This window comes from Oncorhynchus mykiss, chromosome 22, assembly GCF_057628025.1.
Source record: "Oncorhynchus mykiss isolate SJ-2025 chromosome 22, ASM5762802v1, whole genome shotgun sequence".
NCBI classification, from domain to species: Eukaryota; Metazoa; Chordata; class Actinopteri; order Salmoniformes; family Salmonidae; genus Oncorhynchus; species Oncorhynchus mykiss.
The window spans coordinates 31,917,247-32,061,425 of record NC_143043.1 but is presented as its reverse complement, the minus strand read 5'-3'; the positions used below and the strand labels follow the sequence as shown (position 1 = coordinate 32,061,425).

General features: G+C 43.5%; 4 protein-coding genes across 5 annotated transcripts in view; 2 read left to right on the top strand and 2 right to left on the bottom strand.

Annotated features, from left to right (window-relative positions):
• The window catches only part of LOC110502078 (rho GTPase-activating protein 20), a 107,054-nt gene extending 101,685 nt beyond the window's left edge, over window positions 1–5,369 (top strand). For both annotated transcript variants that reach the window (XM_036958999.2, XM_036958998.2), the window contains exons 12-13: window positions 1,506–1,620; window positions 3,366–5,369. In XM_036958999.2, coding sequence (XP_036814894.1) covers window positions 1,506–1,620; window positions 3,366–5,014 — 1,764 coding nt within the window. In that variant the 3' untranslated portion in view covers window positions 5,015–5,369. The remainder of the gene's footprint in view (window positions 1–1,505; window positions 1,621–3,365) is intronic.
• An 8,114-nt stretch (window positions 5,370–13,483) lies between these two features.
• LOC110501656 (adrenodoxin-like) lies at window positions 13,484–46,330 on the bottom strand. Its single transcript, XM_090215849.1, has 5 exons — window positions 46,094–46,330; window positions 41,261–41,324; window positions 21,049–21,173; window positions 16,039–16,168; window positions 13,484–15,044 (listed from the first exon to the last, which is right to left on the bottom strand). Exons 1-5 carry the CDS (start codon window positions 46,194–46,196, stop codon window positions 14,930–14,932), a joined length of 537 nt encoding a protein of 178 aa, XP_090071975.1. The 5' UTR covers window positions 46,197–46,330; the 3' UTR covers window positions 13,484–14,929.
• An 11,737-nt stretch (window positions 46,331–58,067) lies between these two features.
• On the top strand, window positions 58,068–96,010 carry LOC110501655 (radixin). Its single transcript, XM_021579359.3, has 14 exons — window positions 58,068–58,342; window positions 64,471–64,570; window positions 80,970–81,053; window positions 86,684–86,902; window positions 87,027–87,178; window positions 87,349–87,432; window positions 87,528–87,674; window positions 88,040–88,136; window positions 88,708–88,871; window positions 89,867–89,997; window positions 91,063–91,223; window positions 92,846–92,938; window positions 93,483–93,692; window positions 94,685–96,010. Exons 2-14 carry the CDS (start codon window positions 64,559–64,561, stop codon window positions 94,847–94,849), a joined length of 1,719 nt encoding a protein of 572 aa, XP_021435034.2. The 5' UTR covers window positions 58,068–58,342; window positions 64,471–64,558; the 3' UTR covers window positions 94,850–96,010.
• Window positions 96,011–98,846: 2,836 nt separating this feature from the next.
• LOC110501654 (putative ribonuclease ZC3H12C) lies at window positions 98,847–124,738 on the bottom strand. Its single transcript, XM_021579358.3, has 6 exons — window positions 124,411–124,738; window positions 115,817–116,619; window positions 115,521–115,660; window positions 103,943–104,177; window positions 103,720–103,826; window positions 98,847–103,628 (listed from the first exon to the last, which is right to left on the bottom strand). Exons 2-6 carry the CDS (start codon window positions 116,500–116,502, stop codon window positions 102,145–102,147), a joined length of 2,652 nt encoding a protein of 883 aa, XP_021435033.2. The 5' UTR covers window positions 116,503–116,619; window positions 124,411–124,738; the 3' UTR covers window positions 98,847–102,144.
• Between the last annotated feature and the right edge of the window lie 19,441 nt (window positions 124,739–144,179).

Sequence of the window (144,179 nt, the reverse complement as noted above, 5' to 3'; positions counted from 1 at the left end):
TCTCTCCTTGTCAAATGTGTGTTTGTTTCTGGTGAGGCTAGGGCCTGTTGAGGTTCACTGGGAAAAAATCCAAAGCATTTCCTACAGATTCCTGAGGGCGAGTGTGTTTTCACAAACCCGCTATGCTAAAACACTCCTTTCTGTCTTCACACACGCGTGCAAACACACACACACGCACGCACGCACGCACGCACGCACGCACGCACGCACGCACGCACGCACACACACACACACACACACACACACACACACACACACACACACACACACACACACACACACACACACACACACACACACACACACACACACACACACACACACACACTTTTTTCTGTTTGTTTGTATGTGTGGCCCCAGCGCCTCTGAAGGGGAAAAATGTGATATTTCAACATTCCCCTGATTGGTCGCGGTCTCACAAGGAGCCAAGTCAAACTGGGCTGGCGTGGGTCTGGTCTCTAACGGCACTGGGCAGTCTGGAACACTGCTCTCCTTCCGCTTGACACGCAAACCCTTATTTTCCTCCACTTCCGCTCCCTTTTCCACCACAGTTCTAATTTAGATGTTTGTGGCTCCTACAGACATGTTAGTCTTGAGTGGCTTGAGTAAATATTATGTGCTGTGTTTGTCAGAAAAGGTGGCTAAGATACACATACTAATTTTGCTTTTGAACAATTGAGAAAAGCCTACCCCAGAAAATGAATGAGTGAGTTTCTAGATGTTTCCTCAGTGGATTAAATAGGCAGCCCCTCTGATGGACAGAACCAGGCCAAATACAGGGAGAGACGCAAGGAAGGAGGGAGCGAGAGAAGCCTTTTTCCCTAGCTGGAGTTCCGTTGTGTTGGACTAGCTTGTGAAATTCGTAGCCAAGCTCTAGCAGTCCATTCACTCCCATAGCCCTCTGAACACAGGCGTGTAACACAGACTGACAGACATATGGTGAAAACCATGACACACACATCTGGCTCAACAACACACAGATAGGCCCCATGTTTGTCTCCTTCATATTTCCATAACCTCATTCTGTCTGTAGACTCTCCATAAGGGAAGCTAACAAAAACAACAGATTTATAATCACAGTTTTTTAAACAGTCAGCTTTGCCCTAGGGAAACATTCAAATCCCAGACTGGAACTGACTGTTTGGGAGCATGACTGACATTTTGTGTTTCAGATTTGGAGGTTTATACTGTGTAACTTGGGTTTTAATTAATGTTTGCTATGTTTGTAAACATCTGGGAATAGACAAGATTCTTTCTCAGATTATGTTTTCTGAAGTCTCCTTAAATTGTGATTCTCATCTTAGAAAATGGAGTTCAGACGATTTACATTATGTCAATTTTGATCAGCTATATGTGGCCTGTAAGAAAGTTGGCAAGACCTTACATCTCTTATACCAGGGAAACTACCTATGAAATAACCTTTAACTTGCAGTCGGAGCCTTAATCTAGGACCAGTCATTGACTTATGTGACTGAGGTGTAACCAGGTCTATGATCTGTTCCTAGGTCTGTGAGCTTGTTCGGTTCCTGATTGAGAACTGCAGGAAGGTCTTGGGAGATGACGTCCCCTCTCTGTTTAGTGGATTCCCTCAGAAGAGCAATAGCAGCGACCATGGATCAGGTAAACAAAGTCAATGTATTCACTGAAGAAATAACAACATCTAATTGCAAATTATATTGTACAGTGCTCTAAACAAATGCTGTTGGTTTTGGTTGGAGAAAACTTGATAAGATAAAGTTGGATAGGGACAGAGGGAGATGGAGGAAGAGAGGTCCCAAACCAAGCAGAACTGAAATGACACAGAGGTGCTTTAATTTTCCACGGGTCTTCACAAGGGTTTAGAAAGTTCATGAGTGTGTGTGTTTATGGCAAGACAGTGGTTCTGTGTATTGTAGACATTATCATCATTATAGAGTAGATTAACCCTGACTAGCTTGTGTGTGTGTGTGCGTGTGCGTGTGTGTGTGTGCGCGTGCATTGAGTGTTCTCACAGACCTCTCCATAAGTCATTGTCCCTGTGAGGTCTGCTGATTGGGGTCACTATGTTGACCTCATTCATTAAAGTGATTAGTACACTCTCAGACACTCATTAACACACCAGTCAATTTCCTCTTCTCCCCTAAACCAGGGGTAGGCAACTAGATTCAGCCGCAGGCCAATTTTTGTTGGAGCGGCTGGTCGGTGGCGGAGCATAATTATAATAATTTGTACACTGCAAATTGACCACAGCTAAGCCCAAAAAGAGATCACACAATCATTTATCTAAATTGACCACAGCTAAGCCCAAAAAGAGATCACACAATCATTTATCTAAATTGACCACAGCTAAGCCCAAAAAGAGATCACACAATCATTTATCTAAATTGACCACAACTAAGCCCAAAAAGAGATCACACGATCATTTATCTAAATTGACCACAACTAAGCCCAAAAATAGATTTTATTTATTTATTTTATTTCACCTTTATTTAACCAGGTAGGCAAGTTGAGAACAAGTTCTCATTTACAATTGCGACCTGGCCAAGATAAAGCAAAGCAGTTCGACACATACAACGACTCAGAGTTACACATGGAGTAAAACAAACATACAGTCAATAATACAGTATAAACAAGTCTATATACGATGTGAGCAAATGAGGTGAGATAAGGGAGGTAAAGGCAAAAAAAAGGCCATGGTGGCAAAGTAAATACAATATAGCAAGTAAAACACTGGAATGGTAGATTTGCAATGGAAGAATGTGGAAAGTAGAAATAAAAATAATGGGGTGCAAAGGAGCAAAATAAATAAATAAATGAAATACAGTAGGGAAAGAGGTAGTTGTTTGGGCTAAATTATAGGTGGGCTATGTACAGGTGCAGTAATCTGTGAGCTGCTATTTGTGGGAATACTTGGAAACATATTTCCTAAATTAAACCCATTTTCAGCAAAATTCCTGGAGATTTTAAAGTATTTTTATTACCAAAAACTCACCCCAGGTTGAAATTGGTGAAAGCCCTCAATGACACCCATGCTACAACAGCCTTTTGGCCACTAGAGGCCTCAATCATTCTTTATGACCTAAACCAACCTCTATGAATGGCAGCTGTATGCTTGGGACTATGACAGCACTTTGCGCTTGTTTTCAAACCCTCTATCTAATGAAATGGAGGTTTGTTCAAACTCTCTCCTTCTCCATTTCCCTCCACCCCAGCTTTATTGGCATGATAGTCAGTCAGTGCAACATTTCCAACACTTCCAAAGCGGAAGTGGGAACATATGAAATCCATAACAATCAAAATGGACTGCATGTCATAACAATCATTTTAGCATATTAACTCTCTAACTCCCCCCGCTTCTCTCTTTTCCTCTCTCCTTCCCTCCGTAGACGTGTCCTCTTTCCAGATGAATGACTCATCCTATGACAGTCTGGAGAATGAGTTAAACGAGGACCCAGAGTCGCCCTTCCAGGAGTCCCACCCTCTGAGAGACAAGGCCAAGCCTGACAGCTGCAGCAGAGACTCTGTCATCACCCTGAGTGACTGTGACCCCGACCCTGACCCTGAGGCTGACCTACATATTGCCCCACTTGCCAGACCCAGAAAGTTCACCCCCGCGCTACGGCAACCACGCCCACGGCAGTGCTATGTCCAATCACAGGGCCCTAGGAGGTTACGACGCAGCTCAGAGCCTGCCATCGGACACACCCCCGGAGCTCTGATCATCCAATCGGATAAGCACCATTTGGCGTCTCGTAAAGCGAGCTATGACGCGGCGATGGAGGGAGAGGAAGAGGAGGAGGAGGATGAAGTGTTTCAGGGGCTCAGGGCTCTGCAGCTGAAAGACAAAGTGATTGCAGGTGGAGAAAGAGGAGGGGTTGGAACTCTCGGGCAGAGGAAACTGAAACACACCCCACCTTCTCCTTTACGATTGGACGCCAGCTGCTCTAGCCTGTCCTCCCCAGCAACCTCCCCCACAGGCTCCTCCCTTAGCTCCTTAGACTCCGCCTTCTCCCAATATTCCACAGACTATGTCACCAGCGCCGGCTTCCTGTTGGCTGAGTCTTCTCCCCGCTCCCCCCTTTCACCCCGCTCCCCCAAGTGCTCACCCCCAAAGAGAGATACAGTGGACTGGAGTGAAAGCCAGCCCCCTCATTCCTCCCGGACACCCTCTACCCACCACGGACTGCATCCCAACACCTGGCTCAAGAGGAACCTCCGACTGTCACTACGGCAACCCGACAATGGACACCTGGAGGAGGAAGTGGGGAAGGGGAAAGGGGTTAGCCTCCCAAAAGCCTCAGAGGGTAAAGGTGTAGAGGTGACCACCAAGAGGAGGTCCAGCAGCCCTCCATCCTACCAGCAGGCTATCCTACAGCTGCAGAAGAGTAGGTCTCCCTTCTACAGAGGCACAGAGAAACCCCTTACTGTCAGAGAGCTACAGTTGCTGCACGACCAGGCTTGCAATGCCACCCACAGACCCCCCACAGGACGTGACGTCACCCAGCAGCCCACTGGAACAGGAAGTGAGGTCATCCAGCCTCCCCAGGATGTGTTCTATGGACAGAGTGGCTCAACACTAACCCTCCAGAGGCAGAAGTCTCACTCCCTCACCCTGGCCATGGAGGCTGGCCGCAAGGTCCTCACCCTGCCTCGCAGAGCCTCTGAGCCCTCCATGGTGACAGATGCAGCCTCCATCCTCACCCTGGAAAGGCCCTTGGTCAAGTCCCAGACCCACGGGGTCAAAGGTCAGCAGCTCCCTGAGAGCGGACTTAGAGTGTCTGACATTGAGCCACAGCGCAACGGAGAAGGCCCAAACTCAGAGCCACGCTTCTGCCTCTCTCCCTCCGCCACGCGGGCAGTAAGGGACTACTTTTCCTCACAGGAGCGGGCGGATTCAGGCGCGTGCCTGCAGAGGAGTCAGGAGGTCGCTCTGGCCCTTGTCCAGGGGAAGAGGGAGTGGCAAAGCAGGAAGTGTAGCGACCCTTGCGTGGACGACTTTGACCAAATGTTCTTTGCAGAGGAGTCTTATGTTTAAAATGACTTTTAAGAGACTCTGGGCTTTTTTTATATGGCTAATCAATGTTTGTAGCATAACGTTTTTATGTTGTCATATATGTACAGTTATTTTCCCTTGGTTATGGTAGATGCAGATGTTTGGTTGTGCTGGAGCTTTTCTTCCATATCTCTGGTAATCAACAACAGGTATAGGTCTATATTTATGTTCATATGCTTTGATATAGTGTTGTGCGAGCTGTAAGAAATCAAATGTGTATTTTTGTACATGATGTCAATACTGCTGCTGTCCTATAGAGTATATTTGCTACAGAATGCACCATTTGTATATTATGTACGCACATGTTACTGCCAAATAAAGGAAACACTTGATGAAATGAGAGATGCAAAGTATATTGAAAGCAGGTGCTTTCACACAGGTGTGGTTCCTGGGTTAATTAAGCAATTAACATCCCATAATGCTTAGGGTGATGTATAAAAATGCCCAGTTGCCCATTATTTTGGCTACCATGGCTAGAAGAAGAGATCTCAGTGACTTGGAAAGAGGGGTCTCAAAGGAGCTTAGTGTGTCTCAGTCACCAGATCTCAACCCAGTTGAACACTTATGGGAGATTCTGGAGCGGTGGCCATCAACAAAACACCAAATGATGGAATATCTCATGGAAAAATGGTGTCACATCCCTCTAATATAGTTCCAGACACTTGTAGAATCTATGCCAAGGTGCAATGAAACTGTTCTGGCAGCTTGTGGTGCCCCAACGCCCTATTAAGACACTTTATGTTGGTATTTTGGCAGTTACCTGTATATCTGATGTCTAATGCTTATGAAAATGAATGATCAGGATTTGTGACAAAACAAGCAAGTATTTCGTAGAGAATCAATGTACCACCACTGTGAAATATATTTTCCTTGGCCAAAAATATTGTATTTTCAGCTGTTTGAAGCTGGTGTACAAAATCGAAAGATGCAAAAACAAAATTTAAGAACGGGAAGCATAGAAATAGCGCACATAGAACAGATCTACTGCTTCTTAGATATATAACACACATTTCTATGTGAATTTGGTCGGGCCACCCAAAAAGTTACAGATTGCAGCTTTAAAGGTTGCATGCATACACTGAGTATACCAAATATTAAGAACACCTTCCTAATATTGAGCTGCACCCCCATCTCCCTCAGAACAGCCTCAATTTGTCAGGGCATGGACTATACAGGCTACTGAACGCATTCCACATGGATGCTGGCCCATGTTGACTCCAACGCTTCCCACAGCTGTGTCAAGTTGGCTGGATTTCTTTTGGGTGGTGGACCATTCTTGATACACATGGGAAACTGTTGAGTGTGGAAAACCCAGCAGCATTGCAGTTCTTGACAAGTTACATATTGCAGCTTTAACTATATAACTATCTATTTAGCAGTCTTATGGCTTGGGGGTAGAAGCTGTTCAAGGTCCTGTTGGTTCCAAACTTGGTGCATCAGAATCGCATGCTGTCTGGTAGCACAAAGAACCGTCTGACTTGGGTGGCTGGAGTTTTTGTAAATTAAAAAAAAGGCAAGCATTCTGAATTTCTGGTTCTCTATTATTTTGTGCCTTCTTTTGTGACGTTCTGCAGAACGACCCTGCAGAACTGATAAAGTAGAACACTGTATCATACTAAAAGCACAGTACTGTATTAGTGTTCAAATGTAAACTCTTTACACCTGTTTAGCATTAATCATCAAACTCACAGTGCGATGTAAACATCACATTTCCCATGAATAACTCATCTGTAATGGTCTCTGGTGTCAGAGTGATGTAGGTCTGGGTCTAAGAGGATAGACTGACAGGTCTGGTAGAGACAGAGTCCACACACACATGCACACACTCACACCGAGGTGCTGCTTCTCAGAGGACAGACAGGTCTGTTAGAGTTAGAGTTAGTTAGAGTCTGTTAGAGTTAGAGTTAGTCAGACAGACAGGGAGACAGAGTCCAAACACAGCTAATTATGTAATGGAAGCAGAGCCATGAACCCCATGGGTTTGGCCCACCTTCCTGGACCTGTCTCAAAGGGTGTGTGTGAGAGAGACTGCACATGTGCACGTGTTGTGTAGGGCTGGATGCTGATTATTAACATAAATATTCAGATTTTTTATATTATTGTTATGGTGATTGAGAGACTTATAAACACTACAAGCTGTGATATCATAAAACGTGCCGCCAATCTTCACTAGTCTGTGGTAGAATTTTGATAAAGGTTTTTCTCTCCAATTATAGAAGGACAAAATAAAAAGGCTTTTGTAACATGATCAGCAGTTGCTGTGAATAGGAAATATGTCAAATCTAACAGCTACTTTGACTCTCAGGATTATACCAATTTCTGTGTTTGCAGGTCCTGCTCTCTCACACACACACACTTTGTCACCAGTGGTGTCCCCTCTTTGATGACCCTACTTTAGCATGACTCCACCAGTATGAAGTGTTAAGTCGCTAATCTAAAAGGTACTATATGCTGGCCCACATGACCAAGGTTGACACAGGTTGACCCAAGTTAACACCAGAGAGAAAGAGGCGAAGCGAGAGGGGTCCACGAAAATAAGACCATAAAGTGAGGAATATTTGTATGGAGGTCAATGAGATCGTCCAATTTGGTCAGCAAAAATGTTTTATTGATAATTTGATGCTTATTTGATCGAATAGGTTTCGTAATGATTATTAGGTTGTTAAGAATGGACTAATGTAAAAGTGGATGCAGGTGGCATTTTGGCAACTTTGAAAAAAAACTGACTTCATATCAGAGTTGTGCCTGTTATTCACATGCATATCTGCCTACTCATTGGCTAGAATGCTCCCACCTGATCACGGGACCATCTTGTCAATATAATAGATCATCTTTGACACAAGCTCTGTGCATTTCTCAGGTCAGGAGTCAGGTAAAGCCTACTAGATGGATTTTGAAGTCAACTGATTCGGCCTGCTTCTAGTACCTCTGCAGAGGTGCTAAACTAGGTGGGGGAAGTAGTACAAGCAGGAATGGTTGGTTTAGTAATCAGGTGTTTTTGTGAGGGAGCTTGATGGAGTTATTAGTAGTTATAACTAGGGGGGTTAAGAAAATCTCATGGCCCTCGTTATCTAGAACATACCGCATTAGAATTCACTGCTAGTACAAGAGCATTTTCTTTAGAAACACAAACTATAAAGTTTGACCCTTGAAGCTATGTTGTTGATGCGTTGGGAGTCTGTTAAGTTAAACCGGCCTCAGAAGTCACATTTTGGAGAGGGGAGGCTCTAACAATCTGCAATAAACGTGAGTGATCTACTGTCCCTGACACTGTGAGCCCTTGGAGAGGACAGAATGTGCCAGAGTCATGACAGGGCTTCTGACAAGGTCCCTGTGCAGCTTTATGTTACCACCTGGGCCTAAACCCTGGTCTCTTGCACGTCATAAGACTGTGTTGGCCAGCTGGGCTAAAGCCTACATTAGCTTGGGGACTGGAGAGCTAACGAAAGTTGTCAGGTCTCTGGCAATGTTTCTCATCACGCAAGAGTGGCTACCCCATCCATACAGACACACTTATTAACAATATCCTCTGATTGGCACCATTGTTGAATTCCAAGGTAATATAATGAGCCGTTGAACTCTCCACCCTGTAACGATTCACTGAGGCACTGAGCATCTGTGCGGTTGTATTTTGACAGCAACTCTCGCCTATCTACACTCTTTCCACTCTGGGTTTGTGGATTCTTATGGGGGACGTTGCTCGTAGCTCAGGTGCAGCCAACACGCCCGGTTCCTCTCTGTTTTCCTTGGAGACAGTGAATTTGCTTTTTGTTTTGATTGGGTCCAGTTAAGAGGATGGTGGTGGGGGTTCAGAGCTGCTCAGTGAGGTGTCTTGGCTGGCTCACGGCCCTCTCTGATGAAGTCACAGTTGATACTATCTGGCTCTCTTACAAATCCCAGTCAAAACAGCCATTAACAGTATTTTCCCCTCATTTTGCACTCTTGACCCACGCGGAATAACATGTTACCTCCCTGCACAGAAATCCAGATAAATCTCCCAGCTGTTGTTTGTCTGACACACATATTGGTGTGTTACACTGTTACAATGAGAAGCAGGCATGAGTCACCCACTACTTAATGTGCTGTGGGACCCAGCATGTGATGTTAATTTAGGGAAGAGATAATGACAATATGTGTCATATTATATCATTCTAAATATGTTAAAACTAGTGATATTTATTATTGCAGTCATTGAGTATAAACTGGACTAGTTATCACTTTTACAATCATACTTTTGTCAAAAAAAAGGAGATAGAACTACTATTTCTGATAGTTTTCAGACCAAGTTAAATGCCATAGAGGCGATTCTTACAGGCTGGTCACTTTAGGTATTAAAACAAAAATGTAAGGCAATACCATATTATTAAGAGATAAACTTGTCATTTTCTGAAGGGGTTTTGAGATCTTTGTGTCCAAATACCGCAAAATGACAGGCCTTGGAAAAATGTATCGGGACACCAAATCCCCAGGAGTTGAACCTGAGGTGGACACAAGACTTTGCGAGTCAGAGATGGTTATGGGCAGATGAGAGCGGAAGACAGGACTAGCCACATAGTCTCAGAAGAGCAGCCAAGCAGTGATGGAAATCTGGGTTGATCCAACGTTTCTGGAACGCTCAGTGACAAGGATGTCTCTGTACTCAGTGACACGGATGTCTCTGTACTCAGTGGGGTACATTCTTGGCAACTGGCCTCTGCTGTGTTCTGAACAGGTCCCCGGAAACCCTGTCTGATCTTGCTGTGTTCTGAACAGGTCCCCGGAAACCCTGTCTGATCTTGCTGTGTTCTGAACAGGTCTCCGGAAACCCTGTCTGATCATGCTGTGTTCTGAACAGGTCCCCGGAAACCCTGTCTGATCTTGCTGTGTTCTGAACAGGTCCCCGGAAACCCATCTGATCTCGCTGTGTTCTGAACATGTCCTGGAAACTTCAAAGACTTGTGTGCTCACATACCCCTGGACCCTGTCCGTCTGTGCGCACACACACACACACCTTTATAACACCGCATTCATGGTTAGCCGTTCCAAGAGCACAAGACAACCCTAACTTTTGACACAGTCTCCTCCCTCTTCCTGTGTTTACCTGTGTGTGATTTACAACTTAGAATGGACGGTTCTTCCAATTACCTACTAAACCTTTTATGACCTGCACTTTCACGCATGCACACACTTATGTAACTTCAAGACCATAACAAAGACCTAACCAGTTTCCAGAGAACCCTGTGACCACTAGATGCAGACAATGGGTCTTGCGAGGGAGAGATGGAACAGTGTGTGTGTCAGATATGTGATGGAGGTGAGTGTGTCCAGACTCCACAAGAGTGGGTGGCTATTATTATGCTGACCTTTGAACCCTAACTCAGGGGGAACTCTTCAGTTACACAAGGTTCTGTGTTTACTTTACATTTGTGTCAAGGCATCCACTTACAGGTGTAGGATCTTCATTTGATCACTTTTAGTGTATTCAAGGTTTAAAAAGCTTCTAAAGTTTGCAATTTACACTTTACAATTTTTAGACTTGATCTGCCCTAACAAATAATGTATCAACCTCTACAAAAATGTAAATTAATTAACACTTCCTGTTGCTGCAGGATTATTTTCCTGCTGGGAGAAACTGGTCAAATTAAGATCCTAAATCTGTAGCTACAGTACAATATAATGATAACAGTGCTGCACAGCCTCCAATAATCCTTTACTTCTGACAGAGAGGAATCTGCACTCCAACCTTTGGTACAGTTCAGGATGGAAAGGGATCTACAGAATAACAGTGTTGTTGTGCCTAAACAAAGTAATTTGTTACAATGTACAGACCAGTCCACATTGTAAAGGATTATTCTGTTCTAGGAATGGCAAAGAGATGTCTTTATTAAAGTACCTCAAAGACTATGACTCATGTCCTTCCCTCCTTAGCACCTGTAATGATGTGCGCTGAGAGTCGAGAAGCAAGTTCAGGGAGTGAGTGTTGTAATAAAATAAACAGAACATAATACAAACCAAGAAAAACACAGACATGAAACAGAAACAATGACGCCTGGGGGATGAACCAAAGGGAGTGACATATATAGGGCAGGTAATCAAGGAAGTGATGGAGTCCAGGTGAGTCTGACGACGCGCAGGTACGCGTAACGATGGTGACAGGTGTGCGCCATAAGGAGCAGCCTGGTGACCTAGAGGCCGGAGAGGGAGCATAAGTGACAGTACCAAATCAATTTTCAATACACACACACACACACACACTTGAAGTCTGAAGTTTACATACACTTAGGTTGGAGTCATTAAAACTCGTTTTTCAACCACTCCACAAATTTCTTGTTAAAAAAACTATAGTTTTGGCAAGTCAGTTAGGACATCTACTTTGTGCATGACACAATTAATTGTTTACAGACAGAATATTTCACTGTATCACAATTCCAGTGGGTCAGAAGTTTACATACACTAAGTTGACTGTGCCTTTAAAGCTTGGAAAATTCCAGAAAATTATGTCACAGCTTTAGAAGCTTCTGATAGGCTAATTGACATAATTTGAGTCAATTGGAGGTGTACCTGTGGATGTATTTCAAGGCCTACCTTCAAACTCAGTGCCTCTTTGCTTGGCATCATGGGAAAATCAAAAGAAATCAGCCAAGACCTCAGAAAAAATATTGTAGACCTCCACAAGTCTGGTTCATCCTTGAGAGCAATTTCCAAACGCCTGAAGGTACCAAGTCCATCTGTACAAACAATAGTACGCATGTATAAACACCATGGGACCACGCAGCCGTCATACCACTCAGGAAGGAGACGCGTTCAGTCTCCTAGAGATGAACATACATTGGTGCGAAAAGTGCAAATCAATCCCAGAACAACAGCAAAAGGACCTCGTGAAGATGCTGGAGGAAACGGGTACAAAAGTATCTATATCCACAGTAAAACGAGTCCTATATCGACATAACCTGAAAGGCCGCTCAGCAAGGAAGAAGCCAATGCTCCAAACTGCCATAAAAAAGCCAGACTACGGTTTGCAACTGCACATGGGGACAAAGATTGTACATTTTGGAGAAATGTCCTCTGGTCTGATGAAACAAAAATAGAACTGTTTGGCCATAATGACCATTGTTCTGTTTGGAGGAAAAAGGGGGATGCTTGCAAGCCAAAAAACACCATCCCAACCGTGAAGCACGGGGTGGCAGCATCATGTTGTGGGGGTGCTTTGCTGCAGGAGGGACTGGTGCACTTCACAAAATAGATGGCATCATGAGAGAGGGAAATTATGTGGATATATTGAAGCAACATCTCAAGACATCAGTCAGGAAGTTAAAGCTTGGTCGCAAATGGGTCTACCAAATGGACAATGACACCAAGCATACTTCCAAAGTTGTGGCAAAATGGCTTAAGGACAACAAAGTCAAGGTATTGGAGTGGCCATCACAAAGCCCTGACCTCAATACTATAGAATATTTGTGGGCAGAACTGAAAAGGCGTGTGTGATCAAGGAGGCCTACAAACCTGACTCAATTACTGTCAGGAGGAATGGGCCAAAATTCACCCAACTTATTGTGGGAAGCTTGTGGAAGGCTACCTGAAACATTTGACCCACGTTAAACAATTTAAAAGGCAATGCTACCAAATACTAACCAGTGCTCAAGCACATTGGCTAACCGGGCTATCTGCATTGTGTCCCACCACTCGCCAACCCCTCTTTACTCAACTGCTACTCTCTGTTCATCATATATGCAGTCACTTTAACCATATCTACATGTACATACTACCTCAATCAGCCTGACTAACCGGTGTCTGTATGTAACCTCGCTACTGTATATAGCCTGTCTTTTTATTTCTTTACTTACCCATTGTTCACCTAATACCTTTTTGCACTATTGGTTAGAGGCTGTAAATAAGCATTTCACTGTAAGGCAATACCTTAATATTAATACCTGTTGTATTCGGCGCACATGACAAACTTTGATTTGAATGTAAAAGTCTGACCGACTGTGATGAAAGAAATAAAGCTGAAATAAATAATTCTCTCCTATTCTGACATTTCACATTCTTAAAATAAAGTGGTGATCCTAACTGACCTAAGACAGGGAATTTTTACTAGGATTAAATGTCACGAATTGTGAAATACTGAGTTGAAATGCATTTGGCTAAGGTGTATGTAAACTTCCGACTTCAACTGTAAATCAATCTTCCCTATTCCATTCTGACTCATGTATGAATATGTTTAACCTATATTTCCTTCCACTTGTACCTACCCATGAACCCTCATCTCACCCCTCCCCTGACGTTGCTACCTCTTTACTAGCCTCTCTCTACGTTTCCATTTGTCTACCCTGTCCTCACACATCTCCTTCTACCCTAGTCACCTAACCCCTTTGTCCATACCTTTGCCGTCTTCCCCTTTCTCACACCTTTACTCCGGTCTCTCCCCTCCCTCCCTCTCTCTCAGTGACGGTTGATTGATGTGTTTGTCAGCAGCTCTCTCTCAGAACAAATATGACATCATCACTGAGAGACACCTCAGATGAGTGACTGTGTCGAAGCCACTTCTTTTCCACTGCTCCCACTAATAACCCCTCTGAGCCTGACAACACATTCCACACGATCCATCTTTGAGTTATGTCTCAATTAGAACTAGGGGAAAGCAGAGGCAACATAACACACATTTCTCAGGGGGTAAAGGAGGAGTCTGACAAAATGAGAAGAGTGCAACAGTGTAGAGATGCTGAACACAGAGGAAGAACGCTCAGAATGTTAGAGATTATAAATGTGAAATGTTTTGTAAAGTTAGTATTATAGCTTAGGCCTACCTGAACGTGGGTGACAAGGTGGAATGACAAGGTAAAATGACGGTAAGAAATAATATATAGAGTGGATGCATTGATCATAATAATTAGGAAAACTATTTTATTTCAGCATTTCAACAATACAAAATATTTTATCTATAAACAAAACTTGACATTCGCTTACTAGCTATTTACTGTAGGTTACTAGCTATTTACTGTAGGTTACTAGCTATTTACTGTAGGTTACTAGCGGAACACAGGAGTGATGTTTGCTGATAATGGACCTCTGTACGCCTATGTAGATATTCCATAAGAAAACTGTTTAACTTTTAACAAGGCACACCTGTTAATTGTAATGCATTCCAAGTGACTACCTCATGAAGCTGGTTGAGAGTGCCAAGAATGTGCAAAGCTGTCATCAAGGAAAAGGGTGGCTACTTTAAAGAATGTCAAATATAAAATATATTTTGATATATTTAACACTTTTTTGGTTACTACATGATTCCATATGTGTTATTTCATAGTTTTTATGTATTCATTATTATTCTACAATGTATAAAATAGTAAAAATAAAGAAACACCCTTGAATGAGTAGGTGTGTCCAAACTTTTGACTGGTACTGTATATCACTTGCACTTCTAGAGGCCTTAACAAAGGCTTCTAAACTGGCAGTGAATGCAGGGCAAAACAGACCAAAGAACATGGCAAATACTAAACCATTAAAGGTTTAACACTTGCTGCCACTCCAATCTGTCCCTTACTGTATGCACATTCAATTGTTGAGGCACTGCTACCACTGTATCAGTTAAATTGGTACCTCACTCTCACTAACCGGTGGAACAAATGCAGCCTCTTACAAGGCACACCTCATAATATGTTAATGAAAACAACAATACCATGAACCCACTACAGGGAAGGGTACAGTATTCTGTGGGGTGGAATTACAGAACCATTGGAAATATAGCACTTTTTAACAGGAATGTACTGTTAAACTAAGTTTCTTAGGAATTGTAAGGTATCAATTAATCAGTTACGCCTAAAACCACCCAGCTTGCATTTAGATTTAGGGCAATTAATCATTAATATAGTACTTTACTGTTAGTTTTGTATAATACTGTAAAAACAACAAGATGCTTTACAGTGTAGGTCCAGTATCATCAGACCGCCGCATGTCGTTCACCCGGTCTGGCACACGGACCGTTATGCCCTCCAGATCTCTGGATAGGCAGACCTGACAACCCAGACGAGACCTGCAGGACGGCAGACAGCAGGTACAGGGACAAGGTCATTAGACACACTTTATTAACAGGGAACCATGTTGTCAAATCTATTCCCTTCCCACTAGCACCTGGTTTGGCTCTTTTGTGGTTAAGGCCCAGGCTGGTCTCATGCACTTTGTGACAAAATCATTTATAAAATAAAAATCTACAAACATCTAATTTGATGCTACAGACAGTTAAAGCAAACACCAAGTCTTAAAAGTCTGTGGTGGAGGGGTTAATAATAAAAAAATATATCACACATACACTATGTTCACATTCACATGTGAATAGACCTTACGTAAGATGTTATGTTATCATTCCAAATGTGTGAGTTACTGTGTAAACTGTTTGTTTTAAACTGGGATGGGAGCCATGTGGGAGAAGCACATCCTCATTAGTAGAGAAACCCACAGTCAGTATCTGGTATTGATGTGTTCCAGAGAATCATGTTAGATATGTTAAAGGTCAGCCAGGGGAAAACTCTGGTCTTGACCAGGTTAAATGTTATAGACAAACAAGAGTCTCAAATACAAGGTTGCTGAGACAGAGCACATGTGAGGGAGAAAACACACATTTGATATGCATTATAATCATACTGATTTGATTTGTCACCTGAGGGGAATTAGTACCCTTTTCATACCTAACTAATTATATTCTAATGTGAAGTGAATTGGAAAGAAACAATTATCTTAAATTAATCAAACTGTGGTTATCTTTAATCTGCTCATCTCACCCGGCAACTGAACCTCTTGATCTCTATTGGCTGGAAGCCTGCATGAAATAATGTGATTTATCAGCAGGTTAAGCTGTGGGCCAGGCTCAACATGTACATGGGTGTTCTATGTGTGGGAGAGAGTACATACTATGTGATGTGTATGCATCAGCAAGCGTGTCACTCATTTGTCTGTGAGGCCTTTAATAGGCCAGAATCATCTTCCCGCCAATGTGTGTTTTGGAATGTGTGTGTATGTGTGTGACTCACGTATCAGTGAGGCCAAAGGCCAGGTCCAGCATATCATTCTCCTCATCAGTGATGGGCCCCAGCTGGTTGTACACCTTCTGATCCAGGATCACATGACAGGTGGAACAGGCCAGGGTCCCCTCACACGCACCTGGGGAACACACATTTAAAATCAAACTGTTAAGGGATGATGTATATCAGGATCTATCAGTAGAAAACAGCCCAGTCCTAGAGGGGAAGTACTTCACTGACTTTCCGTTCATATGATTGAAACCACAGGACGTACACATCGTATTACCTTTAACCTGCAGAGAGAGAGAGATATGTAAGGCCTAGCACATAAAGGGGTATCATTCCAGCTGAGGATGTCAGGAGATTAAAAAAAAATAGGATATGTAAGGATGAAGTTCTGAAGGCACTGGATTAATGTCTACTCTAATGCATGGAACAGTTTATACTGTGAGGAGAGAGGAAGAGGTGAGAGGTTGTGAGAAAGCTTTACATCAGCCCAACCCACGGACCTGCCCAGAAACACTACAAAAATCAGTTCAGCCTATCAAAAGCACATTCCATTCAGGGGACTGACTTCCTTCTGCAAGAGCATGTCGCTTGTAACGCGAGGGTAGTGGGTTCGAGTCCTGGGGCAACCCATACATAAAATGAGGGGGCGCAAACAACGCAAAAAAAGCCCATTGATCGTCTATTACCAGAATGCTAAAAAAATGTGCACAGGTAATAGCCAAATCACATAGATGCCATTAGCTAAATGCTAACGAGCTAAAACTAACCAACTAATTGCAAAGACAGGCAAATCCAGCTCAAGTTATACAAGCATAGCTAGTAGCTACCCAATGTAATTTTCAGTGAGTGTGGATACTTACAAGCCAAAGTGAACGAGACAAATTGTGCAAATGAACAAAGTTGTGATTCATGGTTTTCTGAAGGAAGAGCAGCATGTGTACAGAAAGCAGATGGGAGAAGAACGGAGGAGGGGAAAAAAACAGTAGTAGAAAGCACAGAGGAAAAAATGTCAGCTGTACAGAACTCATCCAGAACTCTGACTTCTGGCAGAAAAATATATATATTTATTTAACTAGGCAAGTCAGTTAATAACAAATTATTTTTTACAGTGACGGCCTACCACGACCAAACCCTGCCCTAACCCGGACGACGTTGGGCCAATTGTGTGCTGCCCTTTGGGACTCCCGGGACTCCCGATCACGTTGTGATACAGATCAAATCAGGGGCTGTAGCGACACCTTAGACCACTGCGCCACTCAGTAACTTTATCACCTCATGTGCGTTGCACAATAAAGACTCACCAATAGATAGATATAAAACACTATGGACTCACCAGCTCCTGCTTTCTCCCGTTATGCTATTTACACACAAACACGTCAAATCAAATTTATTTGTCACATACACATGGTTAGCAGATGTTAATGCGAGTGTAGCGAAATGCTTGTGCTTCTAGTTCCGACAATGCAGTAGTAACCAACGAGTAATCTAACCTAACAATTCCAAAACTAATACCTTATACACACATAAGTGTAAAGGGATAAAGAATATTTACATAACGATATATGAATGAGTGATGGTACAGAACGGCATAGGCAAGATGCAGTAGATGGTATCGAGTACAGTATATACATATGAGATGAGTAATGTAGGGTATGTAAACAAAGTGGCATAGTTTAAAGTGGCTAGTGACACATGTATTACATAACGATGCAGTAGATGACAGAGTACAGTATATACATATACATATGAGATGAGTAATGTAGGGTATGTAAACATTATTTTAAGTAGCATTGTATAAAGTGGCTAGTGATATATTTTACATCAATTTCCATCAATTCCCATTATTAAAGTGGCTGGAGTTGAGTCAGTGTCAGTGTGTTGGCAGCAGCCACTCAATGTTAGTGGTGGCTGTTTAACAGTCCGATGGCCTTGAGATAGAAGCTGTTTTTCAGTCTCTCGGTCCCTGTTTTTATGCACCTGCACTGACCTCGCCTTCTGGATGATAGCGGGGTGAACAGGCAGTGGCTCGGGTGGTTGTTGTCCTTGATGATCTTTATGGCCTTCCTGTGACATCGGGTGGTGTAGGTGTCCTGGAGGGCAGGTAGTTTGCCCCGGTGATGCGTTGTGCAGACCTCACTACCCTCTGGAGAGCCTTACGGTTGTGGGCGGAGCAGTTGCCGTACCAGGCGGTGATACAGCCCGACAAGATGCTCTCAATTGTGCATCTGTAGAAGTTTGTGAGTGCTTTTGGTGACAAGCCAAATTTCTTCAGCCTCCTGAGGTTGAAGAGGCGCTGCTGCGCCTTCTTTACGACGCGGTCTATGTTGGTGGACCAATTCAGCTTGTCCGTGATGTGTACGCCGAGGAACTTAAAACTTACTACCCTCTCCACTACTGTCCCATCGATGTGGATAGGGGGGTGCGGATACGTGACTGGCTCAACTGGGAACTACGGTAAGGTGAAATGAAGAACGCAATCTGCTTCATCCCCTAACGTATTGCACAAGTTGACTGCTGGTATTTACTTAAAATGTAGCTACAAAATTCAAATAAATAGTTTTGGCGGTATTGAAAAACCATCCCATGGCTTTTCCCCCCAATACCCCGGGTATACCACCCAAGACTAGAGACTAGAAATAGACCTCCAGTGGCCTTCGTTTACTGCTCTCTCCCCCTCTCTCTCTAGACAGGAGGATGAGGAGTCCTGACATCTGCAGGGGAGGACAGAACCCCAGACAGGTTTTCCCCCTCTTTCTACCATGGCACTCTTTCAGGGATCCAGATTGTATCATGTCAATGCCTAAATAGGACAGATGCGCAGGAGAAATGAGCTGGACAGAGAAACAGAGGGAAAGATAGAAAGCCTTGCAAACATCAAAGGTGATGTTGCTGACGCATATTGTGCTCACCGCCTCTTTCCCTCCCTCCCTCGGTTCTCTCACTCTGTCTGGATAGAATGCTTGATGCTGGGGCTCATCCATATAAAGCCATGGAAACATTTAGTAGAAGTGCCAGAGGTAACTGGGCAGCATGTTAAAGTGCCACTCTTGGTGAGAGAGTGACAGTCTAACTACACGCCCTAATATGGAAATAATGCCATGTCATCCTCTGGCTTCTTCATCAGCTTCTTGTAGGAAATATATATTGGATCTTATCAAATAAACACAGCATCAGAAATATGGACCCACATTGGCAATTGTCAGGATGCGAACAGTATCCATAAGCCACTGGCACAATCCACTGGCACAATTACCGTATGACAGTGTAACTGACGGTTGTGGATGAAGACCGTCATAACCGTTTATTTTTTGTTCAACAAACTGACTGAAGATGGGATGGCTGGGCATTTGTGTGGTTGAGTCCGTTTCGGTGGAAACATGGACTCTTAACAACGTGATGAAACTTTGTTGCTCCTTGCTGAAACAAGGAAGGTGTTGTAGCAAACAAGTATTCAGTTGCCTATGCAACAGCCCCCTCCCTGCAGCAGCACACATCGAAATAGAATGAATAGAACAGGCTTGGAACCCCTAACCCTGGCAATTTGACTGGTAAACTCATGGGTGCACTCGCAATGGCTGCCTGGTATTGTGATGCAATAATTTCCATGGTAATGTGTACTGAACAAAAATATAAAACGCAACATGTAACAATTTCCAAGATTTTACTGAGTTAGAGTTTATATAAGAAAATCAGTCAATTTAAATAAATTAAATTGGCCCTAATCTATGGATTTCACATGACTGGGATTGTAGATATGCATCTGTTGGTCACAGATACCTTTAAAAAAAAGGTAGGTGTTTTGCCTCATGCAGTGCGACATCTCCTTCACATAGAGTTGATCAGGCTGTTGATTGTGGTCTGTGGAATGTTGTCCCACTCCTCTTCAATGGCTGTCTGAAGTTGCTGGATATTGGCGGGAACTGGAACACGCTGTAGTACACTTCGATCCAAGCATCACAACATGCTCAATGGGTGAAATGTCTGAGTATGCTGGCCATGGAAGAACTGGGACATTTTCAGCTTCCAGGAAATGTGTACAGATCCATGCAACATGGGGCCATGCATTATCATGCTGAAACATGAGGTGATGAATGGCAAGACAGGATCTTGTCACGGTATCTCTCTGTGCATTCAAACTGCAATCGATAAAATGCAATTGTGTTTGTTCTCCGTATCTTATGCCTGCCGACACCATATCTTCACCGCCACCATGAGGCACTTTGTTCACAACATTGACATCAGCAAACCTCTCACCCACACAACGCCATACATGTGGTCTGCGGTTGAGAGGCCGGTTGGACGTACTGCCAAATTCTCTAAAACAACGTTGGAGGCGGCTTATGATAGAGAAATGAACATTCATTCTCTGGCAACAGCTCAGGTGGACATTTCTGCAGTAAGCATGCCAATTGCACACTCCCTCAAAACTTAAGACATCTGTGTCATTGTGCTGTGTGACAAAACGGTGGCCTTTATTGTCCCCAGCACAAGGTGCACCTGTGTAATGATAATTCTGTTTAATCAGCTTTTTGATATGCCACAGCTGTCAGGTGGATGGATTATCTTGGCAAAGGAGAAATACTAATAGGGAAAAACAAATTTGTGCACAAAATTTGAGAGAAATAAGCATTTTGTGTATATGGAACATTTCGGGGATCTTTTATATCAGCTCATGAAACATGGGACCAAAACCTTACATGTTGCATTCATATTTTTGTTCAGTGTATAATGTTCATTCAAATTATGCAGATTTGGCTCATGCAATGGAATATTTAGTCATGTCTGAATCAATGAATCACAGCACATAATGGGTACACTTCCTACTTTGCTCCTCGCAATGGCCGCCAGTCCACCCATTATGCTATCATTGACTTGAATTGGGACGCCAGTTCTCTTCATTCTATGACAGCATAATGTGTGTAAAAAAAAAACTGACCGCAGTCATTTGGCAGGCCAATTATGTCATCCAAGATTTCATGACCATCACAGCATTAGGTACACCACACTTACCAAAACCTTCAATATCTAGGTTTTGTTCGACCACCAGGTCTAGAAGACTGTCGCCCTTGGCACTCGAAGTGGTGATCTTCCGCCCATCGCGGTTGATGAAATAGACAGTCACCTTCTCCTCTGACCTAGAGTAGGATAGAGAAAGTGAATGGAGACAGAATGAGAGAGAGAACCAGGGTTCTTTTCAGGTGAGCCACGAATAACATAATACAAAAAAAAAACATTTTGGCTTGCCTTTGAACCCAACTAAAAATGAGTTTGCATGACATATGTTAGCGTTGCCAGGATATTTCGTTACCTTTGAAGTCTCAAAAGGTAACAAAGTATACAGGTAATGCACTGGACTCCGACAGTCACTCAAAGTATAGACTACCAACCGCTGTCAAAGATGCTGAAATGTTGACATTTATGTGGCTGCATGCCTATGATAGGCTTTCTGTGGTGCCAGGGCAATGGATAAATGTTTATTGGTAGGCCTATTTGGTCGTCATTTCCTCATGTTAAGTCTAACAGTTCACAAAGCTATACACTGCGTCGCAATGCTGCCATTTTTAGACTGTTGGCTGGCGGCAATAATGTAAATTACTTTTTCAGTAAATCAAGTTGGAAATTCAAACATTTCAGATTGTAAAAATAAATGTTCGATGCAACAGCATACTAATCAGCTACCAATAGATTTTTATAGGCTACCTGAACCTGCCTGACATGAGCCGTCCTCTCACTCTCTCCCAGTTCGGATAGAAAGTTGTTGTGAGTAAAACCAGTCTATTAATGGCAAATAACAGTCAGTCCACCCTCAAAACACTAGTTTACCGTATTTAGCTGCTATTTACAAACTTTATGAAAATTACACATCAAATAGCCTAACAATGAGGAAAAGAGTAGTCGGCTTGAGGATAAATTCAGCCACTATTTATTGTTGAACTTACAGCCTACACAAATGGCCTGCAATATTTAAGGTAAATTTAATTAAATTAAATCCAATTTGAGAGACTCCTCATTTTTTGTGTGTAAATGTTTTCAACATGGCCTGAATGTCCAGGTTGCTGGACCGACTGTTTTCTGTTTTCCGAGTATTGCCAACCCAGACAGTCTTTCCAGTGACATTGTGTATTACACTCAGTGGCCTGTTTATTGGGCATTAGGCTCACAGAAATGGTTCGCTCCTACAGACAGTCACGTGGCCATGGCTTGCTATATAAAGCAAGCAAACAGGCATCCAGTTACTGTTCGATTGAACATTAGGATGGGCAAAACGAGTGGGGGGAGGGAGGGGGGGGGGGGGGGGGGGCTGACGCAGTACTAGATGGGTGTACCTAATAAACTGTACACAATTTAAAAACTTAGTCTTGAATGATGCATGCATGCACTCCGTAGCCGATGTGAGGAAGAGCTTTAAACAGGTCAACATTCACAAGGCCGCAGACAGATTACCAGGACGTGTACTACGAGCATGCGCTGACCAACTGGCAAGTGCCTTCACTGACATTTTCAACCCGTCTCTTACGGAGTCTGTAATACCAACATGTTTCAAGCAGACCACCATAGTCCCTGTGCCCAAGAACACCAAGGTAACCTGCCAAAATGACTACCACCCTCAGCACTCAAGTCTGTAGCCATGAAGTGCTTTGAAAGGCTGGTCAAGGCTCACAACACCATTATCCCATAAACCCTAGACCCACTCCAATTTGCATAGCGCCCCAACAGATCCACAGATGACGCAATCTCGATTGCACTCCACACTGCCTTTCCCACCTGGACAAAAGGAACACCTACGTGAAAATGCTATTCATTGACTACAGCTCAGCCTTCTACACGATAGTGTCCTCAAAGCTCATCACTAAGCTAAGGACCATGGGACTAAACAGGTAACAACCCATCTGCCATGCTGATCCTCAACACAGGGGCCCCTCAGGGGCGAGTGCTCAGTCCCCTCCTGTACTCCCTGTTCACCTATGACTGCATGGCCAAGCACGACTCCAACACCATCATCAAGTTTGCAGACGACAACAGTGGTAGACCTGATCACAGACAATGATGAGATCTGACAGTGTGGTGCCAGGAAAACAACCTCTCCCTCAACACGATCAAAACAAAAGGAGATGATCGTGGATTACAGGAAAAAAAAAGTAGGTCCAAGCACGCACCCATTCTCATCGATGGGGCTGTAGTGGAGCAGGTTGAGAGCTTGTCCACGTCACCAATGAACTATCATGATCCAAACACACTAAGACCGTCATGAAGAGGGCACGTCAACGCCTATTCCCCCTCGGGAGATTGAAAAAATGTGGCATGGGTCCTCAAAAAGTTCTACAGCTGCACCATCGCAACTGCTTGGCCCTAAAAAGCCTTCCAGCCACCCTAGTCATATACTGTTCCCTCTGCTACCACACGGCAAGTGGTACCGGAGCACAGTCTAGGTCCAAAAGGCTACCCAGACTATTTGCATTGACCCCCCCCCCACCATTTTTATGCTGCTGCTACTCTGTTTATTATCACCTTATATTACCTCAATTACCTTGACTAATTTGCAGAGGCACAATTACCTTGTGCCCCTGCAAATTGACTCTGAACTGGTACCCCCTGTATATAGCCTCGTTACTTATTTTATTGTTGCTCTTTAATTATATATTTTTTAAGTATTTTATTTAATTAATTTTTTACATCAGTTTATTTTAGTAAATACATTCTTAACACTTATTTTTCTTAATCTACATTGTTGGTCAATGGCTTGTAATGTAAGCATTTCACTGTGAAGTCTACACCTGTTGTATTCAACATGTGACAAATACAATTTGATTTGATGCATGCCAATATACACTGAGTGTACAAACATTAAGAACACATTCCTAATATTGAGTTGCATCCACCCTTTTTTGCCCTCAGAACAGCCTCAATTCGTCAGGGCATGGACTCTACAAGGTGTCGAATGCATTCCACAGAGATGCTGGCCCATGTTAACCCCAATGCTTCTGACAGTTGTGTCAAGTTGGCTGGATGTCCTTTGGGTGGTGGACCATTCTTGATACACACAGAAAGCTAATCAGGATGAAAAACCCTGCAGTGTTTTTGACACAAACAGGTGCACCTGGCACCTACTCTATACCCCGTTCAAAAGGTACTTAAATATTTTGTCTTGCCCATTCCCCCTCTGAATGGTACAAATACACAATCCATGTCTCAATTGTCTCAAGGCTTAGAAATAATTTTGTTAACCGGACTCCTCCCCTTCATCTACACTGATTGAAGTGGATTTAACAAGTGACATCAATAAGGGATCATAGCTTTCACCTGGTCAGTCTGTCATGGAAAGAGCAGGTGTTCATAATATTTTGTACACATAGTGTATACCAGAGATAAGGGACTGTTGATATTGCAACCACAGAACTCAAACGCCGGTTCACCAGTATGAACGAAATCCCTTTTTTCAATAACTGTTATCCGCTAAAGATCTGTTTGAATCTGCCAATTTATTGGCTGTCCAGTATCCAGACTACCTGTCCCCAGAGCTTCCTATACAGTTCATCTCTTTTCGTAACGTGTTGAGGCCGTCCATTAAGAATGAGGCTCAATTAAAGACGTTGCGGAATTTGTATTTGAAGCACCCTTCTGCCAGGTTTCCCTGATGTTGCTACAACAAGCTGTTTTTACCATCCCTGTAACTGTCACTTCTGCGGAGAGATCGTTTTCTAAACTAAAACCTTGAACTCATAAAGACCTACCTAAGAAGCATTAGGGTATCGGTCTGATATGGGCTTTTGAACACCTGAGTAAACTCCACTCACTGCACGGGCGCCATCATAGCCTTGACCAAGGCATTTGTTCACCGATATCCCTTTAAACATCAGTAGGGCCTCCCGAGTGGTACAGTGGTCTAAAAAAGACACTGCATCGCAGCACTAGCTGTGCCACTAGAGATTCTGGGTTCGAATCCAGGTTCTGTCGCAGCCGGCTGCGACCAGCAGACCCATGGGGCGCGGCGCACATTATTAATCCAAGATGGCGTAGCAGTCGGAAGTGTGTGTTGTCTTGTCTCAAGTAAATATAGTTTTTTCGTATATATTAAATCTACTTTCCATCTACGTACTAAATATACTCTCCTGCAACCAGCCTCACCCAATGTGATAAGGATCTGCTATTTTAATACTTTAGAATCGGAACCCCCATCAGAAGCTAGCCAGCTAACTAGCTACTAGTCAGTTAGCCACTGCTAGCGGTCTTCACCGTTAACTCGGACAACAGCAAGCCTTAGCTCGGTCAATACCTGCCAGTCTGCACAGAGCGATATCAACCCAGAGCATATCGGACTGCTTTTTCTCTACCACATCTCCGGATTCCTACTGCAAGCTCTGAACTTTTACACCGGCTCATCGCAGCTAGCTAGATGCAATCCGTGTGGATACTCCTGGCTAACATCACTGTCCCGAAGCAAGCACCAGTTAGCCTTGAGCTAGCCTTGAGCTAGGCCCATCTCCCGGCTAGCCGAAGAGGTCCACCAGCCAATTCTTGGGCTACAATACCTCTTCTGCCAATTGGCCTGGCCTACTTACTGCCGACACGGAGCCATGCCGATTCATCATGACTGGTCTGCTGACGTAATCTTCCGAGGGGTTTTCAATCAGTCTCTTCCGTTGCGACGTCACCAGAGGCCCATCTGCTAGCCCCGGCCCGCTGGCTCGCCTAGCATAGTAGAAACTACTGAAATCGTCTCCCTGAATAATCTATTGCTACTCATTGGACCCTATGATCACCCGGCTACACATGCTTCTCCCTAATGTCTATATGCCTTGTCATGGCTGTTTTGGTTAGTGATTGTCTTATTTCACTGTAGAGCCCACAGCCCAGCCCAATATGCCCTAGTTAGCCCCTTTGTTCCACCCCCCACACATGCGGTGACCTCACCTGGCTTAACTGGTGCCTCTAGAGACAAAACCGCTTTCATCGTCACGCAATGCCTAGGTTTACATCCACTGTACTCACATCCTAACATACCCTTGTCTGCACATTATGCCTTGAATTTATTCTCCCACGCCCAGAAATCTGCTCCTTTTACTCTTTGTTCGACAAATTCTTATAGCCTTTAGCCGTACCCTTATCCTACTCCTCCTCTGTTCCTCTGGTGATGTAGAGGTTAACCCAGGCCCTGCAGCCCCCAGCACCAATCCCATTCCCCAGGCGCTCTCATGTTGACTTCAATACCCATAAAAGACTTGGTTTCATGCATGTTAACATCAGAAGCCTCCTCCCTAAGTTTGATTTATTCACTGCTTTAGCACACTCTGCCAACCCGGATGTCCTAGCCATGTCTGAATCCTGGCTTAGGAAGGCCACCAAAAATCCTGAAATTTCCATCCCCACATTTTCTGACAAGATAGAACTGCCAAGGGGGGCGGAGTTGCAATCTACTGCAGAGATAGCCTGCAAAGTTGTGTCTTACTATCCAGGTCTGTGCCCAAACAATTCGAGCTTCTACTTTTAAAAATCCACCTTTCCAGAAACAAGTCTCTCACCATTGTCGCTTGTTATAGACCCCCTTCAGCCCCCAGCTGTGCCCTAGACACCATATGTGAATTGATTTCCCCCCCATCCATCTTCAGAGTTCGTACTGTTAGGTGACCTAAACTGGGAAATGTTTAACACCCCGGCCGTCCTACAATCTAAACTAGATGCCCTCAATCTCACACAAATTATCAAGGAACCTCCCAGGTACAACCCTAAATCCGTAACCATGGGCGTAACCATTTTTCTACGGCTGGCCATGCTTTCCACCTGGCTACCCCTACCCCGGCCTTAGATACCATCCTGACTAACTTACCCACTAAATACGCCCCTGCTGTCTTCAACCAGGATCTCAGCAATCACTACCTCATTGCATGGGTCCGCGGTCAAACGACCACCCCTCATCACTGTCAAATGCTCCCTAAAACACTTCAGCGAGCAGGCCTTTCTAATAGACCTGGCCCGGGTATCCTGGAAGGATATTGACCTCATCCCGTCAGTAGAGGATGCCTGGTTGCACTTTAAAAGTGCTTTCCTCACCATCTTAAATAAGCATGCCCCATTCAAAACATGTAGAGCTAATAGCAGATATAGCCTTTATTCACCCCAGGCTTGACTGTCCTTGATCAGCACAAAAACATCCTGTGTCGTTCAGCATTAGCATCGAATAGCCCCCGCGATATGCAACTTTTCAGGGAAGTCAGGAACCAATATACTCAGTCAGTTAGTATATTTTCCAGTTTCCCAGCTGCCCACTGCACTGAGGACAGGAAAGCCTCACCACCGATAAATCTACGATAATCGATCATTTCAAAAAGCATTTTTCTATGGCTGGCCATGCTTTCCACCTGGCTACCCCTTCAAAATCTCAGCACTCCTTGCAGCAACATGCCCAAGCCCCACCACCGATTCTCCTTCAACCAAATCCAGACAGCTGATGTTCTGAAAGAGCTGCAAAATCTGGATCCCTACAAATCACCTGGGCTAGACAATCTGGACCTTCTCTTTCTAAAATCATCCGGCAAAATTGTTGAAACCCCTATTACTAGCCTATTTAACCTCTTTCGTATTATCTGAGATCCCTAAAGATTAGAAAGCTGCCGCGGTCATTCCCCTCTTCAAAGGGGGAGATACTCTAGACCCAAACTGTTATAGACCTATATCCATCCTGCCCTGCCTTTATAAAATCTTCAAAAGCCAAGTTAACAAACAGATCACCGACCATTTTGAATCCCACCGTACCTTCTCCACTGTGCAATCTGGTTTCCGAGCTGGTCATGGGTGCACCTCATCCACTCTCAAGGTCCTAAACAACATCATAACTGCCATCGATAAAAGACAGTACTGTGCAGCCGTCCTTCATAGACCTGGCCAAGGCTTTTGACTCTGTCAATCGCTGCATTCTTATCGGCAGACTCAATAGCCTTGGTTTCTCAAATGACTGCCTCTCCTGGTTCACCAACTACTTCTCAGATAGAGTTCAGTGTGTCAAATCGGATGGTCTGTTGTCCGGACCTATGGCAGTCTATGGGGGTGCCACAGGGTTCAATTCTCGGGCCGACTCTTTTCTCTGTATATATCAATGATGTCGCTCTTGCTGCTGGTGATTCTCTGATCCACCTCTATGCAGACGACACCATTCTGTATACATCTGACCCCTTCTAGTGGTCAACCGATTATGATTTTTCAACGCCGATACCGATTATTGGAGGATCAAAAAAGCCTATACCGATTAAAAATTGGCTGATTTTTTATTTCATTTGTAATAATGACAATTACAACAATACTGAATGAACACTTATTTTAATTTAATGTAATACATCAATAAAATCAATTTAGGCTCAAATAAAAAATGAAACATGTTCAAGTTGGTTTAAATAATGCAAAAACTAAGTGTTGGAGAAGAAAGTAAAAGTGCAATATGTGCCATGTAAGAAAGCTAACGTTTAAGTTCCTTGCTCAGAACATGAGAGCACATGAAAGCTGGTGGTTCCTTTTAACATGAATCTTCAATATTCCCAGGTAAGAAGTTTTAGGTTGTAGTTATTATAGGAATTATAGGACTATTTCTCTCTATACGATTTGTATTTGATATACCTTTGACTATTGGATGTTCTTATAGGCACTTTAGTATTGCCAGTGTAACAGTATAGCTTCCGTCCCTCTCCTTGCTCCTACCTGGGCTCGAACCAGGAACACATTGACAACAGCCAACCTCGAAGCAGCGTTACCCATGCAGTGCAAGGGGAACTACCACTCCATGTCTCAGAGTGAGTGACGTTTGAAACACCATTAGCGCGCACCCCGCTAACTAGCTAGCCATTTGACATCGGTTACACCAGCCTAATCTCGGGAGTTGATAGTCATAAAGTCATAAAGTCATAAACAGCGCAATGCTTGAAGCATTGCGAAGAGCTGCTGGCAAACGCAGGAAAGTGCTGTTTGAATGAATGCTTACGAGCCTGCTGGTGCCTACCATCGCTCAGTCACACTGCTCTATCAAATCATAGACTTAATTATAACATAACACAGAAATACGAGCCTTAGGTCATTAATATGGTCGAATCCGTAAACTATCATCTCAAAAACAAAAAGTTTATTCTTTCAGTGAAATACGGAACCGTTCCGTATTTTATCTAACGGCTGGCATTCATAAGTCTAAATATTCCTGTTACATTTGTCATGACGTTGGCCTCTTTGGGTATAGCAAGCCCCATCCCCCTCTCCCTGCCTCCCCCTTTCCTCCTTCAACTAGGTTGCTGTGGTCAGAGAGACATCGTAAATTCCTGAGGATCTCCTCATGGAGATCGTCTCTCCCGAGTCCGTATGGGAGTTGCAGCGATGAGACAATTGGATATCACGAAACTGTGGAGAAAAAAAGGGTAGATAATATAAAATAAAACATTCAATCAGTAGAAAAAAATACAAATTAAGGCCTTTTTCAGTCACTTTTTCAGTCAAATTTCTGAAGCCCAAGAAATAAACAAACACTTAGATTCCTAGTACATATGGAAATGTACTATTACTTTTTGGAGGGTTACTGTCAAAAAAAGAGACATTGATGACAGGCGCATGGGCCCTCCAGGGCTCGTGGGCAACCCCACCTTTCGGAGGCTGGGAAAGTGTTCGGTATACCAGTGAGGTAATGCTACCCATACACACATCATTCACTTATTTTTCAGTTACTTTCTTTACTACAAAAACAAAGTTGCACTGCTATGTAGGCTTTTAGTGGATGGTGGTCCAACCATGGTGCTGCTATAGTTCTGTCTGGTCACAGTATCCCTTCATCTTATACTGTAGGAACTTCTTTAACACTCTACTTCATCATCTGAGGAAAGCAACACTGTCTGTTGAGCATCCAACACTGTTGTAGTTTGGTAGCCAGAGCACAGCATCCAAACACCATCCACATAACAGACTTTTACAAGGTTGTTTCTGTGTGCTGTACTGTGTGGGCCAGAAGCTCTGGTTTATAGAGTTAGACAATAAGAACACACTTTCTCCGTTACTACTCTCACATGATGAATCACTGTCATAGGGTTTAACAGCGGTAAAACCAAGAGTTTAATAATTGTCATATCAGTCTATGGTCCTCTCCCCTAAAGCAAACAAACAGTCTACATTGTAACCAGGCGACTTGGTTATGTCATGTATTGTCATGTTGTGTCCTGTTCCTGTTCTTTCTCTTCACCCTGTCTCCCTCTGCTGGTCGTATTAGGTTACCTTTTCTTCCCCTCTTTCCCCCAGCTGTTCCTTGTCTTCTCTAACTACCTCGTTCACCCCTTTTCCCACCTGTTCCCTTTTTCCCTCTGATTAGGTCTCTATATCTCTCTCTGTTTCTGCTCCTGTCTTTGTCGGATTCTTGTTTGTGTTATTCATGCCTGAAGCAGACTATCGTCATGTTTGCTGCAACCTTGTCCTGTCCTGTCGGAATCTGCCGGTCCATCTGAGCCTACGTATGTTTTGTCATTAAAGAAGCCCTGTTTACGTTAGTTCGCTTTTGGGTCCTCATTCACGCACCTTAACAGAAGAATCCGACCAAGAATGGACCCAGCGACTTCGGATCCTCTCCACTCAGCCGTCGAGATCCAGGGAGCGATGCTAGGCAGACACGAGCAGGAATTGTCTGCTGCTCGACATGCCGTTGAGACCCTGGCCACCCAAGTCTCCAACCTCACAGAACAGGTTCACCATCTCCGCCTCGATCCACCGGCCACTTCCAGGGCTTTCGAATCTCCGGAGCCCAGAATCAATAACCCGCCGTGTTACTCTGGGGAGCCCACTGAATGCCGCTCGTTCCTCACCCAGTGTGATATTGTGTTTTCTCTCCAGCCCAACACTTACTCCAGGAGCACTGCTCGTGTCGCCTACGTCATATCTCTCCTTACTGGACGGGCTCGTGAGTGGGGCACGGCAATCTGGGAGGCAAGGGCTGAGTGTACTAACCAGTATCAGGACTTTAAGGAGGAGATGATACGGGTTTTTGATCGATCTGTTTTTGGGGAGGAGGCTTCCAGGGTCCTGTCTTCCCTATGTCAAGGTAATCGATCCATAACAGACTACTCTATTGAGTTTCGCACTCTTGCTGCCTCCAGTGGCTGGAACGAGCCGGCTTTGCTCGCTCGTTTTCTGGAGGGTCTCCGCGCAGAGGTAAAGGATGAGATTCTCTCCCGGGAGGTTCCTTCCAGCGTGGATTCCTTGATTGAACTCGCTATTCGCATTGAGCGACGGGTTGATCTTCGTCACCGAGCTCGTGGAAAGGAGCTCGCGTTCTCCGTTGCCCCCCTCTCCGCATCACTACCATCTTCCTCTGCCGGCTCGGGTGCTGAGCCTATGCAGCTGGGAGGTATCCGCATCTCGACTAAGGAGAGGGAACGGAGAATCACCAACCGCCTCTGTCTCTATTGCGGTTCTGCTGGTCATTTTGTCACTTCATGTCCAGTAAAAGCCAGAGCTCATCAGTAAGCGGAGGGCTACTGGTGAGCGCTACTACTCCTGTCTCTCCTTCAAGATCCTGCACTACCTTGTCGGTCCATCTACGCTGGACCGGTTCGTCAGCTTCCTGCAGTGCCTTAATAGACTCTGGGGCGGAGGGCTGTTTTATGGACGAGACCTGGGCTCGGGAACATGACATTCCTCTCAGACAGTTAAGGGAGTCCACGGCCTTGTTCGCCCTGGATGGTAGTCCTCTCCCCAGGATTCAGCGTGAGACGCTACCTTTAACCCTCACTGTTTCTGGTAATCATAGCGAAACCATTTCTTTTTTAATTTTTCGTTCACCTTTTACACCTGTTGTTTTGGGCCATCCCTGGCTAGTTTGTCATAATCCTTCCATTAATTGGTCTAGTAATTCTATCCTCTCCTGGAACGTCTCTTGTCATGTGAAATGTTTAATGTCTGCTATCCCTCCTGTTTCCTCTGTCTCTTCTTCACAGGAGGAGCCTGGTGATTTGACAGGGGTGCCGGAGGAATATCACGATCTGCGCACGGTGTTCAGTCGGTCCAGGGCCACCTCTCTTCCTCCACACCGGTCGTATGATTGTAGTATTGATCTCCTTCCGGGAACCACTCCCCCCCGGGGTAGACTATACTCTCTGTCGGCTCCCGAACGTAAGGCTCTCGAAGATTATTTGTCTGTAGCTCTTGCCGCCGGTACCATAGTCCCCTCCTCCTCTCCCGCCGGAGCGGGGTTTTTTTTTGTTAAGAAGAAGGACGGGTCCCTGCGCCCCTGCATAGATTATCGAGGGCTGAATGACATAACAGTGAAGAATCGTTATCCGCTTCCTCTTATGTCTTCAGCCTTCGAGATCCTGCAGGGAGCCAGGTTTTTCACTAAGTTGGACCTTCGTAACGCTTACCATCTCGTGCGCATCAGGGAGGGGGACGAGTGGAAGACGGCGTTTAACACTCCGTTAGGGCACTTTGAATACCGGGTTCTTCCTTTTGGCCTCGCTAACGCTCCAGCTGTCTTTCAGGCATTAGTCAATGATGTCCTGAGAGACATGCTGAACATCTTTGTTTTCGTTTACCTTGACGATATCCTGATTTTTTCACCGTCACTCCAGATTCATGTTCAGCACGTTCGCGTGTCCTCCAGCGCCTTTTAGAGAATTGTCTTTTTGTGAAGGCTGAGAAGTGCTCTTTTCATGCCTCCTCCGTCACATTTCTCGGTTCTGTTATTTCCGCTGAAGGCATTAAGATGGATCCCGCTAAGGTCCAAGCTGTCATTGATTGGCCCGTCTCTAGGTCACGCGTCGAGCTGCAGCGCTTTCTCGGCTTCGCGAACTTCTATCGTCGTTTCATCCGTAATTTCGGTCAGGTGGCAGCCCCTCTCACAGCCCTTACTTCTGTCAAGACGTGCTTTAAGTGGTCCGTTTCCGCCCAGGGAGCTTTTGATCTCCTCAAGAATCGTTTTACATCCGCACCTATCCTTGTTACACCTGACGTCACTAGACAGTTCGTTGTCGAGGTTGACGCGTCAGAGGTGGGCGTGGGAGCCATTCTTTCTCAGCGCTCCCTCTCTGACGACAAGGTCCACCCTTGCGCGTATTTTTCTCATCGCCTGTCGCCGTCGGAACGTAACTATGATGTGGGAAACCGCAAACTGCTCGCCATCCGCTTAGCCCTAGGCGAATGGCGACAGTGGTTGGAGGGGGCGACCGTTCCTTTTGTCGTTTGGACTGACCATAGGAACCTTGAGTACATCCGTTCTGCCAAACGACTTAATGCGCGTCAGGCGCGCTGGGCGCTGTTTTTCGCTCGTTTCGAGTTCGTGATTTCTTATCGTCCGGGCTCTAAGAACACCAAGCCTGATGCTTTATCTCGTCTCTTCAGTTCTTCAGTAGCCTCCACTGACCCCGAGGGGATTCTCCCTGAGGGGCGTGTTGTCGGGTTGACTGTCTGGGGAATTGAGAGGCAGGTAAAGCAAGCACGCACTCAAACTCCGTCGCCGCGCGCTTGTCCTAGGAACCTTCTTTTCGTTCCCGTTCCTACTCGTCTGGCCGTTCTTCAGTGGGCTCACTCTGCCAAGTTAGCCGGCCACCCTGGCGTTCGGGGTACGCTTGCTTCCATTCGCCAGCGTTTTTGGTGGCCCACCCGGGAGCATGACACGTGTCGCTTCGTGGCTGCTTGTTCGGTCTGCGCGCAGACTAAGTCCGGTAACTCCCCTCCTGCCGGCCGTCTCAGGCCGCTTCCCATTCCCTCTCGACCGTGGTCTCACATCGCCTTAGATTTTGTCACCGGACTGCCTTCGTCAGCGGGGAAGACTGTTATTCTTACGGTTGTCGACAGGTTCTCTAAAGCGGCTCATTTTATTCCCCTTGCTAAGCTTCCTTCTGCTAAAGAGACGGCACAAATCATCATCGAGAATGTTTTCAGAATTCATGGCCTTCCGTCAGACGTCGTTTCGGACAGAGGTCCGCAATTCACGTCTCAATTTTGGAGGGAGTTTTGCCGTTTGATTGGGGCTTCCGTCAGTCTCTCTTCCGGCTTTCACCCCCAGTCTAACGGTCAAGCAGAACGGGCCAATCAGACTATTGGTCGCATCTTACGCAGTCTTTCTTTTCGCAACCCTGCGTCTTGGTCAGAACAGCTCCCCTGGGCAGAATACGCCCACAACTCGCTTCCTTCGTCTGCGACCGGGCTATCTCCTTTTCAGAGTAGCCTCGGGTACCAGCCTCCGCTGTTCTCATCTCAGTTCGCCGAGTCCAGCGTCCCCTCCGCTCAGGCTTTTGTCCAACGTTGCGAGCGCACCTGGAAGAGGGTCAGGTCTGCACTTTGCCGTTATAGGGCGCAGACTGTGAGGGCTGCTAATAAGCGTAGAACTAAGAGTCCTAGATATTGTCGCGGTCAGAGAGTTTGGCTCTCCACTCAGAACCTTCCCCTTAAGACCGCTTCTCGCAAGTTGACCCCGCGGTTCATTGGTCCGTTCCGTATTGCTCAGATCATTAATCCTGTCGCAGTTCGACTTCTTCTTCCGCGTTATCTTCGTCGCGTCCACCCGGTCTTCCATGTCTCCTGTGTCAAGCCCGTTCTTCGCGCCCCCGCTCGTCTTCCCCCCCCCCCCCATCCTTGTCGAGGGCGCACCCATCTACAGGGTCCGTAGGATTTTGGACATGCGTCCTCGGGGCCGTGGTCATCAGTACCTAGTAGATTGGGAGGGGTACGGTCCTGAGGAGAGGAGTTGGGTTCCCTCTCGGGACGTGCTGGACCGTGCGCTGATCGATGATTTCCTCCGTTGCCGCCAGGTTTCCTCCTCGAGTGCGCCAGGAGGCGCTCGGTGAGTGGGGGGGTACTGTCATGTATTGTCATGTTGTGTCCTGTTCCTGTTCTTTCTCTTCACCCTGTCTCCCTCTGCTGGTCGTATTAGGTTACCTTTTCTTCCCCTCTTTCCCCCAGCTGTTCCTTGTCTTCTCTAACTACCTCGTTCACCCCTTTTCCCACCTGTTCCCTTTTTCCCTCTGATTAGGTCTCTATATCTCTCTCTGTTTCTGCTCCTGTCTTTGTCGGATTCTTGTTTGTGTTATTCATGCCTGAAGCAGACTATCGTCATGTTTGCTGCAACCTTGTCCTGTCCTGTCGGAATCTGCCGGTCCATCTGAGCCTACGTATGTTTTGTCATTAAAGAAGCCCTGTTTACGTTAGTTCGCTTTTGGGTCCTCATTCACGCACCTTAACAGGTTAAGTCTTAAGATCAAAGTGTCAATGCTGCTGTCACTAACAAGAAGGGCCAACTCTAGCCTTTTGGGGGCCCCAACATAAGAATTGTTTGGTTGGCTCCCCTCTTGACGGTGTAGAGAATTTTTTGTTTTAAAGTTCATTTCCTGCAATTCTACACATTTCTCCAGCCTGCCCTGTACAGAGATTGCACTCGGTTTCCAAACATTCACAGTGGTGTGTATTTATAGTTTCCAAGGAAAGCCAGGCTTCCCCCCCAAAAACTCAAAAAAATAAAATATATTTTGTCTCTCTGTGTTTCGTAAATGTCCTTCAATTCACAAGGTGCTGAATGTATCTCACCAGAAAACACATCCGAGCGAAACCCGGAGAAGGCGAGTGGGAAAGCTGCTGTTACCGTCGAATACTACTCGCCAATGTGCAATCAATGGACAATAAATTAGACGAGGTACGATCACGAATATCCTACCAATGGGACATCAAAAACTGTAATATCCTATGGTTCACGGAATCATGGCTGAATGACGACATGGATATTCAGCTAGCGGGACATACGTCGGCAAGATAGACATTGCACCGGCAAGATAGAACAGCACACTCCGGTAAGACGAGGGGGGGGGGGGCGGTCTGTGCATATTTGTAAACAACAGCTGGTGCACGAAATCTAAGGAAGTCTCTAGATTTTGCTTGCCTGAAGTAGAGTATATTGTAATAAATTGCAGGCCACACTACTTGCCTAGAGAGTATTCAGCTATACTTTTCGTGTCTGTTTATTTACCGTCACAGACAGATGCTGGCACTAAGACCGTACTCAGTCAGCTGTATAAGGAAATAACCAAACAGGAAACCACTCACCCAGAGGCAGCGCTCCTAGTGGCCGGAGACATTAATGCAGGGAAACTTAAATCAGTTCTACCAAATTTCTATCAACATGTTACATGTGCAACCAGAGGGAAACAAATTCTAGATCACCTGTACTCTACACAGAGACGCATACAAAGCTCTCCCTCCATTTGGTAAATCCGACCACAATTCTATCCTCCTGATTCCTGCTTACAAGCAAAAATTAAAGCAGGAAGCACCAGTGACTCGTTCTAGAAAAAAGTGGTCAGATGAAGCAGATGATAAACTACTGAACTGTTTTGCTATCACAGACTCGAACATGTTCCGGGATTCTTCCGATGGCATTGAGGAGTACACCACATCAGTCACTGGCTTTATCAATAAGTGCATCGAGGACGTCGTCCCCACAGTGACTGTACGTACATACCACAACCAGAAGCCATGGATTACAGGCAACATTCGCACTGAGCTAAAAGGGTAGAGCTGCTGTTTTCAAGGTGCGGAACTCTAACCCGGAAGCTTACAAGAAATCCTGCTATGCCCTGCGACGAACCATCAAACAGGCAAAGCGTCAATACAGGGCTAAGATTGAATCATACTACACCGGCTCCGACGCTCGTCTTATGTGGCAGTGCTTGCAAACTATTGCAAACTAAAGGGAAGCACAGCGGCGAGCTGCCCAGTGACACGAGCCTACCAGACGAGCTAAAACAATTCTATGCTCGCTTCGAGGCAAGCAACACAACATGCATGAAAGCATCAGCTGTTCCGGATGACTGTGTGATCATGCTCTTCGTAGCCAACGTGAGTAAGACCTTTAAACAGGTCAATATACACAAGGCTGTGGGGCCAGAAGGATTACCAGGACGTGTGCTCCGGACATGTGCTGACCAACTGGCAGGTGTCTTCACTGACATTTTCAACATGTCCCTGATTGAGTCTGTAATACCAACATGTTTCAAGCAGACCACCATAGTCCCTGTGCCCAAGAACACAAAGGAAACCTGCCTAAATGATTACAGACCCGTAGCACTCACGGTCGTAGCCATGAAGTTCTTTGTAAGGTTGGTAATGGCTCACATCAACACCACTATCCCAGAAACCCTAGACCCACTCTAGTTTGCATACCGCCCAAACAGATTATTGCATCTCCTTGTGTTGTTGTCCTCTGGTGGCTTTCCTAAATTAGTCATGGATGGAGATAGGGATTTGGACTTGTAGTTTTCCTTAATTCTCCATACTGGCCAATGATTATAACTGCGATTCTGATCCAACCATAAATCCATACATTGTGCCCTTGCCCTGAGAGGATGGAAGTAGCTTGATGTAGTATGCTAATGTTAACTAGCTGGCCTGGCATATCGTTGCCCATAAAAGGAAGTTAGGCTAGCAAGCAAGAATTTTAACCAGGTAGCATAGGACAACAAAAACTAAAAGTGTGTACTGTATGACAAAATCAATGACCATTTAGGCAACATGAAAGAGGAAGATGGCATTGGCGTTTCTATACAAGTAGGGTGAGTCGGAAAAATTACCTTGCTTGAGCATGCTGTAGGTCATTTAACTGTTTGTTACATGCAATATGTTTTGTGGACTTCAGACAGATTTTGCTCTCTGGTTTAACTCCTCGATCACATCGTTAGTGTCATTGCGTTTTGGTACACCAGAAGTACATTCACTTCCATTAGAATGCTGCGTTTGCCTTGCAACATTGCGTTGCAGAGGCAGTTGCAGTGCGTTGTGTGGTGCATACCTTGGATATATCGAAGACGGCTTGACAGAAATAGTAGAAGGTGAATGTTGAACATTTGTTGCATACATATCCAAATTATGTGGCGTACCATTTTTCACAATGATGCTGTCGGTGTGATCAAGGCATAAATTTCAACAGTACCGCCACAGCAGCATAACATTTGATTAACACTTGATTTTTTTATAGTTCAATTATACTAAATTCTTGCAACCAACATAATGTTATATATATATATATATATATATGGGGGGATACAACCATCCCAGCTCTGCAGATTTTGTGTGAATAATCATTAGATAATTGTTTTTGGTACTGTCCATATGTAGCTTGTTTTTGGTCGCAGGTCCAGGAATGGTTGAAGAATTGCAACATTTATCTGGAGCTAACTCTGCAGATAGCACTACTGGGTGATTTGAAAAGTCATAGTCAATTGATCAATAATATAGTAATTATTTTAGCAAAAATGTTTCTTTCATTTACAATCTGTAGAAACTATGAGAATAGAAAGATTCAGAACTTTAATGAAATATGGCAAATAGAAATGTAAAAATGGATGGTGTTAAGAGATAGATGGGAGGGGTTGAGTGGCGCTGAAGGGTGGGATTAATAACAAGATAACTAATGTAAAATATACCGTGTCCGTAGAACGTGTATAGGTTCAGAACTTTTGAAAAACAGCACAGTTAAAAATATGACAAAATAAAATTCAAACTGGATGGTGTTCAGAGATAGATGGGAGGGGTTGATGGTAGCTGAAGGATGAGATTAAAAACTAACAAAATATAACTATAACCCTTTGCCTTGACAGTTTTGCACACAATTGGCATTCTCTCAACCAGCTTCACCTGGAATGCTTTTCCAACAGTCTTGAAGGAGTTCCCACACATGCTGAGCACTTGTTGGCTGCTTTTTCTTCACTCTGCGGACCAACTCATCCCAAACCATCTCAATTGGGTTGAGGTTGGGTGATTGTGGAGGCCAGGTCATCTGATGCAGCACTCCATCCCTCTCCTTTGTGGTAAAATATCCCTTACACAGCCTGGAGGTGTGTTGGGTCATTGTCCTGTTGAAAAACGAATGATAGTCCCATTAAGTGCAAACAAGATAGGATGGCGTATCGCTGCAGAATGATGTCATAGCCATGCTAGTTAAGTGTGCCTTGAATTCTAAATAAATCACAGATAGTGTCACCAGCAAAGCACCCCCACACCATCACACCTCCTCCATGCTTCACAGTGGGAACCACACATGCAGAGATCATCCGTTCACCTACTCTGCGTCTCACAAAGACATGGTAGTTGGAACTAGAAATGTCAAATTTGGACTCATCAGACCAAAGGACAGATTTCCACCAGTCTAATGTTCATTGCTCATGTTTCTTGGCCCAAGCAAGTCTCTTCTTATTATTGGTGTCCTTCAGTAGTGGTTTCTTTTCAGCATTTCAACCATGAAGGCTTGATTCACACAGTCTCCTCTGAACAGTTGATGTTGAGATGTGTTTGTTACTTGAACTCTGTGAAGCATTTATTTGGGCTGCAATTTCTGAGGCTGGTAACTCAGGTAATGAACTTATCCTCTGAAGCAGAGGTAACTCTGGGTTTTCCTTTCCTGTGGCAGTCCTCATGAGAGACAGTTTCATCATAGTGCTTGCTGGTTTTAGCCTACATCATCGTCAATATTCGGTCTGGTTGGCTGATGGGCGCAGCAGAGAGAGGCAGAAAGAGTGAGGTCAATCAGTAAAAGAAATTGAGCTAGCTAACTAGCAGAATTACATCAATCATCAACAATTAGCTGATCGCCCCCCCTCTTTTCCCAATGTCAATGATGTCTTTAGGAGGCACTGTAACTAGCCTTCTTAAAATTTGAGATGAGTTGTTACAAAAAAATATAAATCTAATTTTTGCTAGAGGCATTTGGTATTTTATGAATTTGGAGATTTTTTTCAATTTTGAATACCTGCCCCCCGAATGGTCTGTGCATGGCCCTGCATAGGCAACAACTAGAAATGTGAGATACATAAAATGCAATACTAAACCAAGTGAGTTCAACCACAAGGGTAAGACGTCTCTCCCACAGTACACAGTGGTTTATGGTGATGTGGTGCTGTCCTCTAGTGTCTATAAGTGAGAAGACAATTTTGGTAAGGAATCTCGATCCCTTCTCCCTGAATTGTGCACTTGATCACTCTCTCTACTAGAGTTTAAAGCATGGCACTTTCCGTTCGTTCCTTAGGACTTTCTCTATCTGCTTCTATATAGAGAAAGTCCTAAGGAACCTAGAGAAAGTCCTAAGGAACGAATTGAAAGTGCCAGGCTAGGCCCTTTGCCCTATTAGCGAGATAAGGACTGTTGAACCCAATAGTAATTAAATCACTACCCCTCCAGATGTAGTTTGTGGCTGTGTTCAAGGCCATGTCATTACACAACTACCGAGATTGTTTTAATATCACAGCCATAGATCCTATGAAATTATTAAAATTATATGGACCTAGCCCTAAATAGTATATGCGCACACGCGCATAATACAATTATAGACATTACATTTTCCTACCTGAGTGGCTGTGCACACGGCTGTTTTTGCAACGTTTTTTATATTGCAAGGCTAGGCCTAAAAACTTGTGAGATTGTATAGCCCTGCAAGTGACAAGTGCACAAAGGGAGAGAAAAAAAACTGTTGCGCCGTGATTGGATAAAGCTTAACCCTGGGGACGTATTGTCTGACGACACAAAATGAATTATTCCGCAGCTGTATGTTCGCAAAATACTTCATTTCGAAAAAATAAACTTCTACTCTTCGAGCATACCGATAGTGTTTTCGCGCAAAATGGTACGCAGTATCATCTGGATATGTGTGCAACAAAAGTTCAACATTCACCTTCTGCTAGTATTTCTGTCACGCCTTCAACGCATACAGTTTGACGCATACGTTCGATAAATCCAACGTATACATCACACAGAACGCACTTCAACTACCTCGGCAAGGCAAATGCTTCGTTTGGCCGAAGCAAGGAGTTGTAATAACCAGGCAAGGGGACAAGCGTCACTTAGATTTTTTTTTTATCAGGCAGCCAATCATACAACAGTAGGACAGGCTACCCAAAGTGTGCAGTCGGCAGATGTTTCCTAAAGAAAGATTTTACTCTTTCTGTAGGAAAGAACTGATGACTGCACAAGTGTGCCACATATATACGCAGCAGGACTTCCACGCATCCTGCCTTTATAACGTTCGCTGAACGTTATGCTGAACAAATATTGCTGACCTTAATCGGATACTTTCTCATTCATAAAATATGATAAAAGTTATGTTGACGTTGAATAGCCTAATTGAAATGTATCAGGTGCATTCAGTCGACATGCAAACATTGTTTCATCTGTCTTTCTATGGCATGGCTAGTGTTGAATGCTAAATAATACAATTTTAGACGTCACATTTTCCTACCTGAGTGGCTGTGCACAGGTGCCCAGTAGCACCTTATTACCACCAAAGACCTGGGGCAGGTATGTGTTTGAATGCTAAATGACGAGACAGAGGCATTGATGCGAGTAACCAGTCTTGTTCAGTACATCACAACACATCCGGGTATCTGAAGCACCCCGGTAAAACACAAGAGTTGCAGTAATGAACATTTACCAACAGATGGCATCACTGTGCCATCTTACACCCATAACATCTTCCCTTTAATAAAATAGGACAGGAGGTGTCAATTCACTAACAAAACAAACCTAGTAACAATTTCCAACATGAACAGTTTAGTATTTTTATTTTTTTTTTTTTTTTTTTTCCAGAACAACAACACATTTTGATATTCTCTTCACTTTTATCTCTGTCAACAATCCCTGATGGGAAACCTACAGATTAAGTCTTTTTGGTGGCTGGGACAGACGCCCGCATCGTGAAAAGACAGGGGGCTTGTCTGCGAGGACTGCGGGTTCCCGCACAGGCGTGTCACCTGAATGTCTAAGGGGAGAATTGATGGGTGAGGGAGCGGCCGACCTGTGATCCCCTGGCTCTTCGCCCAGTGCCTCAGGCCCCATGTGACTTGCTGGGGTTCTGTCTTTTGTCATGCGACCCCTTTGACCATCAGGGTTCTGAGTAGGTGCTGTCTCAGCAATCCGAAGGTCAACCCTGTTACGACGGTACAGTGATCCATTCACTTCGACCAAGTAGGAGCGTGGTGCCACTTTCTGTACACAGGATCCGAGTCTCCAGAGGCCTGTCCGGTCCCCTGGTAGTGGCTTCATTCGCACCGTTTCACCCACCCTGAGCTCAGGTAAGTCTTTTGCTGATTTGTCGTAGATGAACTTGGAGACCTGTCTTCTGTGACGTAGCTTCACCAGCACGTCTGTCACCACACATGGCTCCAGGAGAGTGCTGGCTACTGGCAGAGCTGCTTTTAAGCGCCGTGCCATGAGGCGCTGTGCCGGGCTGCTGTCCATGCCTTCTGTCGGGGTATTGCGCCACTGCAGGATTGCTTTCCAAGCATCTTTGCCCTCTCGCAGAGCCTTTTTGCAGAGGTTCTTTGCGATTTTTACTGCGGACTCTGCCTTCCCATTAGCTTTTGGGTGTCGTGGTGATGAAGTGACGTGCTCGAATTCCCATCCTGCAGCAAATTTTCGGAACTCAACTCCGGAGAATTGGGGTCCATTGTCTGAAATTACCCTATCTGGCTGTCCATAGCGGGCAAACTGAGCCTTGCAGCGTTTGATCGTTGTCTCTGCTGAGAGGTCGGGGAGGAGGTCGATCTCCCAAAAGTCTGAGTAATGATCGACTACCAGCAGAAAGTCTTTGCCACTGTGCTGGAAGAGATCTAGACTTACTATCTGCCAGGGGCGCATCGGTAGCTCGTGGGACATCATCGTCTCTCTCTGTTGCTCAATGGCATATTCATTGCAGATTGTGCATTTACTGACATAGTCTTTAATTTCACTCTGCATTCCTGGCCAATACAGTGTGTCACGTGCTTGTCTGTAACAGGCCTCACCTCCTATGTGACTTGAGTGCACGCGTGCCAACATCTCAGGGCGCAGAGACCGGGGAATAACGACTCTCTGACTCTTGAATATCACTCCGTTTTGAACACTGAGCTCCTCTTTGATTGGCCAATATTCTCTGACGGCTAAAGCAGTTTCTTCCCTGCAGTCGGGCCAGCCCATCAGAATCACAGACCTCAATGCCTGGAGTTGCCCGTCCCTGTCTGTGTGCTGTCTGATTTGTATAAAGCGCTGGTCCGTAACATTAAGGTAGTCAGCCTGGTTGATGTGTTCAACATCCACTTGCTCTGTTTGCAAGCTGCACACTGCGTGTTGTTCATGCATGGAGCGTGTGTGAGTGCCTGATGCAGTAGCCCTGCTGAGCGTGTCACTCACATACATCTCTGGCCCTGGCTTATACACCACCTTGAGGTTGTAGTTTTGTAGGGCCAGTAGCATGCTCTGCAGTCGTTTTGGGGCATTCAGGAGAGGCTTGCTGAATATAGCAATAAGGGGCTTGTGATCGGTCTCTGCGGTAATATTGTCGCGCCCGTACAGGTAGTGGTGGAAGCGTTGGCATGCAAACACAATGCTGAGGCACTCCTTCTCTATCTGGGCATAGTTCTGCTCTGTTGGGGTGAGTGCCCTAGAGGCGAATGCCACAGGCTGGCCCTCCTGCATGAGGCAACAGCCAAGTCCATACTGGCTTGAGTCACTCTGAATTGTGACAGGTTTTGACACATTGTAGTATCGCAGTACAGGTGTCTGGGTGACCAGTTGTTTTATTTCCCTCACCGCTGCGTCATGTTTTGGGAGCCAATGCCAGATGGTGTCCTTGTCCATGAGCCTCCTCAGTGGCTCACACACTTCAGAGAGCCGCGGTAGGAATTTGGCCAGGTAGGTGACGAATCCGACGAAGCGCTGCACTCCCTTCACGTCAGATGGGTGGGGCATTTCCAAGACAGCCTTCACTTTTTCAGGATCCGCCTTCAATCCGGTGGAGGACAAGATGTGCCCATGAAAGCGGACCTCTGGCACTTTAAACTGAAGCTTTTTTATGCTTAGCCTTAGCTTGACCTGTCTGCATCTGACCATCAGGGCCAGCAGCTTGGCGTCATGGTCACATTCTGCCTCCTCATCACTGTCCCCACAGCCCACTACGAGAATGTCATCTGCTATGGGTTCCACGCCACTAAGTCCCATCAACAGCTCATGCTGTTTCCGCTGATACACCTCTGGAGCCACGGAGACACCAAACGGAAGCTTCAACCACCTCTTCCTGCCCCAGGGTGTCCAAAAGGTGGTCATGTAGCTGCTGGGCTCGTCGAGCTTGCACTGCAGAAAGGCATCTCTGGCATCCACGAGCGTGAAGACTCTGGCCTTTGGGAGCTTGTAAAGAACATCCTCCAACGTGGGCATAATGTAATGTGAACGTCGCAGAGCCCGGTTGAGGTGTTTAGGATCAATGCATATCCGTAGCTTGTCTGGTTTCTTGACGATAACCATATTACTTATCCAGTCCGTAGGCTCGGTGACGGATATGATGTGGCCATCTGCTTCGTATTTGTCAAGCTGAGCCTTCGTAGCTGCTTTCATGGCCACTGGTACATTGCGGGGTGCACACTGGACAGGCTGGATTTCTGCGTCCAACTCAAAGTGGACTTCCCCAGGAACTGACTCGACCGGTGCGTTGAAGACATCATGGTACTTGCTTAGGAGTGTCTCCTTGCTCAGGGGCCCAGCCTGGACTTTGTCAATAATGTTAAGATCAGCTGGGATGGTGAAGTTAATAAGTCCAAGGCGCTCGCATGTAGAACCTGACAGTAATGGCTGTTGACTAGCCTCAACTATTTCAAACTCAAGGGTGTATTTCTGGCCACGTAAAACACACTCTGTCACAAACAGGCCTAAAGAGGTCATGAACTGGCCTGAATACAGTTTCAGCTTGGTGCTACTCTGTGTGAGTTTGTCTCTGGGCGCAAGCCTCCTTTTGTCTTTAAGGCTCATAACGTTGCATGTGGCCCCTGAATCTAGCTGGCATTGCTGTGGTTTATTATTAAGTAGCAGAGTGACAAACCACTTTTGTCCTTTTGCCCTCACTGCCCCTATGCACTCGCTAGCATATACATCCTCTGTGCTGTCGTTCCCTTCATCTGTGTTTGTTTCCATGGAGTGCACTTTACCCTCCTTTCTCTTGCTTTTCATGCAGACCCTTGCGAAGTGATTAGCTGTACCACAGGATTTGCATAATTTTCCATAGGCTGGGCAGTGTTCTTTTCCTCGTCCATGAGAAATGCCACAATATCGGCATGTATTGGGGTTGTCTACTGCAGAGTTGGCTGTAGTATTAGCATTAGCTGTGGCAAAGGGGAATTTCTTTACTGGCTGCCTGAATGTAGCATTTACATTGTCCGTATGTTGCCTTTCTAGCTCCATGGACCTCATCCGTATATCAGTAAGCTCTGCTGCACGGCATGTCTCCACTGCCAAGGCCAGCGTCAGGTCACGTTCTCTCAGCAAACGTCTGCGGGTGCCCTCATCCGTTATGCCAAGCACAATCGTATCTCTGATCAGTTCATCTCTTAAAGCACCATAGTCACATGTAGCTGCCTTTTCCCTTAACCTAGTGACAAAGCTGTCAATGGACTCCCCGTCCTCCTGTTTGCAACGACCGAAAACATAACGCTCGTAGATGACGTTCTTTGCTGGCGTAAAGTAATGTTCAAGAGCATCAAGAATAGCTATAGCGTTACCTTGCTGTGCTGCTGTTAGGTTCAGGTTGTGTTTGTATACGTGTCGGCATTCAGTTCCCATTATAGTCCTCAAAGTGGCAGCCACTACCTCATCTTCCTTTTCCAGAAGTCCCGTTGCTAGCGCGTAGTCCTCCCATTCACCTCTAAACGTATCCCAGTTCGTGCTCCAATCCCCGCTGAGCTTCATAACGGCGGGAGGGGGAATGTTCGCTGCCATGTCTAACCGATGCTAACAACACTGAAGCTAACTAGCAAACTCACTCTAGCTTAAGGCCAATTCCGGGCGAAATTTTACACAAATAAGCATTTGTTTGTAAACCAGAGCAGGTGACTCTAATTTGCGGAAAGCATGGTTAGTTATCCGACTCTGACACCATGTTTGAATGCTAAATGACGAGACAGAGGCATTGATGCGAGTAACCAGTCTTGTTCAGTACATCACAACACATCCGGGTATCTGAAGCACCCCGGTAAAACACAAGAGTTGCAGTAATGAACATTTACCAACAGATGGCATCACTGTGCCATCTTACACCCATAACAGTATGGTGATATTAAAATCCTAGATGTTGCGTGAAACGGAACGGCACATTTCGTTCGATATCGTAACAAACGAGTAAAAAACTGTATTGATGCAGACGCAACCGACATGTTGCCCCAACGTCGATGTAAAATAGCCAAAATTATAGCAATTGATGCAAGTTCAGGAGTGTATCAATGTACCCAGGCGAGAGCGAAATGTAAGCGCCACAAAGCATTTACCCCACTTGCAACCCTTAAGTGGATAACTCCCTCGGAATTGCTCAATAGGGCATAAGGGGACCCAGGGTTTATGTGTGTGTGGAGCATGGATTGTGCCAAATAGGTTACGTGATTCATTAAAAACACTAGGCTCTTTAGTTCATGGTTATTTTCAACAACAAAAAAAGGTCAAAGTCTAAGTCTAAAATGTAATCCATAAGAAACAAACCTGTAGACAAATGAATATGTTTACAATGTAATTACCATTTTGCATGTTATTTCTTAACCTGTTTATTTCTATTGTTTAGGTCTAATCAATGTATTTGTAAATGTGTGTAATGTTGTGCATTACTACATAAACAGATGGTATCCAACAAACCTCACCTGCCTACTGCCCTCTGTCACACCTTGAGAATTCTACTTATGGAAACATATGGGGCTTTATGCCTGTCTTTGTGGAGAAGTTTCCTGTCCAGGGTTGGGTAGGTTACTTTCTAAATGTAACACCAATAATACATTTTTGGTCATTGAGGAGGCTCAAATTTAAGGTCATTAACCAAAAAAGAATTTACTAAAGTGATATGATCAATAATTTTGTTCACAATGTAATTTCCCTTCATTTAAATGGAGTAACACCAATTAATCTTTGTATTTAGACATACCAAATGATCAATGGAATCCCTTAAATTCTGACATACTTAAAAGGGTCTAAGGATTGGGTAGGTTACTTTCTAAATGTAATCTGGTACTGTTAGTAGATACCGGTCCAAAAGTTGAATCAATAACCCAACTTTAGAATTACCCAAACTCAGTAATGTAATCTGATTACTTTCAGACTCGCTCAGGTTTAACAAACTTAAAACGCATGCCTTTTTCAATGCTGAATTGAATGTCAAAAGCTGTTAACAGAAAGATGTCTATGTATTTTTTTCCCTGCAAACATCCTTTCTGAATGTAAAAGTAGTCCAAGATAATCATCTACTTTTTCAAAAGTATCTGTAATCTGATTACAATATTTTAGCTGGTAACATAAGGTGATTAGTTTGTTTCTTTTGTAATCAGATTACATATATCTGATTGCATGTAGGCCTAATCAGTTACTCCCCAATCCTGTTCCTGTCTCCACTTCAGTAATAGGATCATAGATCTTGGCTTTTTCCCCCACACTGGCCTCAGCCCCATGGTCTCATAATACTCATAACCAGCTACCACCCATATAATCGACTTACTGTAGGCATACATCAATGAATCCCATCACAAAGCACTTACTTGACTTTACTTAATCATAGACTTGCTAAACTCACTCATGCAACCTTGATTTCAGTTTAAATAACAATTAATCCTCAGGTCAATTTATACAGTAAAACTGCGCATTAGCCTTATACTTTGGATAGAATTTGCCCATAGGCACAGATCTAGAATCAGTTTACCCTCATCTAATCCCACATTTAACTATCAGGTGGAAATTGCTAAACTGACCAGAGGTCAGTGTCTAGGGGTAGCTTTCTACCTACTGAGGTAAATCAGAAGACTGAGTGAGTGGATGGGGGAGGAGAGGACGGATTAATCAAAGATCAGGGACAGATTAGAGAGGGATTGTAATCCCCTTTGCCACACCCCATGTCCCAATACTATAAAAAGACTAGACAATTACCAGGGACTGCAGCTGAGATGTCTAAAAATTACAGATACACCTCATGTCTTTGTCATTATACCTAGACTAGAGTATACAATATTATAGTCCGATGTCTTATACATGCAACAATGCATAGCTTTCATCATCATAGAAGTATAATGCAGAGATTTCATTATAGATGTAGGCTACTGCATATTGACACACTGAGCTACAATCCAATAGTGAGGCCACTGCACTAAGAACATTCAGTGGATTGTTGTGGTGTCCACAAGATTTGAATGGAATCAGATTCTCCCAGACATAATAACCTCACTGAGTCAATGAGAAGAGTCTGGCTCATGGCTGTAGGGGTAGATGTTAATCTAAACTCAGAACAGTTTTACAATTAGTGAAAAAAGGCTCATAATAAGGATTTCACTGTAAAGTATACACCTGTGTTATATACGGAGCATGTGACAAATACAATTTGATTTGATTAATAAGAAGAGCGCAAACAAAAAAGAACAAAAAAAGCTGAAAAGCAAGAGAGATCATGAGCCAGTGAGAGAGAGGTAGAGGGAGAGGCAGAGTGAGCAAGAACTCAATTTCTTCTCATCTCTTTGACAAATTACCAACCACAATAGACAGCTGCAGTAGCTCTCCCCTGCAGTGCCTACCTGCAGTGTAGGATGACATTGCCATGAATTCCCAATAGATGACGATAGTGCAGTTGGTATTGGGAGTTAGTGATGTCAAAGTAGCCTAGTGATGCCAAGCTACAAACTGAGATAATGAATGAGTCAGAAACAGACCGAGTCACATAATACGGCTGTGGTAATGGAGTGCAAAGTAACCACATCAGTAGTTAGGTAAGAGTCATCGATACGGAATGGGGACAGTTACGATGTGGTGGGAGTGTGAGGGACCGTCAGTAAACAGAGACCGACTAACAATGAGAATGTGTAGACTATATGTGAAAAAAGGTTCAGTTGCCAGGATAACAAATACAAATTCAATCTAGACACAGTTGCCCTAGAGTACACAAATAATTAAACCTACCTTGGCCTAAACCTCAACACCACAGGTAACTTCCACAAGGCTGTGAACGATCTAAGAAACAAGGCAAGAAGGGATTTCTTTGCCATCAAAAGGAACATACTGTAAAACTCGACATCCCAATTATGATTTGGCTAAAATATAACTTGTTGCTCTCTATGGTTGTCAAATCAAATCAAATTTATTTGTCACATACACATGGTTAGCAAATGTTGTGAGGTCTGAAGTCCATTCAACAACCAAGAATTCACAAAATTGGACAAACACCCAATAGAGACTCTGCATGCAGAATTCTGCAAAAATATCCTTCATGTACAACTCAAAATCCCAAACAATGCATGTACAGCAGAATTAGGACTATACCCGCTAATGATCAAAATCCAGAAGAGCTGTTAAATTCTACAACTACCCAAAAGGAAGCAATGCCCACACAAAGCCCTCAACTACAGAGAAATTAACATAAAGAGTTCCCTAAGCCAGCTGGTTCTGGGGCTCTGTTCATAAACAGACCCCACAGAGCCCCATGACAGCAACACAATTAGACCCAACCCAATTATGAAAAAACAAAAATATATTTTTTTGACACACAAAAAAAACAAGCAAACCGGAATGCTATCTGGCCCAAAATAGAGAATACACAGTAGCAGAATACCTGACTACTGTGACAGACCCAAAATTAAGAAAATCCCTGACCATGCACAGACAGTGAGCATAACCTTGCTATTGAGAGAGGCCACCATAGGCAGACCTGGCTCTGCCCACAAAATCAGGTGGAAACTGAGCTGCCCTTATCTCCTGCCAAAAGTATGACCATATTAGAGACACATACAGTGAATTCTGAAAGTATTCAGACCCCTTGACTTTTTCTACATTTTGTTATGTTACAGCCTTACTCTAAAATGTATGAAATTATTTTTTTCCGGCTCAATCTACACACAATGCCCCATAATGACAAAGCAAAAACATTTTTATTAAATGTTTTAAATATTTAATACAATTAAATATCAGATTTACATAGTCATGGCCAAAAGTTGAGAATGACACAAATATACATTTTCACAAAGTCTGCTGCCTCAGTTTGTATGATGGCAATTTACATATACTCCAGAATGTTATGAAGAGGGATCAGATTAATTGTAATCAATTGCAAATTCCCTCTTTGCCATGCAAATTAACTGAATCCCCCCAAAAAACATTTCCACTGCATTTCAGCCCTGCCACAAAAGGACCAGCTGACATGTCAGTGATTCTCTCGTTGACACAGGTGTGAGTGTTGATGAGGACAAGGTTGGAGATCACTCTGTCATGCTGATTGAGTTCGAATAACAGACTGGAAGCTTCAAAAGGAGGGTGGTGCTTGGAATCATTGTTCTTCCTCTGTCAACCATGGTTACCTGCAAGGAAACACGTGCCGTCATCATTGCTTTGCACAAAAGGGCTTCACAGGCAAGGATATTGCTGCCAGTAAGATTGCACCTAAATCAACCATTTATCGGATCATCAAGAACTTCAAGGAGAGAGGTTCAATTGTTGTTAAGAAGGCTTCAGGGCACTCAAGAAAGTCCAGCAAGCGTCAGGACCATCTTCTAAAGTTGATTCAGCTGCGGGATCGGGGCACCACCAGTACAGAACTTGCTCAGGAATGGCAGCAGGCAGGTGTGAGTGCATTTGCACGCACAGTGAGGCGAAGACTTTTGGAGGATGGCCTGGTGTCAAGAAAGGCAGCAAAGAAGCCACTTATCTCCAGGAAAAACAGGGACAGCCTGATATTCTGCAAAAGGTACAGGGATTGGACTGCTTAGGACTGGGGTAAAGTCATTTTCTCTGATGAATCCCCTTTCCGATTGTTTGGGGCATCCGGAAAAAAAGCTTGTCCGGAGAAGACAAGGTGAGCGCTACCATCAGTCCTGTGTCATGCAAACAGTAAAGCATCCTGAGACCATTCATGTGTGGGGTTGATTCTCAGCCAAGGGAGTGGGCTCACTCACTATTTTGCCTAAGAACACAGTTATGAATAAAGGATGGTGCCAACACATCCTCCGAGAGCAACTTCTCCCAACCATCCAGGAACAGTTTGGTGACGAACAATGCCTTTTTCAGCAGGATGGAGAACCTTGCTATAAGGCAAAAGTGATAACTAAGTGTCTCGGGTAACAAAACATCGATATTTTGGGTCCATGGCCAGGAAACTCCCCAGACCTTAATCCCATTGAGAACTTGTGGTCAATCCTCAAGAGGCAGTTGGACAAACAAAACCCCACAAATTCTGACAAACTCCAAGCATTGATCATGCAAGAATGGGCTGCCATCAGTCAGGATGTGGCCCAGAAGTTAATTGACAGCATGCCAGGGTGGACTGCAGAGGTCTTGAAAAAGAAGGGTCAACACTGCAAATATTGACTCTTTGCATCAACTTCATGTAATTGTCAATAAAAGCCTTTGACACTTATGAAATGCTTGTAATTATACTTCAGTGTTCCACAGTAACATCTGACAAAAATATCTAAAGACACTGAAGCAGCAAACTTTGTGAAAATTAATATTTATGTCATTCTCAAAACTTTTGGCCACGACTGTACAGTACCAATCAAAACTTTGGACACACCTACTCATTCAAAGGTTTTTCTTAATTTGTATTATTTTCGACATATTAGTGAATACATCACAACTATGAAATAACACATATGGAATCTTGTAGTTACCAAAAAAAGTGTTAAACAAATCAAAATATAGTTTATATTTGAGATTCTTCAAAGTAGTCATCCTTTGTCTTGATGACAACTTCTCTCATCCAGATTAATTCCAACAGTCTTGAAGGAGCTCACAAATATGCTGAGCACTTTTTGGCTGCTTTTCCACACTCTGCGGTCCAACTCATCCCAAATCATCTCAATTGGGTTGAGGCCAGGTCATCTGATGAAGCATTCCATCACTCTCCTTCATGGTCAAATAGCCCTTACACAGCCTATAGTTGTGTCCTGTTGAAAAATAAATGATAGTCCCCCTAAGCACAAACCAGATGGGATGGAGTATCCTGCAGCATGCTGTGGTAGGCATGCTGGTTAAATTAATCACAGACAGTGTCACCATCAAAGCACCCCCACACCATCACACCTCCTCCTCCATGCTTCACGGTGGGAACCACACATGTGGAGTTTATCCGTTTACCTACTCTGCATCTCACAAAGACAAGCGGTTGGAACAAAAAATCTCCAATTTGGACTCAGACCAAAGGACAGATTTCCACTGTTCTAATGTCCATTGCTCGTGTTTCTTGGCCCAAGCAAGTCCCTTTTTATTGGTGTCCTTTAGCAGTGGTTTCTTTGCAGCAATTCAACCATGAAGACCTGATTCACACAGTCTCCTCTGAACAGTTGATGATGAGATGTGTCTGTTGCTTGAACTCTGTGAAGCATTTATTTGGGCTGCAATTTCTGAGGCTGGTAACTCCAATGAACTTATCCTCTGCAGCAGAGGTAACTCTGGGTCTTTCTTTCCTCTGGCGTCCTCATGAGAGCCAGTCTCATCATAGCGCTTGATGGTTCTTGCGACTGCACTTGAAAAAACGTTCAAAGTTCTTGAAATGTTCTGTATTGACTGAACTTCATGTCTAAATAATGAACTGTCATTTCGCTAATATGAGCGGTTCTTGCCATAATATGGACTTGGTCTTTTACCAAATAGGGCTATCTTCTGTATACCACCTCTACCTTGTCACAACACAAATGATTGGCCCAAACGCATTAAGAAGGAAAGAAATTCCACAAATGAACTTTTAACAAGGCACACCTGTTCATTGAAATGCATTCTAGGTGACTGCATCATGAAGCTGGTTGAGAGATTGCCAAGTGTGTGCAAAGCTGTCATCAAGGCAAAGGGTGGCTTTTTGAAGAATCTCAAATATAAAATATCTACTACCGTTCAAAATTTGGGGTCACTTAGAAATGTCCTTGTTTTTGAAAGAAAAGCACTTTTTTTTGTCCATTAAAATAACATCACATTGATCAGAAATGCAGTGTATACATTGTTAATGTTGTAAATGACTATTGTAGCAGGAAACATCAGATGTTTTATGGAATGTCTACACAGACGTACAGAGGCCCATTATCATCAAACATCACTTCTGTGTTCCAATGGCACGCTGTGTTAGCTAATCCAAGTTATCATTTTAAAAGGATAATTGATCATTCGAAAAACATTTTGTAATTATGTTAGCACAGCTGAAAACTGTTGTGCTAATTAAAGAAGCAATACAACTGGCCTTCTTTAGACTAGTTGAGTATCTGGAGCATCAGCATTTGTGGGTTCAATTACAGGCTCAAAATGGCTAGAAACAAAGGACTTTCTCTGAAACTCGTCAGTCTATTTTTGTTCTGAGAAATGAAGGCTGTTCCATGCGAGAAATTACTAAGAAACTGAAGATGTGTACCACTCCCTTCACAGAACAGCGCAAACTGTCTCTAACCAGAATAGAAAGAGGAGTGGGAGGCCCCGGTGCACAACGGAGCAAGAGGACAAGTACATTAGAGTGTCTAGTTTGTGAGACAGACGCCTCACAAGTCCTCAACTTGCAGCTTCATTAAATAGTACCCATGATTCCATGTGTTTTTTCATAATTTTGATGTCTTCACTATTATTATACAATGTAGAAAATAGTAAAAATACAGAAAAACCCTTGAATGAGTAGGTGTGTCCAAACTTTTGACTGGTACTTTAAGTATTCAGACCCTTTACTCAGTACTTTGTTGAAACACCTTTTGCAGCGTTTACAGCCTTGAGTCCTCTTGTTTAGTTTTAGTTTAGTTTATTAATTCGACCATTTAAAATCATTGAGGATAACACACATTAAAGTCTGGGACTTATTTCCATTGCGGTCCTCTTGAGACAAGATGGCTCAACAAGATAGAACACAGTATGGCAGTGAAATAATAAAACAAAAACACAAAAGAAGAACATCTATCTCATCATTCCAGTTACATCATAGGGGTTATTCATATGTTCACAGAGGACACCAAACATATTTTTACTTTATTTTTTAAAGCTGTCCAAAGAGGACATTGTATTTATAGGCAGAGGCAACTCATTCCATTCTGAGGCTCCAGTATACAAGAAAGTACCTTTTCCCAGCATTACTCCTGAACCTGTATAAGCACACATCAGCAACACCTAATCTGGTGCTGTGATTGTGTGTGCATCCCTAACACGAGGAAGGTAAACACTTAAATATCTGGGAGCAGGACCATAAATACTCCTGTAAACCAAACCTAGTCTAATCTGGGACACCCTAGCCTCAACAGGCAGCCAGTTTAGTTCCTGAAAGCAGCTCCTGCCTATATGAGTACGTGGACTCACCTTCAATACTACCCTGATCAACTTATTCTGGGCTATCTGGAGCTTCCCCTTCATAAGTTTAGATAAGCCCCCAAACCAGGAAGTACTAGCATAGTCAAAATGGCATTGAATGAGGGCAGTAGCTAGCACTTTCATGGAGTCCATATCAAGCAGCTTGGACTTTCTAGCCCAAAACTTAGTCTTGGCATTAACCTTCCCTAGCACCTTATTGGCCATGCTCACACCTCCCAAGCTTCCATCAAGGATACATCCCAAGTAGCTAACAGAGGTTTTAGTAGTCAGCACCTCACCCCCTAACTCCACTCTGATTTCAGACAACCAACACAATTTAGGTCTGGATCCCAAAATAATTGCTTCAGTTTTCCCTGAGTGCAGAGAAAGCGTAATATCTCCAAGCCATTTGCTAATGTTAGTAAGCTCTGTGCTAAGTATGCTCTCCATCATAGTTTAACTTTTGTGAGACACCAGAAGTGTAGAGTCATCCGCATAAAGAAAAAGACGGCAAGAACAAGCATCTTTTATATTCTTAATATACAATAAAAACAGCAGAGGCCCAAGCACACTCCCCTGCGGAACGCCTCAACTCATTGGTTTTGCCTGAGATAGTGAACCATTAACCTCTACTACTTGCTCCCTTCCTGATAAATAGGACTTTACCCAGCCTAGAGGGATACTGCTTAACCCCAGTGCCTCCAGTTTGGAGATTAGGAGACAGTGGTTAACTATATCAAAGGCCTTCTGTAGGTCAAGCAGTACCATTCCACACAGATTTCCCTCATCAATTTCTTTTGTGATGAAGTCAGTCAAGTAAAGTAGACATGAATCAGTGGAGTATCTTTTTCTAAAACCCGACTGAAAATCCTACATTAGACCCTGTTTGTTAACATATTCATACATTTGCTCATGTACAATTCTCTCCAGGATCTTTGATGTTACACAGAGGAGAGATACAGGCCTACAAGTCCCAGGGTCAGACTTTGGCCCCTTCTTATACAGAGGTATAACTTTAGCTTGTTTCATGTTCCTGGGAAAGGTGCCTTGTTCAAGAGAGAGATTAACAATATGCTTAATACAAGGGCCAATTTGCTCAGCAGAATCTATTAGAAACCTTGCAGGAATATTATCCAGGCCTCTGGCTTTGGAGCACTTAAGCTCTGCCAGCATACTGACTATTTTGGCTGTTACTATCTTTGCAAAAGAAAAAGAGTTTGCCTGAACCCCTAACTCTACATAATAATTATTGACTTGGTTGCTTCCATACAAACCAGAACTGGTGGGCAGCTTGCTAACCAGCTTGCTGGCAACAGAAGTAAAAAAAGGGTTGAATTCATTGGAAACCTCTGCTTTTTCATATACCATCTCCACTTTGATGTTCAGTCCAACACTGTTTAGTTTGTTTTTGGTAGTGCTACTACAGCCTAGTTCCTTAAATGATTTCCAAAGCTTTTTAGGGTCATTTTTGTTTTCAATTATTTTCTCAGCAAAGTAACCCCTCTTAGCTTCATCCATCCTGCTCTGTGCTTAATTTCTGTAACGTTTATATAGGACTGAGGGAAAGATGAACGGAGAATGAGTATGACGCTACAAGCTTGGCACACCTGTTTTTGTCTATTTTCAGGTGTCTCCAGAAATGTTCGATCAGGTTCAAGTCCTGGCTCTTGCTGGGTTACTCAATGCCATTCAAAGACTTGTCCCAAAGCCATTTCTGCGTTGTCTTGACTGTGTGCTTAGGGTCATTGTCCTGTTGGAAGGTGAACCTTCAACCCAGTCTGAGGTCCTGAGCGGTCTGGAGCAGGTTTTCATCAAGGATCTCTCTATACTTTTCTCCGTTCATCTTTCCCTCAATCCTGACCAGTCTCCCAGTTCCTGATGCTGAAAAACATCCCCGCGGCATGATGCTGCCATCACCATGCTTCACCATAGGGATGGTATTGGCCAGGTGATGAGCAGTGCCTGGTTTCCTCCAGACGTGATGCTTGGCATTCAGGCCAAAGAGTTAAATCTTGGTTTCATCAGACCAGAAAATCTTGTTTCTTGTCCTTCTGGAAGGTTCGCCCATCGCCACAGAGTAACTCTGGAGCTCTGTCAGAGTGACCATCGGATTCTTGGTCACCTCCCTGACCAAGGACCTTCTCCCTCAATTGCTCGGTTTGGCCGGGCAGCCAGCTCTAGGAAGAGTCTTGGTGGTTCCAAACTTCTTCAATTTAAGAATGATGGAGGCCACTGTGTTCCTGGGGACCTTCGATGCTGCAGACATTATTTGGTACCCTTCCCCAGATCTGTGGCTCGACCCAATCCTGTCTCGGAGCTCTACGCATAATTGCTTCAACCTTATGACTTGGTTTTTGCTCTGACATGCACTGTCAACTGTGGGACCTTATATAGACAGTTTTGTGCCTTTCCAAATCATGTCCATTCAATTGAATTTACCACAGTTGGACTCCAATCAAGTTGTAGAAACATCTAAAGGATAATCAATGGAAACAGGATGCATCTGAGCTCAATTTCGTGTCTCATAGCAAAGGACATTGGAAAACACTTTATATCCTGGATTCACATGGAATTGTTGTTCAATTTAAATGTTTGAATATGAAATTATTTGTGATGGAATGAAATTATTCGTGATGGGATGAAACATTTCAAAAAAATCTGTTTTCACATTGTTATTGGGGTATTGTGTATAGATTGATGAAGGAAAAAAATATTTGATCTATTTTAGAATAAGGCTGTAACAGAACAAAAAAACAGTGGAAAAACTGATGGGGTCTGAATTCTTTCCGAATGCACTGTATTTCCCACAGATCACACAGACCCACATAGGATTTGAAAACAAATGAAACATTGATAAACTCCTACAGTATATCTGTTAGGCGAAATGCCGCAATGTGCAATCACAGCAGCAAGATTTGTGACCCATTGCCATGAAAACAGGACAACCAGTGGAGCACAAAATTGTAAATAAAACAAAGATTTATTAGTACTAGAACTATTTGCACATTGTTAAAAACACTGTACATAGCTGCCAATATAACCTTTGAAACTTCTTCATCCTTTTGAAACGTTTGAATGCAATGTTTACTGTACATTTCATTGAAAGTTTTTTTTGTTGATGTTTTTTTTTTGTCTTCACTTTGTTTATTGTTTATTTCACTTGCTTTGGCAATGTAAACATGTTTCCCATGCCAACAAAGCCCCTTTGAATTGAATTGAGACTGTGCGATTGGGAGAAGAGTGTGTGTAAACCAGGACAGGTTTGAAATGTGCACATTAAATGTAGGCTTATTGTGTTCTCAGAAGGGTATGAGGACAGGTGTCTTGGCCTAGATACATAGAGAAGTCTGGTTGCAGTCATATTTTCTCATTATTAGTATGTGCTTTATGTTGAAGCATGTTCATAATCTGTGAGTCACATTTCCTGACACCCTCCTTGGTAATACATTAATGTATTCATGAAAAACAACAATACTTCAGTGTCTAAATTGATAGGTCTTATGTTTCCAAAGTCTCATCCTCACAAGAATATCTTGGCAGTCACTCATATGTTATCCGCGGAAAACCCTAAATTAAAAGATACATTTCCGACATTTTGCCCCTTGAAAAATGTGATTCATAGAAACACTGCGTTGAAACTGATCTCAACACAACTTATATTAAAGCATTAGTTGTTCAGAAACATTTTAAATGTCTCTAGTCCATCTTTCTATGGGCTACCTTCAGGTTATTGTAGGTTAAGGCAGGACATTTTGAAGTTGACTCTTATTACATTTACGTTGTGCTTGTGTATGTTCCTCTCTCAACCCAGTTTTAAGTGAGCGTGTTCCATCAATGAACCACGCCTCGCTCCGCACCGTAAAAGTCCGACGGCCATATTGACTGACTGCATCTCCTTCTCCGCGGTGAAACTGGCTCAGTCGCGTCATACATAGCGGGGTGTCTAACGGGAAACATCTCGGTCTATTTTGGTCGCGTGGGATTTAAAGTAGACTACCAGGTGGACAGTTAACCGTTTTCAGAACGCAGTTCATCAATTGTGGTGAGTTTTTAACTGGTGCATTTATTCGCTGGTGGCTCCTAAACAGCTCAGAATAAAGGGAATTTGCTCTGTGTCGACCATAGCTGTCGTAATGTAGGCTTGTTACCAAGATAAAACCGCTCCAGTATAATGTGCTCTCTCTATAGGCCTATTGGTATTCATCTCGTCTTTTTGTAATTGTGAAAACATTTGGTATAATGTTCAATGTTTCATTCAAGGACATTACTTATCATACGGGCCATCGACCATAGAACAACTTAAGTGTTAAACATTTCAAAAGTTCTCTAAGTGACCAGTTAAATGTCACTACAGTTGTCTGTGACCGAACATCAAACTAATTGGTCATTTCCATTCACCTTAACGTTACATTTAATTCACTTTACGCTACAGATAAGGCTTTCAGTGTTAATTTAGGATGTTTTTAATATGAGATAAATGAATGAAAGTAGGCTACTACTTGGTTTGTTTTCATGACAACTGTGACATGCCCTCCTTTGATGCATAACAAACAACGGTTTGCAACTTTGTTGCAGGTGCCGATTACACGTGTGCAGTATTTGTAACCGTTTCTTGTTACATTGTAGCCTATTTTGCTCTCTCGCGACCAGTTCCCCAAGCTGGCCAGTGGAGTGTTTATCTGTGGTTTTAGAAATGTTTTGTGCTAGTAGCTTAATTCAAATTCCACTTGTCTCTGCTCAGCGACAAATACTTCAGACTACAAAGGACAATATGGGTTAATGTTTTTTGGGGGGCAAACATGACCTTGAATATCACCACTCGAAGTGCGCGACCTGACAGCATATAACAGTGCTTGTAAAACCATCTGGCAGAAACAGATGCTATGATGACGCTTTTAATTAGGCCTGTCACAGTGGGACACCATATTTTATTGGCCATTGTCCCTGTCACTCAAACCCTCCTGTTGCTCAGTTCATCCCTCCTGTGGGGCTGCGTTACAACCATAGAAATAGATAGAGGACTCATCTTTATCTGTGCCATTATAGAATGTGTCAGCATGGGCAGCACCATTGAGGCTACAACACATAGCAATTCCCACCCAGTTTACTACTTTGACTACTTTAAAATAGTGGAAGCATGTTGGAAGCTATCATGCGCATGCTAAAATGGCCTTTTGGCCACTAGAGGCCTCCATCATTCTCTATGGTTACAACTCATTTAAGAAAGGACTTACCAACATGATCCTTTTTACTGCAGGTTTCATGTTTCTTCCAGTACTATAGTGTGTTGAATAATCCTGTGCCTGCGGAAGTCTTGGACATGGACACTGTCCTCCAGTTGAATATTGGAAGACTATAGTACATTTACTATTTATACATTAAATATTTATACATAACCATCTTTTTCGCATGGTTATGCAACTGAACACAACACTGATCGTAAACTTGTATTTAATGTGTTCAAATTACGTCAGACAATTTTTCCTCCAAATGTGTGCCGCCTCACACACCATTGTACAGTAAACCTATAGAGGTAGCAAAGATAAGGCGCTGCTCTGTAACAGTCTGTACAGGATGTTCTGAACCAGCATGATTGACATCTCTGGCAGGGTCACAGACTGATGCTATCTGGTTACCTTGGCGATGCATTTGGTTTCCCAGCGGCCTCAGGGAAATCCCATCCCTGTCATTCCAACGTGATAACCCTGAAACAAAGGACTGTATTAATCAGGAAATGAACCAGGCAATACAGGATATTACAATAAAACACTTTGTTATGGTTAAATAGGAACGGGATGGTTCACCAGACTCTGCTCTCCCATGGCTGTATCAGTAGGGGGTTGAATTAGGCCTTACACGTTGTCACTCATGTGAGCCTTTCCTACAACTTTCCAGAAGTTGAAATGCCTCATAAGAAGAGCTTACTACAGTTGTTGTCACAGCTGTTGTAATGGTGCTACATATCATTTGTCTGTATACCCTCTGTAGTGTCGTTCACACCACAGCTGGAGATGTTACCATCAGCTCTGTAAACACACACACACACACACCACAAACGCACACTAACCCCACCGGCCACATGTGTTTAGCGACCTCTTTGCTCTTGCTTGTACAACTGCAGTGAAAGTGTGAAAGAAGAGGAGGGAAACATGATTTGTGAGGGGTACACAGACAGTGTCTGGGAGAGGCTTGTTACTGTAAAGCATGTCATTCATTTTATGAGCCCTATATGCCATGTTCTGTTAAGCTATTGCATCAGAGAGAGAGAGAGAGAGAGAGAGAGAGAGAGAGAGAGAAAGGCAGAGAGGGAATGGAGAGATAATACAGTGCCTTGCGAAAGTATTCGGCCCCCTTGAACTTTGCGACCTTTTGCCACATTTCAGGCTTCAAACATAAAGATATAAAACTGTTTTTTTGTGAAGAATCAACAACAAGTGGGACACAATCATGAAGTGGAACGACATTTATTGGATATTTCAAACTTTTTTAACAACTCAAACTGAAAAATTGGGCGTGCAAAATTATTCAGCCCCCTTAAGTTAATACTTTGTAGCGCCACCTTTTGCTGCGATTACAGCTGTAAGTCACTTGGGGTATGTCTCTATCAGTTTTGCACATCGAGAGACTGACATTTTTTCCCATTCCTCCTTGCAAAACAGCTCGAGCTCAGTGAGGTTGGATGGAGAGCATTTGTGAACAGCAGTTTTCAGTTCTTTCCACAGATTCTCGATTGGATTCAGGTCTGGACTTTGACTTGGCCATTCTAACACCTGGATATGTTTATTTTTGAACCATTCCATTGTAGATTTTGCTTTATGTTTTGGATCATTGTCTTGTTGGAAGACAAATCTCCCTCCCAGTCGCAGGTCTTTTGCAGACTCCATCAGGTTTTCTTCCAGAATGGTCCTGTATTTGGCTCCATCCATCTTCCCATCAATTTTAACCATCTTCCCTGTCCCTGCTGAAGAAAAGCAGGCCCAAACCATGATGCTGCCACCACCATGTTTGACAGTGGGGATGGTGTGTTGCTTTTACGCCAAACATAACGTTTTGCATTGTTGCCAAAAAGTTCAATTTTGGTTTCATCTGACCAGAGCACCTTCTTCCACATGTTTGGTGTGTCTCCCAGGTGGCTTGTGGCAAACTTTAAACAACACTTTTTATGGATATCTTTAAGAAATGGCTTTCTTCTTGCCACTCTTCCATAAAGGCCAGATTTGTGCAATATACGACTGATTGTTGTCCTATGGACAGAGTCTCCCACCTTAGCTGTAGATCTCTGCAGTTCATCCAGAGTGATCATGGGCCTCTTGGCTGCATCTCTGATCAGTCTTCTCCTTGTATGAGCTGAAAGTTTAGAGGGACGGCTAGGTCTTGGTAGATTTGCAGTGGTCTGATACTCCTTCCATTTCAATATTATCGCTTGCACAGTGCTCCTTGGGATGTTTAAAGCTTGGGAAATCTTTTTGTATCCAAATCCGGCTTTAAACTTCTTCACAACAGTATCTCGGACCTGCCTGGTGTGTTCCTTGTTCTTCATGATGCTCTCTGCGCTTTTAACGGACCTCTGAGACTATCACAGTGCAGGTGCATTTATACGGAGACTTGATTACACACAGGTGGATTGTATTTATCATCATTAGTCATTTAGGTCAACATTGGATCATTCAGAGATCCTCACTGAACTTCTGGAGAGAGTTTGCTGCACTAAAAGTAAAGGGGCTGAATAATTTTGCACGCCCAATTTTTCAGTTTTTGATTTGTTAAAGTTTGAAATATCCAATAAATGTTGTTCCACTTCATGATTGTGTCCCACTTGTTGTTGATTCCTCACAAAAAAATAGTTTTATATCTTTGTTTGAAGCCTGAAATGTGGCAAAAGGTCGCAAAGTTCAAGGGGGCCGAATACTTTCGCAAGGCACTGTATGTGTGTGTGTGTAGCGCAGAGCCTCATTGTTTCTGCATGAATGGTGACCTGGAAGCTGTATCCGTTTGAGTGACCCTCCGGCTTTGGGTGAATAGAGGGGTCAGGTAACACATTATATATTTTCTCTGCTAGGCAGGCTTGAGTGAGTTGGCTTAACAGGGAGTACCTGTGTTTTGCACCGGATGCTAGTTTATGACCTCAGAGTCACAGGTTATGGCTGCCCTGAGGTGGGTGGTGAAGTCATAGGTCAATAAAATATTTTTTTTCCCCATAACCTGTAGGCAGGTAGGACTTGGGTCTTAATGGATAGTTCAGATGTTCAGCTCTTTTCTATATCCTGTAGGGACACAATGTATGGTATGTACTTTTCTGTAAGTTTCTCACTCTCAGGTGGCACAAATTGCGACATGTGGAAAGGGAAGGGGAGGGGCAGGGTATATTCAAATTGAATACTGTAGTATTTACTATAGTTTAAAAAAGTAGTGTTTTTGCAGACATTACTGTAGTATTTACTGCAGTGTGTAGTTTAGTATACTACAGTTTACTATATAATTCTATAGTAAGTACTGTAATATTCTATAGTAAACTGTAGTATTTCTTTCCATGTGGGTCTCTATTATACACTGCTCAAAAAAATAACACAATGTAACTCCAAGTCAATCACACTTCTGTGAAATCAAACTGTCCACTTAGGAAGCAACACTGATTGACAATAAATTTCACATGCTGTTGTGCAAATGGAATAGACAACAGGTGGAAATTATAGGCAATTAGAAAGACACCTCCAATAAAGGAGTGCTTCTGCAGGTGGGGACCACAGACCACTTCTCAGTTCCTATGCTTCCTGGCTGATGTTTTGGTCACTTTTGAATGCTGGCGGTGCTTTCACTCTAGTGGTAGCATGAGACGGAGTCTACAACCCACACAAGTGGCTCAGGTAGTGCAGCTCATCCAGGATGGAACATCAATGCGAGCTGTGGCAAGAAGGTTTGCTGTGTCTGTCAGCGTAGTGTCCAGAGCATGGAGGCGCTACCAGGAGACAGGCCAGTACATCAGGAGACGTGGAGGAGGCCGTAGGAGGGCAACATCCCAGCAGCAGGACCGCTACCTCCGCCTTTGTGCAAGGAGGAGCAGGAGGAGCACTGCCAGAGCCCTGCAAAATGACCTCCAGCAGGCCACAAATGTGCATGTGTCTGCTCAAACGATCAGAAACAGACTCCATGAGGGTGGTATGAGGGCCCAACGTCCACAGGTGGGGGTTGTGCTTACAGCCCAACACCGTGCAGGACGTTTTTCATTGCCAGAGAACACCAAGATTGGCAAATTCGCCACTGGTGCCCTGTGCTCTTCACAGATGAAAGCAGGTTCACACTGAGCACGTGACAGACGTGGCAGGCTGGAGATGCCGTGGAGAACGTTCTGTTGCCTGCAACATCCTCCAGCATGACCGGTTTGGCGGTGGGTCAGTCATGGTGTGGGGTGGCATTTCTTTGGGGGGCCGCACAGCCCTCCATGTGCTCGCCAGAGGTAGCCTGACTGCCATTAGGTACCGAGATGAGATCCTCAGACCCCTTGTGAGACCATATGCTGGTGCGGTTGGCCCTGGGTTCCTCCTAATGCAAGACAATGCTAGACCTCATGTGGCTGGAGTGTGTCAGCAGTTCCTGCAAGAGGAAGGCATTGATGCTATGGACTGGCCGGCCCGTTCCCCAGACCTGTATCCAATTGAGCACATCTGGGACATCCATGTCTCGCTCCATCCACCAACTGTCCACTTAGGAAGCACCACAGACTGTCCAGGAGTTTGCGGATGCTTTAGTCCAGGTCTGGGAGGAGATCCCTCAGGAGACCATCCGCCACCTCATCAGGAGCATGTCCAGGCGTTGTAGGGAGGTCATACAGGCACCTGGAGGCCACACACACTACTGAGCCTCATTTTGACTTGTTTTAAGGACATTACATCAAAGTTGGATCAGCCTGTAGTGTGATTTTCCACTTCAATTTTGAGTGTGACTCCAAATCCAGACCTCCCATGGGTTGATAAATTTGATTTCCATTGATAATTTGTGTGATTTTTGTTGTCAGCACATTCAACTATGTAAAGAAAAAAGTATTTAATAAGAATATTCATTCATTCAGATCTAGGATGTGTTATTTTAGTGTTCCCTTTATTTTTTTGAGCTGTGTGTGTGTGTGTGTGTGTGTGTGTGTGTGTGTGTTAACGGTTCTGCTCACTCCTCCAGGCGGTGGAGCCCAGGGCGAGGCAACAAGGAGGAGGACGTTTTGTTTGCATTTTCTCTGCGGAAGGGCAAGGCCGGAGAGAGGAGAAAGATGCCCAAACCGGTAAGACTCACCTCAGGAGAAAGGATACAAATAAAGATGTATGAAGGAGAAGTGAATGTTCAGGTTATGTTTTGAGATTTCACAATGTATTTTCCACTTCAACACATGAGGCTTTGTCACAAAGTATCAGTCAAACCATGCAGGAATCACAGCCACTTGTTAAAACACATCTAACCTACCTGTAACAAATGCTCACATACACATGCACGCACCCCCCTCCCCCCAAACAAACACAAACAAAAATGCACACCAAGTACAAACACAGTCCTGATTACCCACTTCAGACCTGTTTGTAGAAAACACAAAGCCCTCTTTCTACTCTGTTGAGCAACACACACAGGCTTCTTGTGTCTCTAACAGGCTCAGAGCTGACAGACAGACAGACAGTCTCCCTGTGGTCTAGATTTTACATAAGCACTGTAAACCCTCTACTCTACAGACATGGCTACTCCATCATACACACACTGGACAGGAATTAGAATGGGGCCACCTCCACTTCTTGGAAAGGGGAAGAGGAGAGAACGGGATGGAAAGCACAGCGATAAAGAGAGGGGGAACAAAAGAGAGAAAGGGAGACACTCAGTGAGGGAGACAAAGAGATGGATAGAAAGCGAAAGACTGAGAGGGAATGAGAGAGAGGAAGAGATTGATAGAGAGACCTTTGTTCACATTTTGCTGATTGGGCAATACATTATCCAACTAATCCCCAGGATGCCCTTAGGGGAAAGATGTTAATCAGACATTTTTATATGTTAACATATTGTTGGACTAAATGCATTGTATTACTGTGGCCTGTCATTCAGACGTTTTGTTGTCTGCACTTACTGTAAGAGGTTCTGTCTAAGTGACCCCTCCAGATACACTCCACAAAAAGATATGGTGAGTAAAAAATGCCTCCATCAGGGTGCAGTGTGTTTTTGGGGAGCGAGGCAGACAGGTCTGTTGTGTTCTTAAAAGGGTGGATATAGGGACCTCTGACCTCTCTAGATTGCCTGGGGCACTCCATTAAATCAGTGGGTTTCTGTGTAGGACCCTTTCTTCTGGGCACGTTTTAATGGGGGATTATTCCTCTAACATCACTCAATAGGTATCCAAAGGTGTGCCTGTTTTTCTGTCTGCTGTAAAGGGGTTCCTTGTTAACTAAATTTGTAGGGACAACTATGGAGCAGGGAGTCTAGGGGCTGAATAATATTCTCATAGGCTCTGCTTGGTTAGCATTTTCTCTTTGTCTGTCTGTCTCTCTGTGTGTGTGTGTGTGTGTGTGAGTACTTGTTTGTTGTGTGTGTACTTGTCACCTTTTACTCCACACACAGATGCATACAAAGCTCACCCTCCATATGGCAAATCTAACCATAACTCTATTCTCCTGATTCCTGCTTACAAGCAAAAACTCAAACAGGAAGTACCAGTGACACGCTCAGTACGGAGGTGGTCCGATGAAGCAGATGCTAAGCTACAGGACGGTTTGCTATCACAGATTGAAAAATGTTCCGGTATTCAGTCACCGGCTTCATTAACTTCTCTGAGATACGTTGGCCAACATCCAGTGAAAATGCAGAGCGCCAAATTCAAATAAATTACTATAAAAATGTAATGAAATCACACATGCAATACACCAAATTAAAGCTACACTTGTTGTGAATCCAGCCAACATGTCAGATTTCAAAAAGGCTTTACGGCGAAAGCAAACAATGCTATTATCTGAGTACAGCATCCCAGCAAACAAACACAATCAAATTTCAACCCGCCAGGCGCGACTCAAAACGCAGAAATAAATATACAGTATATCAAGTAAGTACACCCCTCACATTTTTGTAAATATTTGTGACGACACTGAAGAAATGACACTTTGCTACAATGTAAAGTAGTGAGTGTACAGCTTGTATAACAGTGTAAATTTGCTGTCCCTTCAAAATAACTCAACACACAGCCATTAATGTCTAAACCGCTGGCAACAAAAGTGAGTACACCCCTAAGTGAAAATGTCCAAATTGGGCCCAAAGTGTCAATATTTTGTGTGGCCACCATCATTTTCCAGCACTGCTTAACCCTCTTGGGCATGGAGTTCACCAGAGATTCACAGATTGCCACTGGAGTCCTCTTCCACTCCTCCATGATGACATCACGGAGCTGGTGGATGTTAGAGACCTTGCACTCCTCCACCTTCCGTTTGAGGATGCCCCACAGATGCTCAATAGGGCTTAGGTCTGGAGGCATGCTTGGCCAGTCCATTACCTTTACCCTCAGCTTCTGGTCGTCTTGGAGGTGTGTTTTGGGTCATTATCATGTTGGAATACTTCCTGCGGCCTAGTCTCCAAAGGGAGGGAATCATGCTCTGCTTCAGTATGTCACAGTACATGTTGGCATGCATGGTTCCCTCAATGAACTGTAGCTCCCCAGTGCTGGCAACACTCATGCAGCCCCAGACCATGACACTCCCACCACCATGCTTGACTGTAGGCAAGACACACTTGTCTTTGTACTCCTCACCTGGTTGCCACCACACACGCTTGACACCATCTGAACCAAATAAGGTTATCTTGGTCTCATCAGACCACAGGATATGGTTCCAGTAATCCATGTCCTTAGTCTGCTTGTCTTCAGCAAACTGTTTGCGGGATTTCTTGTGCATCATCTTTAGAAGAGGCTTCCTTCTGGGACGACAGCCATGCAGACCAATTTGATGCAGTGTACAGCGTGTAGTCTGAGCACTGACAGGCTGACCCCCCCCCCCCCCCCCCCCCCCACACACACACACACACCCCTTCAACCTCTGCAGCAATGCTGGCAGCACTCATACGTCTATTTCCCAAAGACAACCTCTGGATATGACGCTGAGCACGTGCACTCAACTTCTTTGGTCGACCATGGCGAGGCCTGTTCTGAGTGGAACCTGTCCAGTTAAACTGCTCTATGGTCTTGGCCACCGTGCTGCAGCTCAGTTTCATGGTCTTGGCAATCTTCTTATAGCCCAGGCCATCTTTATGTAGAGCAACAATTCTTTTTTTCAGATCCTCAGAGAGTTCTTTGCCATGAGGTGGCATGTTGAACTTCCAGTGACCAGTCAGTATGAGTGAGTGTGAGAGCGATGACACCAAATTTAACACACCTGCTCCCCATTCACACCTGAGACCTTGTAACACTAACGAGTCACATGACACCGGGAAGGGAAATGGCTAATTGGGCCCAATTTGGACATTTTCACTTAGGGGTGTACTCACTTTTGTTGCCAGCGGTTTAGACATTAATGGCTGTGTGTTGAGTTATTTTGAGGGGACAGCAAATTTACACTTATACAAGCTGTACACTCATTACTTTACATTGTAGCAAAGTGTCCTTCAGTGTTTTCACATGAAAAGATATACTCAAATATTTACAAAAATGTGAGGGGTGTATTCACTTGTGATATACTGTATAATTCATGCCTTAACTTTGACGAGCTTCTTCTGTTGGCACTCCAATATGTCCCATAAACATCTCAAATGGTCCTTTTGTTTGATTAATTCCGTCGATATATATCCAAAATGTCAATTTCTTTGGCGTGTTTGATCCAGAAAAACACTGGTTCCAACTCACGCAACATGACTACAAAATATCTCATAAGTTACCTGTAATCTTTGTCCAAACATTTCAAACAACTTTCCTAATTCAACTTTAGGTATTTTATAACGTAAATAATCAATAAAATTTAAACAGCGTTCAATACCGGAGGAAAACAAAGTGTAGCGAGCTTTCAGGTCATGCAGCTCTAACAGTGCTACTGCTTCATTTCTCAAAGGAAAAACCGCAACCAATTTCTAAAGACTGTTGACATCCAGTGGACAGGAACCGCAAGCAAGTCCCTTAGAAATCTGGATTCCCAATGAAACCCAATTTAAAAAAATCTGAATGGTTTGTCCTCAGGGTTTCGCCTGCCAAATAAGTTCTATTATACTCAGACATCATTCAAACAGTTTTAGAAACTTCAGTGTTTTCTATCCAAATTTACTAATAATATGCATATCTTAGCATCTGGTCCTGAGTAGCAGGCAGTTGACTTTGGACAAGCTTTTCATCTGGACGTGAAAATACTGCCCCCTATCCCAATGAAGTTAATAAGTGCATCGTACCTACATATCCCAGACAGAAGCCAAGAATTACAGGCAACATCCGCACTGAGCTGAAGGCTAGAGCTGCCGCTTTCAAGGAGCGGGACTCAAATCCGGAAGCTTATAAGATATCTTGCTATGCCCTGAACCATCAAACAGGCAAAGTGTCAATACTGGACCAAGATCAAATCCTACTACACCGGCTCTGACGCTTGTTGGATGTGGCAGGGCTTGCAAACTAAATATTTTTAGTAATCTGGATGGGAAACCCATCCATGAGCAGTGCAGTGACACGTGCCTACCAGATGATCTAAATACCTTCTATGCTCGCTTTGAGGCTAGCAACACTGAGCCATGCATGAGAGCACTAGCTGTTTTAGACGACTGTGTGATCACATTGCTCCGTAACCGATGTGAGTAAGACCTTAAAACAGGTCAACATTCACAAGGCCGCAGGGCCAGACAAATTACTAGGATGCGTTCTCAGAGCATGCAATGACCAGCTGACAAGTGTCTTCACTGACATTTTCAATCTCTCACTGTCCCTGTCTATAATACCTACATGTTTCAAGCAGACCACCATAGTCCCTGTGCCCAAGAACGCCAAAGTAATTTAGAAGGGTTACCATCGGCCCGTTGCACTTACATCTGTAGCCATGAAATGATGCACATCAACACCATCATCCGCCCCAACAGATCCACAGATGACACAATCTCTATTGCACTCCACCCTGCCCTTTCCCACCTGGACAAAAGGAACACCTATGTGAGAATGCTGTTCATTGAGTACAATCCAGCGTTCAACACCATAGTGCCCTCCAAGTTTATCACTAAACTAAACACCTCTCTCTACAACCTGATTCTGGACTTCCTGACGGGTTGCCCCCAAGTGGTGAAGGTAGGCAACAACACATCAGCTACGCTGACCCTCAACATGGGGGCCCCTCAGGAGTGCCTGGTTAGTCCCATCCTGTACTTCCTGTTTACCCATGACTGTGTGGCCGTGTATGATTCCAACACCATCATTAAGTTTGCCGACGACACGATGATGGTAGGCCTCATCGACGACGATGAGACAACCTAGAGGGAGGATGTCAGCGATCTGGCAGTGTGGTGCCAGGACAACAACCTCTCCCTCAATGTCAGCAGCACAAAGGAGCTGACTACAGGAAACGGAGGGCTGAGCATGCCCACATCAACAGGATTGTAGTGGAGCAGGTCGAGACCTTCAAGTTCCTGTGTCCACATCACTATGGAATTATCATGGTCCACACACACAAACACATTTGTGAAGAGGGCACGATAACATCTCTTTGGCAAGATTTGGCATCGGTCCTCAGATCCTCAAAGTTAAACAGCTACACCATTGAGAGCATCTTGACTGGCTGAATCACCACTTGCTATGGCAACTTCTTGGCATCTGACCGCAAGGCGCTACAGAGAGTAGTGTGTACGGCCTAGCACATCACTGGGGCCGAGCTCCCTGCCATCCAGGACCTCTACACCAGGTGGAACCAACAGGACCCTGAAGAGCTTCTACCCCCAAGCCATAAAACTGCCAGATACAGTGGGGCAAAAAAGTATTTAGTCAGCCACCAATTGTGCATGTTCTCCCACTTAAAAATATTAGAGAGGCCTGTAATTTTCATCATAGGTACTGTACACTTCAACTATGACAGACAAAATGAGGGGAAAAAAATCCAGAAAATCACATTGTAGGATTTTTTAATGAATTTATTTGCAAATTATGGTGGAAAACTTTTGTTATTGACCAAATACTTATTTATCTCAATACTTTGTTATATACCCTTTGTTGGCAATGACAGAGGTCAAACATTTTCTGTAAGTCTTCACAAGGTTTACACTCACTGTTGCTGGTATTTTGGCCCATTCCTCCATGCAGATCTCCTCTAGAGCAGTGATGTTTTGGGGCTGTTGCTGGGCAACACGAACTTTCAACTCCCTCCAAAGATTTTCTATGGGGTTGAGATCTGGAGACTGGCTATGCCACTCCAGGACCTTGAAATGCTTCTTACGAAGCCAATTCTTCGTTGCCCGCGCGGTGTGTTGGGGATCATTGTCATGCTGAAAGACCCAGCCACTTGTCATCTTCAATGCCCTTGCTGATGGAAGGAGGTTTTCACTCAAAATCTCACGATACATGGCCCCATTCATTCTTTCCTTTACACGGATCAGTCGCCCTGGTCCCTTTGCAGAAAAACAGCCCCAAAGCATGATGTTTCCACCCCCATGCTTCACAGTAGGTATGGTGTTCTTTGGATGCAACTCAGCATTCTTTGTCCTCCAAACACGATGAGTTGAGTTTTTACCAAAAAGTTCTATTTTGGTTTCATCTGACCATATGACATTCTCCCAATCTTCTGGATCATCCAAATGCTCTCTAGCAAACTTCAGACGGGCCTGGACATGTACTGGCTTAAGCAGGGGGACACGTCTGGCACTGCAGGATTTGAGTCCTTGGCGGCGTAGTGTGTTACTGATGGTAGACTTTGTTACTTTGGTCCCAGCTCTCTGCAGGTCATTCACTAGGTCCCCCTATGTGGTTCTGGGATTTTTGCTCACCGTTCTCGTGATCATTTTGACCCCTCGGGTGAGATCTTGCGTGGCGCCCCAGATCGAGGGAGATTATTAGTGGTCTTGTATGTCTTCCATTTCCTAATAATTGCTCCCACAGTTGATTTCTTCAAACCAAGCTGCTTACCTATTGCAGATTCAGTCTTCCCAGCCTGGTGCAGGTCTACAATTTTGTTTCTGGTGTCCTTTGACAGCTCTTTGGTCTTGACCATAGTGGAGTTTGGAGTGTGACTGTGAGGTTGTGGACAGGTGTCTTTTTATACTGATAACAAGTTCAAACAGGTGCCATTAATACAGGTAACGAGTGGAGGACAGAGGAGCCTCTTAAAGAAGTTGTTACAGGTCTGTGAGAGCCAGAAATCTTGCTTGTTGGTAGGTGACCAAATACTTATTTTCCACCATAATTTGCAAATAAATTCATAAAAAATCCTACGATGTGATTTTCTGGATTTTTTTTCCTCATTTTTGTCTGTCACAGTTGAAGTGTACCTATGATGAAAATTACAGGCCTCTCTCATCTTTTTAAGTGGGAGAACTTGCACAATTGGTGGCTGACTAAATACTTTTTTGCCCCACTGTAGTTTTTCCGGGTAGTCATTGGTTAATTATCTACATTGACCTTTTTTGCATGAACTCTTTTGATTCATCACAAATGCTGCTGTTGCCCTTTTTATTAACTATCCTGTTGCCTAGCCACTTTATCCTTACCTATATGTACAGTTGAAGTCAGAAGTTTACATTCACTTAGGTTGGAGTCATTAAAACTTGTTTTTCAACCACTCCACAAATGTCTTGTTAACAAACTATAGTTTTGGCAAGTCGGTTAGGACATCTACTTTGTACATGACACAAGTAATTTTCCCAACAATTGTTTACAGACAGATTATTTCACTTATAATTCACTGTATCACAATTCCAGTGGGTCAGAAGTTTACATACACTAAGTTGACTTTGCCTTTAAACTGCTTGGAAAATTCCAGAAAAATATGTTATGGCTTTAGAAGCTTCTGATAGGCTAATTGACATCATTTGAGTTAATTGGGGGTGTACCTGTGGATGTATTTCAAGGCCTACCTTCAAACTCAGTGCCTCTCTGCTTGACATCATGGGAAAATCAAAATAAATCAGTCAAGACCTCAGAAAAAAAATTGTAGACCTCCAAGTCTGGTTCATCCTTGGGAGCAATTTCCAAATGCCTGAAAGTATTGCGTTCATCTGTAGAAACAATAGTATGCAAGTATAAACACAATGGGTCCATGCAGCCGTCATACCGCTCAGGAAGGAGACTTCTGTCTCCTAGACATGCACGTACTTTGGTGCGAAAAGTGCAAATCAATCCAAGAACAACAGCAAAGGAAACCAGCACAAAAGTATCTATATCCACAGTAAAAACGAGTCCTATGTCTACATAACCTGAAAGGCCGCTCAGCAAGGAAGAAGCCACTGCTCCAAAACCACAATTTTAAAAAAGCCAGACTATGGTTTGCAACTGTACATGGGGACAAAGATCGTACTCTTTGGAGAAATGTCCTCTGGTCTGATGAAACAAAAATAGAACTGTTTAGCCATATTGACCATTGTTATGTTTGGAGGAATAAGGCGGAGGCTTGCAAGCTGAAGAACACCATCCCAACTGTGAAGCACAGGGGTGGCAGCATCATGTTGTGGGGGTGCTTTGCTGCAGGAGGGACTGGTGCACTTCACAAAATATATGGCCCATGAGAGAGGACAATTATGTGGATATATTGAAGCAACATCTCAAGACATCAGTCAGGAAGTTGAAGCTTGGTTGCAAATTGGTCTTCCAAATGGACAATGACCCCAAGCATACTTCCAAAGGTGTGGCAAAATGGCTTAAGGACAAAGTCAAGGTATTGGAGTGGCCATCACAAAGCCCTGACCTCAATCCTATAGAACATTTGTGGGCAGAACTGAAAAAGCGTGTGAAAGCAAGGAGGCCTACAACCTGACTCCGTTACACCAGCTCTGTCAGTAGGAATGGGCCAAAATTCACCCAACTTATTGTGGGAAGCTTGTGGAAGGATACCCAAAACGTTTGACCCAAGTTAGGCAATGCTACCAAATACTGTGTTTGTAAACTTCGGACCCACTGGGAATGTGATGAAAGAAATTAAAGCTGAAATTAATCATTCTCTCTACTATTATTCTGACATTTCACATTCTTAAAATAAAGTGGTGATCCTCACTGACCTAAGACAGGGATTTTTACTAGGATTAAATATCAGGAATTGTAAAACTTTAAATGTATTTGGCTAAGGTGTATGTAAACTTCCGACTTCAACTGTACATATCTACCTCAATTACCTCGTACTCCTGCAAATCTATCCTGTTGCCTAGCCACTTTATCACTACCTTTATGTACATGTCTCCCTCAATTACTTAATTCCTCTGCACATCTATCCTGTTGCCCATCCACTTTATCACTAACTATATGTACATAATTACCTCAATTACTTTACTTTCCTCTGCACTTCGCCTCAGTACTAGTACCCAGTGTATAAAGCCAAGTTATCGTTACTCATTGTGTATTCATTCCTTGTTTTTTATTTTTCTATTTCCCCTTTTTCCCCCCTCTGCATTGTTGGGAAGTAAGCATTTCACTGTTAGTCTGCAACTGATATTTTTTTTGTACCTTTTTAAAATTTGACTAGATCTGTATACTGCAAATGCGTGGATTGTAAGCGTGTATCACCATTGTAGAGCTATGTGGGGTGCAGTGGGACTTGATGCATTATTGATTTATTGAGGCGTTTTACAGGTTGCCCCTCTGGTCCATCTCACTACTCTCTGCTCCACACCAGCACGCCTGTGCCCACCGGCCACGCCACACACAGTCAGGCTTTAAATATTTCATAACCCAATTTTCATTAATATAATCACACACAGTCAGGCTCTAAATATTTCATAACCCCGTTTTCATTAATATAAAGGGAATTATCCAAGTCACTAAATCTAATTATCAGGTATGAAGTTCACTCACCCATCCCCTCCCTCCACCTCTCCTTAGCCCACACACATAGTAAAATGTAAGCTCTACATAATCCTCCACTCCCCACTTCTACCTTCGCTCTCCCGTGCTCCTTATTTTCTCTACCTTTTGATGTGCTTATAGTCCTCCCCTCTATTGTCTTCCTCTCCTAGTCTCTCTGGCCAGCTCTCTCTCCTTACTTTTTCTCTCTCTCTCTCTCTTTCTCTTTCTCTTTCTCTTTCTCTTTCTCTCTCTCTCTTTCAGTTAGGAGGATGTGTCTTTGGCCCCAGGCTGTGGGGATTAGCTCTGTTGGACCTGGAGATAATGGGACTGCCTAGATGGAGAGGGGAAGGACGGGAGAGGCCTGAGGGTAGATAAGAAGTGGAGATGACAGGAAAGGCAATGAAAAGAAAGGACTGGATTGGTGAGAGGAAGGCAGAGAGGAGAAAGGAAGAGGGGACAGGAGTGGGGTGAAGGAGATGATGGGAAGGTGAAGGGTGTGCTGGAGGAGGATGGATGAGTGGTGAAAAGGAGTAAAGCCCAAGTCTGGTCCTCTGCCTTAAAGCCCCTGGTGACCGGCTTAGCAACAAACAGCTGTGCATTTAATTAGGCCTGTCTGGTACTGAACGAAAACACACACACAAACTTGCTTGGGTGGGGGATATGTAAAGGACTACCTCTGCCTTGAGGGTTACTGGAGCAATAGCTAGAAATAGCCAATCAAGCATAGAGATGGTATCTGTTCTTCTGCTAGATTTTTCTAACCCATTTCCAATTTACTTCCTGAATTGGCTGAACTGAAACGGAATTGACTCCGGCTCTAGCTAGCAGACGTGGCTATTGTATGTATAGCAGTCAGAGAATGAGGGTTTCTAGTATTCACTGTGCACTGCTCTGCTCTCCATGTGGTTTGTCAGTTGGGGATTAGCTCCTTTCACTTCTGAGACATCTTGCTCCGTCTGCTCTTCTCCTCTGTCAGTCTCTCTCCTCTCCTGCTCAGTTTCTCTCCCTCTCTCTTGGTCTCGAATGCGCACACACAATAACATATATTAAACTATTTCCTCACAGTAATAGCTATGTTTGGCTATAGGATGGGTATCACTGCTACGACACAAAGGAAAGGATATTTACACAGCTCCATACCTCCCTTACCCTCAGTCTGTCTCCCCTGTAGAGCATCAGAATTATCTCCAATACCAGCATCCACGCCACATCATAATTCTATGTATACAATACACACCTTTGGGGCACTGTCGTGTTCAATTGGACCACTGTGCTGAAGGGGAAAAAGTGGTCTACGTTCAAGATTTGAGGTCCTGTAGCTCCAATGTCAGAACTCCTCAGTGTCATTGTGGTCCATCGTGTTACTGATGCAGTGTTATTCATCTCCCAGCCTAAGAGGTTAATCCTACATAAATTGTTTTCTGTGTTTCCCTGTTTAGTGGTGTGGGGCAGGTTTTTAAACATTTACATTAAACCATCCCTCAAGGTGTCTGCCACGTTGTTGCCCACCAGTGAAACACGCACACACTATGCGTACAGTACATCTGAAGCCAGTTTTGGTCTCTTCTAGACAGGAGTCTGTACATGAACAAGGTTTACCTGTGATTGTGTTAAGAGGATTTTCTCTCTGACCAGCGTCACAGTCCAGCTTCAGACCATCAGATGATGGACCCACAGCTAGCACAACACTGACGTGTGTGTGTGTGTGTCTATCCTAGTGTACTGTTGAAGACAACAGTGGTATCGTCTGAGAAAGAGAGCCAGAGACGTGTGTTTTCTATTTAGTTCTCTGGTGATACTGAGCGCTCCTTCCTTTGTCTGTGACTGCAGGTGTGTGTGTATTACTTGATGTACTGACTGGGCCCCAGGAGCTCTATCTAGCTCTATATACAGTCGTGGACAAAAGTTTTGAGAATGACACATATGAATGTTCACAAAGTCTGCTGCCTCAGTTTGTATGATGGCAATTTGCATATACTCCAGAATGTTATGAAGAGTGATCAGATGAATTGCAATTAATTGCAAAGTCCCTCTTTGCCATGCAAATGAACTGATCCCCCCCCAAAAAAATTCCACTGCATTTCAGCCCTGCCACAAAAGGACCAGCTGACATTATGTCAGTGATTCTCTCGTTGACACAGGTGTGAGTGTTGACGAGGACAAAGCTGGAGATCACTCTGTCATGCTGATTGAGTTTGAATAACATATTGGAAGCTTCAAAAGGAGGGTGGTGCTTGGAATCATTGTTCTTCCTCTGTCAACCATGGTTACCTGCAAGGAAACATGTGCCGTCATCATTGCTTTGAACAAAAAGGGCTTCACAGGCAAGGATATTGCTGCCAGTAAGATTGCACCTAAATAAACCATTTATCTGATCATCAAGAACTTCAAGGAGAGCGGTTCAATAGTTGTGAAGAAGGCCTCAGGGCGCTCAAGAATGTCCAGCAAGCGTCAGGACCGTCTCCTAAAGTTGATTCAGCTGCGGGATCGGGGCACCACCAGTACAGAGCTTGCTCAGGAATGGCAGCAGGCAGGTGTGAGTGCATCTGCACACACAGTGAGGCGAAGACTTTTGGAGGATGGCCTGGTGTCAAGAAAGGCAGCAAAGAAGCCACTTCTCTCCAGGAAAAACATCAGGGACAGACTGATATTCTGAAAAAGGTACAGGGATTGGACTGCTGAGGACTGTGGTAAAGTCATTTTCTCTGATGAATCCCCTTTCCGATTGTTTGGGGCATCCGGAAAAAAGCTTGAATGGAGAAGACAAGGTGAGCGCTACCATCAGTCCTGTGTCATGCACCGCCTCTTCAACCCCAGGAGGCTGAAGAAATTCGGCCTGTCACCGGTTACTAGTCCAACGCTCTAACCACTAGGCTACCCTACCGCACCTATACCACCCGATGTCACAGGAAGGCCAAAAAGATCATCAAGGACAACAACCACCCGAGCAGCTGACTGTTCACCCCGCTATCATCCAGAAGGCAAGGTCAGTACAGGTGCATCAAAGCTGGGACCGAGAGACTGAAAAACAGCTTCTATCTCAAGGCCATCAGACTGTTAAACAGCCATCACTAACATTAAGTGGCTGCTGCCAACATACTGACTCATCTCTAGCCACTTTAATAATGAAAAAAATGTTTAAAGTGGCTAGTGATACATTTATTACAATGCCACTTTATATAATGTTTACATACCCTACATTACTCATCTCATATGTATATACTGTACTCTATACCATCTACTGCATCTTGCCTATGCCGTTCGGCCATCGCTCATTCATATATTTTTATGTACATATTCTTATTCATTCCTTTACACGTGTGTGTGTGTGTGTGTGTGTGTGTGTGTGTGTGTGTGTGTGTGTGTGTGTGTGTGTGTAAGGTAGTTGTTGTGAAATTCTTAGGTTAGATTACTTGTTAGATATTACTGCATGGTCAGAACTAGAAGCACAAGCATTTCGCAACACTCGCATTAACATCTGCTAACCATGTGTATGTGACAAATAAAATTTGATTTGATAGGTCCTCTCTCCTTGTGCACGCTCCTGACAGATCCTCTCTCCTCGTGCACTCAGTGGTGGAAAAAGTACCCAATTGTCATACTTGAGTAAAAGTAAAGATACCTTAATAGAAAACGACTCAAGTGAAAGTCACCCAGAAAAAATCATACTTGAGTAAATGTCTGAAAGTATTTAGTTTTAAATATATCAAAAGTAAATGTAATTGCTAAAATATACCTAAATATCAAAGTAAAAGTATAAATCAAATTTGATTTGTCACATGCGCCGAATACAACCGGTGTAGACCTTACCGTGAAAAGCTTACTTACAAGCCCTTAACCAACAATGTAATTTACCCCCTTTTCCTCCACAATTTCGTTGCGTTCTTGTCTCATCGCTGCAACTCCCCAACGGGCTCGGGAGAGGCGAAGGTCGAGTTAAACACCCGCCCGCTTAACCCGGAAGCCAGCTGCACCAATGTGTTGGAGGAAACATGGTCCAACTGACATCCGAATTCAGCATGCAGGTGCCCAGTCTGCCACAAGTAGTCGCTAGAGTGTGATGAGCCAAACCCTCCCCTACTCCAGACTATGCTGGACTCCCAGTCACGGCCACTCGGGAGGCCACCAACAAAGCAGTTTTAAGAAAATCGAGTTAAAGTATTTGCTAAATAAACTAAAGTAAAAAATGAATAAAAATTAACACAATAAAATAACAATAATGAGGCTATATACAGTGGGTACCGGTACCAAGTCAATGTGCAGGTTAGTCGAGATAATTTGTACATGTAGGTAGGAGTAAATTCCTTATATTAAGCAAACCAGGACCACACCATTTGCTTTTTTTACAGATAGCCAGAGGCACGCTCATTTACATACTAAGCATGTGTTCAGTGACTCCACCAGATTCGATGCAGTAGGGATGACCAGGGATGTTTTCCTGATAAGTGTGTGAAGTAGACACTTTTCCTGTTCTGCTAAGCATTCAAAATGTAACGAGTACTTTTGGGTGTCAGGGAAGATGTATGGAGTTAAAAGTACATATTTTCTTTAGGAAAGTAGTAAAGTAAAAGTTGTAAAAAATATAAATAGCAAAGTACAGATACACCCCAAAACTACATCAATAGTCCTTTGAAATATTTTACACCACTGCATACAGAGATATGCAGTCCAAGGCTGTATCTCAATAGTCTCTTTGGACCATCCTGATCTTCAGAGAGCAGCTGTCAGGATGGTAGATCAGACTTGTATCTCATTTTCATTTCTGTAATTCCCTGTATCCTCTCTCTTCTTATGGATTATTTTTACTTAAGTACTTTACACCACTGCTTGCATGCTCCTGATAGATTCTCTCCTCGTGCACGCTCCTGACAGATCCTCTCCTCGTGCATGCTCCAGATAGATTCTCTCCTCGTGCACGCTCCTGATAGATTCTCTCCTCGTGCATGCTCCTGACAGATCCTCTCCTCGTGCACGCTCCTGATAGACTGCTGCGCCACTCGGAAGCCCCAAAAAGATCCAAGGCACTGCATCTCAGTGCTAGAGGCGTCGCTACAGACCCTGGTTCGATTCCAGGCTGTATCACAACTGGCCGTGCTTGGGAGTCCCATAGGGCGACGCATAATTGACCCAGCGTTGTCTGGGTTAGGCTGTCATTTGTATATAAGAATTTGTTCTTAACTTAAAAATCCTCTCCTCATGCGTGCTCCTAATATAGCCTCTCTCCTTGTGCACACTCCTGATAGATCCTCTCTCCTCGTGCATGCTCCTGATAGATCCTCTTTCCAAGTGCACACTTATGAGGCCCATCCTCTGCTTGTGCACACTGCTCTAAATGTGTGCATACTCTTCAAGCATCTATTTCAGCGTGTATACTTCTCACTGCTAGTGTATTGTCCCCGGCTTCCTCTCTGTTGGTGTCACTGTACTGTATATCCCCAGGCAAGTGCTGTCAGCTGAGTCAGCTAACTATGCACTGGGATATAGACTCCCACTGTCACCCTTCTTATTGCTAGAGGCCAGCCTCTCCTCATCTTCTGTCAGCCTCTCCTCCTCATTGGGGTTTTATCAGGACACAGCTTCTTGCCTAGCTGCTCAGTATTTTACTGTTGGCTGGCTGATACTGTACGTCTGGCTGGGCCTGACTTGCTGCAGTCACACACACACTGGAGCAAGGGAAGTTCTTCCACACTGACTGGAAGGGAGATGGATGGCCACATATTTGGACTGAAGCTACAAATGACCCATATAGTTTTGATAGGTTAAATGTGTCTTGATGTTTGGGTACGAGACTTGTTGCAGTTGTTCTGAGGCCTCTGTGTTCCATAGGTGGGATTTAGATGGTGTGTGTTTTCATTAATGGGTAAAAGGTCGTATGACTTTTATCTGAGGTGATGAATTAACATACTTACGATGTCCTGGATTGCATTTGATTGTTTATTGCCCCTGGTGCAAATCTGTAATACTTAGTTTCTTCCCTTTTCCGTCTCCGTCTTTGGCCCACCTCTCAGCTCCTAGAACAGAACAACACTGCAATATTCACTCCTCAAGTTCTTCAGGCACAGAGGATTTACTTTTTAAAGCGGTGAATAATTCAAACCCATGGAGTTCTGTTTCTGTACAAGTAATGTTTACTCATTCATGCACTAAATGGCACAGACAAATGGCTGCTGCTGCTATTCTGGTGCCAAATCACTGCTATCGGTTCCCTCTTTGTGTGTGTGTGAGAGAGTGTTTTCGTCTTCATGTTTGTGGCACAGCCCTCTTGGCTACATCGTTGCTCAACTTAAAGTGGTAGTTGACCCAAATTAGGAAATGACAATGTGTATGTAGATGTCCAACAAGAGGATAGGGATATTTATAGAAGAATGATAAGCAGTGGACCACACACTCTCCCTCACATCTTCAGCAGAAGACTGCACACAGGTGCCCACTCAACACAAGGATATTAAATCCAACATCCATGTGAACACACATTAGGCTTTAGCTCCTGGCTCCCTCTCTCTAATTCCCATGCAGCGATGTGTCCCATGCAGTGTACTGGGTTCAGTCGTGGCTGCTGTATACATGAACAACATGTGTTCTCTTCTCTCCAGCTGTGAGATAAAGGGGACGGGGTGCAGCTGAGTAGACTGATAGAGGGGGGAGCAGCCTGCCACGTGGGCTTTGTGACTCATACTTGTATAAATGTATCTTTGGGGAAGTTAACATGTGTGTTTGTGTATAGATCAATGTGCGTGTCACCACCATGGATGCAGAGCTGGAGTTTGCCATCCAGCCCAACACCACCGGCAAACAGCTCTTTGACCAGGTAAGCATGGTTTTAATTCAGCTCTCATGCTCACTCCCTCACATACAGACTAGCTTCATGACCAGGTAAGCATAAGGTTAATTTACTTCTCACTTACACTACTCACTTACAGACTAGCTTTATGTCCAGGTAAGCATGGGGTTAACGTACAACAAACACACACTGCTGAGTGTCAACAAGGCTGGGAGCTGGACTGGTCTAGCCTGTGTGTGTGTGAAAAAAATAGTAGAGTACGAGGTAATTGGGGTAGATATGTACATTTGAAGTCTGAAGTTTAAATACACCTTAGCCAAATACATTTAAACTCAGTTTTTCACAATTCCTGACATTTAATCCTAGTAAAAATTCCGTTTTAGGTCGGTTAAGATCACCACTTTATTTTGTGAATGTCAGAATAATAGTAGAGTTATTTATTTCAGCTTTTATTTCCTTCATCACATACCCAGTGGGTCAAAAGTTTACATACACTCAATTAGTATTTGGTAGCATTGCCTTTAAATTGTTAACTTCCACAAGCTTCCCATAATAAGTTGGATGAATTTTGGGCCATTCCTCCTGACAGAGCTGGTGTAACTGAGTCAGGTTTGTAGGCCTCCTTGCTCACACAAGCTTTTTCAGTTCTGCTCATACATTTTCTATAGGATGGAGGTCAGGGCTTTGTGATGGCCACTCCAATACCTTGACTTTGTTGTCCTTAAGCCATTTTGTCACAACTTTGGAAGTATGCTTGGGGTCATTGTCCATTTGGAAGACCCATTTGCAACCAAGCTTCAACTTCCTGAATGATGTTGCGTCAATATATACACACAATTTTCCTTTCATCATGATGTCATCTATTTTGTGAAGTGCACCAGTCCCTCCTGCAGCAAGCACCCCCACAACATGATGCTGTCATACTTGCTGAGTGGCCTTTCAGGTTATGTCGATATAGGACTCATTTTACTGTGGATATAGATACTTTTGTACCTGTTTCCTCCAGCATATTCACAAGGTCCTTTTTCTGGGATTCATTTGCACTTTTCGCACCAAAGTACTTTCCTTCCTAAGCGGTATGACGGCTGCGTGGTCCCATGGTGTTTATACTTGTGTACTATTGTTTGTACTATTGTTGAACGTGGTACCTTCAGACGTTTGGAAATTGCTCCCAAGGATGAACCAGACTTGTGGAGGTCTACTTTTTTTAGGTCCTGGCTGATTTCTTTAGATGTTCCCATGATGTCAAGTAGAGAGGCAGTGAGTTTGAAGGTAGGCCTTGAAATACATCCACAGGTACGTCTCCAATTGACTCAAATGATGTCAAATTACTCAAATTATGCCTAACAGAAGCTTCTAAAGCCATGACATCATTTTCTGGAATTTTCCAAGCTGTTTAAAGATACAGTCAACTTAGTGTATGTAAACTTCTGACCCACTGGAATTGTGATACAGTGAAATCTGTCTGTAAACAATTGTTGGAAAAATGACTTGTGTCATGCACAAAGTAGATGTCCTAACTGACTTTACTTTGTTAACAAGAAATTTGTGGAGTGGAGTGGTCATTTGCAGCTCCACTCCAAAGATTGTCTGACAATTCTCCCCAATGCGACTAGTTCATTCTGTAGTGTTGGAAGGGAGCCCAGCTCTGACTCAACAGGAATCCTCTTCTGTTGACTGGGCTCTGCTGGTTCCCCTCACAGCTCATCAGAGTGTGTGCGCCACTCAGTCATTGGACTCCATTGACCTTAACTTACTCTCGCATGCACACACGGTCATGCTCACTACAACACGCCTGAACGTGCGCGTAGACACACACACTTGTTTAACAATTTATAACCATTCAAAATCCTTTTTCCCCCAAACCTAATTCTAACATCAATTCTACCTTAACCTAAGTCCCCTAGAAATAGCATTTGACCTAACAAAATGTTACCAGTTGGTCAAATTTTTGTTTGTTTACTATTCTTGTGGGGACTGCTGGTCCCCACAGGTATAGTTAAACACCTCCATCAACTGCTGTTCGCTGCTGATGGAGTACATCGAGCCTGCTTCAGTCAGTGTTGGACAGCTGGTTTCCATGGTGACTGACAAATACACAGAGAGACAGAGATCCGGTGAGTCAGGCTTTCTGTCTGTCAGAGCCTCAGTGTGTGTTATAAATACAAAGACAGGAGCAGTGTGTGCATGTGTGCTTAGATACGGACGCCACCTGACGTCAGACTAGGATCAACAGTTGGCCCAGTGTAGAGACTCTTTTTGAGAGAGAGTATGTCTGCAGAGCAGAGTGCAACGGAGTGGCTTGTTGTGTGTGTGTGTGTGTGTGTGTGTGTGTGTGTGTGTGTGTGTGTGTGTGTGTGTGTGTGTGTGTGTGTATTTGCATTTCTGAATTATAGTAAGATGAGCACAATAAAGAAGACTCCTTTGATAATTTCATGACGTCAATGGTAACATATTTAATCGAATATGACTTGTTTCTCCTATCGCACAAAAATAGGCATCATGGTGATATGCATCAATATTATTATTCACATAACTACTTTACATACTCATCCACTTCTGCAATTTTGGATCCATTTGTTGAGAGAGTGCTTTCGGAAGGTATTCCGACCCCTTGACATTTTCACATTTTGTTGCGTTCTTTATTCTAAAATGGATTAAATAAAAACAATTCTTCATCAATCTACACACGATACCCCATAATGACAAAGTGAAAACAGGTTTCAGAAATGTTTGCAAATGTATTAAAACTAAACTTTTACAGAAGTATTCAGACCCTTTGCTATGCGACTCGAAATTGAGCTCCGGTGCATCCTGCTTCCATTGGTCATCCTCTAGATGTTTCTACAACTTGATTGGAGTCCACCTGTGGTAAATTCAATTATTTGGACATGATTTGGAAAGGTACACACCTTTCTATATAAGGTCCAATAGCTGACAGTACATGTCAGAGCAAAAACAAAGCCATGAGGTTGAAGGAATTGTCCGTGTAACTCCGAGACAGGATTGTGTCGAGGCGCAGATCTGGGGACAAGTACCAAAACATTTCTTCAGCATTAAAGGTCCCCAGGATAACAGTGGTCTCCATCATTCTTAAATGTAAGAAGTGGAACCACCAAGACTCTTCCTAGAGCTGGATGCCAGGCCAAACTGAGCAATCGGAGGAGAAGGGCCTTGGTCAGGGAGGTGACCAAGAACCTGACAGAGCTCCAGTGTTCCTCTGTGGAGATGAGAGAACCTTCCAGAAAGACAACCATCCCTGTAGCATTCCACCAATCAGGCCGTTTATGTTAGTTGAATGCAAGTGTCACGTCACCTGGCACCATCCCTATGGCCAAGCATGGTGGTGGCAGCATCATGCTGTGGGGATGTTTTTCAGCGGCAGGGACTGGGAGACTAGTCAGGATCGAGGGAAAGATGAACGGAGCAAAGTACAGAGAGATCCTTGATAAAAACCTGCTCCAGAGCGCTCAAGACCTCAGACTGGGGGTGAAGGTTCACCTTCCAACAGGACAATGACCCTAAGCACACAGCCAAGACAACGCATTGGTGGCTTTGGGACAAGTCTCTGAATGTCCTTTAGTGGCCCAGCCAGAGCCTGGACTTGAATCCGATCAAACATCTTTGGAGAGACCTGAAAATAGCTGTGCAGCGATGCTCCCCATCCAACCTGATAGAGCTTGAGAGGATCTGCAGAGAAGAATGGGAGAAACTCCCCAAATACAAGTGTGCCAAGCTTGTTGTGTCATACCCAAGAATACTCAAGGCTGTAATCGCTGCCATAGTTTCTTTAGCAAAGTACTGAGTAAAGGGTCTGAAAACTGATGTAAATGTGATATTTCCGTTTTTTGTATTTTTTTAATGAATTTGCAAACATTTCTAAAAACCTGTTTTTGCCTTGTCATTATGGGGTATTGTGTGTAGATTTGAGAAAAAATGAAAAATGTAATACATTTTAGAGTAAGGCTGTAACGTAACATAACGTGGAAAAAGTCAAGTGGTCTGAATACTTTCCGAATACACTGTGGGTGGAACGAACTGAAGATGGGACAGCCGGGCATTCATGCGGTTGCGTCTGTTTATGCTGTTAAATGGACTCTACAACATTTTCTCAGATTGAGCAGCCCGCAACTCCACCCCCATAAAAATACATTGCGATCCTCCACACAATCACATTACACAACAAACACAGTACAATACACCAGCAAGCACCACATTACAACTGTACATCCAGTTGTGCAACTGAGTCCTGGAATTCCTGACGGGCCACCCCTAGGTGATGAAGGTTGGAAACAACACCTCCACTTCGCTGATCCTCAACACAGGGGCCCTACAGGGGTGCGTGCTCAGCCCCCTCCTGTCCTCCCTATTCACCCATGACTACGTGGCCACGCACACCTCCAACTCAATCATCAAGTTTGCAGACGACACTACAGTAGTAGGCCTGATTACCAACAATGACGAGACAGCCTACAGGGAGGAGGTGAGGGCCCTGGCGGAGTGGTGCCAGGAAAATAACCTCTCCCTCTTCGTCAACAAAACAAAGGAGATGATCGTGCACTTCAGGAAACAGCAGAGGGAGCACGCCCATCCACATCGACGGGACCACAGTGGAGTTTCACGTTCCTCTGCATACACATCACTGACAAACTGAAATGCTCCACCCACACAGACAGTGCGGTGAAGAAGGCGCAACAGCGCCTCTTCAACCTCAGGAGGCTGAAGAAATTTGGCTTGGCCCCTAAGACCCTCAAACTTTTGCAGATGCACAATTGAGAGCATCCTGTTGGGCTGTATCACCGCCTGGTACAGCAACTGCTCCGCCCGCAACCACAGGGCTCTCCAGAGGGTGGTGCAGTCTGCCCAACGCATCACTGGGGGCACACTGCCTGCCCTCCCAGGACACCTACACCACCCGATGTCACAGGATGGCCAAAAAGATCATCAAGGATATCAACCACCCGAGCCACGGCCCGTTCACTCCGCTACCATCCAGAAGGCGAGGTCAGTACAGGTGCATCAAAGCTGGGACTGAGAGATAGAAGCTGTTTTTCAAGGCCATCAGACTGTTAAATAGCCATCACTAGCTGCATACCACCCGTTTACTCAACCCTGCACCTTAGAGGCTGCTGCCCTAAAGACATGGAATCACTGGCCACTTTAATAATAGATCACTCGTCACTTTTTAATAATGTTTTACATGCTGCTTTACTCATCTCATATGTGTATAGACTGTATTCTATTCTACTGTATTTTAGTCAATACCACTCCGACATTGCTCATCCTAATATTTACATATTTCCTAATTCCATTCTTTCACTTTTAAGTTTTGTGTGTTGTGAATTGTTACATACTACTGCACTGTTGTAGCTAGGAAAACAAGCATCTCGCTACACCCGCAATAACATCTGCTAAATATGTGCATTGGACCAATAAGATTTGATTTTAATGATAACTCTGGGTTTGTTGCCCCTGGCTCCTTCTTGTTAGCCATATTGCCAACTTGGCCTGGCCAAACAAAGTTCAACATTGCTTGAATACCTCGGCCCCATCCCAAACATCCCCACAGAGAAGACCACCCTCAACCTCACACACACAACCCACCCCAACGCACCTATAGATAGCCTGCTAATCATTGATGCATTTTGTGTTTTCAGGTGGTGAAGACAGTGGGCCTCCGGGAGGTGTGGTTCTTTGGCCTGCAGTACACAGACAGTAAAGGTTACAGCACGTGGCTCAAACTCAATAAGAAGGTGACACAGCAGGATGTGAAGAAGGAGAACCCTCTGCAGTTCAAGTTCAGAGCCAAGTTCTTCCCTGAGGACGTGTCTGAAGAACTCATCCAGGAGATCACGCAGAGACTCTTCTTCCTGCAGGTAACACACACGCGCACTCGCACACACACACAGTTCTACAGTGTGTCCTTTGTACTCACAATGTACATTGCAGATCCAAACAAAGTATTCAAACAAGCGTGTGTGTGTTCCCTGCCCATTCCAGGTGAAGGAGGCCATCCTGAACGATGAGAACTACTGTCCTCCAGAGACAGCCGTGTTGCTGGCCTCCTACTCTGTCCAGGCCAAGTATGCAGACTACAGCAGAGACGTCCACAAGCCTGGTTACCTCACCTCCGACCGCCTGCTGCCACAGAGGTCTGTACTCCATGTCCATTCCTCTGTCCCCCTCAGAGGGAGTGTGTTCTTTCTTAAATGAGCTGTTCTTTAGTAAAGTGGCTCAACTCCCTGACAATAAATCTGTTTGGTCTTTTGATGCCAGGCCTCTACTGTGGCTCTGTTTGAATAACCCTGTGTGTGTTCTGCAGAGTGCTGGAGCAGCACAAGTTGACTAAGGAACAGTGGGAGGACAGAATACAGACCTGGCATGAGGAACACACAGGCATGCTCAGGTAGGTCTGTGTATGTGGCTTTGTATGAGAGTGTTTGTGTCACACTTTCTCCTCTACACAAGTTATAACTTTCTAATGTGTGTTTGTGTACATAGAGAGGACTCTGTGATGGAGTATCTGAAGATAGCCCAGGACCTGGAAATGTATGGAGTCAACTACTTTGAGATCAAGAACAAGAAGGGAACCGAGTTGTGGCTGGGTGTGGATGCACTGGGACTCAATATCTACGAACATGAGGACAAGTACGCAATACTGACTTATACAATGTGGAATAATTATTTGTCCACTTATTTATTTGATATACTCCATGACACTATCGCCCTCTGCTAGCCATGGATGGTACCTCTAGTTTCATTTTGTACTACTCTGACATCAAATCAAATGTTATTAGTCACATGCGCCAAATACAACAGGTGTAGGTAGACCTTACAGTGAAATACTTACTTGCGAGCCCCTAACCAACAATGCAGTTTAAAGAAATACGGATAAGACTAAGAAATAAAAGTAACAAGTAATGTACTGTAGATAGGTAGTTATCTTCCTATTGCATATTACTGTACTAGCATAGTGTTGAGACAGTCTGTGTTTTCCCTTCCCTCCACCCCAGGTTGACACCAAAGATTGGCTTCCCCTGGAGTGAGATCAGAAACATCTCCTTCAACGACAAGAAGTTTGTCATCAAACCCATCGACAAGAAAGCCCCAGTAAGTCCGTCTACCGGGAAGGCAGGGGACCCGTCTACCGGGAAGGCAGGGGACCCGTCTACCGGGAAGGCAGGGGACCCGTCTTCCCGGGAAGGCAGGGGACCCGTCTTCCCGGGAAGGCAGGGGACCCGTCTTCCCGGGAAGGCAGGGGACCCGTCTTCCCGGGAAGGCAGGGGACCCGTCTTCCCGGGAAGGCAGGGGACCCGTCTTCCCGGGAAGGCAGGGGACCCGTCTTCCCGGGAAGGCAGGGGACCCGTCTTCCCGGGAAGGCAGGGGACCCGTCTTCCCGAGAAGGCAGGGGACCCGTCTTCCCGGGAAGGCAGGGGACGGTGGGAGGAAATAATACAACACAATGTACAATAAACAATGAGAATATAATAATAATAATAATAATAATAATAATAATAATAATAATAATAATAATAATAATAATAATAATAATAATAATAATAATATTGGAGTAGAGTTGTCCACCCCTGTTCTCCACCTTGTACTGTCTGTAAATGACCTGTAAATTGAATTAACCCCTTACTCTCCTCTTCCATTTTCTCCCCTCCTCCTCTCACTGCAGGACTTTGTATTCTACGCACCACGGTTGCGGATTAACAAGCGTATCCTGGCGCTGTGCATGGGGAACCACGAGCTGTACATGAGGAGGAGGAAGCCTGATACCATCGAGGTGCAGCAGATGAAGGCCCAGGCCCGGGAGGAGAAACACCACAAACAGATGGAGAGGTACAGTACTGGGCGAACACATGCAGACATGTGGTTGTGATTCTGACCAGAAGGGGGGAGCATTGTATTAAAATATGTCTGGTCTGCATTAGAACCACATCAAAGGTAAATCTCTGTATTTCCTTGATTCCCAAAAGGAGGGGAGAAGAGAGGATACAGGGAATTACAGAAATGAAAATGAGATACAAGTCTGATCTACCATCCTGACAGCTGCTCTCTGAAGATCAGGATGGTCCAAAGAGACTATTGAGATACAGCCTTGGACTGCATATCTCTGTATGCAGTGGTGTAAAATATTTCAAAGAGACTATTGAGATACAGCCTTGGACTCCATATCTCTGTATGCAGTGGTGTAAAATATTTCAAAGAGACTATTCACGTAGTTTTGGGGTGTATCTGTACTTTGCTATTTATATTTTTACTTTTACTTTACTACTTTCCTAAAGAAAATATGTACTTTTAACTCCACTACAGTTTCCCTGAAACCAAAAGGTACTTGTTAAATTTTGAATGCTCAGACAGAACAGAATTATGGTCCAACTCACACCTATCAATATAACGCGTTGTCATCCCTACTGCCTCGGCTCTGGCAGAGTCACTAAACACATGTATATACTGTGTTTGTAATTCATGTATGAGTGTTGGAGTGTGCCCTTGACTGTCCATAAAAACATATATTTTTTAATTGTGCCGTCTGGTTTGCTTAATATAAGGAATTTTATGTATAGCTTTTACTTTTTCACTTTTACTCAAGTATGACAATTGAGTAGTTTTTCCAATGCTGTTATGTGCATTTTTGTGTGTCTTGTCTTTTTGTAAAGCATCTTAGAATGTTGTACCTATTTTGGGATGATAATATTTTATACATAAAAATATAGTTTGATATTGAATATTATTTATATATAGCCGTCAACCGGGATATATATTCTACAATTAGTTCAATTAATTTGAATATATTATTAGCCCAGGCATGTTCATCGTCTTTTGTTTTACAGAGCCCAGCTAGAAAACGAGAAGAAAAAACGAGCGCACGCAGAGAAAGAGAGGGAGAAGATGGAGAAAGAGAAGGATGAGCTGATCGAGAGACTCAGACAGATTGAGGAACAGACGCTAAAGGCCCAGAAAGGTGTATACACACACACACGCTAAGGATACATCCGAGGAAAAATGACTGACTTGCATTCTCTCGCTTATTTTTAAATGTCATAGGTTAACCTTGCAAGCAACACCTTGGTGTTACACTAAAGGAATCCGCGTGCTTCCAAGCCGAAACAATTCTCAAGACTTTGTGTATATATTATGAAGACATTTTGTGACATATTTGTTCGTTCTAGACCTTTTTTCCGGCTGTTCTGCCACACTGAAGAAAAAAAAGAATACTGCACCAAACAACTTAGTTAGATGTAAAATTGCACTACTAAGATCTCCTTGTCAAAAATGTCAAAATTAATGACAGATTTCTTGAATTATTTTCGATTTATTCTGACTATTTTTAGGAAGTGTATACTGGCTACGTCATCTCAAAATGGACGCCTTTTTATAGTTTTTCAAGGGAAGGTCTTTTAAGTGAGTATACGAGCACACTCATTCGGCTCAGCTAGCTGAGGCACCAGCCGAACTGAAGCATGCTGACGCCTTAACACCCACTATAGTACACACCTGGGGTTCAGACACTCAATTACCACAGAACAAGTTCACAGCTACAAAATTTGCATTCAAGCCTCTTATCAGGAGGAGTGAGGAATGGAATATCAGTTGGAGATGGGCATAGGATGACACTGCCAGCTGTTATATCATGTTACGGGAACATTCTCTATTGTTGGCCCTTGACTTGTTGCACCACAGCCTTTCTGTTAGGACAGGACATAGCATGCCTGGGGTGTATTTGCATAGAGTGAAGTCATGGACAAGTATTAGCCATTGAGGCTGTAGTGCTGACATTATGGTGCCTCTAGAAATCTGATTTTATAATATAGATGAGGCCTTTCTCAGGTAAACACTGTCATTCCATTGGAGATTATTTGAGTACTCCTCTTGTTTCATAAAATATATAGATTAATGTGTGAATGTATATCAGGAAAGATGGGTGTGATTCTTGCTCAGATCGGAGTATATTTGCCATAAATTGTTGTCAATTGTGTGTGTACCTTTGTCTGTCTCTGTCTGTGTCGTTCTGTGTACGCTCATACAGAGCTGGAGGATCAGACACGCAGGGCCCTGGAGTTGGACCAGGAGAGGAAGAGAGCGAAGGAAGAGGCAGAGAGGTTGGAGAAAGAGAAACAGGCAGCAGAGGAGGCCAAAGCAGAGCTGGTTAAACAGGCTGCTGACCAGATGAAGAACCAGGAACAACTGGTAACACATCACATCACCAGTCTGGGCCACGCTTTGGATCAGGGCCCCGTTTACTGAACATACTTTCAGTGCATACTTCTTTCCTTCCTTCCTTGAAAAAAATCACTGATCTTATATGAAATGATTAGTGAATGCAATATGATAAAACACCTTACTCTGCTTTCTATTTGTTGATTACGTCAAGGAAGGATGGGTCTTAGTGTAGTTAACCATGTAAATATACCTACTGTAGGCAGGTATACAGTAATTCTCTAAATCAACAATCTCCTCTGGATTGTGCAATTATCACACTAAAACAGTTGTAAATTCTCTATTCTACATTATAATGGGTGGTTCGAGCCCTGAATGCTGATTGGTTGACAGCCGTGTTATTTCAGATGAAATAACACAGGTATTTTTTATTTATTTAACCTTCATTTAACTAGGCAAGTATAACAGCATTTATTTTTACTGCCGTAATTACATTGGTAACCAATTTAGAATAGCAATAAGGCACCTCGGGTTTGTGCTATATGGCCAATATACCACTGCTAAGGGTTGTATGCAGGCACTCTGCGTTGCGTCGTGCATAAGAACAGCCATTAACCGTAGTATATTGGCCATATACCACAAACCCCTGAGGTGCATTATTGCTTAGACATATCATCACTGTAATAACCCTGTCCCTGCTCTATTATCACCATGTCAATACATACAGTTGTATGTAAATAAGTGAGACTGACTTTTGTAAACACCTCCTCTGGTCACACTAGATTTTATGGATGGTTTTACTAGCATTCCACAGGTGATTTGGTTATTTGGTTATTCCTCATGGTATTTTCTTGGTCTTTCACTTGACATGCCTAAGCCCAACGCATAGCTCAACTTTGTGCTTCAGCTCCAAATGACTGATTATGGTCTTATTTAGAGATATTCATTGTTTTAAAGGGATAGTTCACCCAAATGACAAAATAACATATTGCTTTCCTTACCCTGTGAGCAGTTTATGGCAAAGGTATGACAGCAACCCATGCTTTGGTTTTGTTTACCTGGCCACTGTTTCTGGCCATTGTGGCGCAACTCCAATGCAAGTCATGCACTTAATGTCCAAATCATCCTAAAATAAAAATAAAATTATTGTATAACTCAATGAAGTTGCAAATGGATGATTTGGCCATGCATTTGATTTGTGGCCAGGTAAACAATAGTGAAGCATGAATTGCTGACACACCTTGTCCAGAGACTGCTTGCAGGGTAAGGAAACCTAAATGCAATTTGGGTGAACTTTCTCTTTATGCATAGGGACATAACATTGATGTATTTGGTTTGATGCTGTGTTGGAAGGCCCTGAGGCAGTAACCTTTTTAGAGTGCTGACAGATATGTGCGATTGAAGTGTTAATGGGGGGAATTCTATCCTCTTACCAGCCTCTCTCCCTCTGGTATTCCAGGTAATATTTCATAGGTGGTATATCATGTTAACAGTACTCACCACAGAACCACGTGTCAATTTATATTGATATTGGTTGGTCATTAAGTTTAATGTGGAGGAGAATGGGCCATGGCCAACTCCTGCAGTCTGGTGGCCAGTGTGTTGGGGTGTGTGTGTGTGACAGAAGTGTGCCTTGTGCTTGTCGCTCGCAGGCCGCTGAGCTAGGAGAATTCACCGCCAAAATCGCTCTGCTTGAAGAGGCCAAAAGGAAAAAGGAAGAGGAAGCGACAGAATGGCAACACAAAGTAACAGTTACCTCCTCTACCTCTCTCTGACCCCCACATGCCCCCTGCGCTTACTGAACTAATGCATTATTATAATGGTGTCTGTGTCTAAATGTGTGGGGGTGTGTGACCTCAAACCAAATAGTATAACAGCTTTCCTAAAATAACTTCAAAAGGTTTTGTGTATGTGTGGGAGCGGAGGTTGAAATTGTGAGCGAGGACTTGTTTTCATTGTGTGTCTGTCCTTTTTATTTGCATGTTAACCCGTTACTGTGTGCATGAATGTTTTACTGCTTTTTACAAGTCTCTGGCCTGCTCAGGCCCTACGCGTGCATTACCTTTTAAAAACAGATGTCCCTGTGTTTTGGCAAATGTATCTTAAAATGTGTTGGTGTATGCGTTTGTGTGTGTGAAAGCAACAATGTTTGTTCTACCTGTTGTGGATCCAAATAGAATATTGAAATGTGTCAGTACTGTGTGATAGTTATGTACAATACAGTAGATAAGCACTTTGTTGAACTCCAAGTGACAGTATTTCGCACATTAACCTCCCCCTCCCCACTAGGCCATCTCAGCCCAGGAGGACCTGGAGAAGACTAAAGAGGAGCTGAAGTCTGTGATGTCATCACCCCCGGCGCCAGAGCACGATGAGCAGGATGAGACGAATGCTGAGGGTAGCACCGAGCTGCACAGTGATGGGGTCACCAGCCACCACAGCGAGGAGGAACGTGTCACAGAGGCCCAGAAGAACGAACGCGTCAAGGAACAGCTGCAGGTAGACTAATGAAGACATGGCCTCACTTACATTTAACATTTTAGTCATTTAGCAGACGCTCTCTCCAGAGCGACTTACTGTACAATTAGTGCATTCCTCTTAAGATAGCTAGGTGAGGCAACAATACATCACAATGGTCCTCTGTAGCTCAGTGGGTAGAGCATGGCTCTTGCAACGCCAAGATAGTGGGTTCAATTCCTGGAATTACCCCTATGTGAGAAAAGGTTGTACTCTATGGATGTTGAAGAGCATTAACCTGCAGGTGTGTGTCACCGCTTTGATGTTTGCAGAGAACGACAGGGTGTTGTCCAGGGTCACGCCAAGGTTCTTTGCACTCTGGGAAGGGGACACTGTGGAATTGTCAACCGTGATGGAGAGGTCATGGAGTGGGCAGGCCTTTCCCAGGAGATAGAGCAGCTCTGTTTTGTTGAGCTTGAGGTGGTGGTCAGACATCCAAGCTGAGATGTCTGCCAGGCAGGCAGAGATGCGCGTTGCCACCTGGGTGTCAGAAGGGAGGGAAGCAGAAGAGTAGTTGAGTGTCATCCGCATAGCAATGATCAGAGAGACCATGTGAGGATATGACTGTTGAGAGACCTGGTGTAAAGAGAAAAGAGGATGGTGATGATGTAAAGAGACTTGGTGTAAAGAGAAAAAAACACTTGGTGAAAAGAGGATGAGCACCTAGAACCGAGCCCACGGGGACACCAGTAGTGAGAGCACGTGGTGCAGACACAGATCCTCTCAATGCCACCTGGTAGTAGTGACTTGCCAGGTAGGATGCAATCCAGGAGTGTGCAGATGCCATTAGGATGGATAGACTCCTAGAAGCTCAAACTAACTGACTAACTAACTGCAAAAACATGTAGGGTTTATGGTTAGGCATAGTGTTTGGGTTAATGGATCAAGTTTGCTGATAATTTGTTGAACTATAGACCCTGTCTGCAACTATCAAAATGAAGTGTGCTCTCTCTTCCCCTCTCCCTCTCTGTCAGGCTCTGAGTTCAGAGTTGGCCCAGGCGAGGGACGACACCAAGAAGACCCAGAATGACATGCTACATGCGGAGAACGTGAAGGCTGGGAGGGACAAGTACAAGACCCTGCGTCAGATCCGCCAGGGAAACACCAAGCAGCGCATCGACGAGTTTGAGTCCATGTGAGAGACCTCGCCCTCCCACCCTTGCATTGCCACGACAACGGCTCGTTTTTGTGTACAGCAAAACGTGCCCGTTCCCGTCCCATTCCCCCAAATCCCTACTTGCAAAAAGGCCAGAGGTGTGTGGATTCAATGTCCCGCCAACTATGCCTTGCCAAAGCTCTGCCCACTAGCGGATGGCCAATCAAACTGCTCCATGCTTAGAGCTCTGCCTAACCACATCTGGACTCGCCTAATCTGGAATGGCAAGCAACATACTGTCGAAGAGAATTTCTCCATGAACAAAGGATAATTTTAATGCTTGCATGTCTGATGTAAGAATGGATAGAGAAATTGGTTGATATCTTGCTTTCATTGAGAGGGAACAATTGCAGTTTAACTTTTGGATGTCGCTGGCCAGCTTGTATGTAAAAGCTTTAAATACCGTACCTTACGTTTATTTGTTTGCCATTAGATTAAGAATTTTAATAGTTTTCTTTTTTTAACGAAACAGCCTTATTTGTCTCATTTAATTTCGGCTTCATATTTAACTGTGGTGAGTTAGCTGTGCTCTAGTCAGTCATGGGTCAGCTGATGTTGAACCAGTGGTTTAATTCCTCCAGAATTTGACAACAGCGTTTATCTGTCCTCCCATTCTTCTACCTATACCTTTGTGTCGTTTATCGTCAATTGAAGCATTTACCATTTATTTATTTTCGTTCACAATAAAGATTCCATGTATGTCTCTTATTTCCAGTCAGTCAAAGTGTTCATCCCCAGGTTGAACGAGGTAAAACCAAATTGGAGGGAGGCAGCAGTGCATTATTATATGGATAGAGTGATATGAGGAACTGTTAATTTTGAACATTCCAGATTCATCACCTTCCAGACATGTAAGAATGGGGAAAATAAAAGAAGCACAAAACCGCCCTAGCCACGTTGGTTTTCTAAATCAAGGTTATGTAAGGAATGATCAGGTCAGCCACCTCCTTGAATTTACAACTGGTGTTGTTCCTGGTGAAAGAAAAAAAAACTGTTATTAAATTGTAAATATCAATTGTTTTATCCTTAATGTCAATCGATGTACAACAATGAACTTTACTAACCTTTATCATCTTCAGTTACAACTTTGAACCCATTAATCATTAGTTAAAAACATTTAAAAAATAAAAATGTAATGTTGTAGTAACCTTTCCAGAGATATTACCTTTCATACAGTGTTGTAGAAAGATGACGACACATTATAGGCTATTCATTCAACTTTATCACCACAGTAAATGTAGCATCCGTTTAATTTTAGATTTCAGATGTCAGAGTGCCTTCAGGAAAGTATTCAGATCCCTTGACTTGTTCCACATTTTGTTACATTATAGCCTTATTCTAAAATGTATTAAATAGTTTTTTCCCCTCATCAAACAGTACCCCATAATGACTAAGCAAAAACAGGTTTGCTAATTTATTTAAAACAACTGAAATATACTTTATTGAAGCTCCTTTGGCAGCGATTTACAGCATTGAGTCTTCTTGGGTATGACGCTACAAGCTCGGCACACCTGTATTTGGGGAGTTTCTCCCATTCTTCTATGCAGAGACTTTGTGGTTCCAAATTTATTTCATTTAGGAATGATGGAGGCCGCTGTGTTCTTGGGGATCTTCAATGCTGCAAAAATGTTTGGTACCCTTTCCCAGATCTGTGCCACGACACTATCCTGTCTCTGAGCTCTATGGACAATTCCTTTGGCCTCATGGCTTGGTTTTTGCTCTGACGTGCACTGTCAACTGTGGGCCCTTATATAAACAAGTGTGTGCCTTTCCAAATCATGTCCATTCAATTGAATTTAGCACAGGTTGACTCCAATCAAGTTGTAGAAACATCTAAAGGATGATCAATGGCAACAGGATGCACCGGAGCTCAATTTTGAGTCTCATAGCAAAGGGTCTGAATACTTAAAGTACCAGTCAAAAGTTTGGACACACCTACTCATTCAAGGATTTTTCTTTATTTTTACTATTTTCTACATTGTAGAATAATGGTGACGACATCAAAACTATGAAATAACACCTATGGAATCATGTAGTAACTAAAGTGTTAAACAAATCAAAATATACTTTATATTTGAAATTCTTCAAAGTAGCCACCCTTTGCCTTGATGACAGCTGAGCACACTTTTGGCATTCTCTCAACCAGCTTCATGAGGAATGCTTTTCCAACAGTCTTGAAGGAGTTCCCACATACCCTAAGCACTTGTTGGCTGCTTTTCCTTTACTCTCTGGTCCAACTCATCCCAATCCATCTCAACTGGGTTGAGGTCGGGTGATTGTGGAGGCCAGGTCATCTGATGCAGCAATCCATCACTCTCCTTCTTGGTCAAATAGCCCTTACACAGTCTGGAGGTGTGTATTGGGTCATTGTCCTGTTGAAAAATAAATGATAGTCCCACTAAGTGTAAACCAGATGGGATGGTGAATCGCTGTAAAATGCTGTGGTAGCCATGCTGGTTAAGTGTGCCTTGAATTCTAAATAAATCACTGACAGTGTCACCAGCAAAGCACCCCCACACCATAACACCTCCTCCTCCATGCTTCCTGGTGGGAACCGCAGATGCAAAGATCATCCGTTCACCTACTCTTCGTCTCACAAAGATACGGCAGTTGGAACCAAAAATCTTACATTTGGACTCATCAGACCAAAGGACACATTTCCACCGGTCTAATGCCCATTGCTCGTGTTTCTTGGCCCAAGCAAGTCTCTTCTTATTATTGGTGTCATTTAGTAGTGGTATCTTTGCAGCAATTCGACCATGAAAGCCTGATTTATGCAGTCTCCTCTGAACAGTTGATATTGAGATGTGTCTGTTACTTGAACTCTGACGCATTTATTTGGGCTGCAATTTCTGAGGCTGATAACTCTAATGAACTTGGATCTTCTTTTCCTGCGGTGATCCTCATGAGAGCCAACATAGCTCTTGATGGTTTTTGCGACTTCACTTGAAGAAACTTTCAAAGTTCTTGAAATTTTCTAAATTGTCTGACCTTAATGTCTTTACAGTAATGATGGACTGTTGTTTCTCTTTGCTTGTTTGAGCTGTTCTTGCCATAATATGGACTTGGTCTTTTACCAAATAAGGCTATCTTCTGTGTACCACTCCTACTGTGTCACAACACAACTGATTGGCTCAAATGCATTAAGAAGGAAAGAAATTCCACAAATGAACTTTTAACAAAGCACACCTGTTAATTGAAATGTATTCCAGGTGACTACCTCATGAAGCTGGTTGAGAGAATGCCAAGAGTGTGCACAGCTGTCATCAAGGCAAAGGGTGGCTACTTTGAAGAATCTCAAATATAAAATATATTTTGAATTGTTTAACACTTTGTTTGCTATCTACAGGATTCCTTCCGTATGTTATTTAATAGTTTTGATATCTTCACTATTATTCTACAATGTAGAGCATAGTAAAAATAAAGAAAAACCCTTGAATGAGTAGGTGTGTCCAACCTTTTGACTAGTACTGTAAGGTATTTCATTTTTTATACATTTTCTAAATTTTCTAAAAACCTGTTTTCGCTTTGTCATTATGGGGTATTGTGTGTTTTATAATAAGGCTGTAACAAAATGTGGAAAAAGTCAAGTGGCCTGAGTACTTCCGAAGGCACTGTATGTACGCATCATCTTCTGACATTCTTTTCAGTTATGACAATGTTTATGGGGGGAAGAAAGAAAAAATATTTGAGTTAGGCCGGTTCGATTTGACATTTAAAGTTACAGTAAAGCCTAGCATTGTTATCGAAACAATGATGTTGACATGACAGGCTTAAGTATTATTTCCATTCCTTAGTTAATTACTATTTCCCTGTCAACCCATTCACTGTAGGCTACAATACACTTATCTGACATACACCCTAGATCATAGAACTATCGTAGTGACATGACACACACTTGCCTCATCAACATCCTATCTTAATGAACCTGAGCACCTTTTTGGCAGCATCCCATCCCCAAGAAAGAAGACACATTGTCATCATCTGAAAGCTTGAATAGGTCTTTATTGCTCTTATTATTCATCTTAACATGAAGGAGTCAACATGTACCACTTGGCCACAGTTCCCTGAATTAGCATGTAAGTCTGCTACAGGCCAGAGTGTCATAGAGAGTCACATGCTCTGGGGTTCCAGTACCTAAAGCTCATTGTTGCAACATGTGTTTCCTCCCATTCACATACAGTACAGTCACCAAGGCAAAACATCAACATCACATCAGGCCACAGTTCTTGTTCTCCATTCCCCAGATTCCATTTTGGCTTGAAATGACCCATGTTGACCTGTGAAGAAAGCAGCATCATAATTCAGAAACATAAGTTAACTCTCAATTATTTTGCCAATTGCTTTGGTCCCAGACAGAATACCTGAATCGCAACCTTATTTTTGTGGATCTTTTTTTTTTAAACAATCATTTTTAAGACATTTATTATATTTAACAGTTTTATTGTAGCACAAACGGTTGGATTTAAAGCACAGCAGTGATGAATATGAAAATAAATTATACTTGACATTGGAAAGTTTGACACATTAAAATCTATTTGTTTTGCTTGAATTGTAGGCCCTGGATGCAGACTGGCAAAATTAAACACAGTTAGCAGTCAAATAGAATTAGAAGTCAACCAGTCAGACCAATGACATAAAACCAATTACTATCCAAATTCCAAAATGACCAAAAAATGGCCATGGTGGAAGAAATTCAACCCAGTACTATATCCAAAACCCAGCACATGTACATACACTGTCTTCAAACTGAACCTCACGTCATCAAATGGTGATTCATTATACAGAAGGTGAATGGTCCTGTACAGCCTATATCCAGAGACGGTGAGGAAAACCACCGAAACAATTTCCCTAAAAGGTCTTAATGCTGATAAAAAAATAATACATCACATATAATTCCAATATCAACTCTTTAAAAAAATCAGGACATGGAAAAATAAATGTTTAACTGAACATGGTTCAGACTATCATCGGATGTGTTTAAAAAAGTAGAGGCATTTACTACTCTGCCCACACCCCGGCACACACTGGCACACACTGGCACACACTGGCACACACTGGCACACCCCGGCACACACTGGCACACACTGGCACACCCCGGCACACACTGGCACACACACTGGCACACACACCGGCGCACACACCGGCGCACACACTGGCACACACACTGGCACACACACTGGCACACACTGGCACACACTGGCACACACTGGCACACACTGGCACACGGTGCCCTGCAGCTACTGAGAAGGCTCTTTTTTTAGAAAGGTGCTAGACGTCAAGTTTTGGGTGGCGGTTTTATTTAGCCACAATGTCTCATGCTCGCTCAGCTCAAAGTTAATATGCCAACCAACTCAGGGGACCAGAAAAGAACACTGCTATGCAGTGACTTGCCATGTAATACTAATGTGTGAATGGACATGGTTTCTTTAATGTAAAAAACAAAAACAAACATATTTGAACCTTTTGGCTGTTGTCATGTTGAGAAACTGGTTCCAGAGAGCAAGTATTGTCTTTGTCCAGTCAGCAGTGTTCCACTGATCCTCTGAAGGGATAGGCTTAGTTTAATGAGAGAGCTGAGAACCACGGTACAAAAACATGTTAAGTGAAAGATCATGACCATCAAGGGGCTGATGGGGAAGAAAAAATTCTCTGCTTCCCCATAAAGCTGACCCCCACAGTCACACTCACATGACTGTGACCTGAGTTAGATTGTGACCAGCCAACGAGAAAACACACTTTCAGACGAACGATAATAAAACAACCAATATTTTCTGTCCTATGTGTCTGTTGATCACCAATCACAGTACAGTAGTTGGACGAAATTGCATTTGATGCCTTTTCTTTCCCAAATAATTCTTAAAAACACAATACAACATTTCCCAAAATATATTTTAGAACATTAACAAATGTGACCAATTACGGCACATAAATCTCAAAATACTTTTTGTATACATATTCTCATATAAAACAATGATCTGGTTTAAGTTAATAGGATACAATTTGTATCAACGAGGAGAGGCATTCTCTTGGCCACTAAAGTTTGTTGTGGTCAGGTTACCTTGGCAACACAAGTCCAGTGTTTTGGACTGTAACAGGTAGATGTAGTCCCTGCTGAGTGTGAGCAAGGCATTTCCCAACACGGTGTCATTGCCTAACTATTCCTATTCACTGAGCGATTGTGGCAATTTACAATGGATTCTAAGCCAGGAGGTAGAGAATTACCTTGTCCACAGAGTTAAGTACATAGACAGTTACAGTACAGCACCATCTGTCTGTCTGTCTGGATGGTTACACCTGATGTCTTCTCTTGTAATGAAACCCTAGCAACAGAAACCCCCTTCAGCTAAAATAATCTCACACAACAAAAAGGACAAAGGGACAATAATAAATTAACACATTCATACATTTAAATAAAAACGTTAAGATAAACACCTGCACCTGCACTAGTTTGCATTTCCTTAAGAACCATCTGATTTCAATGGCCAGAATGGTTGTTGGAGGACAAAAAAGTGGTTAAAAAAAGAAAGCGAAAATCAATATCGCAATCTCTCAAGCTGTGAAGTAAGCTTCAGAGCTTTCCCCAAAGAGGAACTAGCTCCTGTCTGTGAGAGTAAACAATGCTCTGGGGTTTTCACATGGACTTTACCAGGGCTTTAACAGCTGGAGTTCTTCACTTCTCTAAAGGGGAAGTTCATCAAATTATTTCAACAACGTTATTCAATTCACCACCTGCTTTTATGAATCGTTAATGAACATATTACAGGGATACAACTAAATCAGTGTAGTTTAGATTTATGAATTTGCTTTGTCTTTTAGTTTGAAATGTTTGGAAGTAACATGTTTATGACAACAAACAATACCTTCGATTTGGAATCCCAGAATTCACCCCGTGTTAACACCTCAGGATTTTATGATATGATTGGCAAAATGTTGATTAAAAAAAGCAACGAAAAGTGCCATAACAAAATATAAAGACAATAAAAATAATTTAAAACATACAAAATAAATACATTTAAGCAACACATCCCATTCAAAGAGTCTCCTGAAATAATGCTGACACACATGTTCACTCCTACCCACACACCATAAACAATCCTGACCTTAAGTGCTTGAGGTGGTCTCATACCGCACAACAGTAACGGACAACAATAAGGTAGCTCGGATTCTCCTTAAAAAATATAATTAAAAAAAATCTCCCCCTGTATCATAGACGTTTTGGGAGGACTATAGAGTTGGGCACGTCACCTCTTTCCTCTACTACAGTAGTGTCAGTACTCAGTAGCGAGCCTGGGATTTCTCAGACAGAATGGCTGCAGCCAGCTGCTGGGCGTCCATCACGTGGGGGTTCCTCTCCATCACCACCTTCACCAGCTCTGGAGGAAAGATGTTACATAGATTGACAAACACTTTATCCCTCACATCCTGGCATCTTCCCCCCTGGTGCTGGGGGTTCATGGAGGGGCGGGGTGGAGGATGGGAGGAGGAAGGGGGTTGAGGATGGGGCGAGTGTGTCCCCCTGGGCCAGGAAGAGTGCCAGGGTTGTTCGTGGCCCTCAGGCTGGGACTGGAAGTTGAAGGCCTCGTAGCAGGGCTGGATGAGCTGCTGGTAGTGGGAGTCCCAGCTGGCCAGCCACTGCTCCTGTCCCATCCCAGGGTAGGTCCTCCGTGGGCGGACAGGGGAGTGCTCGTAAAGCCGGGAGTTCTGGAGGCTGTTGTTGTCCTGCCAGGTGGAGCCCCCCAGGTTATGCCCCAGAGTTGAGCTGTGAGAGTGGCAGTGGGGGCTGGAGGTCTGGGGTGGAGGTTGGGGAGGGTAGTCCTCCGAACAGCCAGAGCTGCTCCCCACAGATGGGTGCTGAAGATGGGGAGGAAGGTAGGTGAGATGGGCCTTGAAGTGGTGAAGGGAGGAGGGATGATCCTCCAAGCTGAAAACCTGTGGCCTCCCCATGCTCTGAGATAGGGGGTAGCTATGATGGGAGCCTCCATGTGGGTGCAGGGTCAGACCAGGGGGAGGGTTGTTGGTGTGGTGTGGGTAGCGGCTGGAGCAGTGGTGGTGATGGGGGTGGTGGCATTTGAGGCCATCCTCCAATAGGGGGTCAGGGGAGAAGGAGTCAGAGCTCATGCTGCCCTCGCTGCTGCAGTCAGATGCCAGCAAGCCCGTCCGTAGGTCAGTTGGGAACAGCCGCTCGGGTATCAGTGGCACCACCAGGTTTAGGCTGGAGTACGCCCTCATTAGGGAGTTGTAGCCCAGCTTTGGGGACTCACAGGTGGGATATGACTCAGAGTGACCAAGCTCCAACAGCCCTGGTGCTCTGCAGGAGCCGTTCCTCCCTGCATTGTGGTCTCTCCAATCCTGCAGAGAGAAGCCTTGGCTGGAAGGAGGACCCCCAGAGGCAGGAACCAGGAGGCTGTTGCTACAGCTGCTGCTACTACTGCTGCTACTACCTCTGCGGGCCTCTGATTTGGTCCTCCCGCCCAGCCGCTCCTCCAGGAGGTCGTTGTATGGGGGGGTGCACAGGCCGGGGTCCGACCGCCTCTTTGGGGCGGCTCGGTGGGGTTCTGGGAGCCCGTCTGCACTGGAGCTGCTGGACATGCTGTGGCTCTTCACCAGCGGAGCAGAGCCCAGGCTCTTGGAGGAAGAGGTGGAGGAGGAAGAGGAGTTCTTGGCACTGGCACGCAGCTCGTCGGCCACAGAGCGCTGGGGCTGACTGCCTCTCTCAGGGTGGTAGAATTTACACTTGTGGCCGTAAGTGCACTTCTTCCCTTTAGAGAATACAGGGTGGTTAACTCTCAATCACGAGACAAGCCAGAGGAGGCTGGATGAATAATGTATAAGAGGATGGCTAGGTGTTACCATAGGGGCAGGGCTGCTTCCTGTGTTCTGGGATCACTGGTCTCTTCCTCAGGAAGTTCTCCAGACTGGGACCATGGCGACCCAGAGGATCATCAGGAGGCATGAACCTGGACACACAACCACATACCAGACACACGGTCAGATAACCACTCAACATCCACATATCAATGCCCGGGAAAAACAACTCCAGATACTAATAGTTATAGGCTTGGTGGGACCTTACTTGTCATTGACGAATGAGTACATGAGCAGCCGCTCGTCAATGAACTTCTTCCACTCTGTCTTCTCATTGGCCAGGTCCCGGTAGTTGTCGTTAGAGACAATGATGCCGTCGGACTCGTAGGCCAGCTTGACGATGAAGCGGTCATCGTAGCAGACCACCCGGCGGCCCTGGACCCGACGAGACGGAGTGAACACCAGGATCTTGTCTTTCTCCAGACGCCGCAATATCTCCTGGTCTAGAGAGAGAAGAGAGGGGGGGAACAGGAAGAGAGGGCGAGAGTCAGAGAGAGAGAGAGAGATGGGGTATGCATTTTGCTGCCAGGAATATACCTGACACCTGCAGTGTATTTGTATTTGGAGATCTGGGTAAGGGTAAGACATGGGTAAGGTTAAGACATGGGTAAGGGTAAGACATGGGTAAGGGTAAGACATGGGTAAGGGTAAGACAAAACCAATGAATTCATGAGCCAAGCCCTCCAGCATTTAAGGTTTGTGTGTGTCTCTTCTTTAAGAAATATTTAAAACCAGGTTCTACTTTTGCCTTTAGAAAAGATTAATGTAATTTCCACCAATATGAAAATCAGCCATGATATAGGTTAAAGGTTAGACAAGTTTATACAGTCTAGTCTATTTTAACCCCCAAATTTTATGTGATGACATTGAATCAACGTGGAAAACTGATTGGATTTGCAAAAGTCATCAACATAAGAGAATTTCGTGTTTATTTCACCCAGCTTTTAACCTAAATCCAATTACAGTGTGACATTTTGCTTGATTTCACGTTGAATTCACATTGGTTGACAACTCAACAAAATGTAAATCAAAACTACAGTAGACGTTGAACTGATGTCTGTGCCCAGTAGGTAAGTACTAGAAAGTCAACGACTATGACATGTGTTAACATGTGCTCTACTCAATCTGTATCGCTGACGTTTTACAGATTGCAAGCTAGAAATGCAAAAGTCATTTCAGATTGAGCCAACATACCTGTAGACCTATGCAGTGTTTATTGCATGCAGTATATCGTGGGAACATTGCCTTTAAATTTCAATTAAGCTGTGATGCTGAACTTCTACCATACAGATCCAATAGAGCCATACATTTTTATGTCATTGGTGTTAGTAATTACAAAGACAAGGACCTTCAGCATTCCCTCCAGTGGCAAACTGTTATTGGGGTCGATATTTAGGAAAATTATTTTCTAATTAGCCGGGTTGCGGAGCACCGAATTACAAAATATATAGCAAATGTAATCCACTACATTACCATTCAAAAATATTGTAATCAGATTACAGATACTTTAAAAAAATGTTTGCCCAAAAAATATTGAACACCTTTCTGTTTTCTTAATGACATTCAAATCAGCATTGAAAAAAGTTTTGTTCCCAGCTGAGCAAGTCTGACCACAAGTCAGAGACCACTATTAAGGGCTGGAACCAGAACAAATCAGAACCAGGTGGGCACGTTTTTTTCACGGGACCTCCTATGTACGCTTGCATGTTCACAATTTTTTAAATGGGTGTTATAGTATTTGTATTTGTGTTTATTAAGGATCCCCATTCCTGGAGTCCAGCAACATTAATGCAGATAAATACAATTTAAAATATTATATGACATTACATTTCATAACACTTTACCCAATACATTTAGTGTGTTCCCTCAGGCACTCCACTATCATATATTTACAATACAACATCCATGTGTACGTGTGTGTATAGTATGTGTCTTATCATGTGTATGTGTGTCTGCGGCTGTGTGTGTCTTTTCACAGTCCCCGCTGTTCCATAAGGTGCATTTATTTTTAATTTTTTAGTAAAGATCATAGGCAGCTTGTGAGTTTCAAGTTTGGGGAAGCTTACAATTTATCCTAACATTTCAGCAGATTTGCATGCCAGCTATGATTATTTATTATTATATGCACATTTTCGTGGAACAATTTAATTTTTAGAAATATCGCTTTTGTTTCTCAACATCATTATCACGGGGTTAATCCCAAAAACCCGAAGTAAAGCGCTAAAAATGTAAAAGTTTAAATGTAACTAAGGCGAGAGCATCAGCCTCTGCCATATGGACACGTTGATGCACTGTGATCCGTTGGTGGCTAAAGAAATGAGCGCATAGAACTCAGAGCAGTAAGCCTAAAACTTCTTCGTCAGCTAAGTAAAATACATTGGCCTAAAGCCGACAAATAAAACCAGTAGAAGATGATTCACATTCATCCCTCTATTCCGCCTGTCTGCCTCCCTTTCTTTCTGTCTTGACTTGAGCTATTTATAGTGAAGTTCAACATTGTATCAAATCCTCAACTGGGTCAGCCCAAAGCTGTCACTAGCAAACATGCAACATTATATCAACTAGCCTATTCTGGGCCCTCAGAACAGACAGCTGTTTTTTTATGACATTTCCACCGGATATATGGAATCATCAGATCCTTGTATTTTGCTCTATCACACCCGAGACTTGAAAGTTATCGAGTCTGGAAGTGTTGAAAATATTTGAAAGTACTGAGGAACTATCATTCACAATAAATGTTAAAAATAACTGACTTGGTTGACTTACTGTGTGCGGTGAAGTCAAAATGACTGAGAAGCTCAACTTATTAGTGGTGGACGTGGTGAATTATAACAATCACAAATCAGACATTGCCAAATGGGAACTTTCCTACTTTTGCACGCAGAATGCCAGGTAGGCCTACTTCTGTGTGTGCTCAGGCGTGCTCAGACACATGTTCATTGCTCACATGGAGTACTCCAAACAATAGACAATGAACAAATGTACAAAACTCATAATGGTTATGAAAGAAACCAAAACTTGTTTCTCACAAGTGTAGCAGGTTGTGAACTCCGTGAACAACGTTTCCAGTCCGAGAATGACAACGATAAATGACAGTAATTAATACATGCATTAACAGAAATGAATATAACCAAATGATGGGGGATGAACGGTACGTTTATTAGGCCTACTGGTGATATACATAAGGGGAAATTGATAAAAATCTAAATCAAAGGGCAAACAATTCACACAATGAATGCCCAAGAATTGGCAGGAGACAACTGAGTGGATGCATTCTGGAGAGAGACACGCCATATCTTTGCCACACACACCTCCCATTCCTCTTGTTGCAACATTTTAAGTTATACTCAAGACACATTATCTTCACACATATTTTTCGATACTTATTACTGAAAGCCGCAACTCAATCAGCTAGACTTATTGCCATGCACAACACCCAAATTGCGGGCTTCCTAAATATGCATAGGCCTACACACTTGTGATTTGAAACAATCCACAGCCAATTAAAAAATAAGCTAATGATCATCTGTGGCTAAGTCATGCTCCCTGGTGAAGAATTTTGAATTATATTATTTAGACAGGAGTAATTATAGCCTATCATTTTTGTCATAACATCAATTTACTTGAGTGGAATCCAGCATCCTAACAAAGCACTGTAATCCTGCCAACTTTCATTTCCAATTTGCAAGAGGCTGAAACCAGAGATCTGTATATAATGACGAGATGTCTCCTCCCTAACAATTGGAGTCTTTGTACCAAAAGCGGAAGGCAGGCGACAAGCTTAAGTGTGCAAATTATGCCCATAGAAACGCATTGGGCTTATCCTGCAAAGATTTTGGCGAGAGTGAACCCTCTCGATTCTCCTCTTCTTCTCTACTGAAACTATGTCACCGGAGAAAGTATCCGAGCATGTGAAACAGCCCCCCTCTATATTTAGCCCATATATCTCATGTTGTCTGGACAGGAATATACTCAACAAAAATATAAATGCAACATGCAACAATTTCAAATATTTTACTGAGTTACAGTTCATAGTAGGAAATCAGTCAATTTAAATAAATAAATTAGGCCCTAATCTCTGGATTTCACATGACTGGGCAGGGGCACAGCCACTTGGGAGCCAGGCCAACCCACTGGGGAGCCAGGCCCAGTCAATTCAGAATGAGTCTTTCCCGACAACATTTATTACAGACAGAAATACTTGTGAGTTTCATCAGCTCTCCGGGTGGCTGGTCTCAAATGATCTCGCAGGTGAAGAAGCCAGATGTGGAGGTCCTGGGCTGGCGTGGTTACACATGGCCTGTGTAATGATCATGCTGTTTAATCAGCTTATTGATATGCCACACCTGTCAGGTGGACAGATTATCTTGGCCAAGGAAAAATGCTCACTAACAGGGATGTAAACATATCTGTGCACAAAATTTGAGAGAGATTAGCTTTTTCTGCGATCTTTTAGTTCAGCTCATGAAACATGGTGTAACTGACAGTTAGACTTACAGGTTATGCCCTTGTCTTTTGTTTGAATTGTTTACGTGTCCGCTGTGCGGGGGAAATGATAATACAAGCGGAACTACGTAGCTAATACTGTTGTAACGGGGATCCTTATTGTAGCAACACACTTTTGGAGGGAAGGCAATCCTGCGCTGCGTTAGCTAAGTTTTCATGTCATCGGGTGTAGTTCATAAAGGTTGAAGAGTGTATGTTAGGATGAAGTGTGAATTCATGCCAGGAATAATAAGTGTGAAGTTTGATTTCCTCCCTTCTGTAATAAGCAGCCAATGAGGAATTTTTTCCTTTATTCATGTGTTTAATCTGAACCCGTTATAACGCTGGTTAAACTGTTATGTATGTAAAAGCACTTCAGAGTTATACCAAGCTAATAAGTCACTCGTAAGATAAGGTTGTAAGAGTGTGCTTAACTGTATTTTTCATTTACTTTATAGTTCTCACGGAAGGTGATAATTCTGACTAAAACTACAGAATAAAGCCGCCAGTTAAAATCAAGGAACGGTTGTGCTCGTGGTTACTGAAGGGAGCTACACATGGGACCAACACTTTACATGTTGCATTTATATTTTTGTTCAGTATAGTATGACATGCCATACTGTTTTGGTCCAGACAACATCAGATACATGATCTACACATATTGAGAGAGAGGGGCGCTGTCTCGCTCGCTCGGATGCTTTAACTGAGATTCATGCGTCTTCCTGTCTGCACACGTTTGAAGCACGTAAAAATCGTCTGTTCTTGGTTGCAACACTGATTACCGTATTCCAAACTGCCTCTGGAAACAACGTCAGCACAGTAACTGGGAGCTGTATGAAATGGGTTTCCATGAGCGAGTAGCTGCACACCAGCCTAAGTTTACCATGTGCAATGCCAAGCGTCATCTGGAGTGGTGTAAAGCTCACCTCCATTGGGCTCTGGAGCAGTGGAAACACGTTCTCTGGAGTGATGAATCACGCTTCACCATCTGGGAGTCCGATGGACAAATCTGGGCTTGGCGGATGCCAGGGGAATGCTAGCTATCCGAATGCATAATGCAAACTATAAAGTTTGGTGGAGGAGGAATAATGGTCCTGTGCTGTTTTTCATGGTTCGGGCTAGGCCCCTTAGTTCCAGTGAGGGAAATCTTAACGCTACTGCATACAATGACATTCTAGATGATTATGTGCTTCCAACTTTGTGGCAACAGTTTGTGGAAGTCCCTTTCCTGTTTCATTGCGACAATGTCCCCGTGCAAAAAGGGAGGTCCATACAGAAATGTTGTTTTGAGATCGGTTTGGAAGAACTTGACTGGCCCGCACAGAGCCCTGACCTCAAAGCCATAAAACACAGACTGCGAGCCAGGCCTAATCGCCCAACATCAGTGTCCAACCTCAGTAATGCTTTTGTGGCTGAATGGAAGCAAGTCCATGCAGAAATTTTCGAACATCCAGTGCAAAGCCTTCCCAGAAGAGTGGAGGCTGTTATAGCAGCAAAGGGGGGAACAACGCCATGTTAATGCCTATGATTTTGGAATGAGATGTTCGATGAGCAGGTGTTCACATACTTTTGGCCATGCGGTGTATCACAGACGTATTATAGGCTACATAACACATTGGTATTGGTATTTGGTATTTTATTAGGATCCCCATATTAGCTGTTGCAAAAGCAGCAGCTACTCTTCATGGGGTCCACACGAAACATGAAACATAACATATTGTAATACAGAACATTAATAGACAACAGCTCAAGGACAGAACTACATACATTTTTTAAAATACAAAAAGCACACCTAGCCTACATATCAATACACACACACAAACTATCTAGGTCAAATAATGAAGAGCAAAACGTGCCACTCTGTTCTGGGCCAGCTGCAGCTTAACTAGTCTAGGTCTTCCCTTGCAGCACTCAACCACACGACTGGACAATAATCAAGATATTGCTTTTTGGAGTGTGGTGTGAAAAAAGCAGAGCATCTCTTTATTACGGACAGACCTCTCCCCATCTTTACGACCATTGAATCTACATATACAGTGCCTTGCGAAAGTATTCGGCCCCCTTGAACTTTGCGACCTTTTGCCACATTTCAGGCTTCAAACATAAAGATATAAAACTGTATTTTTTTGTGAAGAATCAACAACAAGTGGGACACAATCATGAAGTGGAACGACATTTATTGGATATTTCAAACTTTTTAACAAATCAAAAACTGAAAAATTGGGCGTGCAAAATTATTCAGCCCCCTTAAGTTAATACTTTGTAGCACCACCTTTTGCTGCGATTGCAGCTGTAAGTCGCTTGGGGTATGTCCCTATCAGTTTTGCACATCGAGAGACTGACATTTTTTCCCATTCCTCCTTGCAAAACAGCTCGAGCTCAGTGAGGTTGGATGGAGAGCATTTGTGAACAGCAGTTTTCAGTTCTTTCCACAGATTCTCGATTGGATTCAGGTCTGGACTTCGACTTGGCCATTCTAACACCTGGATATGTTTATTTTTGAACCATTCCATTGTAGATTTTGCTTTATGTTTTGGATCATTGTCTTGTTGGAAGACAAATCTCCGTCCCAGTCTCAGGTCTTTTGCAGACTCCATCAGGTTTTCTTCCAGAATGGTCCTGTATTTGGCTCCATCCATCTTCCCATCAATTTTAACCATCTTCCCTGTCCCTGCTGAAGAAAAGCAGGCCCAAACCATGATGCTGCCACCACCATGTTTGACAGTGGGGATGGTGTGTTCAGCTGTGTTGCTTTTACGCCAAACATAACGTTTTGCATTGTTGCCAAAAAGTTCAATTTTGGTTTCATCTGACCAGAGCACCTTCTTCCACATGTTTGGTGTGTCTCCCAGGTGGCTTGTGGCAAACTTTAAACAACACTTTTTATGGAAATCTTTAAGAAATGTCTTTCTTCTTGCCACTCTTCCATAAAGGCCAGATTTGTGCAATATACGACTGATTGTTGTCCTATGGACAGAGTCTCCCACCTCAGCTGTAGATCTCTGCAGTTCATCCAGAGTGATCATGGGCCTCTTGGCTGCATCTCTGATCAGTCTTCTCCTTGTATGAGCTGAAAGTTTAGAGGGACGGCCAGGTCTTGGTAGATTTGCAGTGGTCTGATACTCCTTCCATTTCAATATTATAGCTTGCACAGTGCTCCTTGGGATGTTTAAAGCTTGGGAAATATTTTTGTATCCAAATCCGGCTTTAAACTTCTTCACAACAGTATCTCGGACCTGCCTGGTGTGTTCCTTGTTCTTCATGATGCTCTCTGCGCTTTTAACGGACCTCTGAGACTATCACAGTGCAGGTGCATTTATACGGAGACTTGATTACACACAAGTGGATTGTATTTATCATCATTAGTCATTTAGGTCAACATTGGATCATTCAGAGATCCTCACTGAACTTCTGGAGAGAGTTTGCTGCACTGAAAGTAAAGGGGCTGAATAATTTTGCACGCCCAATTTTTCAGTTTTTGATTTGTTAAAAAAGTTATAAATAAATAATACAATAAATAAACAATAAATGTTGTTCCACTTCATGATTGTGTCCCACTTGTTGTTGATTCTTCACAAAAAAATACAGTTTTATATCTTTATGTTTGAAGCCTGAAATGTGGCAAAAGGTCGCAAAGTTCAAGGGGGCCGAATACTTTCGCAAGGCACTGTATACACATGCACACATACATATAAATACATATACATACTGTATACATATCTTTAAAAATATATGTCCTTTACTACCCTCCAACATTACCACCCTCCCCCAATTGGAGCAAATAGTGAAAAACAACGCTTAGGCCTGTATTTCCAGCTTATACATACTATGTACATTTTATGGACACAGTCTATTTTACAATAGTTTTATTTTGTTTGTTTTTACTCTTGTCCTTCCTCTACCCTCAACCTCTCCCATATATTTATGATGACAATCCGTTTTGATTTCTATTTGCCATATCTTTCAAACTGTGCTCTTTCAAAAAGGTTCTTAACCTACATAGGTTTTACGGGCACAGTATGTTTTACATTAGTAATCTTGTTGTTATTAGTTGTTATTAATCCCAACCTTCAGCTCCATTCAACCTCTCCCATCTATCTCTTAACACCATCCACATTGGATTTCTATGTGCCATATATTTTTCAACTGTGCTGTGATGTTTCACAAAAGTTCTGAACTTTCTATTCTTATTGTTTCTACAGATTGTTAATGGAAAATATTTTTTTTTGCTGAAAGTATTATTATATTGTTGATCATTTGACTATGACTTTTTAGATCGCCCAGTAGTGGCTATCTGCAGAGTTAGCTCCAAGTAAATATTGCAATTCTTCAGCCATTCCTGGACCTGTGACCAAAAACAAGCTACATATGGACAGTACCAAAACAAATTATCTAATGATTCTGCCTCTTCGCAGCAAAATCTGTAGAGCTGAAAAGGTTGTATCCCCCATATAAATAACATTACATTCGTTGCAAAAATTCTGTATAATAATTCAAATTGAAAAATGTTAAGTTTTGAATCCAACGTCGTTTTGCGTTGAAGTTCATAAACCATGTGCCATGAAATCGGAACGTCAACCATATAGTTTTTCAATTCCACATCAATCCATGGAGCCTTAACAGTTCTATCAGTCAGTTTCTTAACAGGTGCATGTTTATCAATAATTGGAAGAAGCAATTTCATAAATTCCTCAAGTGCAGCATCTGGATGCTCCTTATTAATCACATCAGACAAACACATTTTTTTTTTTACATCATCCACCTAAGAGTCCCAGCAAAATCTTTTGTATGATCTCTTTTACACTATTTTGACCCAACTTTTGGAACTTTGGCTTTCCTGGATATAGACTATATTGTGATCACTGCATTCAATGGTTACGGATACAGCTTTAGAACCATGTTCTACAATATTAGTACAAATGTGATTGTTACATGTGGATGATCTTGTTCCTGTAGTGTTTGTAAACACCCTGGTAGGTTGATTAATAACTTGAACCAGATTACAGGCACTGGTTACAGGGAGAAGCTTCCTCTTGACTGGACAGCATGATGAAAATCAGTCAAAATTCAGGTATGCAAGAAAGTAGACCTCTCTGTTTACATCACATACACTATCAAGCATTTCACACATATGATTTAGATACTTACTGTTAGCACTTGGTGGCCTATAGCAAAACCCCAAAAGAAAATAATTTGATGTGAAACACACTGCTGCTTTCTCATTTAACTATTTGCGCCTTAGGGATTGTGGTTGTTGTGGATGGCTGTTCACAAATGTACGTACAGTATATGTGTATTTTAACCCAATGATGGTTGAATTGAAGAAATATAAGCTGCCTATCAATCATTGTTTTTATGACCAGGGGTGTATTAATTACGGAAACCGTTTACCGTTTAAGAACCAAATCGAAGCAAACAGAGCAAAACGAGAGTTTCTATTGGACAAATTCAGGTAGGTCCCTCCACATTTCGTTACATTTGCTTCCATTTAAGAAATGTTCTGCAACAGAATCGACGTAATGAATAGCCTACGAGCCTGTGGACAGCCAGTGAAAAATGTTCTCTTGGAACAGCTGTATAGTATGGATCACAGCCTATGGAATAACAGTTTGAATTCCTCCCTTCTAAACTCCCTCGTGGTATTGTGCTCTATACTGTCAAAAACAAGTTTCATTTAAGAAGGGGCTTTTAGTCTATTGCTCAATCTCATTAATGCTGATTCTTAATGCTGATTCAAAAAGAAAATTATCTTAACCTAACTGACATTCTCAAACTTGCACACTTTTGATGGGATTGAAAGAGTAGTTTACTATTTAAAACTTGATGTTATATGGTTCCTCACCCTGAAAGTAGTCTATGGGCCAGGAGAATGGAACCTTTATTTAACTAGGCAAATCAGTTAAGAACAAATTCTTATTTACAATGACGACCTACCCCGGCCAAACCCGGACGACGCTGGGCCAATTGTGCACCGCCCTATGGGACTCCCAATCCCAGGCGGATGTGATACAGCCTGGATTCAAACCAGGGACTGTAGTGACGCCTCTTGCACTGAGATGCAATGCCTTAGACCGCTGTGCCACTCGGGAGAAACTGTAATCCATGGTTCAATATTCTTTAAAAAGCCACTACAAGCTTAAATGGTGAACTACTCCTTTAAACAGCTGCAAATTATCACCAACAAAAACATAAACAATAGGCCTATAGCAAATGCAACATATGGAATACATTTTTCACAGGCAAATAGCACTTTTCTGTTGTGCTCAAAGCATGCCAATCTGAGAGCAGTATTTATTTTTCAACTTGAAGCAATTAGCCCAATAAGTCCTCCATGACAAAATAAATCATAAACAAAAGGCTAGACTAAATAATCCTTAGTTTTTGGGTTATGCTCAGGTAAAACAATTTGTCTAATCAAGAAGGCTATTAAATCAATTGGAATGACTGAAAATCTGACAGACTCTGTTGTTGTTTTTTATGTAAAGATCTATCCTAGTAGTAGACAGCAATGGGTAAGTAGAAGCCTACATAACCAACTCATAAAGTTAAACGGAACATCCATTTATGGCCAACTATGTAAACTCTAACATTGATTTATCTTGCAATAGATTTTCAATTGGTAATATACATGTTTGTCTTATTCTAATGCCTCTTAAGCAGAATTAGCTTTTTGGGCTTAATTTAATGTTAGGCATTAGGGTTATCAGTGTGGTTAAGATCAGGGTTAGGGTTAGCTTTAAATTCAGATTTGATGACTTTGTGGCTGTGCCAGCTACTAAACTGTGCCTATTAAGAGGAAAGTAACCTAAAAGTAAATGATAGTAACCAGATTACGTTACTGAGTTTGTGTAATACAAAAATTACATTACTGATAAAAAACTAATAACTGTAATCTGTTACTAGTAACTGTAACAGATTCCATTTAGAAAGTAACCTACCAAATCCTTAGACCCTTTTAAGTATGTCAGAATTTAAGGGATTCCATTGATCATTTGGTATGTCTAAATACAAAGATTCATTGGTGTTACTCCATTTAAATGAAGGGAAATTACATTGTGAGCAAAATGATTAATCATATCGCTTTAGTAAATATTATTTTAATAGTTAATGACCTTAAATTTGAGCCTCCTCAATTACCAAAAATGTATTATTGGTGTTATTGTCATTGACAGTTAAGAGAAGACCCAGATGTTGGGAGAAAGGGGTGATTTAGAACAGGTGTGAGGGTGGGGTTTGAACAAAATAAGGTGGTAGGGGTTTGAAGGGGGATGTTGGGGGTGAACATGGAAGCGCTGGTTTACCTGTGATAAGGGCGTCCGGTCTGGACTGTTCCTTTCTCCAGGCGGGCACAAACACAGTGATGTCACGGTGACCACGCTCCAAGAACCAATCAACAGCCAGCTGGATGCCGTGACAGGAGAACACTTCCTTATTCCCATGACTGTGGAGAAACGCACACAAATTCATGATCATGACATGTGTTTTTGTTTATTTGTATAATACTATAGATCAAGAGAGCAGTGTATGAGGTCTTGCAGATAGAAAAGGAACCTGAGTAAAGTGTTTCTGAATGTAGCAGCAGTTTGTGTTGACTCACCTCATGGCTACATTACTCCCATCCACCACCACAGGCCTGATGTTCTCCTTGTCATCCAACAGAAGCTGGGAGGAGCAGTCCAGTCTGGAGGAGTCCAAAGAGGGGGAGGATAAGGAGGAGGAGGACGACTGGGAGGCGGCAGACTCCCCTGCCTCCTCCGTCTCTGTCCTGGTGCCTAGTTTGACCAGTTCTCCCAGTATGTCGTTGATGAGGGCGTCAGGCCCTAGCTTCCTCAGCACCAGCAAAACCAGCTCCTCAGAGTAGCCCAGCTTCAGGGCAAATTCCATCTTGGAGCGATACTCTGTGAGGGGGTCGGTGGGGAGTTTGGGGTCCCTAGCGGGGGGGCTTTGTGGCAGGCCCAGTCCAGCAGGGTGACAGGGGTGCGGATGGGGGGTCTCAGCGCCAGAACCAGTGCCATGGTGGATCCCCCGCTCATCTTCGCTGTCCGACGCAGCACTTTCTTCAGAGGAGTTACTACTACTACTACTGCTGATGCTGCTACTACTGACACTGCTATGGGTGTCTCCCACCGGTGCCTCTTCCCCCTCCAAAACTCCTGAGTGAGTGCCGGCTGTGGCACTCAAGCTGGCCTGGCGGTCGGTGCCTTCCACATGGAGGTAGTCCAAATCCAGCCCCAGATTGAGGTTGTGGCCTGTTCCATCCTCCAGATGGTCCTTCAGGCCCATGAAGCCGTCTTATACATCCAGCCTCTGACCCCGGACCTCTGACCTCAGATGACCCTGGACAACCCCACTGTCACTGCTGCTGATGGGCTGCTCTCTGACCAATCCTGGGACGGAAGCCTGGTGGAGAGGGATGGGCAAAAAAGTTATCCCATTGGTCAGACCGGTTTCCACCTAGAAATCTGGAGAATTTTCTGTGCTTTTCTATCTGAACATTTCATAATGTTACAATTAGCCCCCAAGTGATTTAAGTCACATTTTCTAACTTGTTGAGCTACTTTATAACAGCCAGTGTTAATAACTGGACCCAGCCCTTCCCTCCAACACCCATGCTGCAGGGGTTAACCTTAAAAGTGAAGAGAAATTGCTCTTAGTGAGTAACCTGAGCTGTAATAGTGCTTCTCAAGTATTAGGCTGAATGACACACCACACGCATTCCCATTTAAAACCACAATCTCCATTGTTCACTTCCACTGATTAGCATTTTTGCAGTGCTAAGCTCAGCAGTCAGAAAAGCTCTCAATCAACGTTGGTGATAACAACACACCGTGCCAAGACACAAACATAGCTGACTTGGCCCTCAATAATATACTCTACATTGCACCTACACCCATACAGGAAAACGCCGTATGAATACTTTTTGGGGGGGAACTCTTACCATCCACCACCTGATATTTAAACTAGGAACAGGTGTCGCTTGCAGTCCCAGCAGGGGTTTGTGATTGACTGAAACAGAGAAAGAACTGTTCTAATGGACCTGCCTCCTAGTTGTTCAGTGACCCCTTTAAAAAGGACATGTGTCCCAGCATCATCAGAGCACAGTGACACACTAATCTGGGGGCCCAGGGCTCCTGCTTTACAGGCATGGGCTTCACTTACTTACTGTATTAAAATATATATTTCTACTGTATATCTAAGCATGTTATGTAGGCTAGGATGTGTGTGTTGTGTTCACTGTGTTGCAGACTAAGTGGAATGTGGACAGTAATAGACAAGGGTGGAATGTAGACGTTAAGAGACAAGGGTGGAATGTGGACGGTAAGAGACAAGGGTGGAATGTGGACGGCAAGAGACAAGGGTGGAATGTCCTTTAGACTATTTCCTCAATACAAGACATGAAAGGAATAATCCCATGATAAGGGCATATAAGGAGGCCAGCACTTGCTTGATTCAGTTGTGTTGATTTATTTCATCAATCCCCACAGACAGTTGTCCTATAGCCCTGTATTTTAAGTTACACCAAACTACTGCACATCAAAGCTTGAGGCAATTTCTGGATTGGTATATCAGTGTGTGTAAGTGTGTGTGTGTCTGCATGCATGTATAAGTAGGGTAAAGGTAGGGTCTCAGTACCAGTCTCAGTACCCCTATTGACCTGCCTCTCAGAACCAAGCTGCTGCCTCACTGTGGCTCCTCATGAATGCCACAAGAGAGATGGAATAATTTAACCCTCCAACAACAAAAAGGGGCACAAAGAAAGCGACAGTGTGTGCATATGCGTGTGTGAGGGGGGTCAGGGGCTGGGGGTGGTGGGTGATATGGGGGGGCTAAAGTATGTCTGGCTTGCCATCCCCAAATAAAGCAGCTGCCATCCCAATCTGGACTCCTCCGATGGAGCATTGTTCCGCAGGCCGTGTGCCGTACACAGACGGAGGCTGGTGCTATTCAAACACACACACACACACACACACACACACACACACACACACACACACACACACACACACACACACACACACTCAACGACCCTGTTACAATCAGAACAGACGTACTGGTGTGAGCCGAGTCACTGCTCACCAGTCTGATTTCGCAAGTGTTTAAACATGATACAACACACACTCATACACATATACCAACACGAGCACACACATTCCTATTCTCTCCTGTAGCATAAACACACAACCTACAATTTTTTACACAAACAATCTTCCAAACAAACACAGACACAATTAAAATCTTCCACAACCAGTGGATAATGAGGTCAGATCTACACATTCTCCCTATAACTTCCTGGGACAGACTTCTTTCTGTAAACCAGTGGATAATGAGGTCAGATCTACACATTCTCCCTATAACTTCCTGGGACAGACTTCTTTCTGTAAACCAGTGGATAATGAGGTCAGATCTACACATTCTCCCTATAACTTCCTGGGACAGACTTCTTTCTGTAAACCAGTGGATAATGAGGTCAGATCTACACATTCTCCCTATAACTTCCTGGGACAGACTTCTTTCTGTAAACCAGTGGATAATGAGGTCAGATCTACACATTCTCCCTATAACTTCCTGGGACAGACTTCTTTCTGTAAATTGCATAATTATGAGAGAAATTGTATCAGTAAGAATATATGCAAAATTGTCTTTGAGATAAGCAGTGCAGTGCAGTGCACAGTCCAGTGATGTTACTACAGTTAGATGTGAAAGACCACGGCTGAATAGACACTGAACTGAAATTAGAATGTAGCGAGGTTCAAGGCTTTTGCGACCAGATCAATGAACACCCTTTGGTCCTTTGACTCGTATATAGAGGACTGTGTCCATTGCTTCTTTATTTTACTGTACTTTATATGATGATTTAAGGTTGACCTTATTTGATCAAATGCAACAATAGAAACCAGAACTATTCTGGATTAGATATAAAGAGAAACTTGAATGATTATTTAGAAAATAAGATCCTTGTTGCAAACTGTATTTTCAATGAATGGAAGAAGATACGACAAGATAAAGTATATAATAAAATGGCAGGTTTTGGTTTTCCAATAGTTTTTTGTATGAATGTATATATACAGTGCCTTCAAAAAGTATTCAGACCCCTTGACGTTTTCACATTTTGTTACGTTACAACCTTATTCTAATATGGATTAAAACAATGTAAACTACTCACAATACCCCATAATGGCAAACCAAAAACACGTTTTTAGAAATGTTAGCAAATTTATTCAAAATAAAAACAGAAATACCTTATTTACATAAGTATTCAGACCCTTTGCTATGAGACTCAAAACTGAGCTCAGATGCATCCTGTTTCCATTGACCATCCTTGAGATGTTTCTACAACTTGATTGGAGTCCACCTGTGGTAAATTAAACTGATTGGACTTGATTTGGAAAGGCACATACCTGTCTATATAAGGTCCCACAGTTGACAGTGCATATCAGAGCAAAAACCAAGCCTTGAGGTCGAAGGACTTGTCCGTAGAGCTCAGAGACAGGAATGTGTTGAGGCACAGATCTGGGAAAGGGTACCAAATTATTTCTGCAGGATTGAAGGTCTCCAAGAACATAGTGGCCTCCATCAGTCTTAAATGTAAGAAGTTTGGAACCACCAAAACTCTTCCTAGAGCTGGCCACCCATGCCAAACTGATCAATCGGGGCAGAAGGGTCTTGGTCAGGGAGGTGACCAAGAACCCAATGGTCACTCTGACAGAGCTCTAGTTCCCCTGTGGAGATGGGAGAACTTTCCAGAAGGACAACCATCTCTGCAGCACTCCACCAATCAGGCCTTTATGTTAGTGGCCAGACGGAAGCCACTCCTCAGTAAAAGGCTCATGACAGCCGGCTTGGAGTTTGCCAAAAGGCACCTAAAGACTCTCTGAGAAACAAGATGCTCTGGTCTGATGAAACCAAGAGCGAACTCTTTGGCCTGAATGTCAAGCGTTACGTTTGGAGGAAACCTAGCACCATTCCTACGGTGAAGCATGGTGTTGGCAGCATCATGCTGTGGGTTGTTTTTCAGGGGAAGGGACTGGGAGAATAGTCAGGATCGAGGCAAAGATGAACAGAGCAAAGTACAGAGATCCTTGATGAAAACCTATTCGAGAGCGCTCAGGACCTCAGACTGGGGCAAAGGTTCACCTTCCAACAGGACAACAACCCTAAGCACACAGCCAAGACAAGACAGGATTGGCTTCAGAGCAAGTCTCTGAATGTCCTTGAGTGGCCCAGCCAGAGCCCGGACTTGAACCCGATCAAACATCTCTGGAGAGACCTGAAAATAGCTGTGTAGCAATGCTCCCCATCCAACCTGACAGAGCTGGAAAGGATCTGAAGAGAAGAATGGGAGAAACTTCCCAAATACAGGTGTGCAAAGCTTGTAGGGTCATACCAAATAAGACTCAAGGCTGTAATTGCCGCTAAAGGTGTTTCAACAAAGTACTGAGTAAAGGGTCTGAATATTTATGTAAATTAGATATTGCTGTTTTTTCTATTTCTACAAAATGTAAAACTTTAGAGATTTCTAAAAACTTTTTTTTGATTTGTCATCATGGGGTATTGTATGTAGTTTGATGAGAGAAAAAAACAATTGAATCTATTTTAGAATAAGGCTTTAACGTAATAAAATGTGGAAAAGTCAAGGGGTTTGAAATTTTACGAATGCACTGTCTATTTAAGCAATTTAACCCGAGGATGTGTGGTATATAGCGACGCATCGTGGAGTGCCTGGACACAGCCCTTAGCCATGGTATATTGGCCATATATCACAAACCCCCGAGGTGCTTTATTGGCATTATAAACTGGTCACTAACATAATTAGAGCAGTAAAAATAAATGTTTTGTCATACCCGTGGTATATGGTCTGATATACCATGGCTGTCAGCCAGTCAGCATTCAGGGCTCGAACCACCCTGTTTATAAATGCACATAAACACTGAGTGTACAAACATTAAGAACACCTGTTCTTTCCATGACATAGACTGACCAGGTGAATCCAGGTGAAAGCTATGATAGTTTATTGATGTCACTTGAATCCACTTCCATCAGTGTAGATGAAGGGGAGGAGACAGGTTAAAGAAGGATTTTTAAGCCTTGAGACAATTGAGACATGGATTGTGTATGTGTGCCATTCAGAGGGTGAATGGGCAAGACACAAAATGTAAGTGCTTTTGAACGATGTATGGTAGTAGGTGCCAGACACACCAGTTTTATGTTGAGAACTGCAATGCTGCTGGGTTTTTCACGCTCAACCAGTTTCCCGTGTGTATCAAGAATGGTCCACCACCCAACGGACATACAGTCAACTTGACACAACTGTGGGAAGTATTGGAGTCAACAATTGAGGCTGTTCTGAGGGCAACAGGAGGTGCAAATCAATATTTATGAATGTGTTCCTAATGTTTGGTATACACAATATGTATACACTGTATATATCAGGGATGGGAACCTGGCCAGGAATAGACAAGGGTGAAGTCTATTTTGAAGTCGTTTTGAAGGCCTCCCCCCGACTGAGCTCCTCATTCGGGGTCTCAATTTACTGTTGCAAGTTAAAATAGTAGAATACGGCCTCCCGGGTGGCGCAGTGGTTAAGGGTGCTGTACTGCAGCGCCAGCTGTGCCACCAGAGACCCTGGGTTTGCGCCCAGGCTCTGTCGTAACCGGCCGCGACCGTGGGGCGACGCACAATTGGCCCAGCGTCGTCCGGTTTAGGGAGGGTTTTGCCAGTGGGATGTCCTTGTCTCATCGCGCACCAGCGACTCCTGTGGTGGGCCAGGCGCAGTGCACACTAACCAAGGTTGCCAGGTGCACGTGTTTCCTCTGACACATTGGTGCCAGTCAATGGCTTCCGGGTTGGATGCGCGCTGTGTTAAGAAGCAGTTAGTCTTGGTTGGGTTGTGTATCGGAGGACCTTCGTCTCTCCTGAGCCTGTACAGGAGTTGTAGCGATGAGACAAGATAGTAGCTACTAAAAACAATTCAATACCACGAAATCGTGGAGAATTTTTTAAAAATACTTGTAGAATACAAAAGATGCAATTATGAAATGTGGTTGTGCATCAGCAGTTTTTCTCTTGTTATGTCAGTCACTGATAGTCACTCAATTAGCCCATATCAGATAACTTTAATTAGATTGGTAAGTTAGTCTAGCGGCCTACTATTTAAGTGTAGTAGTGGCCGGGGTGATTTTGTTAGTCAGTCTCACTCCGATATCATAAAAACCTACAAACATTTCTCAGGAAATTCGCTGTAAAACAGAACGTGTGTACGTAGACCGGCAAGCAACTGATTTTTTTGTGGCTCCTCCCCCATATGATTATTTTATTTTGTTACCACAAATACAGTGTCTTATAATCCCATGTGTGCTTGGTATCCTAAAGATGTAAGACACTATAAAAATGAAATCAATAAAATCTCAAATCTAAAGAAGAAATGTGATCTCTAATACATCAGCTCAATGAGTTATTATTGTAACCGGGGTACTTACAGATGACTTTACAACTAGTTTCTATTCAATATTTCCCCCAAATGCCCTTACTTCCCCTCCTGAAAAACAATGACTCACAAAATCTACACAACTGTTTGCCAAACTGCAAACAATAACCACAGGCACTGGCAGTCCTAGAACCTCCAAACCTGCTCTCCCCTCTTGTACTCCCAGCAAATACGTGGAGGTAGAGATAATTCTAGACTTCCAGCTGGAGCTGGAGCTGGTGAGATAGATAAAAAGGAAGATAAAGAATGTGATGGAAATATGGGAATACAGGGCAAGCTAGATCTAGACATGAAAATGACAACTGAGATAGAAACAGAGGTGGGAGTTAAGGTCCTACTACATTGAGCAGATGCTGCAGCCTCATGCTCCTCCTCAGTGTCCCAGCCTGCTGAGGGAGAGAGCCAGGGTTAGCCCCCTAGGGCCCTGCTATCTCCCCTGGGGCTGGGGCAGACCTGACCTGGGCTAGTCCCCTTGGCCACGTCAGACTCAGGATGCTGAGCCATGCCACTCTGAAGTCTGCACCAAGCCAGGGACAAAGGGGGAGTTAAAAGGAGTGAAAGAGAGATGGGGAGAGGGGGAGTGTATAGGCAGCAGGGGCAACAGATGCCTTCTGAAACCACAGGGGACCACGGCAACTGGTGTCCTGTCCTGCTTATCCTTCTACAGAGCGCGAACAGTAGAGGATGATACATATCACCACCATCATGTGACCCGGGAGTAGACCTCACTTTCACCCGTAAGCGCAGACATGGACATGTCCATAATGCTCTGTCACTCACTCACTTTATATTCTGACTTGCTCCCCATTCTCTCTCTCTGTGTGTTTCATATGCACAATACACTGATAACTTCACTGAACATATTTCCTTTCCTTGTCTAATTTTCCCCCAGGATGATAACATTTGACAATGAGTTCCCAAAATATCCACTGCATCATAGACTACTGTATGTGAGAGTAAAATTCTATAACTTCTATAACTATAAAACATAGAGTCACAATCCTTAACGAGAGTTCGACAGAGTTTTTAATTAGAAAAGTCATCCACCAATTCACTTTCATTGCCTGTCACACTTAGCTACAGTAAGTTCCCTAATTTAAAACAATGACTTGTGCAGTTTTATTGTCATTGGCAGCAATCCCTGACCTGTTTTCCCCTGTCATTAAACATGAAGACTGATGACTCTGACTCCTGAACTGTAACTTTAGCCAAAAACGACAGGCTTCTACACCGACACACTCCATCTTGTGTCGTCTCCGCTGACACTGTTTTATGTCTATGTGTGTATTCCCTGGTGTTTGCTATGCTCCAAAGAGAAATATAGAGCTACATTTAGTACAATCAGCAGGTCTTTACTGTTTTACTGATAGCATACTTGTATTGAAAAGTATATCAATTATAGGCTACTTATCAATGAGTTATCAAATGAACAAATCATCAAACAGGGATAATTTAGGATTTTATTTACCACCAATAATTCAGAAAACAAAAACATTTAATCAAACATACATAATCAATTCTGAAAATGTATGAAACGGTTTGAGGGGGAAAATGAACAATTTTGCACCAAACTGCAGTGGATTACTGCAAGACCAGACAAAAAAACACAATGAGATTTAAGATGTCATTTTTACACCTGCTATAACTATAATGTGAACCTATGCAACTGCCTATATACAAATGTATTAAAAGCATAAAATACTTACCACAGGCTCCAAGGAAAAAGTCAAGCAGCAATACAAAGACAGAAGGAACTCCTAAAGATTCGCTCCTTACAGAAAACCTTCCAGCATGCCAGGGGGACTGTCTCAGCTTTGTCAAGTTTTCTCCAAGTTTGGACTTGTTGACACTGGTACATACAAATCCAGGTTCTCTGTATCCAGCAGAGAATAACTAAAGTGACAAAAAATCCAAAGGGAGGTGAAGTGAAACAAGCTTCCTTGTAGCACAGTGGTCCCAACTCAACTCAACTCAACGCATGTTAGATTTGATAGTGCTGCAGTCTGGTCCCAAGGCAGGAGGGTTGAACAATGTGAGTGTGAACAGATGGAGCTGCAGTGTCTACCATTCCCACATTACACACAGTCTGCCTAGTGACCAATAAGAGCACAGCAGTGACCACAAGCCCACTCCTCCGGCAAGTGTTTATTCACACACACACACACACACACACACACACACACACACACACACACACACACACACACACACACACACACACACACACACACACACACACACACACACACCAAAGGCCACTAAGATAAGCAAGTGGCTGCCACCCCTCCTCCCTCTAGCTCGAGCCATGAATGGACGAGGGGTGTGCGCTGACAATGGGAGTCACACAAAAGCGTCCCGGGCCGGCGGGCAGCTGCAGAGGCACCAGGCTGCAGCCATTACAGAGCGGCGGCCTTGCCCTGAGGAACACCTGGCTCACTGGGGACCACTGTCTCCTTGGCCCCTTTGTCCCCTGGAGGGTGGAGGGGGAGGGGGCCAGGCAGACAATGAGCTGAATTATGTTAAAAGTAGTGTGTGTTCCTAAAGGATGTTAGAAGAGACGGGAAGGAGGAAGAGGGGAGAGAAGGGAAAAGAGAGGGGGAAAGTTAGGAGGGGTTGGGAGTGAGAAACTGAAAAGCTTTCAGTGTAATTAGAGGTCCAGAGAGAGAGAGAGAGCGAGAGAGAGAGGAATGGAGAGAGAGAGAGAGAGAGAGGGAGGAATGGAGAGAGAGAGAGAGCGAGAGAGAAAGAGAGAGAGAGAGAGAGAGAGAGAGAGAGGGAGGAATGGAGAGAGAGAGAGAGAGAGAGAGAGAGAGAGAGAAAGAGAGAGAGAGAGAGAGGGAGGAATGGAGAGAGAGAGAGAGAAAGAGGGGTTGAGGGCCGGGGCAAAAACCCTCATTGTTTGGACACACTTCGACAAAATGGTGCGCTCTTTTCAAAGGAATCGGACCAGAGACAGACAGGGATTACTTTCGGACTTTGAGGTTGTCAATGACAAAGAGTCAGTGTGAGGCAACAGTTAAACAACTGGGGTTGGCATCTCTCTTTCCCTGAGTGCCAGGGTGACATTATATACTTACTCCTCCATTATCACCGGTCATCACCACTGTTGGCTGCCATCCAGAAACATTAGTAGCGGTAATATTTCCAATGCAAGTAACAGATGTCTTTTACTACATATATTTGCATTAGTGCTGAGCGATTAACCAAAATGTTTTATTTGAATTCCATTTTGTTCGTTTTTTTTCTGTGAGCTTAATGTGCACATTGCGCAGCAGTTTCTCTAGAGATAACTCAGATCACATGCCGGAACTGTGAGATGTAGAAGGGAGTTGTAGTTTCCAACAGGCCAACACATTTTTATTTACAATGACAGCCAACCCCGGGCCAAAACCTAACCCGCACGACGCTGGGCCAATTGTACGTCGCCCTATGGATAAACTACATACTGTCGTTTAGCGCAGAAAACATGATAATTAACTGCAATGACCATAATCCATTGCGTGGCTAGCCTTGTCAGGTCTGTGTTTCTTTTACGCCTCGTAAGAGAGAAGAATGCACGGTCAAGAGGGGATACAGAGAGAACAATTTCTTTGTGAGGTATCTCTACCTGAAAATACTTGATCTAAGTCAGGGATGGGCGACTCCATCCCTAGCAAGCACAGCTGATTCAACTAATTGCGTTCTAAAATGAAGATCATTATTAGTTGATTATTGGAGTCAGGTTTATTAGCTTGGGCTGGGGCAAAAGTGTGACACCCATCAGGCCCCTGAGGACTGGTGTTGCCCATCCCTGATCAAAGTGATTGATAGTTGGTATTCAGCAGTCAAAACTTTGAAGAACTGCTAAAATAGTGATTTTGTCAGTCAGCATAAGCAGCAGCTTTATTTTGACCTTCATATAACTAGGCAAGTCAGAGTGTGCAGAGCTGTCATCAAGGCGAAGGGTGGCCATTTGAAGAATCTCAAATACAAAATATGTTTTGATTTGTTTAACCCTTTGTTGTTACTACATGATTCAAAATGTGTTATTTCATAGTTTTGATGTCTTCACTATTATTCTACAATGTATAAAATAGTAAAAATAAAGAAAAACCTTGAATGAGTAGGTGTTCTAAAACTTTTGAACAGTAGTGTAGTTCAATACAGTACAATGCAAGTACATTATAGTGTACTCAACTCTAGTGTGGTCTACTATGTACTACACTACTGTACAGTGTACTGTACTGAACAATACTTGGCTCAACTGTTTTTAAACTTTACTTTACTGTACTGTACTCTACTGTACTGTCCCCACCAAACTTGTGAAACATAGACGTATATGATTGGTTCAGATTTGGTCTGGTCTGAACTGGACCAAATCTGAACCAATCATGGACGTGTATGTTTGGATCAAATCAAGATCTGTACGGACAGGACCAAAAATCAACATCTGTAGAAGTTGAAATTAAAGCTGATCTGTACCAAAAAAACGACATCTGTGGACGTTGAAATCAAGGCCGGGGCGGACGTAAACTCACCCCATTCCTTACAAATGTGCGCAACCGCAACATTCAAACGAGGCTACAAATAAAACTAATGAGACTGTAGCGACTGTGTTGACTTCAAAATCTGGGGTGTGAACTAGGTTTCTATTCAAGCGTTGACCGACATGGTAATGGCTCTATAGTATTGGAGAAAAGTTGAAAAAACGGACCCTCCGTTACATCTTGACGTGTCATGTCGTAACGTACAGCAACTATTTCTGTCTTACAACCTCTCTCCACCAGGCGTAGCACTTCTCTCATCATTTAAAAACAAGAAATGGACAGTGACGGAGGTAAGGGGGGGATACCTAGTAATTTTTTCGTCATCATTGCATGCGATCATCATTCTCAAAGCCGCTGTTTACTTCTAAGATCACTTTAGCACCGCCCTTAAAACCTGATTGAAATTCGACACAAACCTTCAAATAGGTATGTAATGACACATTATATAAACTCTTTAGTGTTTTATTTACATTTTAGAGGCGATAAGGTGATAAGTTGGACAGATCGAGTGGGAAAAAAGCTATTTTTGTTTTAAAAGCTTCCCCACCCGCCATTTTTTAAAAGACGGGGCTCATTGCCTGCTTGAATTATGCAGAAACGGGCCGCGTTTACGTCATGTAATGGATTCTGTTGGAAAGGGGAGAAATTGTGCTTTACAATGGTATTGACATTACAGTTGATCTGGAAGTATTACGTTTTTGGGGCGCTAAAATAAGGTCAATTGTACGGACCAAGGGGATGTACAAAAGTGAGAGTTTTTAGGTCACTTTTCAATGTCCATGGAAGTCTGGTGTCCTTTTACATGGAAATGCCCCCATATTGTCAATGTTAAGCAAGCTAGCTAACTTTATTATTAGAAACCTTATGTTAGCTCATCTAGCTAGCTATTTTAAATTGTATTGGTTGAAGAATTGCTCCGACATCAAAAGCACTTGAACACGCTCATGTCAGACTTACGACTGGAAAGTTTTCCACTTGCGAAAAGCATATGGAGGTAGCATACTTCATGCCATTCTGTTGTATATGTGTGGTATGCTGGGGGGAAGGCTTGGGCTTTTGTAACTGTAGGTAATAAAAGGTTTTGGGTGATAGGGCAGCTAGGAGCTGAGGGGGTCAAGTAGTGGATGTGTGATGGGTCTTCATGGAGGTGAAATTGTGTTTTTGGAGCACAAGGTGAGTTGTAGACTGAATATCATGCAGTCGCTTATAAGAGTGTGTGTGCCTACATACAGTATGTGCATGCCTATGTGGGTCCATATGTGTGTGTGAGCACGTAGGCAGGCGGGCAAGGTATACTGAGCCGTTTGAGTTGCATTGCCGAGCGGTGCATGGGTGACTTCCTAATTGAGGCTCATCTGACTGCTTTCCCCTGGGGGGCCGTGAACTGACAACCATCTGCTGCTAAGGCCAATATAAACGGGTGTCCTCCTCCTCCTCTTGCTTGCCTCCCTGCCTGCCTGCCTGGCCCTGCACCTCAAACTCTGCTTTAGTCTGTTTATACAAGAACAAGCTCTGCCCTGCCCTGCCTCTCCCCTCTTCATCAGGCTTATCTCGGCCTAAAGGGAATGAATGCAACCTGCTTGCCTCACTTACTTTGAATTCTATCCTTAAAGAGTCACTGAACACGCTGATTGTCACGTGTTTTTCTGTTGCTCATTAGAAAAATGAGATTTCAGTCTTGGAGGTGTGTTTCTTGACTGATTCCACGTTTGCTTAATGATGTTTGTCCCCCATGAGACACTGTAAATGCGGACACCTATTTCACTTCCTCAATGTGTTAGAATGAATCTAAGATAGGTCAAGAAATCTGTCATTTATTTTGATGTATTTGTCAAGGATGTTTTAGTTGTGCAATTTTACATCTAACTAAGTTGTTTGGTTTAGTATTTCGCAAGTAAAAATGTGCGACGTGTTGTCTTATGTAAACAAAGTCGGAGCTGCTGGGCAGGTCTGTCTCACTGTCTATGCAATAAAGAGCAATCACCCCATGTTAGTGGGCAAAAAGAGATCGGCAAATTAAAACCCAACCTTCATTTACCCGTTGTAACGCACAGATGTTCCAAACTCAATTTACGACCAAAATTATCTTATTTACACTTTGCAGTAAATTTTGACACAAAATAACTCTTTCTGACTCATATCGATGCCAACACTCTACTCAGCAAATTGGATGCAGTCTATCACAGGGCCATCAGTTTTGTCACCAAAGCCCCATATACTACCCACCACTGCGACCTGTATGCTCTCGTTGGCTGGTCCTCGCTACATATTCGTTGCCAAACCCACTGGCTCCAGGTCATCTATAAGTCTTTGCTAGATAAAGGTAAAGCTCTGCCTTATCTCAGCTCACTGGTCACCATAGCAACACCCACCCGTAGCACGCGCTCCAGCAGGTATATTTCACTGGTCATCTCCAAAGCCAACACCTCCTTTGGCCGCCTTTCCTTCCACTTCTCTGCTGCCAATGACTGGAACGAATTGCAAAATTCACTGAAGTTGGAGACTTAAATCTCCCTCACGAACTTTAAGCATCAGCTCTCAGAGCAGCTTACAGATCACTGCAGCTGTACACAGCCCTTCTGTAAATAGCCCATCCAACCAACAACCTACCTCATCCCATATTTGTTTTGTTTTGTTTTTTCTGCTCTTTTTCACACCAGTACTTCATCTGCACATCTATCATTCCAGTGTTAATTGCTAAATTGTAATTACTTCACTACCATCGCCTATTTATTGCCTTACCTCCTTACTTCATTTGCACACACTGTATACACATTTTGACTGTACGTTTGTTAATCCCATGTGTAGCTCTGTGTTGTTGTTTTTGTCGCACTGCTTTGCTTTATCTTGGCCAGGTCGCAGTTGTAAATGAGAATTTGTTCTCATCTGGCCTACCTGGTTAAATAAAAGTGAAATAAATAAATAAATATAGGCCGTTTTCAAAGGGATTCATTAATGAAGATGTGTAGGTCTCTTGAAGACGTTGGTACATACAGTGCCTTCAGAAAGTATTCACACCATTGACTTTTTTGTTATATTACAGCCTGGAGATGTTTTGTCACTGGCCTACTCATAATACCCCATAATGTCAATGTGGAATTATGTTTTTTCAACATTTTTAAAGCTGAAATGTCTTGAGTATGTAACTCCTTTGTTATGGCCAACCTAAATAACTTCAGGAGTACAAATGTGCTGAACAAGTCACATAATATGTTGCATGGACTCACTCTGTGTTCAACGTGATTTTTGAATGACCTCATCTCTATACCTCACACATACAGATAATTGTAATGTCCCTCAGTCGAGCAGTGAATTTCAAACAAATACCAGGTGTCACGGATTCCCCCGGTACTGCTGCTCATTCCGTGCACCAGGTCTTCATCACATGCTTCTAGGTGTCACTGAACTGGTTCATTACCACCAACCCCGGACTGTCTTGTCTAATTACGCACACCTGGTTCCTATTTCCACCTGATTTGTAATTGTATACAGTTGAAGTCAGAAGTTTACATAGACTTAGGTTGGAATCATTAAAACTCATTTTTCAAACTGTAGTTTTGGCAAGTCAGTTAGGACACCAGCTTTGTGCATGACACAATACATTTTTCCAAAAATGTATCACAATTCCAGTGGGTCAGCAGTTTACATACATTAAGTTGACTGTGCCTTTAAACAGCTTGGAAATTCAAGAAAATTATGAAATTGCTTTAGAAGCTTCTGATAGGCTAATTGACATCATTTTAGTCATTTGGAGTTGTACCTGTGGATGTATTTCTAGGCCTACCTTCAAACTCAGTGCCTCTCTGCTTGACATCATGGGAAAATCTAAAGAAATCAGCCAAGACTTAAGAAAAAAATTGTAGACCTCCACAAGTCTGGTTCATCATTGGGAGCAATTTCCAAACGCCTGAAGGTACCACGTTCATCTGTACAAACAATAGCACGCAAGTATAAACACCATGGGACCACGCAGCCATCATACCGCTTAGGAAGGAGAAGCGTTCTGTCTCCTAGAGGTGAACGTACTTGGTGTGAAAAGTGCAAATCAATCCCAGAACAACAGCAAAGGACCTTGTGAAGATGCTGGCCGAAACAGGTACACAAAGTATCTATATCCACAGTAAAACGAGTCCTATGTCAACATAACCTGAAAGGCCGCTCAGCAAGGAAGAAGCCACTGCTCCAAAACCACGTAAGAAAGCCAGACTACGGTTTGCAACTGCACACGGGGACAAAAATCATACTTTTTAGAGAAATGTCCTCTGGTCTGATGAAAAAAGTAAAATGTTTGGCCATAATGACCATCGTTATGTTTGGAGGAAAAGGGGGAGGCTTGCAAGCCGAAGAACACCATTCCAACCGTGAAGCACGGGGGTGGCAGCATCATGTTGTGGGGGTGCTTTGCTGCAGGAGGGACTGGTGCACTTTACAAAATAGATGGCATCATGAGGGTTGAAAATTATGTGGATATATTGAAGCAACATCTCAAGACATCAGTCAGGAAGTTAAAGCTTGGTCTCAAATGGACAATGACCCCAAGCATACTTCCAAAGTTGTGGCAAAATGACTTAAGCACAACAAAGTCAAGGTATTGGAGTGGTCATCACAAAGCCCTGACCTCAATCCTATAGAACATTTGTGGGCAGAACTGAAGAAGCGTGTGCGAGCAAAGAGGCCTACAAACCTGACTCAGTTACACCAGCTCTGTCAGGAGGAATGGGCCAAAATTCACCCAACTTTTTGTGGGAAGCTTGTGGAAGTCTACCTGAAACATTTGACCCAAGTAAAAAAATGTAAAGGCAATGCTACCAAATACTATTTGAGTGTATGTAAACTTCTGACCCACTGGGAATGTGAAGAAAGAAATTAAAGCTGAAATAAATCCTTCTCTCTACTATTATTCTGACATTTCACATTCTTAAAATAAAGTGGTGATCCTAACTTACCTAAAACAGGGAATTTATACTAGGTTTAAATGTCAGGAATTGTGAAAAACTGAGTTTAAATGTATTTGGCTAAGGTATATGTAAAATTCTGACTTCAACTGTATATGTGCCCTCTGTTCACCATTGTTTGATCGATTATTGTTCCCGTTGCTTGTGAGTACCTGTGCTTTGTTTTTTCGGCTTTCGTGCTGCGTGTATTGTGTACTCGCTATTATGGGTCTCGTCCCGTGTATTGTGGTGCACCGGTTATTACAGGTCTCGTCCCGTGTATTTATTAGAGGTTTAACCTCGCTCTGTTGTTTGGGTTACATCCCTGTGTTTTTGTGTACGAGAAGAGAGAATAATATCTGTGTGATTACCCGTTGTGACCTGGACTGTCGGACTACCCCCCTTGTGTACCGGACCGGATTGGCTGAGGCCCCGAGTGTGAGGATTACCCCTGGAAAACGGAACGGACAAAGAGAATGGTATGTGGACTGTGAGGTGATTGGTGAATTCCCCCTTCTTCCCCAGTGTACCAAAATCCATAAAACTCCCCATTTGCTTTCTATTTGTGCTACTGGTGCATGTTTTGCTATTGAACTTGGTGACGTGGAAACCCCACACCCTTGAGCCTGCTACATTCCCTATTACGTATTCCTACACCTGTCTCCAATAATTTATACAACGTGACACCAGGGATGTTTTCCAATGCCTCGCTGACAGTGAATATCTCATTTATTTATTACCTTTATTTAACTAGGCAAGTCCGTTAAGAACAAATTCTTATTTTCAATGACGGCCTAGGAACAGTGTGTTAACTGCCTTGTTCAGGGGCAGAACGACCATTGAGATGGCAAAGTTATTAATTACACTTTGTATGGTGTATCAATATACCCAGGCAGCACAAATACAAGCTTCCTTCGTAACTCAGTCGCTGGAGAGGAAGGAAACCGCCACATGATTTTACCATGAGGCCAATGGTGACTTTAAAACAGTTACACATTTTAATAATTGAGGACAGATCAACTCCAAAAAAAAGTGAATCGCTTTGCCACATTTTTTTGCGGTATTACTTTAGTGCCTTGTTACAAACAGGATGCATGTTTTACAATATTGTCACGACTCCTACCGAAGGTGGCTCCCCTTCCTGTTTGGGTGGTGCTCGGCGCCCGTCATCACCGGCCTACTTGCTGCCACTGATCCCTTTTCCCCTTTCTGTTTATTGGTTTGTTAGCCAGTAGGCCCACCTGCTCTTTGTGCAGGATTGTTTAGTGTTGCTCTGAACACATTCGATGTTGACGTGTTTCGTTCGTGAATTTTTCTCCGGACTGTTTGAGTCCCCGTGTTTGTTTGTTGGTTTGTTTGTTTCTTTTGTGTGCGCCCTGTGTTTCGTGGGGTGGCTTATGTTCGCCCCGTGTGTGCAATAAATAGCACTACCCTGTACTCTCTGCTTCCTGCGCCTGACTTCGTACCCACTACGCCCAGAGCGTTACAAATATTTATTTTCTGTACAGGCTTCCTCCTTTTCAGTCTGTCAACAAGGTTAGTATTGTAAAGTAACTACAAAGTGTTTTGGGCATATCCAATACAGCACATTTTTTAGTACCACTCTGCATATTTTCAAGCATAGGCTACTTTGTTATTTGTATGCCTGTAATCGTTAAGGACTGGAGTTTTCAGGATAAAAAGAAACAGAATGAAGCTAAGCACAGGCAAAAACTTAGAGGAAAACCTGGTTCAGTCTGCTTTCCACCAGACACTGGGAGATTAATCCACCTTTCATCAGGACAATAACCTAAAACACATGGCCAAATCTACACTGGAGTTGTTTACGAAGAAGACAATGAACATTCCTGAGTGGCCAAATTACAGTTTTGACTTAAATCTGCTTTAAAATCTATGACAAGACTTGAAAATGGTTGTCTAGCAATAATCAACAACCAATTTGACAGAGCTTTTTTAATAATAATGGACTGCTGTGCAGCTACTTCAGTAGAAATAAAGCACCATTGGTTTTGAGGTGCTAATAAAAGGAAGTGAAACTAATTACTTGTTGTAAAGCCCAATAACTGACTAGACTATGCTCCTTCTCGAAACAAACTACTGTAGAGAAAAAGAAAGAGTGAGAGATGCTCCATCCCATCAATGCTGACATAAATGAAGGACTAGCCACAAGAAAGTGACAGAGAAAGAGATACTAAAAAAGATGGACAGAGAGCTGGTGGTCAATGAGAGAAAAAATACATGTCAGAAGAAAAAGGAAGGAAGGAAGGAAGGGAGTGGACATAGGGGGGATGGGCAGGAAAAAGGAATAGAGTTTCTAATCCTATTGACCAAAATACTGCCTGAAAAGAATAGTTCCTCTGGCCAGGCAATGCCTCCTCTTCAACCCCACTGTGTCAACACCTTGTAAGGCAAAGGGGATTACTTCAGCCCCAGGCTACTGGGCCTGCACTCGGAGTCCCAGGCCTTGAAAGGGGAAGAGGTAGTCCAGGAGCCCAGCTGATGTTCTGTCCTTATAGGTCAACTTATACACACACACACACACACACACAGAATGTGCCCCTGTTAGATTCCTCAGGCTTGCCGTCCTCACCATAGGGGGGAGCATGTGTGAGGGCTGTTAGTATTGTGTTCGGGAGGTGGGTGGGTGTGTGCGCATGTGTGTGTACGCATTGCCTTTAAGTGATCCTTAGGCCAGTCAGTCCTTTGTACCCCCTAGGTCCTCTGTAACCCCCCCTCACACACACCCTAACCACCTGCTGTTCACTCAGAACTGTTTGGTAATAGTGATGGAGTGGATTCCTCCCCATACAAACCCTGAGGAAATGAGGAAAGACTTCACTGAGATGCTTTGGTCTAACTCACCTACGCTTTCATTATCATCCAGGAAACAATGTGGCAGCCAGACTAGCACAATAGGAATCCCAGTTGTCACGAACCGGCTCAAAGCCCGTAACAAAAGGGGGACAACGTGGAGATAAGAAGTAACAAAACGTATATTTATTAAATACAGTAACTAAGTACAATAAACAATGGTGTGTGTAATCAGTAATCAGTAGTGTAAGTGAGTGTTTTGCATGCATGAATGATGCAGGGTGTTGAACGGTGCCAAAGCAACCAATCAAAAAACCACCAAAAAACACAACAAAATCTATAAAGGTGTCTGCATGGAGAGAGTCTCTTCCATGAATGGGGAAGTGGTGTATTTATCCTGGGACACACCGGGCCCAGGTGTTTCCCATGTAGCTGACAACCCTCCCAACTCCGCCCACCGGCATCCTAATAAGGAAACAAGAACAAAGAGAGAATACGGCAGACAGAGTGGGAGGGTCGTCACACAGTGTATAGCCTACTCATCAACTGAGACTCTGGCAGGACAAGTCCTACACTGACCTCCCTAGTTATTTCTATGGTGCTGCTGCCGTCACCACAATGGTTTATGGCACAGAGACAAGGTCAAGTGTGCCACCACCACACTATTCCCATAAATTCACTTGAACCACTACGAATATACTTTCTCTATTAAACACAATGCATTCAAATAGGTTGTGGTGGACAGACCTTAACTATCCCTAGTAGTGGTAATGACTACATGGTGTATCACAAGGTTCATATCACCGATTCCTGCCTGGGCTATCTACAGTATGTATCTATATAGTGGTCATTTATTGTGCATCTGGTGTATGTTTTTGGCACTGATTAAATCGTGATGGATCGGCCCCTGCTGGTCTAGCCCCTGAAAGGATGGGGTTCGGACGGGAGGTTGTTGGGTTCAAGGAGTCCAGAGAGAGGGGTGTGGAGGAGGAGGAGAGAGGTGTGGGTGGTGAGACAGCAGGGTGAGTGCCATGTCACCGGGGCCAGAATGAAACAAAGCAGGTCCCCTATGGCCTTGTGCCAGCTGTTAGGCCAAACATCCCCACCATGTTTTTGACTTTTTTAATATTTCATTTTACAAGGAATCTTGGTTATAGGGGACCTGGTCAAAAAAGCAGTCAATCCAAGTGACTACTTGCATTCAGTTATCTCATCTGTAATTCTTACCATCTGCTCTTAAACACACACACACACATACACATTTTCAGTGTTCTTTAGCTAGTGTTCCACTACTAGGAACATAATGAGGAGCAAGAGCAGAATAATAATAATGTTAAACGGGAAGCACACATGAATTTAAAATGATTATAGATCTTAATCGATTAAACTCATCATGTTAAAACTTCTTAGGGCTGCAATCCCGTTAACGGGATCGATATGACAACAGCCAGTGAAAGTGCAGAGCGCCAAATTCAAACAACAGAAATCTCATAATTAAAATTCCTCAAACATACATGTATTTTATACCGTTTAAAAGGTAATCTTGTTGTTAATCCCACCACAGTGTTCAATTTCAAATAGGCTTTACAGCGAAAGCACCACAAATGATTATGTTAGGTCACCACCAAAAAAAACACAGCCATTTTTCCAGCCGAAGAGAGGAGTCACAAAAAGCACAAATAGAGAGAAAATTAATCACTAGCCTTTGATGATCTTCATCAGATGACACTCATAGGACTTCATGTTACACAATACATGTATGTTTTGTTTGATAAAGTTCATATTTATGACTCAGCTGTGCTTCCGCATCGAGTTAAAGGCTAGAGCTCCCGCTTTCAAGAAGTGTGACACTAATCCGGATGTATATAAGAAATCCTGCTACACACTCAGACAAACCATCAAACAGGTAAAGCGTCAATACAGGACTAAGATTGAACCCTACTACACAGGCTCTGATGCTCATCGAATGTGGCAGGGCTTGCGAACTATTACGGACTACAAAGGGAAACCCAGAGGCGAACTGCCCAGTGACGCAAGCCTACCAGACGGGCTAAATGCCTTTTATGCTGCTTCGAGGCAAGCAACACTGAAGCATACGTGAGGGCACTAGCTTTTCCTATCCCTATCCACATCGATGGAACAGTAGTGGAGAGGGTAGCAAGTTTTAAGTTCCTCGGCATACACATCACAGACAAACTGAATTGGTCCACTCACACAGACAGCATTGTGAAGAAGGCGCAGCAGCGCCTCTTCAACCTCAGGAGGCTGAAGAAATTCGGCTTGTCACCAAAAGCACTCACAAACTTCTACAGATGCACAATCGAGAGCATCCTGGCGGGCTGTATCACCGCCTGGTACGGCAACTGCTCCGCCCTCAACCGTAAGGCTCTCCAGAGGGTGGTGAGGTCTGCACAACGCATCACCGGGGGCAAACTACCTGCCCTCCAGGACACCTACACCACCGATGTCACAGGAAGGCCATAAAGATCATCAAGGACATCAACCACCCGAGCCACTGCCTGTTCACCCCGCTATCATCCAGAAGGCGAGGTCAGTACAGGTGCATCAAAGCTGGGACCGAGAGACTGAAAAACAGCTTCTATCTCAAGGCCATCAGACTGTTAAACAGCCACCACTAACATTGAGTGGCTGCTGCCAACACACTGACACTGACTCAACTCCAGCCACTTTAATAATGGGAATTGATGGGAAATGATGTAAATATATCACTAGCCACTTTAAACAATGCTACCTTATATAATGTTACTTACCCTACATTATTCATCTCATATGCATACGTATATACTGTACTCTATATCATCGACTGTATCCTTATGTAATACATGTATCACTAGCCACTTTAAACTATGCCACTTTGTTTACATACTCATCTCATTTGTACATACTGTACTCGATACCATCTACTGTATCTTGCCTATGCTGCTCTGTACCATCACTCATTCATATATCCTTATGTACATATTCTTTATCCCCTTACACTGTGTACAAGACAGTAGTTTTGGAATTGTTAGTTAGATTACTTGTTGGTTATTACTGCATTGTCGGAACTAGAAGCACAAGCATTTCGCTACACTCGCATTAACATCTGCTAACCATGTGTATGTGACAAATAAAATTTGATTTGATTTGATTTGATTTTCCAGATGACTGTGTGATCCCGCTCTCCATAGCCGATGTGAGCAAGACCTTTAAACAGGTCAACATTCATAAGGCCGTGGGGTCAGGCGGATTACCAGGACGTGTACTCAGAGCATGCTCAGACCAACTGGGAAGTGTCTTCACTGACATTTTCAACCTCTCCCTGACCGAGTCTGTAATACCTACATGTTTCAAGCAGACCATCTGTCTAAATGACTACCGCCCCATAGCACTCACGTCGGTAACCATGAAGTACTTTGAAAGGTTGCTCATGACTCACATCAACACCAACATCCTTGGAAACCCTAGACCCACTCCAATTCGCATGCCGCCCCAACATATCCACAGATTACGCAATCTCAATCGCACTCCACACTTCCCTTTCCCACCTGGATGAAAGGAACACCTATTTGAGAATGCTGATCATTAACTACAGCTCAGCGTTCACATTATAGTGCCCACAAAGCTCATCACTAAGCTAAGGACTCTGGGACTAAACACCTCCCTCTGCAACTGGATCCTGGACTTCCTGACGTTCTGCCCCCAGGTGGTAAGGGTAGGCAACAACACATCTGCCATGCTGATCCTCAACACTGGGGCCCCTTAGGGGTGCGTACTTAGTCCCTTCTGTAGCCCCTGTTCACCCATGACTGCGTGGCCAAGCACAACTCCAACACCATCATTAAGGATGCCGACGACACAACAGTGGTAGGCCTGATCATCGACAATGATGAGACAGCCTACAGGGAGGAGGTCCGAGACCAGGCAGTGTGGTGCCAGGACAACAACCTCTCCCTCAACGTGAGCAAGACAAAGGAGCTGATTGTGGACTACAGGAAAAGAAAGGCTGAACACGCTCCCATTCACATTGACCTGGCTATAGTGTAGCAGGTTGAGAGATTCAAGTTCCTTGGTGTCCTCATCACCATCAAACTTTCATGGTCTAAACACACCAAGAGAGTCGTGAAGAGGGCACAACAACTCCTTTCCCCCTCAGGAGACTGAAAAGATTTGGCATGGGTCCCCAGATGCTCAAAGTTATACAACTACACCATTGAGAGCATCCTGAGTGGTTGCATCACCGCCTGGTATGGCAACTGCTTGGCATCCGACCGTAAGGCGCTACAGAGGGTAGTGCATATGGCCCAGTACATCGCTGAGGCCAAGCTTCCTGCAATCCAGGACCTACAGTGGTTCCGTCTTTAAAAGTTGTGAGCTTACACCGTGGGACTTAGAGGTACCCAGCGTCACAGCTTCATTGGTCCAGACCACCACACACCAAATCAGAGTGCTAGATCTTGGCTTGCATTTTGACTCAAAGTGATATTGACTCAGAAAAGTTTGGTGACCACTGTTCTAGAGTTTCCCTGTTAACACTATCAACGCTTCCCTTTACTGTGGTAATTAGGATCGAATCAATGCAATATTAGCCACTTTCAATACAACATACCAAAACAAAACAGTAGGCCTATATGCAAATAGACCATTGCCATGTATGGATCTGTGCCATTTACTTTGAACTGGACTGTGTTTACAGGATAAGCTGTTGTGTGTAGAGGTGCTTGTTTTGAGATCAAAGCAAGAGCAATATGTAGCCACGTGTGCACATTTTGTTCATATCCTTTGCTAGCTAGTGAGTTATTAGTTATAGATCATTTTTGGTCAGAAATAAGGGAGTGATTGCTTCCTACAAGAGCACAAAACATGTACTTTATATTTCTATACATCTTTGAAAAGTAAGTCAGGTAAAGAGTTTTTTTTTGTCTTGAAGGGGAAGTGTTGTATTTTGAGACAGGCTTGAAGCTAAGTAGCCAATAGGCAGAGGGTAGCAGAATTGATCTGATTCTTTGTCATAATTGCATGGGAATAATAATGCTTTTTTTGTCTTTATCTTGCATCAAACAACACAACAACATGTTCAGTCACCTCCTTGTCTGAAGGACAAGTGGATAAACAGGTTCATGTCAAGCCCTGAATGTTTTCTTCTCAAAAGTGTCATGAAATGTAGGCCTACATTGAACACCACACATTGGCTGCTATTGTATGCGGAATGATAGAACAGCTATTTACGTGTTAAAATGTTATGGGATGCATTTTCTCCATTGTTTTTGATGATAGGCCTACATTATGATCACATAGCCACAGTAACCTACTTGACCACTGTCTGAAACTATAACTTAAAGTGGGTACTACCTCAGTGTTCACAGTAAACGTGCGCTGGAAGTTGCACAACATCTTCACAATGTTCAAGTTTGCACTCAGTGTTGAAATTTGCTCAGTGCGGGAAAAAAATTAGAGGCAACATTGGTCAGGATGACCATCAGCCTCCTGTTTAGCCGCATGCAGGCCTCTACCAGCTCCAAGCTGTCTGGGGACACAACAGAAGAGCGGGAGAAGCTTATGTTTTTTTAAAGTACTAAACTCAGAAAAAAAAGAAATGTCCCTTAATCAGGACCCTGTCTTTCAAAGATAAATCGTAAAAATCCAAATAACTTCATAGATCTTCATTGTAAAGGGTTTAAACACTGTTTCCCATGCATGTTCAATGAACCATAAACAATTAAAGAACATGCACCTGTGGAACGGTCATTATGACACAGCTTACAGACGGTAGGCAATTAAGGTCACAGTTAGCAAAACTTAGGACACTAAAGAGGCCTTTCTACTGACTCTGAAAAACAATAAATTGTAATGTCCTTACTAACACAGCGCTACAAGGAGACAGGACGGACAGCTGATCCACCTCGCTGTGGCAGACCACGTGTAACAATACCTGCACAGGATCGGTACATCCGAACATCACAACTGCGGGACAGGTACAGGATGGCAACAACAACTGCCCGAGTTACACCAGGAATGCACAATCCCTCCATCGGTGCTCAGACTGTCCGCAATAGGCTGAGAGAGGCTGGACTAAGAGCTTGTAGGTCTGTTGTAAGGCAGGTCCTCACCAGACATCACCGACAACAATGTCACCTATGGTCACAAACCGACTGTCGCTGGACCAGACAGGACTGGCAAAAAGTGCTCTTCTCTGACGAGTCACGGTTTTGTCTCACCAGGGGTGATGGTCGGATTCGTGTTTATTGTCGAAGGAATGAGTGTTACACCGAGGCTTGTACTCTGGAGCGAGATCGAGGTGGAGGATCCGTCATGGTCTGGGGCGGTGTGTCACAGCATCATCGGACTGAGCTTGTTGTCATTGCAGCCAATATCAATGCTGTGCGTTACAGGGAAGACATCCTCCTCCCTCATGTGGTACCTTTCCTGCAGGCTCATCCTGACATGACCCTCCAGCATGATAATGCCACCAGCCATACTGCTCGTTCTGTGCGTAATTTCCTGCAAGACAGGAATGTCAGTGTTCTGCCATGGTCAACGAAGAGCCGGATCTCAATCCCATTGAGCACGTCTGGGACCTGTTTTATCGGAGGGTGAAGGCTAGGGCCATTCCCCCCAGAAATGTCCAGGAAGTTGCAGGTGCCTTGGTGATAGAGTGGGGTAACATCTCACAGCAAGAACTGGCAAATCTGGTGCAGTCCATGAGGAGGAGATGCACTGCAGTACTTAATGCAGCTGGTGGCCACACCACATACTGACTGTTACTTTTGATTTTGACCCCCCCTTTGTTCAGGGACACATTAATCATGGGGTGGCAGGTAGCCTAGTCGTTAGAGCGTTGGACTAGTAACCGAAAGGTTGCAAGATCAAATCCTTGAGATGACAAGGTCAAAATCTGTCATTATGAACAAGGCAGTTAACCCACTGTTCCTAGGCTGTCATTGAAAATAAGAAGTTGTTCTTAACTGACTTGCCTAGTTAAAATCTTATCTTCATACAAATATTTACACATGTTAAGTTTGCTGAAAATAAACGCAGTTGACAGTGAAAGGACGTTTCTTTTTTTGCTGAGTTTTACTTCTACATGTTCCTCTTAGAGGGCAGAGCACTGTCTAAAAGAACAAATCTTTAACAGGTAAGTCGTCTCTGCCGTGGATGAAGAGTCTTAAACCACACTTCTGCTCCAGGACAGTGGGCAGAACACTGCTCACAAAGTGACACTCTCTCCTCCATGCCTTTGCCTAGGAGCATTCTGTCAAGAGTGGATTCTAGAGATTAAATTAAATATTTTATCTGAAATTGAGTTTTTTGTTTGTTTTATAAATGACCCATTAGTTCTACAATAGCAGTGGGAGTGACCCCAGATGGGACCTGCTGAGAAGACTTATACTGCAGACTACTGCACTGCACAATGTAAGGGACCGACTGAGACATTTACTGTACAGTACAGGGTTAGAGTGCCTCTGTGTGGTGTGACTAAGAACTACATGGCTCCCAATACCATACCGGCATTGACTGAATAAGCATTTCTGTACAACGCAATGTGTATATAAAATAGCATCAGTAAACTTCAGTTTGTGAAATAAATGTTCTTACCCTCAGAACGACCATAGTGTTTAGAAAACCCCACGGGAGAGGAGAGCCAGATCAATGGCAAACACCATGAAGACCACAGCAGCCAACAAGAGGAAGAGCAGCAGACCACACACATCCACCATCAGCATAGACTCTGTGGGAGGAAGACAAAACACTAACAACGTGTGTGTAGCCTATGTGCGCGGGTTGGGGTGCGCATGTGTGTGTTTCCGCTAACCTTTTGGCTTGAGAGTCACCACTGCAGATATCCATTTCTGGTCATTCATGGCCCCACACTTGAACTCTGACTGGAGTTCCTTTATAGTCACTGTGTCTATGGTCAAGATAGCCGTGACGATGATCCGCCTTGAAGATACCTCTACTTCGCTACAATAACAAATACATACAGAACATTCACACCTTTGTGAATTATCAATAATGAATCTGCGGTCTTGTTTTCTAAGAAAAATGTCAATTCTGTTGCCTTGTTCTAAAAAACAAGTATGTGTGTGCGCGTTATGTGCCTACATCAATGAGTCCGCGTATGTGTGTACCTGTTCAATGTTTCAAACTTCAACTTCTTAGTGGTGCCTATGAAGAACGAGACATACTGTGAAGACAGAGATATACCGGGCAAACCAAATCTAGCACAACATAAGTATTTGAAGGTATTTGAGCCAGGTGGGATCCCTACACAGGTCAGTGTTTTCTGTGCTTCCGTCTCTAGGCAGGTTGATCTGGGGAGGATGAGCGGCAGAGGGAGCTGAAGGAGACAAACACACAGTTTAATCAGATACTTTTGGATACTTTCAAAAAGTTGGTTGCTGCAAAGGCCACTCGTGATATGTGAAATGTAGCCTAATGTACTGCATGTGTTTCCACGTTTGTGATTTTATTTGTCTTTATCCCAGTAAAGATTCAATCAAATAAATCAAATAATATTTGATTCAATCAAATAAATCAAATGCTGAGCAGATTGACAGAGAAGCTGTCAAGCCACAGCCCACTTTCCTTGCACCTTCAGTCTCCTGGATGCAGACGTGTTGAGGACCCACCCACTGTGCTCCCACGTGCACACACACACATAGATGTCCTCATCTGCTGTGTGTGCTCTGCTCATTTGTAATGAGACTGAAATTCTGAAGTTAAAGACAAAATAGCAGACAAACGTTTTATGCTGAAGTAGGAGTAAGACACCTGATTCCACTAATCAAGAGCTTGATGATGAGTTGGGTGTTAGGGCTGGGCTAGAACAAAAACACGTGCAACCCTTAGAAGCTGTCGTGACTTTACTTTCATTAATCTGATGACTGTTATTCACCTAATCAAGTAAACATGTTTAATTGTTACTCGATTAAATGAATCATGTAACAATTAACTCATTAGGATTTGGGGCACCACCAGGGGGGTTCTTAAAGAGTTACCATCTCCCGAATTAAACTCTAAAGGTCTTTAGCTATCACATCCATAAACAGTCAACGTATTAATCATAACCTCGTATCATGTCATCATTCTGAACAGTCGCTACCTCTTGCATCTGCAAAAATCCCAGCCTTAGTTATGATTCAGTACTCCACAAATTGGTTCAATTATTTATTTACTAGCAAACTAAATGGTAACACAAGATAA

Coding starts and splice junctions, on each gene's coding strand:
- LOC110501656 (XM_090215849.1), bottom strand. CDS start 46,196: ATGTCGGTTGCGTCTGCATCAATACAGTTTTTTACTCGTTTGTTACGA. Junction 41,325..46,093: donor ATCTAGGATTTTAATATCAC/CATACTGTTATG, acceptor AGCATTCAAACA/CATACCTGCCCCAGGTCTTT. Junction 16,169..21,048: donor CCTAGATATTGAAGGTTTTG/GTAAGTGTGGTG, acceptor TGTGTTCCCCAG/GTGCGTGTGAGGGGACCCTG.
- LOC110501654 (XM_021579358.3), bottom strand. CDS start 116,502: ATGGGCCTGAAGGACCATCTGGAGGATGGAACAGGCCACAACCTCAAT. Junction 115,661..115,816: donor GGGAGTAATGTAGCCATGAG/GTGAGTCAACAC, acceptor GTTTCTCCACAG/TCATGGGAATAAGGAAGTGT. Junction 103,827..103,942: donor TACTCATTCGTCAATGACAA/GTAAGGTCCCAC, acceptor TTGTGTGTCCAG/GTTCATGCCTCCTGATGATC.
- LOC110501655 (XM_021579359.3), top strand. Junction 88,137..88,707: donor CCATCGACAAGAAAGCCCCA/GTAAGTCCGTCT, acceptor CTCTCACTGCAG/GACTTTGTATTCTACGCACC. Junction 93,693..94,684: donor GCGTCAAGGAACAGCTGCAG/GTAGACTAATGA, acceptor CCTCTCTGTCAG/GCTCTGAGTTCAGAGTTGGC.